At 39.7% G+C, this 141,618-nt stretch overlaps 7 protein-coding genes and 1 non-coding gene across 8 annotated transcripts in view; 1 reads left to right on the forward strand and 7 right to left on the reverse strand.

The window, feature by feature from the left end:
• Positions 1-20,460: 20,460 nt before the first annotated feature.
• On the forward strand, positions 20,461-58,318 carry LOC111218228 (obscurin-like protein 1). The gene is made up of 23 exons (XM_022740421.1): positions 20,461-20,722; positions 22,177-23,295; positions 24,678-24,947; positions 25,790-26,050; positions 26,196-26,507; positions 26,619-26,885; positions 27,058-27,333; positions 40,323-40,598; positions 40,705-40,977; positions 41,545-41,820; positions 41,918-42,193; positions 43,398-43,673; positions 43,772-44,047; positions 44,920-45,189; positions 45,777-46,043; positions 47,165-47,431; positions 48,594-48,706; positions 49,043-49,196; positions 52,284-52,445; positions 52,667-52,771; positions 53,157-53,423; positions 54,760-55,029; positions 57,236-58,318. Exons 2-23 carry the CDS (start codon positions 22,281-22,283, stop codon positions 57,244-57,246), a joined length of 5,940 nt encoding a protein of 1,979 aa, XP_022596142.1. The 5' UTR covers positions 20,461-20,722; positions 22,177-22,280; the 3' UTR covers positions 57,247-58,318.
• A 69-nt stretch (positions 58,319-58,387) lies between these two features.
• On the reverse strand, positions 58,388-82,182 carry LOC111218229 (carboxy-terminal domain RNA polymerase II polypeptide A small phosphatase 1-like). Its single transcript, XM_022740422.1, has 7 exons — positions 81,828-82,182; positions 70,995-71,143; positions 66,577-66,678; positions 62,808-62,864; positions 61,865-61,957; positions 60,363-60,548; positions 58,388-60,148 (listed from the first exon to the last, which is right to left on the reverse strand). Exons 1-7 carry the CDS (start codon positions 81,898-81,900, stop codon positions 60,020-60,022), a joined length of 789 nt encoding a protein of 262 aa, XP_022596143.1. The 5' UTR covers positions 81,901-82,182; the 3' UTR covers positions 58,388-60,019.
• Positions 82,183-83,650: 1,468 nt separating this feature from the next.
• Positions 83,651-85,807, reverse strand: LOC111218743 (CAVP-target protein). The gene is made up of 5 exons (XM_022741185.1): positions 85,476-85,807; positions 85,280-85,386; positions 84,793-85,100; positions 84,146-84,287; positions 83,651-83,889 (listed from the first exon to the last, which is right to left on the reverse strand). The coding sequence occupies exons 2-5, from the start codon at positions 85,384-85,386 to the stop codon at positions 83,751-83,753; spliced, it is 696 nt and encodes a 231-aa protein (XP_022596906.1). The 5' UTR covers positions 85,476-85,807; the 3' UTR covers positions 83,651-83,750.
• Positions 85,808-87,498: 1,691 nt separating this feature from the next.
• On the reverse strand, positions 87,499-120,711 carry LOC111218816 (striated muscle-specific serine/threonine-protein kinase-like). The gene is made up of 41 exons (XM_022741292.1): positions 120,294-120,711; positions 111,208-111,294; positions 108,748-110,307; positions 108,437-108,580; positions 108,158-108,340; positions 107,383-107,549; positions 107,003-107,091; positions 105,818-105,993; positions 105,377-105,637; positions 105,116-105,274; positions 104,743-104,932; positions 104,398-104,627; positions 104,085-104,204; positions 103,799-103,903; positions 103,269-103,475; positions 103,052-103,175; positions 102,343-102,515; positions 102,121-102,233; positions 101,770-101,938; positions 101,532-101,628; positions 101,130-101,330; positions 100,902-100,959; positions 100,672-100,749; positions 100,315-100,487; positions 100,186-100,212; positions 99,861-100,013; positions 99,247-99,289; positions 99,042-99,110; positions 97,491-98,934; positions 96,210-97,457; positions 95,921-96,070; positions 95,210-95,326; positions 94,689-94,856; positions 94,363-94,485; positions 93,403-93,567; positions 92,214-93,114; positions 91,635-91,874; positions 91,274-91,497; positions 90,065-90,140; positions 89,642-89,791; positions 87,499-89,501 (listed from the first exon to the last, which is right to left on the reverse strand). Exons 1-41 carry the CDS (start codon positions 120,709-120,711, stop codon positions 89,246-89,248), a joined length of 10,836 nt encoding a protein of 3,611 aa, XP_022597013.1. The 3' UTR covers positions 87,499-89,245.
• Positions 120,712-124,104: 3,393 nt separating this feature from the next.
• Positions 124,105-126,467, reverse strand: LOC111218443 (C-X-C chemokine receptor type 2-like). The gene is made up of 2 exons (XM_022740750.1): positions 126,435-126,467; positions 124,105-126,071 (listed from the first exon to the last, which is right to left on the reverse strand). The coding sequence occupies exons 1-2, from the start codon at positions 126,439-126,441 to the stop codon at positions 124,996-124,998; spliced, it is 1,083 nt and encodes a 360-aa protein (XP_022596471.1). The 5' UTR covers positions 126,442-126,467; the 3' UTR covers positions 124,105-124,995.
• A 1,928-nt stretch (positions 126,468-128,395) lies between these two features.
• Positions 128,396-132,766, reverse strand: nabp1 (nucleic acid binding protein 1). The gene is made up of 6 exons (XM_022740658.1): positions 131,725-132,766; positions 130,899-131,037; positions 130,629-130,700; positions 130,288-130,372; positions 129,945-130,014; positions 128,396-129,351 (listed from the first exon to the last, which is right to left on the reverse strand). The coding sequence occupies exons 1-6, from the start codon at positions 131,816-131,818 to the stop codon at positions 129,155-129,157; spliced, it is 657 nt and encodes a 218-aa protein (XP_022596379.1). The 5' UTR covers positions 131,819-132,766; the 3' UTR covers positions 128,396-129,154.
• Positions 132,767-133,338: 572 nt separating this feature from the next.
• On the reverse strand, positions 133,339-133,420 carry trnas-cga. Its single transcript has one exon. It is a non-coding gene; the product is annotated as a tRNA-Ser (tRNA).
• A 2,771-nt stretch (positions 133,421-136,191) lies between these two features.
• Positions 136,192-141,618, reverse strand: part of LOC111218431 (caveolae-associated protein 2-like) — a 16,984-nt gene continuing 11,557 nt past the window's right edge. Inside the window, exon 2 of the mRNA XM_022740734.1 lies at positions 136,192-140,126. Within this exon, the coding sequence (XP_022596455.1) occupies positions 139,272-140,126 (855 nt within the window). The 3' untranslated portion in view covers positions 136,192-139,271. The remainder of the gene's footprint in view (positions 140,127-141,618) is intronic.

Raw genomic sequence — 141,618 nt, forward strand, 5'->3', positions numbered from 1 at the left:
AGGAAGGCCACTGAAAGGTTTCAGATAGTACGGATGATTTAATAGATTCTCTCACATGCTTTGTGAAGCTGCAGTTGAGCTCGTCTTCTCTGTGTTTCAGTTTTTTCTCTTTTTCAAGCTAAAATTGTTTTACTACTGTATGTGCTAGATGAGGATAAACTGCCAGACCTAACCACGTCAACAGTCCAACATGAGTGAAAAAACTAATTCCTGACCTCCTCTTTCATGATAAAAGTCCAGTCAATCAGTCATGCCTTGTTCGTATGTGATGCATTTAATAACCCCTGGGAGGAATCTGGACTTCTGCACGTCAGTGAATCAACTTTCATGTTTTGGGTTTTTATTTGGAAGGAAATCATACAGCTCTCTGGTTTCACTGAAATAACAATCTAAGCTTTTAATTTGCAGATACAGTAGGTGTGATGTTTTGGCTGTGCCATCTTAACCTACAAAAGGTAAGTGGTGCAGACTTATCTGCCTCCTCGACTTAATAAGGAAGCCAATCTTACAACTATGCCACTTCTGAGCTCAGATCAGACCTATTAGGTGACGCTGCAGTAACTCAATAGCACTGCTCGGCTGTATGGGCTGAGCATGGCCGGAATGTGTCCGAATACCTGAACGCTGGAAGGAGGAAAAAGGCGCATGGAAGGTAAAGAGCAGGAAGTGGACGCAAATAAACACCTCATGTGAGCCAACACATCCTGAAAGCTTTTTCTCCTGACACAGTTCAAACACTATTAGCAATACACTGAACCTGTTCAACACCCCAGATCCACCTTAACCCTGTCCTTTGAAAAATCATCTGCCATCAGCTCAGCTCTCCACTGAGTTTATCAAGGAGTCATTTGTTGCCAGTGTACTTTTCACCCCATTGTGAATTTCCAGTGATGTATTGAAGTCTTGGAAAGCAGCCAACCTCTTAAAATAAGACCCCTGCCCCCCACCACTCACACAGACACACCTCAGTGGCCCACTGTTTTTGTCCTGGCCTGAGACACAGTCAGGAGCCTGAGGCAAGACTTGGGTTTTAGAGGGTGTGGAATTGAGAGGTCTGACTCGCCCTTAGGGTGAGCATAATGTGGAGGTATTGGGGGTGAAAAACCCATCCATCAATGCAGAGTTACAACAGGGCACTCCCCATCATATACTGTAACTGTACAGTAGATACTGAGAAAATGTCTGAATGCTTCATTGAGGCTACCTTTAGGGGGTTATTGCTCAATATATCAACTCCCATCAGTCTTTACTCTCAAACACCAAGTAACTTTTCAGCTGTATCCTTGTCAGTAAAATGGCATTTACACACATTAACTGTCATGACAGTGAGAAAAAACATAAATTACAATACTGGTAAACTATATAAACACATCATCAAATCATCTTGCAGCTAGAGGGAGACTTTCAAAAAGGTACAGATGCAGACCACAAACTGCAAAGCACTTCAACACTTCAACATATACAGAGGTCTTTCAGTGGCTTTTTTTAAAAGCTGCAAACATGTTGAAACCTGTAAAATGAGTAGGACATGTGGCTCTGAACTGATGCTGCACCAATTCCTGTTGCTCCCTAAGCTAGACCCTCAACATAGGAATGTGATCTAGGGTCAATCCAAAATAAGGTGTCAATAAATAAGGTGAGTGGCCTTTTTGCCACAGTTCCACATTGTGATGTTTAAAAAGCAATAATCGCAAAAAAAATCGCCATGTCTGAAGGTCACTATTTACCTTATTTACTTCTAAGGTTTGAACTTTAGTGTTTGGAGTTCTAATAAGCAGTAACAAGCTTGTTACATGGCTTTAACTCATAAGGCTTGACCTTGTAAGATTTGACTTGTAGATCATGATTGCATTTTAAAATGGTTGTCATGTGATTCTTGGGAAGATCGCCCCCCTTAACTCAGTCTGAACTGTCAAACTGCCTTCAGTTAAATAAAACACAGATTCTTTTCTGACTGCACGTACCAAATACCTGAAAGTCTTAATCATCTGACAGTGAACTCGCAAGGGCATGCCAGATTTCAGTAACTAAAACAACAGTCTCAATGGGTGAAACAAAGAACTCAAGACGGTTTTTCTAAGACTAGCCTGAATTGTCATAAAAGATGGGAAGCATATGAATTTTTCTACACAAGTGAAAAGAAAAAAAAAAAAAGTATAAATGACTAAACAACATGAGTCTAAACCACAGACCATTGGGTTCACACATTGTGTGCTTGAGCTCTCTAATCTGCCCCCTTGACCCATTTCCACAGCAGCTTCGAAGCACATTTTGCTCAAACAGAAAACCACCAAGAACAAACCAGCAAGGGAGTGGTGGAAGGCGAATTCCACTTTCTGTTCCGACAGACTTAGATTTTAGTCAATGCAATAAAACTGTATGTCTGTAATGATTTTTTTTTAAGTTAAAGGAGGGATGTGAATAATTAATTAGAATAACAATGCATTTAAAAATGTTAACACAACTTCGTTACAGACTACATAGTCAGTCACACGCATATGATTAGTAAGACTTTCCAGGTTCAACTGTTTGTCACAACAGAACGTGGTGGCAGTTTTCCAAGAAAAATGTAGAAATTGACAGATTTGGGAACAGCCCATGCCTGACATTGGTTAGACATTTCTTCAGTCTGTTTAATGAATGTTGCAGGTTTTTTCCCTAATTATAATGAGTGTCTACAGCTGAGGTTAATAAGTTAACAGAATTATTCAGCAGAGCAAAGGAAAAATTATGATTCAGATCAACTTTTTAACCTCAAATTAAAATCAAAGAAACCCAAGCCAAGTCTCCCCAGGTAATTGTGAAGCCTTCCTCTCACTCTTTAATGTTTTGTCAGAATACATGCCCCTAGGTGTAATTTACATCCTGATAGTCACACTGTGAAATTAGGCCACATAAAGTTGGCACATTACAACATGCTTCTGAATCACAGTAGATGCCATAATCAGATCTATTTGTGTGCTTTTATTGTGGAGCGGTTGCAGAAAAGTGCTGAGTTTGCATCACATGTATTGATTATCTGATATAGACAGGGTTGTTTCCTTCCAGGTAAGGGAAAACCCTTTTTTGGGGAAGTGTAACAAAAGTGGTGGGGACACAAAAAAATGGTAGTTAGAGATGTTTATCATCTACAGTTTATTTTACTGATTCTTACTATGGTGTCTGATTCTCGTTCTTAAGAGCAATAATGTAACTGCCTAAAATTTGACAAAGAAACAACAATATAAGGAAATAAATTGGCATTTTTGACCAAAACTGCCTTAACGCTAAGGAACTCAAAGGACTTGAGAGCTCTAAAACTTGCAGATGCTTGCTGGCTCTATGAGTCAAAAGGTACATTATGGTCACATTCCAAGACATGCTCATATCTAATAAAATAGAGGCCCACCTCTTTGGAGTGTAGACTGTCCACTGACAAATTTCCCAGGCTATCAGCATTCTTAAGATTCTCCTGCCAGTCACACAGGGCAATTTATTGACTGACCATCTAACAACCTTGATGCAATGTTTCAACACAGACACGCTCTTACACTGAAACACACTGAAAACCACATCAATAAAGATGTGTTGCATAGTAACCGTTAAGCTGCTCAGCAACACCAACACTTGTGGGTTTTGGCTTAAAGCTGGAGACAAGGACTCACACATCAAATGTCTTAGAAAAGAAAGTAGTTTGGATCATTAGTTACAAATTATAAAGCCTGTGTCTAGGCATGTGCCTAGACACTGATTGCTCTAGCAGTTGTCTGTGAAACAAGGGAAAAGCAGACAGTGTTTGTATGCTGGATTTCACAGTGTTTAATCAGGGTCTGAACACCTTTAATGGTTGGTGACAGGTCAGTCAAAATGTAACAGGTAAGTAAAAACACAGCTATTCATTAAGTATTAGTACATTAGTACATTCAATACTTCCAAGGCTACATTTGGCAAAGCTGATCCTGACAGATACTGATATTGCTATAGTATATAATGGCTACATGGCACAGTGGCAAGCCGCTGAACCACATATAAGATGGACCTAAGTTCATGTAGAGAGGGATAAACTAAGTGTATGAGGTCTTAATACAGTCAAGATTAAAACTGAAATGAAGAGTAATTTCTTGGCAACTGTCTGTAATTAAAAACCTCCTCTAATTTTCCCCCTTTTCATCACTCAGTATTCTCAGATTAGAGCCTTTTTGTGCTACAAACTCTGGTGTCCTCTACTTACAGTATGTTAAAGACAGTGTTTTGACAAAACCTTGGTCAGATTCTACCATGAAAAGTTAAAAAGCTTTGAAAAGCTTTGAAATTGGAATTATAAAGAAACCTTTCCTGTGAGCTTCAAGGATTTGATCCTCTCTGGAGATGGAAAATAAATGCAAAGTAGAAGCTGTGAAAATGTGACATTTATATCTACTGTATATTATGCCATTTCAAAAACTCTTTCACTCATCACATTCTCACGTTCACCATGAATGCACAAATTCTACCTGCTCACACTGGTCTGAGATTTATGAAGTAGCTAAAATGCTGGCAAAGGTACAAATGCATATGTACATCCTCTTAGCATTCAGCATAAGCCAAGAATGAATTTCCATCCATTCCTGTTGTTGTTGCTGAATGCATAAGTAAACGACATCTTCCAGTGAAGAGGTGGGCTTCATGTGGAAAGAATGTACAGGCAGATTTCGTTTTTGCACAAGCTAGTTTGTGTAAGGAGCAGATTGTTGGATCAGCCTGTTGGCCAGTCCCGCCTCTTTGTCCTTTTGCAGGTTCTTTGAACCCACTAGGCCTCACTCAAGTGTTGAGTTTCAGCTTTGCAAAGCACTTCAAGAACATGTCAATGCAGATCAACACTTTGACAGTAAATACAACCATGAAAGGGGGTACAACACTTCTTTTTTGTCACAAAGCTTCCTCTTTGCACTGGGGCACTACATCAGCAGACTGATGATGTCAAACAAATGAGATAAAAATAAGTAAGGTATGTGCGATCCCCCACTTATCTACCCTGAGCTGGCCAATTAAATATGTAAATGCATTTTAAGTGGACAAATCACAGAGTTGGTTCAACTGGTGCTCAAAATTGTCACCATATTTGAAAGAAGCTCAGTGCTCAGAGCCATTATTCAGCCCTTGCCCTTCAGTAGCCAGATGATTGGCTTTGAGCATCAATCGCATATAATTTGCATAGATTAATGAGAAAAGTAGACTATGACCTTTCCCTCATACCATTCCCTTCAGTCCCCAAAAAGCAAAGTCTCATCCTCTACAAGGGGTGTTGATAGGGGCACAAACTTTTAGCTAATGTGGCACAACATCTTCAAACACCCCTCAGTGAATAATGTTTGGCAGCTTACGCTTCACCTTCAACTGACACTTTAATCCCTTGTAATGAATGGAGACAAAGGCTGGAGGGGAATGACGTTATGCTTATGGCTATATCAGAGGCCTGAAAGATACAGTAGATGAAGATCAGTAAGTGGGACAAAGAGGGCTTTCATCAGCCAGACAATATCACGGCCCTCAATTAGTACAGGCCAGACCAGGGTCCAGGGTGCCAGCAGTCATTGTTCCCCTGATGTGTTCTTTAGCTCAAAAAGCCTACAGGTCATGGACTTCCTCTGTTTCAGCTTAAGCCAAGCAAAGGCATGTTACAATCCACGTGATGGGGCTTTGGTGAGCTGGTGCACCAACCTGATATGAAACAAATGAACTTAGTGAACCAGCTGAAAAATATTTTGACTCCACAGCCTCAGTTGAATTTAGTTAGGTATTTAAAAATTGATACCCAACATAACAGAATAAACATACCTGTAGCAATATCATGTCTCTTGTTCAAAGTAAACTTGGACAATGTTCTGCCAGCTCCGCAGACAAACAATGGAAAACATTTAGTTTCAAAGCACAGTGCAGACACACAAATGACACAGATACAGATCAAAATATAAACTGAGGTTTGGTAAGTTCTTCTCAAATGCAGCTTCTTCCTCTGATCTGATCTATGAATGGTATGACCAAAAATAAATCTATAGTTATAGACTGGAAAATGCAGCTGAAACGGCTTTTGTATAGACAAGTGGTTACTTTAAAGAGAACAGAACACATGAGAAGAAATCAGTCCACTACAGCACAGTGCAGCCTGGTCAGACACTGACGTCTTTTATTATTTTGTAGTGAGTGCAAGTACTCTCTTGCTTTCTTACCTTCTATTCTGACTTTACTCTGGGCAAACACATTCAAGACAGGAAACTGAAGGTTAAAAAGACTTTGTACAGCCAAGTCTATTACCAAGTACAAATAATAAGGTTATAAACTGGAGTTGTGAAACCACAGGGTTCTGCTGAACATGACAGTAACTGGGTTTCAAGGGGATGTTTCATCCAGTGAAGTGGCCAATGAGGAAGGGAATTTGACTGCAGACCTTCCAGCTCGTCTCCCTAGCTGATAATACAACTGTCTCAGTAGATGAACAGCCCTGCAAATCTTTCACTGGACCTCTAAATATTTAACGTCCCCATGGTTGGCCTATGTTCCTCCCCTCTAGACCTCTCAATGGATGGCACTGTGCCACCTGGCCCATAACAACCACTGACTGAATAGAGGGCACACTTTATTGTCTGCAAGCTCATGATTCACACAACAATTAGCAGCTTCCAAGTTATGAACAACCGAAGCATTCGCTTTGTAAAAATCCAAGCTCAGCACATGATCCAACAAGAGCCTAAGTCTTCTGTCTCTATACCATCAAGCAATGATGTTTACACAAAAGCAGATAATGGGATGTCTTTACTAAGATCCTCTTCAATGCTTGTAGGTTGGTGTTGTGAGGCACTTAACTTCGGACCAAACAGATGCAATAAAAATGCTGGCAGACTCAAAAGACAACTACAGAAACTGTTGTTCCTTTCTTCACTTTTTTTTCTACATTTTTTTATTTTACAATCCTACATTATAACCAATAGAGAGTGCACCTGGAAAGTCCACCTCTCAGTTTCTGACAGGTACAGTGAAGACAGGCCATGTCATCGAATCCCTTACCTCGCACAAGTCCTACTTCCAGCAAGACCATACGAGAGCAGAGGACTGAGGTACAGGACTCAGCAAATCCCTCTTTTGTCACAGCAGCTCTAGGCTTGATGGTAATCTCCCCGTCCCATGGGATTCTCCTCAGTTCACACCCCCATGGTGTGAGATTTGTTAGGGGGTAAAAAAAAGAGAAGTGCCTACAGACATGGCAGCTCTTGAAGGACGGGTGAATGAGTGGAATTCAAGGATGCCTTGAAAAGCAGCCTGCACATCATGAGAGTCAATCGAAAGATAAGAAGACATGGAGAGCAAAAAGAGGAATATAACGGCAAGTGAGGTTCGAAACGCACAATGACATTCCCGAGAGGGGCCTCATGAAATGCTGAATGGTCTATTCATTCATTTAAAAAAACGCATTGGGTGGTAGCTGGGCTTGTATTAACGGTGTTCACATCTGACAGTTCAAATATGCTTATTTTTTTTCAGGTATGAATCTGCAAGGTACCTCTGAAATAATGTAATGAAATAATGAAATAATGTCAAGAGGATCACATCACAACTAGAGACATGAAGCAGTCTACGTAGTCTTTGTCACTCTGAACCTGTCCCAGTGCATGGAGATTGAAAAGCTGATGGTATAGATTTCTTAGGACAAGAGAATGTAAATGGGTGGAGGTGGGAGGGGGGGGTCTCTAGTTTCATGCGTCCCTGTGTTCAGCAGGCTGTCGGTAAGGACAAGTGAACACTCCCTAAAGCTGGAGACTGGGACAAAGTGCCAGGTAGATAGATCCAGTTTCCTTCGCTACAGCCAAATACGGCTTTGTGGTGGAAAAATCTGCACCTGGTGGCCATGGAAACCAGTGTTCACCCAGGCTACAGCCCACGGTGCTGACAAACTGACCACATTGAGTAGACGTAAGCCTGGCTTTGAATGTAATGGTTTCTAAAGAGGTTAAATGCCTTTTGCGTAGTCTCTTTGCATAGTCTGGGTGATCAACAGGTCTGTAACAACATTACATTTTTTACATTACAGCACACAATTGCAATTGTTGCTGATGTATGTTCACCCATGACAGATTTCATCATGGCATTTTTGCTACATGAAGAAGGTCAGTAGGTTACTCCGTCAACAAATTTAATGGAATCAACATCTGCAAATGAAGAAGCAATAACTCTCTTGCTAGACCACTTATCTCTCTTTTGTGGTGCCACAGAGTAAATCTGCATTTACTGCACAAAGCAATCACAACTCACTTTGTCCAAATGTTGAGAAAGGATTTTCTGAAGCAAATACATTTCTAAAGTATTTTCAAGCATGCTTAACTAGACAGACAAGGCAGTTTTACTTTTGAAAGTGCTGCTAATATATAGGCCTTTCAATCTTGCTCTGTGCTCAGATCTTTAAAAAACCTGCATATACTGTAGAGTCCTGTTATTTGCAGAGTAAGGCTTCACACCTTCAACTAACTCTTACCTGGATTACGGCTGGGAAAGACAAGCAAATAAGTGAGGGTTTCACCGCAAACAGGAAAGAGGAGCTGAGAGGTAAGAGGGCACTCAGTGTGCCATTAGTGCTGGAGATAGTTGGGTGTACAGAGCAAGTACCCTACAAATCCTCTTCTCTTGGAACACAGGCAATAATTATGGTGTCCCTCTGTATTTTGCCGCTGTCAACCCAGCATTTTGACATCAGGGACAGCATGAGAGAACAGCCGAGCGCACCTGAAACACTGGGCGGTGGGAGCACATTAAAATACAGATAACAGCTGTCAGCAACATTCAAAAGGATGCTCTGTCCTGAAAAGATGATGAGGATCGCAAATACAGAACATACACTGGGCAAAGCCCTGCGATTGCATTTCTTTACACATGGCAATCCTGACAAAACTGTATTGTCTAAATAATCAAAACCAGATTTCTATGTCATGTTACTCTTTTCACGTGGTCATTTTTGTTCTAAAATAATTAACACAATTTAAAATCATTTTCTTATTCATACTGTCCATCTGTCAACCTGAAGATAAAGCTTGTTATGTTATGATAAATCTGCCATTAGCCACTAATGTTTTTTTCAGTTTGTTCAGGTGTCTGCCAGATAAAGGTTGTTCTAGGACTCTGGCCAAATCCACATCCTCCCGTCTTCACCACATAATGAAACAACCATGAACTAAGTAGATGGAGGATCAAAGGGATGAAGCTCTTTCTTTAGGTGATGCTTAAATGCAAAGGCAGCACGTAGGTGGTTTAAGTTTTGTCACAGGTCATAGAGGTCATTGTTACATGTGGGTCAAACTGGACACAGGTATGCGCGTCTGGGATGTGCATAAAACTATTTTGGTGTGTGTGTGTGTGTGTGTGTGAAATTTAAAAATACAAAATATTTAACTGGCAGATAGAAATTGTAAAGATAATATGAAAAACAAAGATAGGTCACATTGACTGTTGTGTCTGAGCTGTACATACACTCTAATTCAAACAGTGCCTGGTGACGCAGAGGTAATTCTCAAACTGGGCCATGTTTTTCAATGTCCAGGACAGATATACAACTCTTCAGATTCAATACGAGCTCCAGATGGGTCGAATTAAGTAATCAAAGCAGGATGTGACCACCGTGGTTTTCTTACAAAAACACATCTACATTAAAGTAAACGACACAAGTCTAGATTTCTTTCAGCCTCCTCGGCAAGTGTGTTTCTCATATAGACACACTTTTTTGTCCTGGTCTTTAACATCTGTGCGATGCTAAGAGAGTGGTCCTGTTACGCTGTATGAGTTTAAGAGACAGATGGGTCCCTTTGCTTGAAATAACCTTGTAAAAATTGCTGACTGCCTTTATAAAACAAAAAAACAAAAAAAAAACTACATATGGAATCTCAAATGTTTTTACAGCAAAGCATCAAATGTAATTTTAAACGGCACGTTCAGACCATAGGTGAAGCACATAACTTCCAGCTGATATTATCAGCAGTTAACTTCCATCTGACTTGTGTTTTGGTGATTGACAGGCAAAAAAGAGCGGCCAAAATGGCACACGTAACAACATCAATCCATAAAGGAAGTGTCAGTTCCTTGTGTTAACTTTTTGAAAATGCAGAGAAAGAGGAGCCAGAGAGAAATATCCAGACATCCACTTGACATTTGGAGTGACCCCCACCCACAACCTCACACACACACACACACACACACACACACACACACACACACACACACACACACAGGAGGTTACACTGAAAGTCACAAACAAAGCTATCTCCACAGTCAAAGATGTAAAGATGTAAACCATCTTCTAAGCAGAGGTTTAATAGCCTTTCTAAATGCTGGTGGCTGACACAATGAGACAAAACTAATACTAGATGAAACTTCCAAACCTTGATATGAGGAACCTCCAAAGATGTTGATTATGAATAAGTAGGTTTACTGACTAGAAAATCCAGGGATTAGACATCACAAGGTTCACTGAGTCAACAGAATCTCTGCACAGTCGGTCCATTTATTTCATTTAAGAGTTACAATGATCCTAACGGAGGCACCAATCCAATAGCTGTTCGCCACAGAGAAACAGACTTTTATTGTTGAAGTGCTGGACTTTTACAGATTAGTGTACATAAAGTCTGGAGTTTACAATAACTGTGTTTTTTTTAGGGGATCAGCATTCCTCCATGTCCTCCACACAGAACCTGAGTTTTCTAATTTTGCAAATAACACCATATGCAGTATCACATGTATTTTAGTGTATTATAGTGAATCAATATACATTTGATTTTCAACATCGTTTCATTTGTATATACTGTACATATATCAGTATGCTGTATAGAAGGGTGTCATTGCATATACAAGGTATTCTCTGATGGGAGGGACATTTAACCTCTACTATCGGTTCCAAAAACCACTTTATAAGAATCTTGTGTGTGCAAAGTTCGTCGTGTGCGTTTGACTGTCTGACTGTCTGTATGGCATATTCCATTAAAATATGTATTTATAGGCTCTATGTTTTATGGCTAAAGTTTAACATTGAATTCACTTTAACTAAAGTCATTAAATATTTTGGCACAACTTGTAAACTTAACATCCTAATACTGAGCGTTTTCTTACCCAGAAGAAACTGATTTTACACTTTTATTTTGAAAACTTCCACCCACAAAATGTAGACCTGAATTAGCTTTGTGGTTATTAGATAAAATGCTGCTATTCATTAGCTACCACCTAGGCTAACATTAAAAATGACATTGGGAGAGACAGGCATAGACATTAGGCATCCTGTTGGCAAAGAGCTCATAATGCACATGTCACCACAATATGTCAGGTTTGAACTCTGACACGGCCCTCACCTTCCCTCTATATCGACCCCCTCTCTCTTAATATTTCCTGTCAATCACTCCACTATCATATAAAGACAAAAATACAGAAACACTGAAAATACTTTTAAGAAATAACATCACGGCAGAGATTCTGCACATTGCAGTGCTGCTTCCTCTTATTACTGGACTTTTACTTACAGTGATATTCATTCACTTGTCTTGCCTGACTTGAAAACCACAATATGATCACCACAAGCTAAAAAACAACCCATTCACATAGCAAAATGAAGTTCTGTTGTAGATCAAATCTTATAGTACCACAAAAAATGTAAATATAAATTACAATAATTTGAGAAACTGCACTTCAAAGATTGTTTGAGAGCAAAACCGATTCTTGCAGCAACAAGCAACTGTGGAAAAAAAAACAAAGAAAAACAGGAAAGTGCAGATCGTCATTCTCGGGACACATCTGTATAGAAGCAGATGTTTTCCTGCAAATTCTGCAACTATACAGTATGTGACACGTCAACAGATGTTTGTCAACGGGTGGTCTGCTTCAGACAAACTGTTCCATCACAGATTACTACAACATGAGTATCGCCAACTAGAGCTTGAGGTAATCTGATGGAAGTTGCAGAATCACCTCAAACAGGAGCTATGTCAGTCAAAAGGCTTGCAAATAGTCTCTGTCAAAATGTATTTATAATATCCATATATAAATATAAAGTTTTGCTATCCCTACCTAGCACATTCGAAGTCTGTTGCATTCACCACTTTGGCTTTCCTGTCCCTCTTGCCAACATGTCCCTACTCTGAAAAGGAGAAAACCTCAAGCCAGCTGTGATTTTTAATGTGGCATCTAATTCAGCCACTAAATGGCACGGTGGGGTGTCCCCTTACAGCCGCTCCCCTCCCCCAACCTCGTCCTGCTCCCTTCAGGCAAAACCATGCTGGGTGCATGTCAAAGATCACACGACAATAGGGATTCCTGACCCAGCCAGGGACTGGGAATGAATCAGACCTAATTCAACCATGTCGCAGGCGACCAAAGGCACTGCTCCTGAGACAGAGTGGCAGGCCTTTTCAGCCTGGACACACACAGACCGGACAGCATTCCTGTGGAAATGTCACGTTGTTTGAGAGTTACATGCAAATGTTTTACCCTTAAAACAATGTTTGATTAAAACCTGTTTTAGTCCTACATGGGGTGTGTTAGTTACAAAAGACAGTACAATCAAAAAAGTCCATCAAAGCTCCCAAAATGCTGTATCTCTCCGTTAGTGATCACGGTCAATCAAATATTAATTGACATCCTCTCAGTTTCCTCTCCCTATCATCTGACAGCTACACAGTTCTCCAACTGTACTTTTACTAAATTAAATGTCGGACATCAGTGAGGTTCAGATAAATTATTCAGGAACAGAAGAGAGTTCTTTCATTCAGTGGCTCCTATGGGCCTTTAACACCATTATCATTGTGGGTCAAAGAAACGTTCCATTGTCTTTGCCTCTAGTTCAAATGCACTGACAGCATTGCAACATCTGGAAAGATACGAGTTCAGCAGTTCAGAAAAGGCCTCTTTCAGAAGTGAGGTGCAGCCACTACAAGCCACAGTCAGACACAGAGTCCAGACATGTTCGTTTCTGAACACTGTAGACTTTGGACTTGAGAAAAACCTGAAAACAGTCCCAAAGCCACTTTGACCCTCTGAGAATAGATAAACTGCTGTGTTGTGTCATTGAATCATAACAATGTGTCACATAAATGGTTGCTGCAGAGTCTTCAAGAGCAAAGAACAAGCAGTGAACTGAAGCCATCCAAGCCAAAGAAAAGACAGTGAGCAGACATCATGCTCAGCACATAGTAGCAATTAACCATGAGATATGAGAATGTGTTGCTGTAACTTTCTGCAGTTTAATTTGTAAAACATATTGGTTCTTATTGTGTAAGTAAGTAAGTAACTTGCAGTTTAACAATCTGAATTATCCCTTATTCATAAAAGTTAGACAAAAATCAAACTGGTCAGCTGCTACCATGACTACACTGTTCCCGCAGATTGGTGCCAAACGGGGCAGCAGGCAGCATATCTGCCAGTGTAAACCAGCATTACACTGTTTTAAATCTTTACTGTGAAAAATGAATATTTATGTACTATAGGCTGTTAGCAATGCACACAAGCCGCACTCTTACAGAGAACTAGTCAACTAGAGACCGTTATGAATGTTGATAAGGTGACCACGGTTAAGTAGGCCAAAATTATAAGCATGTCATCACAATTCCATTCATGTTTCAGTATTTGTCCTTACCTGGCCATTGCGATGCCGCCTGGTTGACGAGAATGAGGACGCAGCAGACAAGGCGCTCCAGCCATGAAGGACACCTGCAGAAGTAGCAAGCAATCACATTCACAACTTTATCGCTTCGCATCGTAAAAGCTACAAAAAGTTCATTCAAAAACGCAAAAAGTACCTCATCTTAATTTCTTCTTTCCCTGCTATCGAGCGGTAAAGCTACATGGACTGCTCGGGGGTAACGGGCTGTAAAAATGTGCACAGCTTCCCTGGTCCAGCACCGCTGCTGCTGCTGCTGCTGCACGCTGCTAGAACAGCTGATGGAGACGCAGCACTTTGCTGGAAGCAGTCGAGAAGTGTGGAGAAGGAGAGGTGACCTGCAGGAGCTCACATCAGGAACTTCCGCCAGGTCCTAAAGGCAACACATTCCACAGGTTTTGAACCTCGAAGCAGTTTCTACGACTATGAATACGTGTCAATCCAATAATAATTCTAATAATAACAATAGTTATATATATAAAATAGTAAATAGTAAACGTTCATGTTTTGTAGATTATAAAATATTTAAAATAATAAATGTAATAATAAATAATAAATAAAAAATATACTTTCCCTTTTTCTTACATTTTAACAATAAAGGGAGACATCATGTGTCTCCTCTGACAAAACTGACAAACCTTATGTCAGTCCATTGACTTTGCCTGGAGTGGATGTGAATGGATGAGAAACTACAGCTTGAGCTGTGTAAACCTGAGTTTTCCACCGGAAAATCGTCTGACATTCATGCAGTTTACACTGTCACTACCTTCTCCAGCTGTAGTGGGCTCACAAGAATGGACTTGGCAACATAATGACCACATGTAGTCTCAGTGATGGCTTATTTACTTTGGTTTATGTTACTCGCAGGTAAGAGCAAGGTGAGACCTACCTGAGAAAGGCGGACGGTTTTTTGGGCTATGTAAAAAGAGAGAAATATGATTTTATTAATCATTAAGAGGATGTACGATCAGCTTAGCTTAGTTTGACATGAAACATGAGTTTAACATCAAACCTACAAGATTTACTACTAGTTTTATAATTCACTGAGCCACTGAAGAATGAAGAATGGAGAATTTCTTACATATCTCTTTATCTGTAAACCTCATGAAGCTAAATCTTGAAAGCTTGTCCTTTTGAACCCACATCTGATTAACAAAATAATAATATATGACAAGTGATATGAATATGCACAAAAGAACAAAGTGTAGCTTGAATGAATGAGAAGTATTGAACTTACATAGACCATAACGTAAGCCAACAATACATTGCATCAAAGTGTCAGGTTCAAAGAGTTATATTTTAGTTCCACTTACTTCTTTGTCTCAGTTCTGAAAGTTGAAAAAAAAATAGCACAATTAAATCATCTGAAAACTGACATTGAACCATTCTTGGCATTCCCCTTGAAAAACATGGCTGCCAGTTGAGCTGGGGCATGTTGCACTTACACAAGATGGCCACCAGAGGATGAAGTTGGTTTTCTTTTCAAGACCTGCACAGTAACATTTGATTCTGGTCCACTGCTATTCATTAATGCACTGTTGTCAGCCTACAGTATACACTATTGATTGTGTTTGCTTGTTCATATTTATAATGTGACATGCTGCTTTACCTCTTCTCCTCTGCTCTTTTCAATTTTTGTGCCTCTGTGTTTGAGAAAGTATTTTCTTCATCTTTGTGGGACTTGTTAGATGCAAAAAACTCCTAAACTTCATTGTTACATTCCTGGCAAAGTGTAGATATGTGTCAAATACATCAAACCAAAAAATGACAGAGAATGCAACTAAACATAAGCAGTGAAATGTTAAATTAGTCTGAGAATCTGTTCTGTCTCCATTGACACAAAAAAAACAGAAGATTACATCAATTTTTTGATGCATAAGCAGAACAATTTTATTAAATTGATAAAATATGTGAATTCAACAGTCTAGTAGTACTTCCCTCACGTGCTCTAAGTACTTCTACCTTCTTTATTCTTCTGTGAGCACATTTGTTATCATAGGAAAAGGCACTGGGTTCAGTCCTCTGGCACTATGTATTGGACTGCTGTATTAGTCGGTGTATCTGCAGGCCTGCAGGCTACTGTCTGAACACGTCCACAGCTCTGTGAATGTCTGCTTCGCTCACATTCCAGTGTCAGGGGAAAGAAAGGCAAAATTGTCTGTTAAATGCTATGTTGCAGTGTAACCTTACAGAAAGCAGAGCGGGACTCGTTCCTCCATGAGTAATGTATAGTGCATCCTGCAGGTCTATAACGAAAACAGAACTTCACTCATCATTTGACATAAGCAAAGTGTGACAGTAATGGTCAGGCTCACTGTTTTCTCCTTTTTCAGCATTGTGAGTGATAAAAACTATAAAAATGATTTTTATTTTATTTTACTTATAAATTATCATTAATGAACTTATGATTATTTGAATCCATTAAAAATGCTTTCTCATACAATTTCAACTCTATTTGAAGTCCCACAGCCAGTGGTGTTCATACAACCATTAGCTGTTGACTCTGAAGTGTAGAGTTCAGAGGATGATGACAAAACTCAACTTGTGTTGTATATAGGGTACCAAAGCCAGTTTTACCTTATGTTGTAGGTAACCACAGTGCTATCCCTTAAAAAACTTTCCTAAATCCACATTGTAATTACACTAAACTGCAGGACATGGCTTAGACAAACACACAAACAGAATATGTAGTTTTGAGTTTAACTTCAAAAGGTGTTTGAAGTACAGAAACGTGTTTGCAATTTCCCTTAAAGGGTTAAGCACTGAGATTTTACCAAGGTTTTATGGTGCTTTTAGCCTTCCAAGCATTTATTTGGGCTTTGAAATAGATGCCTTGTAATGTTACTTATTTGGCAGGTTGTCCAATACATAATTTAAACAGTTTTATGGGGACAGCAGTTTTGGAAGATCCCTAAACTCTTGTTACTGTCCAGGAACACATCACACATGGGCATAAAGTCATGTTTCTTCTGACAATGATGTAATCACAGCAACATATTAGTCCTTCTAACCTTTTACACTCACAAAGAGTGAGTGACAGACTTTACTATACGTATACAAAATCACATGACAAGGGTGTAAACAATACACGAAACAACCTTGACACAGCTATTGTTCCCATAAGGTCACAACATGCAACAGACTCTACTGATAAATGGTTCTGAGTGACCCAAAGTCCAGATCCTGGCCAAAATTAACCAGCTGTGTTTTCTAGACAGTCGCTGTTGATGAAACAGTGTTTGTAAGCAGGTGGTTCTTCTGTCGATCCTGTCAGCACTGTTCAGATTTAAAAGCTTCACACCCTTTTCTAGTCCAGTGATTTACTGGGCTTATGATGTTAGTTGACAGTCTGACCCCAGTTTGTTTTTCATCATAATTTCACCCCAACTTAAAACTCCTTCTTTGAAGGAAATAGACTGAATTTGACTTAGAGCAATATCAACAAATATCAATGTCAGAAAGGTATGAAAATACTTTACAGTTTTCATTGACATGGTAAACCCCAACCTTTTCTGATGTATGCAACTTATGACAGCCAAACTGTACTTATGTACTTAAAATCTCTTTTACATGGTTCTGATATAACTTAGAGAAACCACACTTCTCCATATTGATTTTTTTTCGATCCAGGAAATTTGAGTTCTGATAACCCAACAACCCTTTGAGTTGTTACTCAGATGGAGGCACAAAGCGTTTCATAACCAGCTACAGCGATCCGAGTTATATCAGATTACTTCCAACAGCTGAAATCAGGGAGGAGGGACTGTGGGGCTTTGGAGCCACTAAACAGCTGAAGAGACACTGCAGCCCACGCCGCTGAGGCCAGGTCTCACAATCACACAACAGCCTCACCGACCGAAAAAACCCAGGCCCACGTGCTGTCCAATCCTCTCATTTCCACAAGACACAGGATCAGATACTGCTCTACTGGCTCCTTAAAAAAGAACAGTTAAATATAGGTAAAATAACTGTTGGTACTGGATAGAGTACAGCAGCATAAAAGCAGGTTTGGTACTGTAAATAAACTCACTGGCTGAATTAAAACTCAGCTGTTGACTAACTTTTTACTGCATCTTAGAGAAAAAGGCTAAATGATGTTATCAGGCCAAAAACCTCTGATAGAAACAAGGAAAAGGTGAAAGCTAAAACAGCTACAGTGCTCCAACCCTCCAAAAACCACCCATGGTAAGATCTTATCGTTCCAATTTCTTAATTGATTGATAATATCTCAACAGCAGCTCTGACACATGGATGTTTGTGTTAAATTATAAACTGTAACTTAAGTCTGATTATGTCACATTTTGTGTCACTAAGGTTTTGCTAGTTTTGTTAACAGATGCACCTGGGTTGCAAAGGAACGTAGATACTGAGTTCAAAAGGGAAACTGACGATTCAGATGATAACTGCACACTTATTCAAATGGAAGCAACTGTACGTGTATTAATGAGTCAGTTCAATGAGGATGAGTACAGAATGTCACTCACTACACAATCTGAATGTCATCAGATTATGGCACGTAAGGTCCGCCATCTTGGACTCATATATACAGTTTCGACCGTATTTTGCAAGTCAGCAAATTAGTGCATAAGTGGAGCAGCTTTCATGTGATTATGCAGATCCTGAAGTCTAGCCAGTAAAGAAATCTTGCAAAATTTAATGAAGATTCTGTTGAATTATACACAAGCTTCATACACAAATTGACTGTGGTAATATGCGGTAATGTGGCGCATGTGTAAGTCACATCTATGTTGACTCAGATCGTGGAGCTTCAGTGCACTTGGCAACACATGCAGATCTTTACTGTTTCCTGCCAATAAGGTGAGACCCTAAATATAAAGTATTTGCATGGAGGAAGATATTCCATATACTGTTGCTTACATGTTAAATGTGGGTGTCAACAAAGTTGTCCTGGTTGAAAATACTGAAAAAATAATTATTTGTGTACAAAATGTAGTAAGTGACCAGAGCCAGGGCACACAGCTACATTCATCTCCTTTACATATATTCCACTGAATTAGTATGTTGTTGTTGTTGGAACAGTTCTAGTCAAGTGTGCATTAATATTCATGCTTAGGTTGCTGTCCAACAAAAATATGGAAGCCAACAGTCTAGCCTCAGCTTGTGCCAAATGATGAGTTAAAGAACTGTCTTTTTGTCTTAGATTTAAAAAAGGATTCAAATTGTTGCAGCAAAGCCAGAGATATAATCTTTTTCATGCCACACATTCCTCTTCCTTGTCAAATCCTGGTACCTACATTACCCACGATGCAACTCGACTGTCAACAGTTGTTCAGAGATTCTGTCATGTTCTGCTAGTGTAGTGTAGTAGTGCTAGTAGCGTCTTATGTTGCTTTGAGCCACCAGCCTCAAGCAGAGATGAGGAGCAGGCTACAGAGGTCTGGAAAGCTCACTTCTTTCAAAGTCCACCTGTGCAGATTTTTTTTCATTTTCAAACTTGTAGTCTTTAGCTCCAACCTGACACTGAATCAAATGAATCAGCAGGACATTTTTCAGACTTCTCCCTCGGCAACCATAAAAGGCTTTATAATAAACTTTTCTTCACATACTGTATGCAACAGTACTCCTCAACACCTGTGAACAGACATTGATGTGTAAAATCCCCTCAAAGACTAAAATATAAATCTTACTGAAACAATACAATGAACGTAGACTCATAGGGATAAGTTAGGATGATACACCAGCATGAATATGTATGGTTGTCACTAGTCAGATAGTAGCCAATATGCTCATATACCATAAATTAAACTGGTCAATCAGCTAATGCAAGCATATCTTCACCTTGCTTTACCCGAACTAAGACTATGCTTCCTTTCATCTGCAAAGTAGTCATATCTGTAGCCACATCATGCATGATGCACCAGACACAGCTAAATGGAAAGCGCAATGAAATGGCCCACAGCAGTGGCAACACTCCTAGCAAAGTAAAAGCTCACAAGGACACTCAAAATAAATCCAGCTGCTTGGAACTGGATCTTCTGCTATTTAGAAAAAAACAAGTTAAAAATGGGCAGTCGTCATCGTGTGAAACAATGTGTTCATGCAGTTTGCAAAGCCAGATTTGGGTGCCAGTGAGAGGGTCCTGGTGCAACACCCACTGCTCACACAGCTTAGTGAGCCTTGGCCTGTAGGCGCCTCCATCCACAGCTGAAGAATAGTAGAGGGGGCAACCCCATGGGACTGTCCTGGCTCACCCTGATTGGCTGACTAAGTGGCAAATGTCAATGCAATGAGCTGACCTGACTGAAGCTTGTGTGAATATATATCAATATACCAAACTCTCATCTTTACAATACTAATAACCAGTAAATATGCTGCTGTAATCAGCAAGCATATCAATATTATATTTATATAGTATAGTGGCAAAAAAAGGGTTTACCATATACAGTATTCACAATGTTTCTGGAAAGATTCAGGTGTTGCAGCAAAACTGGTGGAGGACCTCTGGATATTAGATATACAGTATATTAATGTATTTATTTAAATCCAAATTACAGGTATTGTACTCTGAGACACGTTTAACTGAGCTATAATTTGTGATACAAATAACACAGACCAGAAGCTTGCTCTTGTCCTTAGATTTTTATTGCAAAGCCTCAAGTAAGCTAAGCAGTCCCCCCTACACTGGCCACCTGAACTATCTTTAGCCCCTGCTGGCAAGTGAATGGAAGTGTCTGACTTATCTTCACTGCTGTCATCGAGGCAGCCAGTATTTTTAGGGGACAGCAGCAGCTGCAAAAGCATTTAATGGTATTCCACGAACAATGACACTTGGGGTGTCCACGGCCTGAACGACACAAAGATTGGGGGACCACTCTGAAGTTGTTAAATGGGAAGCTGGTATGGATACTGAAGTTCTGTTTTCTCTCCCTCCTACCGCACAGACAGTTGCAGACATGTACTGGAGTGGAACTTGGGATCTTTGAAGAGAGCATGTGTCTGAATCTGAAGTCAACTTGGGACATTACTCAGCCTTCAGGAGACGGGTGGCATTGCTTCTCAACTCATAGAGAGATTGCAAGTGCGGAATGTATGTTGACGGTCGTTCCTGGCGACTGAAGCGAGGTAGGTCATATGAGGGGTACACGGCACAGCTTCACAAGGGGCAGAGGTCATTCCAATTAAATCAGACAAGTAAACACAGGGGTTAATCTCCTCTCTTTAAACCTCCGGAGGGAATACTGAAGACTCTTTCAACGCAATGTCCAAACTTTGTTAATAAAACATCTCGCAATGCAAGAAAGCAAGTTAACATTCAAACACACACTTAGAATATAATATATTCAGAGATTATATTAAATAATTTCCCATCAATATTCAGTTAAATTTAAACTTAAGTAAGCAATAGTTAATTAATGCTGCTATTTTAAACTTTAACATCAATATTTAGACCAAATTCCTTTTTACCTACAATATTTAGTGATAGCAGGAAATAATATAATCAAATAGAGGCTTTATTTCTTATTTAGTTGTCATGTGTCTTATATTAGGATTAACAACACTTTGAAGCTGTGAAAGAATACAGCACTTTAGTTTTTTTTAGTGTTTGAATGACAATATTTTATTATGATTATTAGCACTGATTTATTGTTATTAAATGTTTCAGTAAAAACTATCCTTCAAAAGGAATCCTGTGTGATATTATCTTCTTTGAGATATGAAACTTTGTCTCCTATATCCAGGAGGACTAAGAATATATTCATCAACTTAATCATGTCAAGTTCAAAAGCTCATCAAGGAAAAGTTTTAGGGACAGGGAAAGGATAAAAATTATACAAATGGTCAAAAGGAGAGCATACTTTTCAATGGGAGAGAGAGAATAACAAACTCTAGTATAAACAAAAATCTCTAGGATAGTGTGACTGTGATTCGTTTATTAATATGAAAGAAAAGTAATTTTAATGGTGACATTTAAAAGAAAGCATTCTCTATCAGAGCTGCCAACAAAGGGTGTGATAGGGGCTCTGCATATTTTGACTGCAAGGTCTCTTGGGTGGGCAGACTATGATTTCGGCTGGTGTTTGTGTGAGCACGCGGGTTTCAGAGCTGTCTTTGTGATACCTGACACACACACACTCCCTCGCAGGTCTTTATTTAGGACTTGCTATATTAAGCACTTTCCCACTGAAATACAGCACCAGCTGTACTGGCTATGTGTTGTGGCCGCTGTTGCAACAGGACTAGGCTGTCCCCCTCTCATTGCTAGTCTGTGTTTTTCTCTCATGCAGACAGATCTAATTCAATTAATCGTACAATCCGTTTGTGCTGAAACATGTGCATGTAAAAGGGGTGGAGACTGAGTGTTTGAATGAGAAGTTGCTTTTTTTCCCCTTCCAAAATATATGGGTTCACTTCCTTATTACACAGAAGCAAAAATTATAATCTAATATGCAGTTATTTCATATAAGGTTTAATGGTCTGTCTCAAATGTTAGAATAAATTACTTTCCCTATATATGTATTATCTCATATGCACAAGCTGTTATAACAAAGTAATCTCTCTGTTATTTCTCTTTTTAGAAATTTGCAGTGCAGAAGTTGGACCATCTTAGCCCAGTAAATAACTGCCACTTCTTGCTCTCCTGGACTGCTTAAGGTGAAGTGAAGGTAACAAAGACGCAGAAATGGATGTGTTTGGTGGTGCACCGCGTTTCTTGGCCTATCCAAGACCTGTGGTGGTGAAAAGTGGAACTGATGCAGTCCTGAAGTGTCAAATTGGTGGTGATCCAAGGCCTGCAGTTATCTGGGAGCGAAACAATGAAAAGATTGACCCACAAGGACGATATAGGGTCTTTGAGGACGGAAATGTTTACAACCTCATCATTTCAGCTGTGACCACAGAAGACAGTGGCCAGTATATATGCAAAGCAAAGAACAGCATTGGGGAAACATATGCAGCAGCCACACTAAAGGTGGAAGGTGAGGCACAAGAGATGGAGCTAAGAGAGGAAAATAAGCCACGATTCCTCATCAAGCCCCTCTCCACGCGTGCGGGTCGTGGAGAAGATGCTGTCTTCTCTTGTAAGCTCTGGGGTAACCCACGACCAGAAGTTGTCTGGGAAAAGGATGGCAGGAAACTCAATGAAATATTTGAAAGCACACATTTCAGTGTGAGCTACCAGGACGGTGGATGGTTCCAGCTCAAGATCTTTAAAACTCGCGCACCAGATGGTGGTGTGTATACATGCAAAGCCAGGAATGAATTTGGGGAAGCATTGGCAGGGGCTGTTTTGCTTGTTGATGCAGGGCCAGGACATGAGGAAGATGGAAATCGCAATGGCTACACAAATGGACACTGGAAAGCCTACCAGGGAAAACAGAAGAGCGGTAGGCAAGTGTCAAATCGACTCAAAGATGACACAATGACTAAGTCAACTAAAGTAAAAATGTTTGCAGTGACAGAGGGCAAACATGCCAAATTCCGCTGCTTTGTGACTGGTAAACCCAAACCAGAAATAATTTGGAGGAAAGACGGCAGGCTGATACTGTCTGGAAGGCGTTATTTGTTATATGAGGACAGAGAAGGATACTTCACACTTAAAGTTCTGTACTGTAAACAGAAGGATAACGGAGTTTATGTTTGTGCTGCATCAAATACTGCAGGGCAAACCCTCAGTGCCGTACACCTCTCCGTAAAGGGTAAGTCAAGAGTTTTCATTTTGTTAAATTTAAAGGAATTTTGTTATGGCTTTAAGAACAAATACAGACACAGTTCTAGCCTGGGATGTATTTTCAATGAGTAAATGAGTAAGTGAGGGTCTGGTCTGTTCTTGGATCAGATTTCTATCTATTTGATATTACGATGATGTCAGTGAGATGTCTCCAAAAAGGTTCTCTGAGATCATTTATTGGGATAAGTCCAGAGAGCCAACGCAAAATTAAAATTAAAAGTTTTATCACAGTATACTGATGCTTTCCTAAAATAAAACTGGGTAAGATTGCTTAATTAGTGTACATCATTATAGAGAAAGCTTACAAGCATTATTATGACGCTGTAACTACAAAAAGGTACAAACCTTTACATTATCAATATTATATTTTGTTCTGTTTTAATCTCTTCAGTAAAAGGCTTTGCTTTAAAGGACTAGTTAAGGCAAGTAAATGTCACATATATAGCCTTGTATCATCAGTCAGTGAAATTCATAAAAGGATAGGTCAGCAGGCCTGTGAGCTGTAAATATAATTAGTAATCAAAGTATTTGACATCAGCTCGATTAAATGCAATCCAATCCCGGGTCCACTGGAGGATTAATGAAATGTATTAATGATCTGAAATTTGATCTGAGCTTGAGGTGGACTTTAACAGCAGGGAGATGTCTGCAAAGTCACTTAGCTTGTGAAAGGTCTAGAGAGGTGTCCATGTGATCGAAATCTTTGGGAAGGGGATCATATTTCTCACATGGCCCAGAGAAGTCCAAACTCATGGCACCAACATAAAGTATTGTACTGTATCAGTCAGAGATAGAGAAAGTAACAGGATGAATGGTAGGTGGTGGCTAGAGGGTGGATTTAAAGGTCATTTAAATGGAAGATAGTGAATGTATTTAAGCAGTTGTCTGAGTGTTTAATTGGATTTGTTGAAACAATAAGATAAGGAAATAACAAGCTATGTGCACGGAATACTAAATATAGTCCACATTCTTTTGTTTACAACTGTCTGGTACTGTCTGATGGTGTCAGTTACAAACAGTTTATTTCCTATCTAACACCCTGATGTGTTAATGACCTTTCCATTCCTCAACTAAATAAGCCACTTGTCTCATGATTTTGCTCATCTTGTTTGCTTCACTGGAATTTGCTGCTAAATATATTTCAATTTACAGTGTTTACTAGAAGGACGTAGATGGTGCACTGTGAGTTTTTGGTGGGCTCACTTGCCTGTAGAATGTATACTAATGTAATGATACTGATATCATTAGATAAACAGAAGTATATATGAATGTCTCAAGCCTGTCTTTTCAGTATATTAGAAGAAGTTACATTGGCTTAATCACACTGGTGTTGTTCCTCCTTGGTCCCAGAGCCGCCTGTGCGGTTCAAGCAGCCTCTCATTGATCTGGAAGTATGGGAACGAGATTTGGCTGTTCTTGAGTGTGAAGTTCCAGAGGACTCTGTTCCCATCACATGGTATCTTGAGGATAGACGGCTGCAGCCAGGGGCCAAATATGGAATGGAGGAGTGGGGAACAAAAAGGCGACTAACTATCCGTGACATCGGAGTTGATGATGATGGGATTTACCTCTGTGAGATGCCCGATGGTGGTAGAAGCATTGCAGAGGTAGCCGTAAAAGGTAAATCAGGATCAAATAACAATAGCTTTATTTAACAAGGACAATGCAAACTGTTTCACATGATAAAACAACAGCATGGTCTCATTTACAGACTATGTGGTATTGTGAGTACAGTTTTTGGTCAAAAGGAATTGATGTACGTATATTTATTTATATAAACTGTGACAATCCTAACACTAAATTTGTCTGTTTTAAGACCAAAATCTTAGTGCTTATCAAGCAATATCACTATTTTTTTCTCTCCTCCTCTGTAGCAAGCAAGAAAAGGTAAATCCTTGTAGATGAAAATTGTAATGACTGAACATAAATTCTGATGTCTCAATTTTTGCCAGGTCACTTTGACTTTAGAAAGCTCTCTTTGTATGATGTTACTTTTCATCAATGCTTTTTCTACCAGTGTGAATTTAATAACAGCTGGCATCAAACAGGAAACAAAAATTTGTTGTCCTTCACCTTCACTGTTGTCCTAAAAATGACAGCAGTCATTTAGCAAATGCCCATAACAACATATGTGTATAGTCAATGAAGGAATCTTGTCCACCAGGGACAAAGGAGGAAAGCTGGATGGATCGACAAAATGTTGGTCACTTCCCATTCCCTACCAATATTTAACATAGTTCCTTCGAACAAAGACCACAATTGATTATCCTTAAGCAAGTAGGTTTTTATTTAGCCATGACGAGGGAGGTCCCTGAACATTTATAACGTTATTTTAACCCTCACAGCAGGGACAGGTCACGTATTTTGACATTGAACTTGTAGGGCTTGTTTTTCACAAGATAATCAGATTCCTTGTCCTGTTACTGTGCTAAGGAATCACTCACTCAAGTGTCTCATTGCAGGTACAATTTTGCGGAAGCTTCCAAGAAAAGTGGATGTCCTGGAAGGCGAAAATGCTGCCTTTTGTGTTGAAGTGGAAAAAGAAGAGATGGACATACACTGGTACAAAGACGGCATAGAGCTGCGTGAAACCCATCAGACCATTCTTAAATCCTTTGGTCGAACTCACATTCTGGTTTTCGTCAATACAATGCCCCAAGACTCTGGCCTTGTGACTTTCCTTGTAGGCAGATCGAAGACTTCCTCTCAGTTAAGAGTGAAAGGTAGGGTTCCTTGTCTAAATTACAGCATTCAAAATGGAATATTTGCACAGAATTCTGCAAAATGATCTGCTTTAGGAATTGATCAACATGTATCAGTTATTCCATTTAAAGGGATGTTGTTGAATGATGGACTTTCTTGTTTCAGCGGCCAGACATTGTCCTCCCAGTTGTCCAGTGGGTGTGCAGATCAACACAGAGCGTGCAAATGCTGCTCTTCTGTCATGGGTTCCTGCTCAGGACTCGCGAAAGAACCCTCCGTCTGGATACGTGCTTGAGCGTCAAGAGGTGGGCACTGGCTCACAGGAATGGTTACAGTGCCTCACGACTGACTCTGCAACCTCTGTGGAGATCCTTGGTGACAGTGTACCATGTGAGGCAGATTATCGATTTCGCATTTGCAGTGTAAACAAATATGGAAAGAGCAACAATGTTGAGTTCCCCAGAGCTGTTCACTTGGGTAAGTTCTGTTATACTAAAACAATTGTACTTTTTTCTCTGTTAACCAAAACTCAACTTGGTTGAAGACATTGCTTGCTAAATCATGCACAAATGGATTTCCTTTTTTTAGTTCCTGTGGCCAGAATACAAGCTCCCTTACAGGATGCCTTGGTGCCTGAGGGACAAGATGCCATCTTCTCCATTGAGCTCTCTGCATCAGTTATTGGTACATGGTTCTTAAATGGTACACAGCTCCAGGAGGATGAACGTTTTTCCATGCGTCGGTCACGAACACACCAATCTCTTCGCATCCGAGGAGTACGCGATACAGATAACGGAGCTGAGATTACATTTATTGCCTATGGTATCCGGGATTCTGCAGCACTGTACATTCAAGGTATGTGTGTGTCGTCAATTTTCTTGAGTAGTCGTCTTGGTTGGCCTTTTTGTGTTTTTGTTTATTTCTTTGGAATTGACTGGAATCCGGTAATGCAAATGTGCAAAAAAAGTTCACTATCCTTTGTCACAAGACTCAGTGAAAATTCTCATTGTTTTATGAATGTTTGCAGCTCCTCTTGTCAAGTTTTCATCACTGTCAGAAATGGATCGAAACAAATTTGTAGAAATTGGGAACCCCATTGTGCTCTACTGTGAGCTGTCAGACCCTGCAGCTCCAGTGCACTGGTACAAGAATGGGGTGGAATTACAAACAATGGAGGGTCTTCATATCCAATCAGAGGGCACCATGAGAAGAATTGTGATCCAGTCAGCAGAGTTCTCACATTCGGGGGTGTATTGCTGTGATGCCATTGATGATGTCATCAGGTTCAATGTGGAAGTAGAGGGTGAGTGGAGTGAGGTTCTTACTTGTGTCTTTTACAGAGACTAACCATCTTTATTATCACATTGACCACTTTTTGTTCTTTTTTTTTTTTTTTTTTTTTTTTTTAGATTTAAAAAATGTATTTAGTCCTCTTTTAAAGTCTGACTTATCAAAACATATAATTTTTACAATTTAACTATCCATTAAAATATCCATAGCCCCGCCTGTGAGGTTTTCAGCAATGCCGGACGCGGAGAGGAACAAAACTATCCCAATAGGCTGCCCCATTGTTTTACAATGTGAGCTCTCAGATCCCTCTGCCCAGGTGCACTGGTACAAAGATGGGTCCAAGCTCCATCCTCAAAATGGAGTAGAAATTCTAACTGACGGCTTGGCAAGAAAACTGATTGTGCATTCAGCAGAATATTTCCACTCTGGGTTATACTGCTGCAAGACAAAGGGTGACACCATCACATTCAGTGTGGACATCAAAGGTGATTTGCTTTACCTTAAGCAATGTGAAATATTAACCTCCTTAGCAAAGCAAATAACTCTAATGACACCCTTGAATTCTGTCTATTGCCTTTCTTCTAAACAATTATTCAAAGTGCAGCTAAGCTGTCACCTTTTTACATTGCATTTCAGCATGTTCAGTAGTTTAGTTGTCAGTAAATAGTTTATGAATAATCTAAACAGCTGGCATGAGGTTGACATAAGATCTAAACATATCTATAGCTCCACCTGTGAAGTTCTCAGCAATTCCTGAGGAAATGAGGACCAAGTCGATCGAAGCAGGCTGTCCTATTGTACTCCAGTGTGTGGTGTCGGATCCTGAGGCCCACGTTTGCTGGTACAAGGATGAAATGCAGCTCATTTCAAACTCTGCAATAGAAATCCACTCAGATGGCAACACAAGGACATTAGTTGTTCAGTCTGCAGAGCTGTGCCACTCTGGTGTGTACAGATGCACCACACAGGATGATACCATGGAGTTTCAAGTGGAGATCAAAGGTGATTTTACAATTTTTATCTTGTGCGTTTATATCGTAACCCCACCTCCTCTTTCTAGATGCCACTAATAATCCCCGCTTCTACTCTAAATTGTTTGAAGGACTGTTTCATGCACATAAGCTTAAAGAACTGTTAACACACCAGGTGATTCCTATTTATGATCATTTGTTTTGTGACTGCTGTGGCTCTCCCTGAATTGAAAGTCTCCAAAGCCCTTTCATCTTCTGCTCAGCAGTTACATTTTTGTAAGGTATCCATTTCCACAGTCTTGATTTTATTTAGCTGTCCTGAATTCCCAATGCTAGCTATACCAGTGACGTACTCTACTATCTTTGACGTTGAGAGAACCAAGTCACTTGAAGCAGGCAAAGCTTTGGAGCTGGAATGTGAGGTTGCAGACTCCACTGTGCCTGTCTGCTGGTATAAAGATGGTGTAAGGCTCTTCCCGCAGAGTGGTTGGGATATACAGAGTAATGGCACGTTGAGGAGACTCATTATCCCATCTGCTGAGCTCTTGCACTCAGGGCTATACAGCTGTGAAACCTCTGATGACACTATCCACTTCACTGTGGATATTAAAGGTGATTTTTTATAAAAATTTTGAATCTTAAAGCAAATAGTAGAGCTTCATGGAGACTAAATGCACCTAACATTTACAATATGCATACCTGTCTGTCTGTGTTTAAGTAGTGTTTTGTGTGAAGTTGTAATGGTTTCTGTTTGGTAAAATTAATCTCTACTGACAAAATGATAATATCTATGTAATCCTTGAAAATGTGCGTTTTTTTGGTCTGAGATATAACGGATTAGTTCCCATGCTTGGGGAAGCTGAACCTATAACCCCTTTCTTAATTAGAGTCTTAATATGTATTGTTAAGTCCACATTTATAATATGAATCATCATCTTTAGCTCCAACGTTGCCGGTGTCGCCCTCACCAGACGTTGTGGAGACGCAGTCACTTGAGGCAGCCTGCTCCACTGACCCAACATGTGAAACCTCAGACCCTGTTGTCCATATGTCATGGCAGAGGGATAAAGAACATGATTCTAATAGAGAGCCTGATTATGAAATGGAAGGCATCAAGAAGACCCTTGTTATTGAACCAACTCATCCTTCAAACTCTGGAGCATACTATTGTGCAACAGCAGATGATGTTGCCCAATTGATAGTAAAAAATCAAGGTGATTTTTTTTGTACATGTGTTTTATGTGTTAGTTATGACTAACTCTTTTAGTCTGTCCTCTTCTTGTTGTTACAATACAGAGCTGATATCTGTGACAGTATCTCTCTTAAGTCATTTTTCTAATATCTAGGATAATGTTACTGAAATTATCCCCCAATGATTGTCTGTAGTGCCATCTCCAACATATCTGCTTGGTCCTGATGTTGAGAAGACCAAGTCTGCCGAAGAGCACTGCCAAATTGTTCAGCAATTTGAGATTTCAGATCCCATTGCCAAAGCCTGTTGGTACAAAGATGGAACCCAGATCTACCCAAAAATGGAAGCTGACTGTGAATCACAGAGCAGCATCCAGGCCTTGCCCCTCCAGTCACATGACTTGTCTGGCGATGAGAGGTTTGGCTGTGAAACATCTGGTGATTCACAGTCAAATGTGGACATGAAAGGTGGTGTTCCACAATGTACCTGCACAATTAAGAATCAAGAATTTAGTCACATACATGAAGCTATCACGCAGCTCATTGTTTTCTCTTTGGCTTTGTCCAAACAGCAGAGCAGTGTCACTATGGTGATGAGATTGATGAGATAGCTGATGCATCTGCCCAATACACTGTGGATGTCAAAGGTGATTTGATATATTTCAACATCAGTCATCCATGTTAACCCAGCACATAAATGCCACTAACAATAGTGGTGTATTTTATTGTTATCTCAATCATCTACGGCATCTGTATTTTTTTCTTATAATTGCTTTTTGTGACGTTGTCATCCCAATTTTCATGTCATTTCCTGCAGTTTTTGGCTCTTAATGAAATATGTGGGTGTTTAGTAGCTGAGTAGCTGCTCCTCATACTAACGTATATGTTGTGTTTGTCAATTCATTCTTCATTTTAATGGCCATCTTTGCTTGTAACAAGCAGCTTACAACTCTTTAAGTCCATCTTATGTCTTATTCATCACCAGATCCTCTCATTCACATTGCTGCCCCGAACCTCTCCCCGTTGCAATGACAACGAACTCTTATCAAAGAGAAGAAAATTAACGTACTTTATAGGTTTTTAAGGTGTTAGTAGAGAGATTGATGGCATGCTAAGGAGTCAGTTGAAAGGGGAAATATAGGACCTCAATCTCAGACCAAGCCTGGTCGACTTTCTTGTTTGTCTTTGCAATGGATTATCCCATAACTCCATGCTAACCCACACTGATGTAAAATTCTGTTATGAGAAGAAGTATTGACACCATCAACCACTGAAAACCTTTCTCTGTGTACATCACAATGCTTATAGCTACATCGCCAAGGCTCTCTTCTGACCAAGAGAAGAACAAGTCCACCGAAGAGGCTTATCCTGTTGAAGTTATCTGCATTTCCTCAAAATGCAATTCTGGCATCTTTGGTGGCAAGAGAGGAGATACTGATAATGAAGACCATTCTGGACCTATGCCACCTTCTCAGTCAACATATGAATATACAACAGATGGGATTACAACTAAACAGCCAAAGGAGCTCTGTGACAATCAACGAACAATAAACGGACAACCTCCAGTTTACTGTAACTCTGCCAAGCCAACAATAATCCAACCTAACACACACCATTACACTAAACAGTCCACAGAATCACAAGGTGAGGAATTCATTTACTATGTACAGCATGCAGAGGGTCCACCTGAAGAGTTTGATAATTCCCTGCAGACAGCTGTCCAGACAGATGAGTTTTATAATCGTTTACAAACTACAACTGTTGAATCAGAGGAGCTACATAGCTCAATACAGTTAGCAACTTTCCAGTCAGAGCTAGGGAGCCCCCTGCAGACTTCAACTGCCCAGTCAGATCACCTTACTAACCACTTACAGATTTCAACAGTGAACTCAGAAAGGCTCTATAACTCCACAAAAACTACACCTAGGCAGCTAGAGGAGCCCTTTGCATCATTACATACCACAGCTGTCCAATCAGAGGAGCCCTTTACATCCTTACATACGACAACTGTCCTGTCGGAAGAGCCCTTTACAGCCTCACATACCATAACTGTCCAATCAGAAGAACCCTTTACATCCTTACATACCACAACTGTCCAGTCAGAGAAGCCCTTTACATCCTTACATATTGCAACTGTCCAGTCAGAAAGGCCCTTTAAATCCTTGCAGACTGGAAATACCCAATCACAGGAGCCCTTCACATCCTTACATACCACAACTGCCCAGTCAGATGAGCCTTTTAAATCCTTACAGACTGCAATTGTCCAATCAGAGGAGCTCTGTAGGTCCAAACAGATGCCAGCTGCCCTGTCAGAGAAGCTTCTTGATTGCTCACAAACTGAATCTGTCAATTCAGAGGGGCCCTGTAACTCCTTATGGACTGCAGCTGACCAGTTAGAGGAGTCAAACAGACCCCTACAGACATCAACTGTCCAGTCAGAGAAGCTCAGTGACTTCCCTGACACCACATCTCCTCAATCATTGGACTTGTATAACTCTAAAGAGGCAGAAACTGTCCAACCAGGGGAGCATTACAACTTAGGACAGCTTGCATATTCCAGAATGGATGGCCTCTATCACACAGGACAGGCAGTGCCTAACCAGTCAGAAGTGCTGTCTCAGTCCATGCAGGCCACAGCAGTCCAAGCAAAATGTCATCACACCATGGAGGCCACAGAAGACCAAGTAGACAGCACAGTTAACTCTGGGCAAAGATCATCTACTCAGTGTGCAGAGCCTTACTATATCAAGCAGGCATCTACGGTCCAATCAGAAGAGATCTATCTATCAAGGACATGTGACAGTCACTGGAGTGACAGTGTCACTGCAAATAAGGTGGCTGTTGAAGGTGATTTAAATGGTTAGCATTATCAAACAAAAAATGGACGGGCACAATGTTGACATTGTGTAAAATGAAGAGATTGCTTTTTGCAATCCTTGACATTTTGACAATTTATTTGATTTTGTTCATACTAAACCTAGTTTAATAAACCTTTGAGCTTGAGTGGTCTGTGAGGAATATTAAAAATAGGGGAAAGAGTAAATACATTAGCTTAAAATCCTAACTCGAATGCCTAGTTTTCTCAAATCTAACCAAAGATACCTCTTGTTAGGTTACTAATATAACATGAAGACATATCTTTTATAATGCCTTATTTTAACTCTTCAGATTTATTGGCATGACTAATCTTGATTTGAGATTTTGCTCTTCTGTTGTTTGAAAGCATAATTTTTTGTTGTACTCAGTCATAGTGATGCAATTTTCTCCTGGTGTTACCTCAAACTTCCCCAGCTCCACCTGTGACAATCACAACACTTTGTGAAGCTGAAAGGAACAAGTCCATTGAAGTTGGTGAACCCATAGTACTGCGATGTGAGATATCAGATCCTAATGTTCAAGTTACTTGGTACAAGGATGGAATAAAACTACATGAAGCAGCTGGGCAAGACATGGTGGCAGAGGGTTCCATAAGAACACTGGTTTTCCAGTCAGCGATGGTGTCTCATGCAGGGATTTACAGCTGCAAGACAACAGATGATGCAATGCAGTTTCATGTGGATGTTAAAGGTGACAAAAGTTGTTTCCATCTGTTCTGCAAATCGATTTTAGTGAGGGTAAAGTGCATCCAAATGTTTTTGTTTGCTGATAGTAAGTTTTAATAGTATTACCTTGGATGAAAAGAATCAAGGTAGACAAGTTTATAGTTTAAAGACACAGAACAAAGATTAGGATGTTGCTGTAGAGTTGAAAAACATAAAATATTCACCTGGTCTCTTTAGCGCTATTTGGATGACATCAAGTTATTGTAAGTTATCACATGACAGAGTAAGAGATCTCAGCTGTGAGCTGCATTAATGTACTCTTTGCACACACCAAAATCACAGTGTGTGAGTATTGTAGTAACAATAACATAGCAAAGAGCTGCTAAAGTGGCTGCTTGAGAGTAGGTAAAATATGTCAGAACCTTGGCTCTCTAGTTTCATTCTGCCTCTAAATCAATAAACCCTTAGACACAGCAAGTTCCCATCTGAAACCTACCCACTAATGTAATGACAGTCTATATTTAGCTAATCACTTTGGCATGGTAAAACCTTTGCTTTCTCAATTTGCATGCTTCTGTAAGTACACTGACATGTAGTACACTGTGTATACTATAGACACTCACTGGCCTAGTGCACAAATTCAGACAGGGTAGTGTTGTCTCTAATCAAACACTGCCATTCAGCACTTACCCGAAAAGATGATTACATCATGTGACCGTGATTGTCGCCCGCCAAAATTTCAACCAGCTGCTTTTCACTCGTGACTTAAAAGTGAATGTTTCACTCTCCTGTGATATCATGCAAAATGGAAATTAAGCTGCCATTGGCGAAGACTCTGACGGCCTAATTTCCATGTCACCTAATACATTGGTGGTCTCTCCCCTTCCACTACATAGTCAAGATGGCAACCGTTGAGGGTGATTAGTGTCCAGAACACAGTGTGGAGGCAAGTAGTTGTGGCACAGTCTGATATTTTGACCCTAACTTCTTTCACAGTCAAACCAACAGAGTAGAAAAGTACAATGGGATATGACAGGTGGCCTGGATTTCATTAGTCCCATTCATTTTGTGCTTGACCAAGTTAGATGACTGGTCATTGGAGTGTCTCCAACTTTCTAACCTTCTGCCTTAGGCAGAAGACTATCTGGGCCTAATCATCCTACAGACTCATAAGCTATCACCAAATGTGTCGTACAAAAAAGACAAAAAAAAAAAAAAAAACTGTAGATAAAACTTTACTTATGGGACTCACATGAATTAATTAATGATCTACTAGGTTTTCAGTGTTGTACTGTACAAAATATAAATTTAAAGCCACACCTTTTGCTGTAGCCTAAATAATGAATGAAAGCTGTTAGGTAGGATAAAATACTTTTATTTATATTTTTTATGGTTGAATATGACGCTGCAGCCCTGTCTCATAGAATTTATGTTTCTATACAACTAAACTGCAACAACAAATATGGTTTGTAGGAAATGTAATTGTGCCTAGGTTACATTTTCTATTAACATAATATGTTCTTAATTTGCAATTTGATACTGAAGATATTGGTAAAATGTTCAGACAATGTATTTGTTTTCCGCCAAAACATCAGATGTTTCTTGCCGTGACTACAGCATTCCATTAGTTATGTTTTAGCACAGCGACTTCATATACATGTTCCTGTCAGTCACTACTTTTAAAAGTAATTCCAAAGAGACAGGGTTGAAAGCTGGAGGCTTTAGTTTCAGGATTGTGCTTTGCTTAATTTGGTTAATCACAGTACATTTTATTGACCAATTCTATTTTACATCCAATCCTGTAGCTCCACCTCTGAAGTTCTCAGCTATATCTGAGGCGGACCAGAAAAAGACAGTCATGGCGGGCTGTCCTATTGCTCTACAATGTGAGCTGTCAGATGCCACTGGACAAGTCAGTTGGTACAAGGATGGAACAAAGCTCCTACCTCAGAGCGGAGTAGACATCCAGTCAGAGGGAAATTTGAGGAGTCTAGTTGTCCCATCAGCAGAGGAGGCTCACACTGGCATATACCGTTGTGAGTCAAAGGATGATGACATCCAGTTTGCTGTGGAAGTAAAAGGTGACGCTTAGAATCTCTGTGGTGCTTTCACTGCCTTGCACTGCCAACTAACCAAATAGCAGTTATGCTGATTAAGTCACGCTTGTCTCATTACCTAACATAAAATGGTTCATTTTTCTACTTCCCAAACTTGGTCCTCTCCTTTTCTAAAAATCCAAAGCTACAGATTTCCTCTAATAATAATAATAATAATAATAATAATAATAATAATAATAATAATAACAATAATAACAATAACAACAATAATAATGATTTCTGCAAGTTGATGAATAAATCACTAAAACAAAGGCAAAATTTAAGAACATTTCAATGTGCAACTTTAGCTTGTCATTGCATGTCATGTCATGTCAGTTAAAGAATAAGTTTTTGACAAAGGTTAAAATAAACAATATAGGATGTCTCCTCTCCAAACATGTTAGTAAACATTCAGCTTCAAAATGCAGCTTCTTGTTATGCATGTCCAATAACTTAAGAAAGCTAGCATTTCTTTCTTTTTCATTGAAGACACTAACTGAATACTGCTCCTTTACCATAAACCAGTGGTTCCCAGCCTGTGGGCCACAGCCCACTGATGGGCCACAAAGGTATTGCAAGTGGGCTGACAAATCGCTTGCAAAACAGTACAGTTTTGGTGAAAAAATCCATCCATCTAGCTATACCACTTTTCCTTATAGGGTTGCAGGGGCACTGGAGCCAATCCCAGCTGACATTGCGCAAGGGCAGGGTCGCCAGTCTATCACAAGGCTGACATATAGAGATATACAACAACTCACATGCACATTCACACCTATGGGCAATTTAGAGTCACCAATTAACCTAACCCGCATGTCTTTTGGACTGTGGGAGCAAGCCGGAGCCCCTGGAGAGAACCCACGCAGGCACAAGGAGAACCTGCAAACTCCACACAGAAAGGCCCCAGGCGTGGGGTTCGAACTCTGAACCTTCTAACCTTCTCAATGTGAGGTGACATTGTTAACCACTGCAGCACCATGCTGCCCATGACAAAAAAATTTAACTATAAAAAATATAAATAATGTTTTTAAATGTTTTAAAATTAAATGATCTTTAAAAACATTAAACATGTTTAAAAACTCCTTTCCTAACCCTAGATTTACCAGTGTGAGGAACTTTTATGTTGTCACTGGCCAGACCACATGGTATATTTGTTTTCTATCTCAGTCTGATTGTGCGCTTAAGTTTACAATCATGAGAAAAACTGGAGTGTATTAAAATGGATAGCTGGTTAGCAACAGGAAGAATTAAAAAGAAGGAGTCAAAAGATGGTGGATCGACAAGTGACCTCGCTGCTGTAAAGGGAAAAATTGAGTTTACTACGTTTCCCCTGCTTTCAGTTCAATCCTGAATGTTTGACCATTATTTAAAATTAAAAGTGCTTTGAGAACGTATTATTTGGCATCCATATTGTAATGGGGTCGGATGTGGGCCACCAACATTGAGAAGTGGGCCATGAGTTGGAAAAGGTTGGGAACCACTGCCATAAACAAACACTGTAACTTTCTTGTTTGTGTCTTACCCGTTTATTTTTGTCTGTGCTTTTTATGTCAGTGTACAATTATTGTGGATAACTCTTGATTCTTGCGCTTTTGAATAATGTATGTTTTACTTATAGTCTTTGTGATGTCACATGTTGTATTTATGTTGTTTTGTCAAATGTGCTTTGTTCTGAAGGAGTTTTGCCCTCTGTGTGCTTTGGTTAATTTCAGTTTCTATCTTGATATCTTTGTAACGGAATATACAGTAGTTTGGATATTTAATTACTTCAAGAAATTACATTTATGAAGCTTATTAAGATACTCTTTTTGCAACATCTGAAACTTATAGCACTACCTGTGAAGTTCTCAGAGCTTCAGGAGACTGACAGGAACAAATCCGTTCAAGAAGGCACTCCCATTGTCCTCAGCTGTGAACTCTGTCATGATGCTTCTGCTCATGTGGACTGGTACAAGGATGGAATGAAACTCCTGCCACAAAACAATGTGGAGATACAGTCAGATGGTCTAACAAGGAAACTACTCATCTGTTCATCTGAAAACATACATGGTGGCACCTATGAATGTTCAACATCAGATGATACCGTCACATTCAAAGTGGACGTAAAAGGTGATTTATTTCTATCCTTACTATCTTCTTATACATACCACGTCCATCTTATTCTATGGTAGTTTTGAATGTTCATCAGAACGTGGTATTACTGGCGGGGCCATGTGCTCTGTCCAATGTTAGTGACCTCTTGTACAAAACCTTTGTTATTTCCTTCTCTTAGGCCGATCGCCACAGATCATGCCAGTCCCCCTGTCAGAAAGAAACAAGACGATTGCAATTGGTTGTCCAATTATCCTCCAGTGTGAGGTCTCAGACCCTGTTGCCCAGGTTTCCTGGTTTAAAGATGGGGTGGAGCTTTTTTGCAAAACAGGCCTCGATATGAAAAGAGATGGCAGCTTCAGAAAATTAATGATTCATTCAGCCAAGGTCTCTGACGCTGGCCTCTACAGCTGTAGCCTCGCTGAGGATGTTGTGACATTCCATGTGGACGTCGAAGGTGATTTTCTTGTATTCAGTCTGAATGAATGAGCTTCTAATGTGAGCTAAACATTTTAGCATTTACTTAATTACCCTTAACTGTACACTTCTTTGCACAATTACTCTTAAAGAAAGTATAGTATTTTTGTAACACTATGAAAACAGAGCTAAACAAAATGTTTCATGTGCACAGCACTACTTGTTTAATGACATTCTGACAGCTTAACAGCAGTGCTCTGCATTACTCTTATGATGTCCCCCAGCTACTCCTGTGAGGTTTTCAGCACTTCCAGAGGTTGCAAGAAACAAATTTGTTGAGGCAGGCTGCCCAATTAAGCTGCAGTGTGAAGTCTCAGAGCCAACTGCCCAGGTCTATTGGCACAAGGATGGAGAACAGCTACTTCCAAAGAGTGAATATGAAATCCAGACAAAAGAAAATCTGAGAGCACTAGTTATTCAATCAGCAGAAGTCACACACTCTGGGGTGTACAGCTGTGAGGCCGCAGATGACCATATAGAATTCAAGGTGGATGTTGCAGGTGATCTAAGTATTTTGAGCTTTGTCAGACTCACTAACGTCTTTCAATGAATGCTTGGCTACTAGAACAATTCAGGCTTCCAAAATTTTATGTTACAATATTCTAAGATAATGTGTACTAATACTTAATTATGTACATTGTATCATTCTGGTGGATATATAGACCATTATATAGACAATTTAATATTTTGAAAGCTTTTAGTTAAATTTGAGCATGGATAAATACATAAGGGATCAAAGATTATTGAAAATGAATAATTATTAAGTAACAGCAGTGATATGCAGCTCAATGTCATTCTCGCCCTAGGAAGAAAATACTTAAAAAGGCCCTTTCAGACTTAAAATTTCTTAATATTTTTATATTGACAATGGATCAAATTATCATATATAATGTGAAAGGTGTCACTTGTTGGAACCAACCACAGATAATTATCATCTGACCCTGAAGATGTTTTTGTGTTTTTTCAGCTTGGTTTCATGGTTTCCGTAGCAGGGAACTGTTTTGAGCCAAAAAGCTCAGATAAATAGACAGTACACTACCTGCCAACAGTGAAAAACAGACGGTCAAAGTTAGCGGCTAGCTGGTGAACATACCGAAGCATTTAGCATCTAAAGTGCCAGATATCTACTTCAGGAGTTAGTGGAGAACAGAACGGGAGTAAAAAGAGGGTGAATATTGTACTCGAGTTTTGTATAAAAAGGACACAAATACAACTCTAAATGAATGCTACATTTGCTCTGTCTGCTGGGTGTGTACATAGGCAAAATGTTTGCCACAGCTTTAAGGGATAATACTATGTCAGTGTTGTGTTTACAGCTTTTTCAGCCAAGTCCAGCAGTTACGGAAGTAGTTATGCCCACATTACTCCCAGTTTCTGACCATGTCAAACTCTGCCACTTGATCCAGGATGCAGCGCAGACTGTTGTGCTTTTCACTGTATGACTCTGGTGAGACTTCTGAAGGATGAATTGTAGATGCTGCAGACCTACTTTTCTGAAAGGCCATTATTGATCTACATGCTCTGTATTAACCAAAATTTATAAACAAACAGACAAACCTGCAGATAAACAGAAAGCAAACAAAATAAACCATGTTTTGCCATTTACATGCTGCCAAGCGAACTTGTACAAAGTTAAAACCAGTCATTTGAAATTAGAATGATTCATGTTCCATGATACTGTCTCACTGATTGTATATGAGCCTACTAACTAGCAATGTTAAAGTAACTGAGTGATCTCACTGTCAACCTCTGTAGGCACAAACCAAACAACTCTTGAACCATCTGTTCAATCTGGAGCCAAATATCAGATTTTACAGCCTTTAGCCTGTAAATCCATGTACGTTACATAGTATAGCATAGCAAATCTGATTACTATCTGGTTACTGTTCAATGAATTGAAATTCCTATAGCACCGGTTTGATTCTCAGCTGTTCCAGAGGCTGAGAGGAACAAGTCTGTTGAAGCAGGCAGCGTGATCAAACTTCATTGTGAGATCTCAGACCTGGCAAGCCAGACCTGCTGCTATGAGGATGGAATAATCTTGCCAAAATCGGAAATAAACATCGATTCAGAGGGCAATAAGAGGACACTGGTCATGAAGTCGGCCACATCTTCATACTCTGGGGTGTACAGTTGTAAAACTGATGATGATGATGATTCAGATTTCAGCGATATCTATGTGGAGGTGAAAGGTGATATGCTTAGCTTTTTCTTGGCAAGATGTCACTGCAGAGTTTTATACACCTTCATGACCTCTAATATCTAAAAACAAGGCCAAGGCCAATCATCATATTCATCATAGCTTTTCCATATACATGCTTCACATTTAAGATATAGACATAAAGAAATGGCATGTATTTTAATGAGTTTGCTGCCCCCCCCCCCCCCAACACATCCATGGTTGCATTACATCAGTGCACTGCTTTAATTAACTTTTTCAGTTTGTTTCAAAAGTGGATTAACAGCCATAGATGATTATGATGTCTATGAGAAGTTGTCATCTAGATATAGCAAGGCTTGAGATCAGCATGTCTAAGCTGTGAAAACCTGACCTTACAGCTACTTAGTGCATGCGCATAAACCATAAATTCTACTTTCAAGCAACAACTTACTTCTTTTGTGTACTGTTTTGTGTAGCACCACCGGTAACATTTGCTGATATCCCGGAGGAGGACCTTTTCAAGAGTGTTGTCGAAAAAGAACAGCTTGTTCTGTCATGCGAAGTATCGAGGACTGATGGTGTTGTCCAGTGGTACAAAGATGGAACTGAAATGCAAGCAAGCAATAACATTACAATGCAAGCAGAGGACACCAAAAGAAATTTGACTATACATTCAGCCCAACTGTCCAACACAGGGACATACACATGCCGTGCAGGAGATAACGTTTTAATCTTCAAGGTTACAATACGAGGTAATACATTTCATAAAAACTGTGCAAAAAATGTACTTAAATTTACCTTGATTGTGAAGACGAATGTTCAGATCACATTTCAATTTCATATTTTCTTTCTCCAAAGAACCTCCAGTGATGATAGTCTACCCTAAAGAGGATGTCCACCTTGACCGCCACGTCCCTGATGAAATTATTCTTAGCTGTGAGTTGTCTCGTCCCAATGGTGTTGTCAGCTGGTACAAAGATGGCCAAAAGCTGCAAGAGAGCGAGAACATCAAGCTCAAGATTGAGGGTCCTTATCGACGACTGAAAATCCTTTCTAGTGGAGTCGAAGATTCCGGAGAATATGTCTGTGATACAGCTGATGATTCAATATTCTTTCACCTTAGTATTACAGGTAAGACCCCTAATACTATATACGTACATATATATATGTGTCTCAGTAGCGTAACAGCAAAAAGCACATTATGTAGATCATAAGGGATCAGTATGATCCAACAAACAGGTTAGTGCGTAGCGTCATCTCAATGTGTCTAAAGGAAAACATTAATTGTACAAATGGTACACACTTTTGGACAATCTCCTTTTAAAAAGGCAACTGCACTCAGTTGTAAACTCAAAAAGGTAATGGTTATGTGAAAAGTGAAAAAAGACAGCTTGAGTTATGACTTCAAAGTTCAAATTCTTCTACTTTCTTACCACCACATACCTGGCCAATTGCTATGTACAGTGGGCATGTTTGTTGGATTGTCAGTTTCCGAAGGTTACAAATATTGTCAAATGCAGCTCTCCAATTCTAACACTGGAAAGTTGTGGGGGGACGGAGTTTGATCACAATCTGAAGCGATGTCGTTAACATTGTCAGTGTTAGTGGTTTATTGATTCCTCGAGTATTAAAGATGTATCTAAAGACATTCCTGCAGGTGTTATACTGTATATGCTATGTCAAAATGTCCATTTCCAGAACCTCCAGTGCGAATTGTATCCCCAAGCCAGTCACAAATGGAACTGTGCCAGCAAACCTCTGAGAGGATGGTACTGAGCTGTGAGATCTCACGGCCCAATGCAGTGGTGCGCTGGTATCGAGATGGACTCGAAGTGGAGGAGAATGACAACCTTATTCTGGAGGTGGATGGTGTCTACAGAAGACTCATTATACCCGAAACTACTGTCAAAGATTCAGCAGAATATGTATGCGATACAGCAGACGATTCCATGACGTTCTTTGTAAACATAGCAGGTAAGAAATACTAAAGAATGGGGAGACTATAGGTCAACTAATGGGTTGCTGTGTCTGTGTTTACCCATTTCTAACACAAATTCTTATGAATACTCAGAGCCTCCTGTTCGCTTCTTACGCCCAAGGAAGACTGCAAGTAGAGTAGAGAAAGTGGCTGGGGAGACTGTGGTTCTAGACTGTGAAGTTTCAAGATCAAATGCCGAAGTCACCTGGAAGAAAAATGGGGAAGAAGTAGAAGACTCCAGAAATATCACCGTCCTTGAAGACGGTGTTATGCGTCAATTAACCATTCACTGTCTAACAGTGGAGGATGCTGGGCAATATGTCTGTGATGCAAAAGACGATGTGATGGATTTCCATGTGAACGTGCAAGGTAGGTTATTGTACTTCAAGGTATTACTCCAAAACCAGATAAGTTTTTGAAAGGCTATGCTATAAAGCCCTCAAAGTCACAAAAGATAAATTTTGAAATTGATTCGCACCTCTTACTTGCTTCTTCTTCATTGCAATGCCCCATAGTTGAGGCATTTAGACCAAACATGATTTCTTAGAGACAAAGTTTAAATAATTAAATCTGGTGGTCATAACATGAAACTACAGGGTTTTTTAATTATCCATGTGCGTCCTCTACTTTTGTACCATTAGCAATATCAGATAAAGAAAAAACTGAAATGGGAATAAAGAATGGGGAAAAACAATCCGACTTCATAGGTTAGGTTTATGTTATTGCAACCAGTTTTAAGAGAAATCATGTATTGTAGAGCCTGACCAATATATCGGTCAGCCAATTTTATCGGCCGATTTTGGCCTATCACAGATATATTGGTATTGGCACATATATTCTCCAAAAGGCGCTGACATGAATACTTTTATTAAGAAGCAATAATGCAGAGGAAATGCTCAAGTCAAGTCAAGTTATATAGGCAGCATTTTATGTGCATTTGATCCTTTGTTAAATATATACATATAACATAAATACATATTTGTTCTAATGTTTTTATTTATAGTTATTTTATTTAATTCCAAGTGAAGATTACCATTTCATTGCACTGATGTAATTTTGGACAATAAAGTTTATTGTTAAACTGTAAAATTCCTGCTTTTATTACATATCCTTTTCACAAGTGTTACATATATATATATATATTATTTATATATATAATAATATATATAAACAACACACACACACACACACACACACACACACACACACACCACACACACACACCACACACACACACACACACTATACTCTATATGTGGCATATTGCCCGATATATTGATATCAGAATTTATTTCCTACTCCCTAGTATTGGTATGATGCATGTATTGTTTCACTAAAATATTACAATATCCATCAGCCTCAGGGGCACTTGCAATTATAAAAGAAGCCAATCAGAGGCAAAAATCACATTAGTTGAAATAATTCTTCCGTCTTTGCAACTGGATAGTTTCTGGGGCACGATTTTTTTTTTTTTTTTTTTTAATTATCTTTTGGAACTTTGGGGCTGTGTAATATAGAACGCAAAAAATATGAATTCTATAAAAATAGAAATTCTCTTCTTGTTCATTTTCAGAGTTGCCTGTAAAAATTCTTGGAAAATCCAACGCAAAAACAGAAAAGCTGTTCTTAGTGTCAGATGACATTATTCTTGTGTGTGAACTCTCAAGATCCAGTGTTTCAGTGAATTGGTATAAAGATAATCAGCTTATTGATGACACGGAGCGATACTGTAGTGAGGAGCAAGGTGTTTTCCGATCACTGGTTGTCCTAAATGCTGGGCTCCAAGATTCTGGAGAGTACACTTGTGATGCAGGAGATGATAAGATGGTCTTCTACATCACTGTCAAAGGTAATCAACTTATTAAGCAATTCAAATGTTATCCGTCTTTCCTCGACTAAGGACTGAAGACACTAACTGATAACTGGTACTGTGTTGTTTATGCTCAGAGCCTCCAGTGCAGATCATTGGAAACTCAGGTCACCCAGAGCATCATATTCTGGTAGCAGGAGATGACCTTATTTTGGAGTGTGAAGTGTCTCGGCCAAATGCCACTGTTCAGTGGTTATGGAATGGCGAGATACTGAAACCAGATACACGTATAAAAATTGACAGCCATGATGTTGTGAGAAAGCTCGTTCTCTCTGGGCTTCAGCCCTCAGACTCTGGAGAATACATTTGTGATGCCATCGATGACAAATTAATAACAATTGTTGAGGTGCAAGGTAAGATTAAAGTGAAACATGTTTTTGTTTGATGAACTAAATGTTTCATGTATGCAATTGTAATTCAAAGGCAACTCCTTTGCAAATCTCATTTTTCTCAGAGCCAGCGGCCAAGTTTGTGAATAAAAAAGCAAGTAATAACATCACAGCCTATGAAAATGAGAGTGTCACGCTGTGTGCCATTGTGAGCCGTGAAAGAGCTAATGTCCGGTGGCTGAAAGATGGCCAACTATTGAACGAGGACAACATTCACATTTCGAGTGAGGGTAATACCCACAAGCTCACCATTAATCCCCTGCAGCTGTCAGATTCTGGAGAATATGTTTGTGACGTAAACACAGATGAGATGTATTTCAGTCTTTTAGTTAAAGGTAAGAATTTGGCACTCCTAATCAAAATGTGACCTTTATTCCACAGTAAACATTTACTTGATCCTAATCATCACAAAGTTAACATCTCTCTGGTGTAATATTTCTTAATCTTCTTATTAGAAATGAAGGTGAAATTTACCAAACCACTGGAGAATACTGTGTCTTTGAAGGGCAGCAGCCTTACACTACGATGCGAGATCAGCAAGCCCAAAGGAGATGTACAATGGCTAAAGGATGGCCAGGAGATCTCTCCAAGCCGTCGACACACAATAAGGGCACAAGGACGAGAGCGAAACTTCACCATCCACCAAATAGCTGAAGAAGATGCTGGAGAATATGCCTGTGAATCCACAGATGACAGGACCTCAGCTACGGTCACTGTAGAAAGTAAGTGCATTTAAATCTTACAAATAATGTGTTAGAAAATGGTTTAAAATGGTCAGTGTGCCATCTTAACATTGAAAGCTTCAAATCTAATTCAGCTGGATATTTTGCCTTTAGCTCCCCGTGTTGTTGAGTTCATAGCAGAGCTTCGTAACATCACAGTCCGTGAAGGAGAAGATGCAGTATTTAAGTGTGTGGTTTCACCAGTGGACACTCAGTTGGCGTGGCACTTAAATGGCAAGCAAGTAGCTCTGAATGAGCGGACTGTCATTTCAAGCAATGGACTATGCCACATGCTCTGCATCCACAACTGCACGGTTTCAGATAGTGGCAGAGTGACAGCTGATGCAGAGGGGTTGGTATCAGAAGCAGAACTACAGGTTCAAGGTGAGTTCTTGCCCCATCCATTAACACTATAATTATATATTTGTCTAGATGAATCATAGAAGTTACAACATTTAACAATAGTTCAGCTAACCTCTTATCTCTCTGGTAGTTATCGCCTTATTTTTAACTATGAGCTATTTTCAGCAATACTGAAGTGAACATAAACATAAAAGTAAGAAAGTTTAAATGCATGTGTACCTTTAGTGTCACATAAGCATATATGATAAATAATGACCCTTTCAGACAACTTGAAATTGTTCAAGGCGTCTTTGACAGCTAGCGCTTAGCAGCTTCTCCTGTTAGAATTCCTCTGGTAACTGACAGAGACAAGTGGCTCAGTGGTTTTGGCATATGTGACACTGCAGGGGGCAAGGCTCCTCATTGCTTTTTGCTTGGTGTCTTTGCCTGAACTTGCATCATAACTTTTCTGAATTTCTTTGCTCTGTATTGCATTTCGCTCTGTCTGGGTGTGGCTTCAGAGTATTTTTATGCAAGGAACACAAACATACAATTTGATCATATAAAAGTATATAAAGCGGTGACATGATAGATGCTGCTATCTAGAAATTCCCTATATTCATTTTCAGAGCAACAGGTGATGTTCACCAAGAAAATGGCACCAGTTTCTGCTGAAGAGTACAGTGAGGTAATTCTAGAGGTGGAGGTGAGTCTGGATTCAGGAGAGGTGCAGTGGATGAGGCAAGGGGTGCTGATCCACCCCGAAGCTAAGTATACCCTGAAAAACAAGGGCCGAAAACACAGTCTCACCATACACAAACTGGCTGTGTCTGACCGGGGCACCTACAGCTGTGAAACCCTCCATGACCGCACGCAAGCCCAGCTAACAGTGGAACGTGAGTGTGCACGTGTTCTCACTATGCTCTGTTCTTGTTTGTTTACTGCTGTTGCCGGCAGCTGCACCTCTTGCACACCCTCAATCAGTGCTTCTTGTGAAGCAAAGCTCAATTAACTGAGTGAGAGTAATTCAAGTGACTGGAAGACCAGGATTGCACTTGTACTGGAACACGATGGCACCCAACAGGTGATAGCCTTACAGCCCAAGCTGACACTGAAACCAGGGTTTCTGTATTGACAAAAGATCAATAAATTCCTGAGTGGATTTCATCACCTAGATTACAGTTTAAAGGAAGTGCTTGATAAATAACAAGTTATGACACTATTATTCAAGGACTACAATTACATTTTGTAAATAAAGTACACATTTCCTAACAAAAAGCACCACTTAAATTTCATGTAAGTTGCAAACTTGAGACACTATAAAACCAGCATCTTGTAGTGATTAAGACGTACTTATGATTGTTTTTCTTTGTGCATGCGTCTTATATTTCTTAGTCCTATGACCCACAGGCCAGTGGGTGAATTAAAGGCTGTGCTTTCAACACTAGTGTGGGTGGGAAGGGGAAAGTCAGGACTTCGGGCTGCTGTTGGCACCTCCTATGAATTTGGATCTCCTCTCATTGCATCTAAATTTACACCCTGGCCTTCAAAACTAAGGTTGTTGTCATCAGGTCTCCAAAATAAACACTCCTTTTTTCCACAGGGAATGCTTGTCTGCGTTAGAATAAGTGAAAAATGTTGGCAGTTTCAAAGCTGGCTTTTGTATAAAGCCCAGTACTCAAATGACTAAAATATCGTCTGGTCAGTGTGTGCCAGCTTGTACTGTTTAACTGCAGACTGCTGTGCACAGAACAGACTCCAAGCCTATTCTGTAACAGAAAATGGACACCATGTGTGCTCAGTGTTAAAGTGGAATACAAATGAATTTTACTGGGGCCAATCTTTCAGACATAACCTTTGTTTAACTATGATTTATTTTCATTTATTCATAATATGGAAAAGTACTAACACAAAAAGCACACAAAAAGTAGATGGCTAAACGTACTTGTACTACAAACATAAAAGTAACACCCTCAAAATCTGCTGTTGGATAACTTAACTGTATCTTCCTTTACAGCTCGAAAAATCACAATCAAGAGGGGATTGACTGACATTAAAACCACAGAGAGAGAAACGGCCTCCTTTGAAGTGGAGCTCTCACATCCCAATGTGCCAGGCACTTGGATGAGAAACGGAATCCAGCTTAAGCCGACAAACCACTTCCGTATGAGTGCCAAAGGACAAGTTCACAGCCTCACCATCTCTAATCTATCAGTAGAAGACACTGGCACCTTTACATTCAGTGTAGAGAATCTGAAGACGTCTGCAAGGCTTGTTGTGAAGGGTAGGTCATTAAGTTAAAAAAAAAAAAAAGTAATTTTAAGATAATTCTGCTTATTATAAGGCCAATTAACAAGCTCTGTTAAGTAATATACTGGTACAACTTAATGCTTCCAAATAATTCATTATCTTCACGTTTTAGTTCACAGCTGACAAACTATGTACAGTATACTGCAGTACTACCAAAACAAAATTTTACTGTACTAATTTTGTTATGACCTCAGACTGGTAGCTAAAGTGGTCCACACAGACTACTAGACCAAATGCCAGCCAGTGGAGGCATGATAATGGAATGGAGTGACGGCTCTGCTACTGTTGTCTTTATCTGGTCTCATGTTGCAAACACAAAATAGCCTAGCATGACCCAATGAAAAGTGGTAGCTCTGTTCTGTCTCTTCTGTCAGGTGCTAGTTTAACCTCATGCTGTAAAATAATCCGCTCCATGCCCAGTCACTCAGTGTGCATCATCCCTTTGAGCTAGGGGCTGAAATGCTGAGGATGACAATTAGATGAAAACTTAACTTAAAAGATAGGTTCACATTTTTGTTCAGGTTCATCTTAAGAAAAAAAAACTAAGACAAATCAGGTTATGGTCTTTTTAGTACAGCATTCCCTCTTTGCATTTCATCACACCGTTTCCCTCATGAGCTGCAGTGGAGGAATAGTAACACAAATGGGGGAATTCTGTGAAGCCTGATATTAACTTCACATAAACCTTGGAATATAGTTTAATTAAGGGTGGGCCATCTGATGATCTTATATCATGGACAATCTTACTTTGACATATGATCTACTTTTTTAGAAATATCATGCAGATCATGTCATTAAAAGGCAGATAGTCACAATTAGGATTGTTGATTGCAATGCTACCCAAAAAAATTGTCATGTGAGCTTTTGGCCAGATCGGTCTACCCTAATTTTAACATGGAACAAGGACTGTGGATTTTGTCGTCCAATCTCTTCCATTCAAAGTATGTTAGGAGGGAAGGAATGATTACAACAAATGAAAGCTGTTTCACTGTTCACACTGCCACCTGACTTTTGTTTGAAGACAGACTTTAAAAACTGCAACCCTATCCTTTAGCTACTGATTTTGTGTAGCAATGCAATTGAGAAATTTAAATATGGTTTTGGTTTCTTAACTAAGCATGCTTTCTCACCACCAGAGCCCCCAGTGACTATTTTCAGAAAACTGGAGGACCAGAAATTCTCTGAAGGAGCAGTAATCTCTATTGAGTGTGAGCTGTCGAGACACAATGTCAATGTAAAATGGATTAAGGCAAGTGTTGGATTTTTCTTTTTCATTCTAAACAACAAAGATGGACACTACCCAATCACAAACTTAGACACCATCCAAACAGCGAAAATCTTTGTGGACACAGCATTGCAGTCATAATCACCAAAGATAAAATTCTAGACCAAATTTTGAGTTCAAGCCTAAAGTAAAACAAACTTTTACTGGGTTGTCTTCTGCCAACTTTATGTTGATCAATGTGGAACAATAAAGAACTATAATTGACTTAAGTGTACAATGCATCACATCCACTTGGAGTTGTTTGGATTAATTGCACTAGAGAAAAATTAAAATACTTTTTTTTTTTTTCATCCTTTTCAGAATGGGGTTGAGGTGAAGCCAGGGAAGGACTTGCGGATTTATGCAATGGGGAGAAAACGGTTTCTTCAGATCATGAAATGTCATGTCAGTGACTCTGGCATGTATACCTGCGATGCTGGAGATGCTATTACATCCTGCACTGTGGAGGTCTACGGTAAAGTCTGCTGTCTAAATACTATAAATTACAGAAAAGGTGCCAGGGACATCCTCTGTTATGAAAAAGGAAATAACAAGCAGAGTGAGATTGTAGAAATACTCCTTTACTGCTCTGTTACCATGCATGGAGGCTGCAGTTACATACAACACTTAGTACATGTGCAAATGACATATACTCTAATACAGAAATCATCTCTTATACATTCAACACCACCCTTTCATAGAGATACACAAACAAAACAACCTAATAGCTTACTGGTCTAATAGACCCTTCTTTCCAGAACAGTCTTGTCTCAGTTGTTACCCAAGAAGCGGTGGTCATGCCACATTAACCTCCTCATATTCGATCTGTCCAGGTCGACATGACTAAGCCAAGACAAATGTACCTGCCAAAGCTTTATTGGCTCTTACGTATCAGTAAACATTTCCAACCAGATGTTTTCCTGTCAAAGTACTACTAACAGGCTCGACTGTGAAATCAGTAATATGATGATGAATTTCCACAAAGTGCCACTAGTTTCACAGTGGTGTGATACAAATACGGACTGACTGAAAGAGTACCTTAAGCCAAGGCTGAAAAGCGGTATTGGCATTAACTAAGTATACATGACTGAAAGTAATTAAGTTGTATCAGCGGTCTAAAATGAGGTCCCCTGGTAGCCCAACAACTCTCTCCCTGGTGTTTCTTGTCTCTCTCTACATTGACTGTAAGTAATTTTTTATGGAAAAAAAAGTCAGTACTATGATTAGCTATGGGTTCTTTTATACAAATGACACAGCACAGAATTATTCAAGCTAATCAACACTGCACCTGGCTAGTGATCAAGAATTAGAATGAGCACTAGGTTGTATCTACTCAGATGCACATTTCTTTAATGATAAACTAACACTTCCTTTGCTTTAATCCTTTAATAAACTCATCAAACTGAGAAATCGACAACAGAGAAAAACTCAAATTCACTCGAGATACAGCTACTGCACACCTTGTGCCACACAGTCTGGGTGGACAGTGCGATATTGTGATGCTGTTTTAAAGGAAAAAATCATTCAAATAACTACATTCTACCAGAGCTGAACTGAATGTGCAGCAACATCTAGGTCAACTTATGTACAGACGGCAGCACCTTTTTAACAGCAGAAAAAACACAGGTATAGCCCAATTAATAAAATAACATATTCAATCTTTGTGTGTATTCTGCATGACAGCTCAATGTGTCACTTGAACAGAGCTGTTAATGTTACTAGTCCCACCTGCACTTCAATCAGTCTGCTGTAAAAATGTCTATGACAGGCAGTATGTCAAAGAAAAAAAATGAAATAGTTATTAAATACTTTTAGGCTTTGGTAAACCACTCTTAGGATTTGTTACAACCATAATTTGAAAGGCACAGAGTATAACTGAGTTACACTAAACATTGCCAAAGTAAGTCAAACAGTATTATTCACATAATGTCAACATGTCCATTGCAGTGTATGTGTGTGTGTAGTTAACTTGGAAATAATTGGTAGAATATTTAGCGAGGACTGTAAACATGTACACAAAAACAAAGAAAAAAAGGACTTACCACACATTCACAATGCCAGATAAGCACTGCAACCTTTGTTCATGTTAGCTGCCCTTAGCCACTTGTTAGCTGCTGATTCTCTTCAATATTGAGGACTTTATTGACCTTGCTAGGATATTAACTAAGCTAGCTAGTGTTAGCAAACAATTAACTTTCACCACTCAGGCATCATTAAAGTTAAAATACAATAAGGCTATCGCACCAAGCTAGCTTGAGAGCAGAGCCAACAGAATCCCAAAATTAGCCTAGCATGGTTGCTACACCACCACTCCTCACCCACACAGGTGATATCAGTTGTGGCTGATTGTGGCTGTAGCTCTAGCCTCCGTGACGTCACCCGTAGGTTTCTAAGGAGCGATTGCTCTACCGTCAAAATCTTTGCAGTGATTCCCCACAACTCCCAGCTAATCGAAAAAATAGCAAAGAGGTGGCATGTGTGGAGCTGAGACTTCGGTGAATGTCGGTTTGTGAACGGGTGAGTTATAAACACCCCCCTTGCCATGAAGGAGGAAATAAGCTGTAGAGACCAAACACGTTTTTTTTTTATGGCAGGCTGTAAACATGTTCATTTCTGTTGTAAAGTTGGACATTATTACGTGAGTCCGTGGGGATTTACTCGTTTTTGGAGTAAGCCTCAAGCGAAACTGCAGTTTTTAGCACTAAGAGTGGCTCTGTAGGTTGCCACATGGTAGAGACTAAACTTGATTGACATCACTCACTCTCACCTGTTAGCTGTGTTACACCTGATTGGGTGGGACAAATTAGACTTAATTAGACTTAATGGAAAACACCTGTGTGGGTGTGTTTTAAAGTCATGATGCATATCCTAAAGAGGGTTAAAGTACAATACAAGTTAATTTGAATACTTTTTAGATGTAGACACATTTAAGCACATTAGGATTATTATTACCTAGGTATTGCTATACGGCCTAGACTGGTAGCAATATTTACCAATGACGGTATATATACAGTATATATAATTTTATTGTTATGGTAAAAAAAAACATTGTGAATGCAGTTCATATATTTAGTTCCCTTTGTATTACAGTAGGAGATAATTCTGTCTATGAACCGGGCTTTCAGCCTTGCAAATACAGCACAACACTGCCGTCTGCTGAGGATTTCCAGTATAGACATAATGACAGTGGGTATACAACATCAGAGGACGTGAGAGGTGAAACGTCTTCAGGTACCTACAACTATGACCTGGATAATTCAGACATCAGACATCAGACATCAGAGGACATTGTCTAATATTTATTGTATAACTTTATCAGTTAGGCCACAATATAGCCATAGTTGTAGACTAAAAGTGTAGAAAATGCAACATTTCTATACATTTACCATGTTTTAAAAAGGGGATAGGAAACCATAGCAAAGACTTCCTGTTCTGACAAAAATAAGGTTCGAAATTGTCTTAAATGTTTTTTCCCTCTCTCTTTTTACTTTTGCAGTTTGATATTGTTGAGAGGTCCCCGCTGAAATCTTAAATATTTTTTAAATGTTAATTCTTTCTGCAGAGCGTGAGCTATTGATCCTGCAGGGCCTTGAGGATCTGGACATCCAGGAAGATCAGAATGCCGTGTTTGTGTGCGAGATCTCAGTGGAGGATGTGCCAGGAGAATGGTACAAAAATGGGGAGAGGATACAACCCACCAGCACCATCAAGATCCGCCAGGAAGGTCAGCTTGAAAATCATAAATAATGCAATTCATTGTGATGATGTCAGGCTTTTTAATACTGTAACAAGACAGGAGCTAAAGAGGCTAATGTAAATAATATCCTGTAAACAGAAATGAAAAAATAAAGTGGGTGGAATTGCTTATTCTTTAGCCAGTAGAATTAAGCCAATTAGTATCTGGTTTATTATTTATCATTGTCATCTATTTTGTTCTTATTTCAGGGACCAAACATTTTCTTCTTATGTGCAATGTGCGAGCAGAGGACTCTGGAGAGATCAAGTTTGTTGCCAGACATGTTGAATCTGCCGCTTACCTGGAGGTGGAAGGTAGCCTATTATAATAATGTAAACATGCTGTTAGATGTTTTAAAGTATGTATACATGTTTGTATGTAATGTATACATGTTTGTACTATATATATATATATATATATTGATTTATTAGGGCCAAATTATAGAGCATTACTGCTTGTAGTCCAAGCACCACAGTGAGCTAGTTTAGTGTGATCTTTTTCACAGGATTTTTGATTTACACTAAATACAATGTCTGTGGTTCATGCGAACCCTTAAAGCCAGGCAATGTTGATTTTCTGGTCATGTTAAAAAGTTTCAAATATAGTAAAAAAGTGTGTTGATTTGTGTGACTTAACTGCTTGATTTCTTCTGTCATCAAACTATGTCCTCGATTTTAAACTGCATTTCTCCCTTTCCAGAGATTCCTGTCAACATTGTAAAACCTCTACAGGATAAGACCGCCCTTGAGAAGACCCGTGTTATCCTAGACTGCACAGTGTCTAACTCCAGATGTAGTATCCGCTGGTACAAAGGCTGCAATGTCATCCTGCCCTCGGAGCGCTTCGAGATATGCAGTGAAGGCTGTTATCGCAAACTGGTCATCCAGCAGGTGGCACTAGATGATGAGGGCACATACAGTGTCCAGGTTGGAGAGCACACATGTTCTGCAAAACTGACAGTGGAGGGTAAGGGAGTTTTTGATTAATTCATCTCATATAGATCTTCAACCCTGGCTGTTAAATGTGTCATTTCATAATAAAATGTAGCTCAGAATATGCCATTCACAAACCAGATCATGCTATTTCTGTCTAAACTGTCCTCAATATAAATAAAGAGATTAAACAACAGCAAAATAGCCTTGGGGTTAAGATAAGACTTTATTCATCCAAAAGGCAAATTAGGTTAACTGAACAAGTTAACGGGGAATCTACCACATTTTCGTGTATTTTTTGGCCATTTGATTGTGTGATATTCATTTTTAAATACAAAAATTGAAATACAAAGCGTGTTTCTTTTTCACAGTCAAAAAGGGATGAGTGAAATTTGATAAATGGTTTGATCTTCATCTTCTAACTCATACAGGCAGAGCTCTGCATCACTTGTCTCACAATAAGTGTCTTTTTTTTGTTTCCCTTTGCTTTTTCCTATACGAAATGAAAATGAAACATCAAAAACACCTTGTATTTCAATTTAAATTTTTATAGCCTATTTTAAAATGAAAATCAAATCACTTGGTTGTTTTTAATAGGCGTGTCTGTAAGGTTTTGGTATTATCTGAACCCTAAGGCAGAACACAGAGTAGTGGTATAAAAAAGTCTTTTATTGCACTTTTAGTTTATGGTGTGGAATGGGAGCTGCTTACGATGCTGAGGGCATGGGGCTGTAGACAGTCCGGCAGGATAATGGCAGAGATAGACTTACAGACAGGGATCCACACAGCTGAGCAGGCAAACAAAATCCAAGCAGGCAAGACAAGACAGGAGCTGAGTGAGGCAGGAGCATGAATCTGAAGCACAAAAACAACAGGATTACAAAAAGTTCAGAAAAAGCAAACAGGTAGCCGACTGAGCAGGTGAGTATGGAGACTGGAGGGAGCAGGAACCAGGGAAGCCATGCCCAGCTGACACACACACACACACACACACACACACACACACACACACACACACACACACACACACACACACACACACACACACACAAAAGGAACAAACTGGGGACCAAAAAACACATGAGGAAGGGGAAAACAGCAGAGCACAAAAGGGAAAGAAAAGGACAAGGACAAGAAAAATCTAACGACCAAAACATACACAAACACTTTTCACCAGCTGATGTAAGATTTCTCAAAACTGGGTTTGATATCTAACTCTTTAAAAGTCAAAAGTTTCTTCCTCAGCTCTCAGATATACTCCAGTACACTTTTTGTCATAACTCTGATTAATATGTTTCAGGGAACCTTACTGGAAACCTGTTTATATAAAAATGCTAACAGTTTTCCCTGTGCTCTGTGCACCGTCTCAGCCCAGTCTTTATTGATGGTCAGAGAGCTGAAAGACGTGGAGGTCAAGGCCCCCGATGAAGCCTGCTTCGAATGTGAGGTGTCGGTGCCTGTCCTCAAAGCTCCTGTGTGGAGTCTGAACGGGGAGCCCTTACAGCCAAGCCCTCAGGTTCTCCTGGAGAAGATGGGCACAGTCCACAGACTGACCCTCCGACAAACCTCCCCGGACATGAACGGAGTGGTGGAGTTCAGCTCTGGGAAAACAAAGAGCAGAGCCCAGCTTCAGGTGCTGAGTGAGTGACAGAAAAAGCTGTTTAAAGGCATTTCTATTACAATTTTCTGTTCCTTCAGTTCAACTTTATTTTACCTTGTCAGTTAAAGTCATAGATATGGTATAGATTTATGCACATGTAAGATTTGTCATGACCTGGCTCAAGTGGCTACAACAAAAGGGAGCCACGCCAGTGGTATGTGTGCTCTGCATGATCAAGGTATATGTGAGTGCAGGTGTTGTAAGGTGCAGAACCAAACATATGGATTAAACTTAGACAACATAGCCAAACCCAAAATGTGGTGTACCTGCAGAGAATGGTTAGCTGGCAGCCAGGACTTGTATACCCTGGAAAACACTGGGCTCCACAGGTGATCCAGATGTATCAGCTATCTGCAGACAAAGGTTTTGTCAGAAATCACTCACTCTTTGACTCCTCCCTACTCACTATCCAGGGAGTTCAGTATAGAAGACTATATAGTGAGCTCATTGGCAAAATGAAAAAACCCTTTCGGACACGACGCAGGTCATTTTTTTCCGCACTGTTAATCTCTCTTTCAGCGAGAGTGCAATGCATTAAGGTATATATTACTTGGTTAGTGACCATCGGTTGTACACTACTTTTCACGATGCATTGTGGGATACTATGAGTCCGCTATATAGGGCATAATATTTCTCACTAAACATTCGGACAGCACTACAAAATGGCAAACTCCCTATGGACTATATAGGGAGTAGTGAGTGATACCGGACACAGCCAAAGAGAAGGATCCCAAACCCCAAGAGTACCCCAGGGTCATCTCAGATCCATAAGAGACCACAGGAATTAATCACGTCTCAATCATATATAAAAATGTTTTCACACACATTTTTCACAGTGTTGCTCTGCAGATATCAATCTGTGGAGCCATGAGCCTTTTATATAAGAGATACTCATGTGAAATATGTGTGAAATATAAAGTTCATAATAACGTACTATTTTCATAGTCATAGCCTATAATTGACTTTTTCTCCTGGTCTCTAGTTCAGGGTATATAAGCTTGAGAAGTCTTGACTACCCTCAGTGGTATTTAGGTGTAATTCAAAAATTAACCACTAGATGTTAGTAAGAAGAAAGTCTTGAGTTTGCTCCTTTAGGGCTGCAAAAAGATATCACAAGTACATGTACAGTAAGTGGAACAATGCACTGTCAAGTACCAGAAGAAAAATTTTGCTTTACCTTTTATAGTGGTTTTTATTCAACTTTACAAGTAAAAAGCAAGTTTGCATGAGAAGCTAAAAATAAACAAGAAAAAAACCCATAAAACCTTCAGGCTGATGTTGAATTGTCCAGGTGGTGTTTTAAAGTGCGTTGCATGACTTGGCGCTGCACATGCAGCACATAGCAATAAGTACAGTAAATGTTTTGGCTCAGAGAGAGGGCTGCATTCTGTAAATAATATAAGGTGTTTATGATCCCACTCTATCTGCAGGGATGTAGGTCAAGCAATACAGAGCACATACTCGCAGAACCTTCCTGAGCTATTTAAATGTGCAGGAGAGTAAACTATTTTTAGCTTTATTATACTGGCTTTAAACGGAAGAGTATTATGTTCAATCATCTGGCTTAGGCGATAAGCCTGTCATAAAGTCAGTAAACTGAGGGCAGTAGGAAGCACAACTAGAACTAAGCTAAGGAAATTAAAACTAATTAAAATGGTCAGCAACTCAAGATGGGTAGTGACACGAGTCATAGACCAGACAGTATAATTACTTGCAGCTGCGAATGCACCAGCAAATTAGATGGATTAGCTCTGAATATATTCAGCAACAATAAGGCCCTGATGATTTATGTAAATTGAGGTGTTTTAATTTTTTGATTTGCTTTCAGGTCAGGAATTATTAGATTTTTCGTTTGCAAAATCTCTGTTACACAATTTTATTTTTTGTACTTTTGCCCTATTTTTCTTCGAATTTCAGGCACCGTAAAGTCTCTGAGGTCACGAGTAGGCACTGATTTGCTTTAAGGGTTACAAGCCAAAAATTGGCAACTATTGGCTTAGTAAAAGCAAAAAGGGCTGTTTTAAAGGAGCCGTCCTTATGATTTGCAACATACAGTATTTAAAACATGTTTAGAAAAAAACTTGCTATTGTTTAAAGGATGACACAGACACACAGAATAAGGCCAGACTTGGTGATCGACGTTCTCTGGTCCTCAGTCTAATTTTTCCTCTGCTCAAATTTCACAGGTGATCCCTGATGACATCTCCCATCTGTCATCACCTAATTGACATGGATTGATTGTTTCATTGATGCTTTCAAGTTGTATTATTGATATTGTTATATTTACATACAGTCTATATAAGTGGTTGAAACAGGGTTATGATGGATTTTCATGCAGTTTTATTATAGTGTGTGAAGAAATATTTCAAAGCAGCTCCTTTATCATTAAGACAAATTGCAGTTTGATTGTAAATAACGTCCTGTGTGAAAGTGTTTTGACTGTAACCGTGTTATGAAGGTTGGAGCTGAATGTGTATTGGTGCCAATAGATACCTGATTTAAATATTGTAAAAATCAAAGGGCTTCAGTAGTGGGAAGAACTACAAGCATATGGTTAGCTTCATACAGTTAGGAGTTCTACATAGGTTGAATGTAACTTACCCATAATACATGTGTGGTATTATAAAGTCTTTTTCCAGACTTTGTTTGCTCCAGATGCAAACTTTGCAATTCTGCCATGTTTTATACAATATAACTTGATTTACACTCAGTGTATTTTCCCATATATCAGAGCATGGTTTTGTGTGGCTGCTGTGACAATGACCCAGATTTGTTTTGGCTTCGAGAGCAATAACACCAGCATCAGTTATTTACCACATAGGAGACACATTTGGTTCCAATTGACTCCCCCCTTGTATCCATATCATCAAATTTAGGTTTTAGAATGAATCATCCGAGTAACAGTTCATTCAATTTCACATTTAACGCCTATTTTCATCATTTGTCTATTGTATAGAAATAATTTTGTATGTTTTGATGAAAAGTTTAAAGGGAAAAAAAAAAATCTGCCTTGCAGGAAGTGGCTTGTCATGTAAATATATTGGGCCAAAAATCAGGTAATTTAGGAAAGAAATAGGTTACAAAAATTACTTGATCACCTTGATTGATGCTTGATTTGTTGAAATGCTTGTTGAGTGAACATTGGAAACTTATTGGAGATTGATAGTTGTTTTCATATGAGATCTGTTCCATATTCCATTTTTCCATTTGACTTGTTTCCACCTCTGCCATGTTGTGTTGAGCGTTAGGTAGGTGGGGAAAAAAGTACTGTAGTGAAATATGACCTGTTTCAATAAAACATGCTTTATTGATGCAAGGTAGAAATATATCTAGTTGTCTTTTTTTTTTCAATCTATACAATTTATCAGCAGCAATTTAAAAACTCACTTGACCAGTTTCTTTACTTGAGTCAAAATGTTAATACTCTGGTTGCATACAGTAAAAAAAAAAAAAAAAAAAAAAAAAAAAAAAAGTAAATCGTTATTCCAAGACAGGTTATGTTTTTCACGTATTGTCAAAGCATTTTCTTTAAAATCTCAAACTAATGTAAATACTCACACTGATGCAATCACACTGAAAGCCGCACACGCACACACACACACATACGAACATACACACTCGCTCCAGACCGAGGCAAAGTAAATCAGGGCTACAACATTTCTGGCACAAGTTTCCCCTATGAAACTGAATCTACAGATCGATAAGGCAGGACACTTGACTCCATTATTGTCTGACACAAAAAAAGCTCAAATTCAAGTTTACCGACAGGAGACATCAAAGTGTGCTTTCAAAATAAAAGGACAAACTTATCTGAGACGCCATAGCAGGTCACAACCTCCTCCTGCACACATAAACAGTATTGCATTACTGATGAGCCACACACTGTGGTGGGCAATTCAACTAAAACTCAAAAGATAAAATAACATTAGATAAAATAACATTAAAAATCTAATCAAAATGATTGTATGTACAAAAATAATGTCACCATTTCTGGAGTGGTACATCTGTGTATGAAAGGTCCTATCAGTCAGTCTATTAGTTCATCTTTAACTGTCCACTAAATCCTGACTTTTATAGTAGAAGTCTTATGTTGTGCTGAACCTAAAAGGGTTATTATGCATAATTAGATTGTATTAATATTAGAATATAATGATTAACCTTATCATTTATCGTAATGTGGTGAATGAGGACTACAATCAATGGCAGGGACTACTGGATGTCGTTTCTTTTCTACATGCTAAAGCTAAACCATAGAGTATATTCCTGGACCACAAACAGTAAGTGGACATTGTTTGAAGCATGTTAAAATGTGCAATTTGTAGTGAAATGTGTCACAAAATTATTAAACAGTTTTCCAGAGTTAATGATTGACTTTTCCTACATACACATTCTGCCAAAAAACAAAAAGGAAAAATAAACAAACACAACGAGCTTAATTAGATTCAAAGGACCATTTTCAATGACTTGTTATATTGTGTGTGAGAACTTCAAATACTGATCCAAATGCTACATCGCACTGACATAAAAATGATTGATGTGGTTCATTCGTAGAATGGCACTGAACATTTGTTCACACAGTCTAGGTTTACAGCACACTTACATAGGTCACTGCTGTCAACGACAACAACACTAGCTGTACTGAAAAAGATATCTACAGAGGTCATTTAATCTCATATTAATAAATCTGTATGTAGAATTACTAAAAAGAAAATCTGACACTGGGATTAAATAACTGTCAATGCTGAAGCACCAAACCCAGCTACAAGATTGATTGATTTATTGATTGATGATTAATTTTTACTTTTTATGTAATATACTATGAGAATATGAGATTAAATTAAAGGTTTTTTTTTTTTTTTGCAGTATGGTCCTTGTAGTGGGAAGCAGTGTGCAGCCTGTGGCCCACCAGCCTCCGTGGCCCCGTGACAACAGCCACTGGTGATTATTTTAATCCTAGTGCCCTGCCTCTGTTAACTTGAAGTCCTCTGCTGCTTGAGAATATCATAGATGTCATCCACTTTGCTTAGTCTCTCAAAGAAGGGGATAAGATCGAGGAGCTCAGTGTCTGACATGTCGTCAAACCAGGATGCTACAGGAACCTGCAGGTTTGAAAAAGCAGGATATGGTGGAATTAGACAAGCTTTTCAGTGCTCCGTAGAACTTAATACTATTTAACATTATTTCAATATTGTTCTATAAAACAGAGGAGCAATATTTTAGATTTCAGTGAATAACAGACAACTATTACATGTGCTTTAATCACATACATACTGTATCCCAGTGTATTCAGAGAAAGAAATATGAATGGCTTACTGCGTTGTCGGGATGGAAGATGTAGGACGCTGGGGAGTTGTCGATGATGATGACCTTGTTGAGGTCTCTTCCCAAACGGCTAAGGTCTTTTACGTAGTTCCCTTTGTGGAAGACACAGGACTCCCGGAAGAGACGGCTCCGGAAGGCCCCCCATTTGTCCAACAGGTCAGACACAGGATCTGCGTACTATAGTAGAGAAAAAAGTGAGGTTTATATGTTAATTTAAATGATGTTGTACATGACTTATGAGAGACAAATACTTTTCACTTAGAAGCAACTAAACAAACAGGCTTCTAAACTTCATAGCTTTCGTCATAGATTTTTGGATTAGAGATAAAATTGCATCAACTGTTTTTTTTGGCCACTTGAGGGCAATAGAAACAAGTTGTAAACACATCATTGACAGGTACGTACAAGCTGCAAGCTGAAATTGTGAGTTTATAAGCAAACAGCTGCATATTTACACCAGCAGACCGGCAGACACAAAGCAGCATTTGTAGTGATGTTTGTGTCTTCATCATCTGATGAAGGTAACTCCAGTATTGACCCTCTTTTGGCTCTGTGCTGGTCTCCGCTAACTCCTGAGTAAGTAGGTAGGTGGGTGGGTGAGTAGGTAGTGAGTTTTCCTTGTTGTTTCACTGAAAACAGTTGACAACTCTCAACTTATGAAAATAACTTTGGTGGGTAAGCAGAGGAGTAAAGCCTCTCTGTCGATATGCAAAACTATGACCTAGTTGTGCATATTGTCCATTAGTTTGTTAATGATGAATATCTATGATTTAAGGAGCCAAATAACCACATAAGATAAAAACGTAACACTTTTATACTTATCTAAACATAAAAAACATACACTATCTCATAAGGACCATAACTTTTAAATGTTTTATTTTTAAAATAAGCCCTTTAAACTTGAATATTATGGCCCACAGAGACCAACAGCCAACCTGCATCAAATTTCAAAGATATGTGTCTGCAGCATTCAAATATGGACATTTTCAAACATGCCAGGCAGAAGAGCAGCATTTTATTTCTGACACTATATCTCCAATGTACCCATGATACTGTCAAGCACTGCAGACAAACGTGGCAACTAATACGTTATCAGGCAGAGAGTGTGTGTGTGTGTGTGTGTGTGTGTGTGTGTGTGTGTGTGTGTGTGTGTGTGTGAGTCGGTGAGTAATGACTGACCATATGCTTCAGAAAGTTAAGGTAAGGCTAAGGTTAACACGGTTTGAAGTAAATGTTAGAGGTTAAAATGTCTGTGCTATTGCCTGACAGGTATCATAAATATATCTTTATGTGCGAGGGCGTATGTGGAAGGTCCCCTATAAATCACATGCAAAAATGAGACTGGGCTTCCAGTAATTCTAAACATAATGTTAATGAAACAACAGGTGAGTAGATTAGATTACAACAGTCTTCATCTGTGATGTACTATCCATCCTTCAGTTTGCAGTCAAACTTTAATAAAAAGTGGCATAGATTCAGAACAGCGGACACACCTTGGCTAAGCTTGCAGTGAACAGAACACACTCAAACAATTCTCCCATCCTCTTGAGGAATTCATCAACATGGGGTCTCTTTAACACATACACCTGGGTGAAGACACAAAAGACATAGGAGTATGAAATCCACAGCTGTTGTAACACATGAAACAAATGTATTGTCTGTCAATAACTATATTGCTATAATGCCATTAATTAGATACAAAGATTAGACAAAGTTGTAATATTCAAATTGAAACACACATGTAAGACTTTTCATCTACTTCCACTAAGATGCTGGCAGCCTTGTTTCTGAACCAAGTCATCCCGAATAGGCTTTCCCCACTTTAACAAGCCTATCCTGGATTACTTGAAACAGACCCAGGCCCTTTGGACATCAAAGCTCCTCTGTCTTCTGGGAGGCCCGGCACAACAAACTGTAGTTACCATTTACAGCCTGCAGGGAAAAAGTCACTGCCATCCCCCCAGCACCAATGAGCAGGGCATAACATGCGCCACGGACTGAGATTGATGGCCAGTGATTTCTGAGAAGCCTGCCAGGGCTTCCTCATTTCGTCAGGCCCCTGAAATAGCCACCTGCTGCTTGGAGCCATCAAGAGAGACGGCTACAGCACTGTCAAGGCTCGTCCATGTCAGATTTTCAAATTTTAATCCTGAGAGCTTATGAAGCAGCCTATTTTTCAGGTCAGAAAGGGCAATTTTTTGGTTACTGATATGTGGTGTCTATAGTGTAATAACAGTCAGTACTTATAAAATAGTGCCCTGTTATCATTCCTGTTTGCACAAATTTCTAAACAATCTTTGGAGCTTTTAGCAGGAAGCCTAGCAAGCCTATAACTTCCATAACTGGTGCTATATGCTTTAATACTCCAGTGACGTGATTGGGGCAGCACAGGAAGACAGTAAAGCTAAGAGTCAGTTAAGTACATAAAGTCTGTACCTGGTGAACTGTTCCATCAATTTCCACTGGAATGATAAAATCAGCATTGTTCACTGGCTGTTGAAAACAAAAGCAGATTGTTAATCACAAAAAACAGCAACATCTCCAGATTATCTTCAAGTAAAATCAACATTTTCTAGAGATGAGAGTGACGGCAGTAAATCAGTTGCATATGTGTCAAATAGACACGCAGACGGTACCTCAGACGCCACACTGTTCATAATATGACTCTCGTCACTTCCATCATTGAAATACAGACGCTACAGAAGGTGACAAGGCTCGTAAAAACACCTGATTTATTTCAGTAGTTCTCACACCTTAAATATGCTTCTCAAATGTTAGTATCACCCCAAGCCTGTCCTATATAAGGCATTACACCACAGACTAAACGGGTAAACTATGAGGTAAGGGAAGGGAGACAGACCAAGTTTAACATCAATCATAAACATAAAGTGTAAGTAAACATTCATAATTATCTTTCCATTATTTTACATTGAGCAGTCAGTGCAGCTCAGTGTGTGAGCTAATGGGCTGAACAACCTCCACAACACACTGACCCACTTCCACCCCACTTACATATATCACTGGTTTTATATGACATGTATCAGACCAAAGGTTTGAAATGTTTAATTTGTTAATAATAAGTTATTCTCAACTTTTAAATATTTATCCTAATAAAGATGATTATTCTCATTGCAACTGGACTATAATGTCCCTAACTGACTAAGTGAGTGATCATAGTTCCACCATTGTTCGGCCGAATGCCATGTGACTGAGTTGGAGTTTGCCCATCGGCCACAGCTCTTTCAAACCGAATTGGCATAAACAGTTTCTGTTAGGGGGCATTTATAGCCTGCAGTCTTGCCATCTTAGTGCATTTGTCACTAGATTTATTGACTTTTTTTTTTTCCAAAAAGGCACCTAGTGACAAATCTTGTGACTTTTTGGACAAACCTTGGCTACTTTCCATAGCAAGGAGATGGCAGTAACGCTTTCTCTCTGTGTCTGCTCTGTGCCGTGTGTGAGAGACTAAAAAAGAAAGATTTTCAGTCTCTTCTAACTTTATCTCAGAGTGATCATTTTACAAGTAAATATAGCAGAAATCATGGCACAGTCTTTAATGCATGTGTTTGGTGGTGATTTTGTCAACGACATTGTGGTTATAAAATCTGCAGCAGCTTGGAAATGGCTTGGAAGTTAACATATAGTCTTAATAGGCTACGTTTTAGTTACTATTTTAAACTTGTTGTTGCTTGTCTGACAGTGTGGTTGGATACAGTTTGAATACAATTTTTGAATTAGATGACTTGAGTATGATCAATTGATATCTGACTGTTTTCACATAATATTAAACATTTTCTGTTTGAACACCTTAAAAAATGAGTCACGCAGCACACTGGCTTTCCTTTGCCTTCCACATGCAACCACCTCTGTGTTACCTAATGCTATTTTTAGTATATGTGTCAAAGTAATAATGAGTTTTATTATCCACCTTGTGTTAAACATGGAGTTCACAAAGTCTGACCCTGTTTACACATAGCTCACAGCAATATCCAGTGACATCCTTTAGGACAGTCTGTGACCTGAGAAGGACTAAACACCACATGGCATTCATTACATAATTTGTCGTGACACAGGAGACTCAACTTTTGGCATTGATTACTTTGTTCACTGAATGCTACCATAAAAGGTATCAAACGAAACAAAAGGAAGCCAGTTATTTCTAGGAACAAAGAGAAACTCAGCTTCTGAAAGCATTAACGCTGATGGATACAAACTGTTATGAGTTATGTTGTGCAGATATTCTATTTAAAAAGGTGTGTATTTTAATTATTTATTATTCATCATGTAATTTTTCTTATATGGAGGGCACAATATTTATAAGTAAATAACTGAAGTTAGCATCGTATTCACAGGCTATTTTTGAAAGGAAATACTGCTTAATATGACTAATTTTGTGTTGTTAGTTTTAATTCCTGAAAATATGATTTTTTTTTTTTTTTTAAATTGGAAATCAGATGCTTTTTTGAGATCTCACGTGGTTTTCAGGATGCACAATGCAGGTGGGATCTGTATCGGGAAACCAGAGAGCCAATGAAATAAATAGTTAATGTATAAGTGGCATATGAGCCCAGTCCTTTAAGATAAAAATAAGTGCTCCTAAAAATATGCAACATGATATAGTGCATATCCTACTGCTATTTTGCCTACTTTTGCTTGGCAAGTACATTGTTTGCTTTGACAGTGATTATGGAAGCCTAATGGCAGATACTCAGCGAGAGAGTCCTTTTTAATTACTTGCAAAAAACGGCCTTTTAGGAATTTAAAAGTCAAGAGTATAAAAAAGGCTATAAAAATCATTTAGCTGAAATGAAACAAGCAAATAAGGAAACTTTTTTGGACAGAAGTTAGTTATTTTTTAAGATTCAAATATAACTTAATAAATAAATAAAAAAATATTAAATATTAGCAGTCTAGATTTTTTTTTGTGAGTGTATAATCTATACATAGGCAAAATTGGAAGTACCCCGCATGCTACACTATATATACATTCAGATGAAGTTTACTGTCACCTCAATACACGTGAGCTGAAAGGCTTTTGGACGCATTCAAACTGCCAGACTCCTTCAGACATGATGACGTCATAATTCTCAGTCTTTGACAGATACAGTTTTAATGAGAACTGCTTTTTACTCAAATGAGTCCATGAACATCTTAGTGTGAAAAATAATTATGGATGAAAGATATTTGCTTGTGTTTACAATGAAGGCAAGGCAAAGTGAACAACTGTTTATAACCGGCTCTTAATACAAACCAAATCTCACTGAGCTCTGTTATATTTCAGTGATGACAGACATGTTTCTCTACTGTAAACAGTTAAACATTCTGGAAAATACAGCTATTCTCTTTTTTGGCCAAGATTGATACCATTCTCAGGTCATGTTTGGTAAATATCAAGCTAGAGCAAGCAGCTGGTTAGCTCAAAACTAGGGGAAACAGTCTTACTCTGACGTTACAAAATCGATCTACCAGCACCTCTACCATGTTATACCTCTGTTCAAAAACCACAGAATAAAGACAACATGTTGTGTCTTATCATGTGCTGGATTATTTCTTGGTTGGGTGTAGTAACCTCCTGGAGTCTCCGCTATTTGTCTGGTAGCCTGATGGTGACTACACGACTCCAGGAAGTTACTGCTCCTGGCCAAGAAATAAACGACATGTGTCGTTTTGTTTGCCAAGTTGAAATAGAGTGGAAACCACACGCAACTGGCACTGGCACTGTGGCAATGAACAATGTCTACATCACAGCTCTTCCAGCTCAAGAGAAATGGTCATACTTACAATAATTATCTGTATTTATGACGTGAAAGAAAAAGATTTATACCTTTATAAATGGTTTATAGGAAAACCTTGCAATGTAATTGTGGGAGACAACATTGCATAAAGACCTGCCACTCAAACACTGCACACATATAAACAAATATTTTCACCAATACAAATACAATCCAATCAGAATAATCTGACTTGCACTATGATCACATAAATACTCTACACATAGTGGCTTTACAGTATCTGAATGGGTAGCACACACAGTGAGAGGAAAAGGACTTATTTCTTTTCATTTTAGAGAAACTGACCCTTAAATTATTATCAAAACATGTTTGATTAGGAATATAAGCATATGTAATGATGTCTTCACACAGTAAAGTTATACAGTATATACTGTACATAACTATAAGAAATTAGGTCACACAGGCCAACTTACCTTAAATGAACTATGCACTAATGTTTCATCCAAATCAATGACCACACAGATCTTCCCTGCGTCATTCGATTTCATCCGTGGGAGCAATGGTTTTGCAGGAACCTGAAGACAAGCAGACAGTTTAAGACCTAAAGCTCATGTATGGCAAATGTTGCCCCTAATCAAAAAGCTCTTTTAGCTTTCAAATCCACAATATGAGCAGCAGCTACAGCTTACAGTTCCTTTAAACATAAGAAATTACCATCTCGAGATGTTGTGCAGGACATACTGATAATTGTGTTTTTCTGTGTTGTGTTTCTTGTCATGTAAGAGACTGGATTGTGTTATGGTGTTTCAGTGAGGGGTTACAGGAAACCTGGGATGCTACAGCTGCTGCCACGTTGATGGAGCATGTTAATATCACCATACCGTGTCTCATCCCTCAACAAGTGGTCAGAGATAGGTGTTTGTTAGTGTGATTCTGATTCTAAAAACACGCTGGCATGACTGTAGCGGCTGCCTGTAACACTAGCGCATGTGTTGGTTCGTGTAGAGTGAGCTGCCACGTGATGATAATGGCAGAGCTGAGAGTTTGACACAGATACCACACAATCTGCCAAGTTAAAACGTCCTGTAACTTATTCCCTGCCATAGTTGACAGTACAGTCTTAATGATATAAAAATAGAACAGCAGCACTGGGAGCAGATTTACCTCGATTCTGGGATAATTTAAAGTTTCAGCCAAACTTCTGAAAACTCAAAATCAATCTCATTCAGACCTTAACAGTTAAGGTGCGACAACTTATAATACCTGCTCTATCGGTGGAATGCAGTACTCGCATTCACAAGTCCAAGAGGATTCATCGTCACTCTGCTCCTCTTCTGAATCCCTGCTTTGTTCAGAGTCGCCGTTTCCCTCAGTCTGTGCATCCGGTCCCTTGATTTTGGTGTGTTCTGAGAGAACGCTGTGAATAATATCTAGAGGAGGTCTTATTTCATTTAACTCAGAGTCATCATCTGGTTCTGGAGTTTGTTCATTGTTCCCAGCAGAGCAGCTGGCTGAGGTCTCACTCAGTTCAATAACTTCAGTAATCCCGAATCTGACTGATTTGCTCTCCACTGAGCAAACTCCAGGGGCCTGTGACTCAGTCTCTTCACTAGAAGCATCCCCACTAACTTTTCCATTGATTGTCCGATCGTACGATATTCTTTCAAGTCCTTTCAGGGCTTGTTTAATAGATGACTGAACGCTTTTAATCTGATACGCATGGTAATCCTCAACACCTGGTTCACACGCCTCTCCATTATCTTCATTATCTACGAGTGACCAATATGGCTCCATTTCTGAACATTCAATAAATTCTTTATCTTCAGGCTCATCCTTTTTGTGATCAATAACAGTTGTCTGTATGTGATCAGTTGTAGAGGTACCGTCACTAAGAGATTGATGACTCTGGGCATTGTAGATCTCGTCTTCATAAGCATCACCTTCAACAGAGATGTCCTCGGCACATGGTGCACACATTCTCTCCTCTTTACCAGGAGGCCGGCAGACCTCAGCTTCTTCTTCATTACAGATTTCAGATGTACAAGTTTCTCCATCAAAAGTGTCCTCATCTTCCTCTGCTTCTTCGTAATCCTCTGCATAAAGTGCATGGGCTTCACACTCGTCGTCTTCAACTTCTGCCAAACCTGATTCTGAATCTATGATCCAGTCTTCAGGTTTTTTCTCTGACTCACAATCCTCTCCGGTGGTTGCGTCTGCTACCTCTTCACATGCTTCTTCAGGACATACATCAAAACATACATCGGCTTCCTGTACATCAATTCCCTTATTGATTTCTTCAAATGTACAGATATTTTTGGCTCTATGTTTCTGTGCTTCTTCAAGATACAGGCACTCGTGTATATCTCCGCCATCAAAGCAGGAGATGTAACGTTGCTTTTGTGCAAACGCGTGTCCGTAACAGTCAGCTCTGTCAAATAAATCAAAGTAATCCTCAATGACAATATCAACAGTGGGCGTTTTCTTTTTATCCTCATCGCTTTCGTCAGGATGGCTTTGTTCGATTTCTTCATCTTCTTCAAAAGATTCCCACTGCGTCTGCTCATCACTTGAATCTTCCTGAGCTTCCTTTTCAGATTCCCCGGACGAGTCAGAGCAGAGATCTGAGGGGATACTGCCATCAGGACAAGTCTTAAAGGACTTGGTTTCAATAGAGGAGCAATCTGAGGCGCCATCTTCTTCAGTGCAAAACTCTGAGCAGTCAGAGGTTTTGTCGGAGGTTTCACATTGTTGATTTGTCTCATACTCTTCGCTCGTTTCAACGTCATCATTTCCACAAATCTCACAGTGATCTGTGGACATGTCTAATGCAGTAGCTGTCTGAGGGTGTTCTTCAGTGTCCAGGTATCTCTCACAGTATTCACTGGTAAAGCTAACATGTTCGCTGTCATCAAAGTGAACGGGTGTGTTGAAATGTGAGGAATTTACATCTTCTGAAGGTCTGCAAGACTCTTCATCACTGGCCTCTGTTTCATTTTGTTCAGAAGAATAGCTCTCTTCATCATCATCATCATCATCATCATCATCATCATTTGTGCACTCAGTTTGTTTCTGAATTTCGTCATACTCACAAAGTCCAGTGTCACAGTCCAGTAAGTCCACTAAGTCAGTGATATTAGGTGAGAAACCAGTCGTTTCACATTGTTCAGAGTCCTCTGTTGATGTGTCTGCTTCAGAGTCACTCTGCTGATCAGAGGGCTCGTACAACTCGAGCTGGTCTGTGCTTTCTGGTATGAAATCAGACATTTCACACAATCCAAAACTGCCACAGTTCATTGACAATTTATCTGGCTCAAAGTCAAAAGACTCAAACTGCTGACCAGAGGGCTTACATTGTTGAAATAAGTGGAGGTGTTCTACACAGCAAGGACAACATTTGGAAGCTAAGCTATGATTAGCACTAAGCTCAGAGGACTTGCAAGGTTTAAAACACTCACAGTGTTGAACACATTCGTCAAATGGTTGGCTTAACCCCGAAGTGTCACATTTATCGAGGGTCTGGTCGGATTCAAAAAATCCTTCACTTGCTGAATATTGCTCAAAGCTATCAGCATGTCCATTGCAATATGTACATTCAGTCTCATCTCTATTCATGTTGCAGTGCTCCATGCATAGGAAAGAAGAGTCCATTTCTCTGCTGACAGTTTGCTCAGTGTATTCCACGAGGACCTTTAAGCCAAGTCCAGCACTTCCCTTTGAAGGGTTGGTTAAATCTGCAGCTTGTTCTGCAAGCATGGCTTCAGCTGGTTCTCCTTCTCCAGAGACTTTAGCTGGCTCAGAGTTTTCCAAATACATTGTGAAATTATCTCTCAGTCTGGACTATGTTTGTTCAAAGTTTACACTCCATGCATTAGGTCAGGATCTTGTTGGCGCTCAGGAACCTGCAGAGTCCAAGTCCAAACAAGTGGCAGCACACTGAAGGGTCCATTCAGAGTGGATATGCAAACGACTGGTGGGGGGAGTCACTGAGACCACAGCCAGCCTGAGAGTAACAGCAACAGGAGCAGCATGCACGATGACATGACAGGTTGTCACAACCAAAACTGAGACTAGCACTTGACTCGACCCCCCTTTGCCAGAGACCAAGCAATTTATTTTGGGGGCTTGGAAAGACGTGACAAATAACTTCTGGAATATCAAATCTCTATAAAAGGCTGAACTAAGGCATAAATCTGAAACTGACACCTGAGAACATCTTGACCACTTGATCTCCAGACCTTAACTGCCAAACGCCAAGTTGTTTTCCAAGAATACACTCATACCATAGCAGGTATTGTCAATTGTCCAAAAAATTACATGTAAAGGATTAGCAGTCAGTCATTGGTGTATCAACCACGATCTTAGCATATGTAAACATCTTAACCATTCACATTTATTCATATTCAAACATCCTCCACACAGAAATTCTCTACTTATTAAATGATAAATTAACTAATAATCGATCAGTTATCAGCTTCTATAATTACTTTAATCACTCCTGATGCCAGATCTGCATTATGGTTTTCTGCTGTAAGCCAAAGGGAGTCTCCACTGCACCAACTATGTGCCTTATTTGTGGCAGCAGCTGTTTTTGGACTGATCTGGTCAGAGTCACGCTTCTGTAGCATTTACACCATTTCTACACTTCTTGTAACTCCTAGTCATCTTGATTGATGTCTGAACACTGAGTCCTCTGCAATACAGCCGTACGTTACCTCTTAGCAAAGGAAAGACGAGTAAACATGAATAGCTTTGAGCCAAGAAAACATGTGTTTCACACATCACACAGCTGTCAATCACACGGACCACATGCTGCTCAAAAGACGATGGAGAGGAGGGTGAGAGAAAGCAGGGATCACAAGGATTAGAGAGGGATGTTGAGAAATGAACTTACTTTTGACAGAGTCCCATTTTCTTCTACCAATAAGGGGGCATTGTTTTTTACTGGAGGTGGCTCTGTTTCTCTGCGACACAGACAGCAGAAGAGACTGTGGAAAAGGCCTCTGCTGCGAGGCTTCTGTGAGGGGGAAACTTCATTGGCACCTGGAACAGAGTGAGAGGGAAAGAAATTATATAAGGGGCGATGCTCATATCGTACTGACTGAAACTGATACCATTTCTCTTCGTCTTTTTCACTTTAAAATCTGTAAACCTTGCTAACATTATCATTGGTATCATTCTTCAGTGTGTACGCTAACATCAGGCTGTAACACACATCACAGGTGGGATCAACTCAATTGTAACGGTATTGTTTTTTATGCAATTACAGTGATATTCCATCAGTTACTAAGAAATACTACGTATTGTGTTTTAGTTAGATCTGTGTGGGACACGATCCACTTCATGACATAAGTATTGGCGCCGATGCTCGTCCAGAGTATCTGATCTGTGTACCGCTGTGGTGTCAGCAGGACGCCTGCTGTGTTCTGTCGTGTTGTGTAGTGCCTGGGCACGGCTATTTCAGTTGCATAGCAAAAGGTTAAAAGATATTGCATAAGAACGCATATGTGTACATTGCAGCCCCAAAAATAGTCAGATGAAGACATGCTGTTTCATTTCTGGTGTGTAATTTGTTTTAAAACACAAGGATTTGCTTGAAATGATCATGATCATGATTTGTTTTCCTATAGGATGCACAATGCCTCACAGGGCACATATTTAAACATGGCAACAACAAAATTTTTTTTAATTTATTTATTCATAAGTATTTCACACATTTTACCAATTTTTTTGTGATAAACCTGAAAAACAAAAACAAATCTCAAAAATGTTATTACTGTTTTTAAAGAAGACATCTTGCTTTGTTGATCTGCATATAATAGTGTCTTGTCATAAAAGCTGTAACATGTGTTGTTACATGTATCGTAGATACTACGATTGATTTGCAACATTCACCATTAAGACCTGAAACATGTTCCAAATATAAGCAAAACAAAACTTAAGGTTATAATTGATACACACTGCATTTGCTTACTTTGTATTTAGATTCTTTTTTATTTTTCAAAATATGTATATGTTTTGCATATACAATATATGCAATACATATTTTGGTTGCACATACAAGCTATGGCAATGCCACATACAAAATGTATTTCATACTATCTTGCATTCTGTCTTAACATCACTAACCCGTGTAACAACAGCTACTGGCACACACAAGTGGTCGAAAAACATCCCATCAGCTGGTGTCAGAGTGATGAAAGCCGGTACTTACAAAGAAAGAAAAAGCTGAGCCCTGATGAGCAGTCAGAGCTGTCAGCTAAGACATTAGCATGCCGCTCACACAAGACTAAATCTGGTGCCCCAGTATGGGGCATACTGTATCATGGACCTGTCAAGCTGCTTTGGGTGTAAATGTGGTATGATTGAACAAGTTGCACTGATGGGTTCCCTTACTGAGCAGTCAACACATGGAGGAGCGGTAAGTGGATACAAACCAGCTTTGAATGATACTGGATGCAACATCAAATCAGACTGTCCATACTGAGTTCTTGTGTTATTTATCATCGTTTGTCATCTAAAGTAACTTTAAGGACAAACATCCAATTGAAGCAACAAAACTTTAAAGGAATTGTTGAGGATTTGATGCTTGTGTGACAGTGAGCAAAACAATCTTTAGATATACAGTAAGTATAAGTGGAGCAGAATGAGCAACTTGATGTCATCACCTTGGGCTTTAAGAAATTTCAGTCATTAGTTGCAGCCTTATACTGGATGTTTACTCACAGATATTGTGACTGCGATATGAGTCACGATTATTGTTGAAATGGTCATTTTTTCATTTCACTTGATGATTTTTGTTTGGGTCTGTACCAAACAAGTATGTTCCCTTACATTTGGAGAATGTGATTTGGGGGCCAAGACATCTCTGCAGCACCCCAATGGTTCATTCATGGTTTGTTGTGGCACATTTTACCTTTATCAAAAAATTGCAGATTTGGATATTGCACTTGCAATGTCCAAAGATTAACTGTGCAGCCATAGTTTGCTGTTCATCTGGATGTGTAAAACCATCTGGTTTTATGAAGCTCATTATAGGTTGCAGGAACAAATTTAAAGCCTAAATGTTTCTGTGCACAACACAAATAAGTGTTGTGATACTGACTACCACAATAACTGAAAAACCTTTATCTAATATAGGAATGTTGTAAACAAGAAATACATTATTAAAGGAATCATTTAAATTGCTTAAATTCCACTTAATTTAGAAACTATTTACTTATTATTGACAAAAAACTGATTCTGTACATAATAAGTGTGTTTGTGCCATTTTATATGACAAGATATGGTATGATAACTTTAAATACAAAGAGAAAAACTAAATATGGACATATTATAACAATTCAATTACATTATACATTTATCAATGACTATCTCAAAACAACATACAAAAAGAAATGGCAAAGGTAACTCTAAATAAACTACACAAACAAAAACTAAAACTGTCTTCATATGAACTTTTCTATTTGGCCCAGTTTCATCTTCGTCTCTGAACACGTGTGACCTACTTTTGAGTGTTATTCCCTATGGCTTTGGCCTGTTGACTGCTTCATTCAGCTGGAGTTTAAAGTGGACAAAGCCACTAGAGAGTGGTCATTACTGCCTGAGCATGCTTGTTGGGACATACCTCTCTTGGTCCCAAGATGAACGTTTTGTGTGCAAACACGTGTGAGGGAACTGGGCAGGTGAAGCTTGTAGTGTTAAAAAACATCACGCTGCCCAGTGCATTACCACATTACACATCAGAGCACTTAAAATAGCCGGGGAGAGCAGCTGCTTACAGAGGTTCGTGATGAGATTCTCTGTATGGGTGTATATATAGTGCCACATACTAACACCAGGCCATAAACAGTCACAAACAAAACCTTGTTGTCCTACATACAAACCATGGCAGGAAATGGCGAAGCAGTGTGTTTACACTGCACAGAAATGCTTGAGTGCATGCACAGAAAAATGAACTAAATTAAACCACTGACACTGTATACTCTGCAACATCGTGTCATTTCCAAAGCTTACCAACGATCATGTCTACATTGCAAATGTCAACATAAACAGAATGCCAGGCTGCACACACAGACAGCACTGGCTCCTGAGGTCCCTAAGGTCCAAAACCAAAGTACAATTTAGGTTTCCTTTTGATTTCTATCATTAATAAAGACAGATAATCCTCCAACAGATCAGTCAAACTGTACAATTAAAAGGAACAGCTCCTTTTATGTCAAGTTATTTGCATAAGAACCATGTGAGAGGGAAAATAAAATTCAACTAAATAACAACTCCAGAACTGATATAAACCTTCAGGTTGCCAGAGTGAAGGAAACATAAAAGTAAAGTATAGTGAGACGAATGGTAAAGAATAGGGACATGGTTTATTAGTGCACAGCCGTGCTAGTGGTTCTGCCAGGCTATACTGCACAGGTACAGTGGTGTTTTAGGCTACATGCTAATGCCAGCATCACAATACTAAATCTGACAATGATTTTTGCAGATGTCTAGTCAGAAACCCAAATACTAGACAAATGAAGATTTTGACCTGATGATAGCACTAGAAGAACCACGGCCTTCATTTTCATCTCAACTCAGCTACACACCTGACAAAGTGACAAAGTTTCATGACTGTCACCATGACAACGTCAAAGCCGTGCAAGATGCAAACAGACAGACAGATCTATAAAGACCTGCCAAAGTACTCAAAACCACCTCTGTGGTAGTTCCTGCTACAGTAGGTGGCACCAGGACCACATTTTGCCATTAACATTGATGATGATTGATGGGTTACAGACAAATTAAGATATGTTAAAAACAAAAAAGCTATGAAACTTACACAACACTGCTGCTTTCTGGTATGGTGATGTGGGGATGCACCTGTTGTGGTATTGGTCACTGGCTAATAGATTTGCATGCATTTAAAACTTTCATTTCTTCTACATGTATATCAAGCCATGTCTAATAGTTTAGTTTACATTAATTAAAAGTGTTATGTTTATGCAGCACACAGCTTATGCAGCATTGTGTGTTTTTTTTTGTTTTTTTTTACTGAGCAGCCCCATGTTACGTGTTGGGGTCAGATCCTGACCTGCAGGTGAGTCACATACATGGCATGCTGGACCAAGGACAATGGTATAGTATTATTTTAACGCTGACACTTGACTTGTATTTCAGGGCTACTGTTACAACTGCGGCCGTATAGTATTATTTCGTTGTATGTGTTCTCTTTGTGTTGTGACAGGTGGTGTGATCATGATGTATGCAAATGTAGGTGTGTCGGAACCAGACGGTGATTGGGGCGCAGCTTTCACAGTGGCAGCTGATTGGCTCTTGTCCTGGCCACCAGGATTTAAAGAGCAAGATGGCGCTGAGTAGCTAGAGGGGAGAACCTCTTCTTTTGCCAGTCCCAACCAGCCACATTTGTCATCATGGCCATACGTCTTTTTTCTTTCTGAACACCGTTTCTCCTGTTTTGTTAGACAGGGAGCTTGGTTGATGTATTTTGGTTTTGGTTATCTTTAGGAAAGTTATGTTTTGTTATCAGGTAGACCTCTTTTGTTTGTTATTTTGTCCAGCCTTAAGTTATAATTTCCTAATTTCTGTAAATAAAGACTCCCATTGATAAATTTAGTAATTCATTTTTGTGGCTACTTGGGACTCGGGGAAGATGGGGTATTCAAGTTGTGTCCTGGCCACCCCTAGACGGGACATAACACTACACATTGATCATAGTCCTCTGCATCCAGATTTTAACCAGCAGTGGGGAGATTACAAAAACAATTCAGCCAAATGTAACAAAAGCAACCATAACATACAGGTAAACTGTTTGATACTGCAGCAGATTTAAAAAAAAAATACAAGCTAAGTGTTTTGTCATTTCATTAATCATTTATCACATTATTGGGATTGCAGCTAAATTTCCTCATTGCACTTCATTTGCTTCTTGTTAAATCAGGATTACATTAATAATTAGGAGGTGGGAATGAGTAAGAAGCAAACTGTACTCCAACATTCCTCACACCTCCCTGTGCGAGAGGCTCAGACACTGATAATGAGGTTACAGCATTTCCAAGGGGCAGCAACGACCTCACGCTACATCAGTATGTTTTAGCCTGCTTAGTTGAAAGTAGGCTTATCTGGGACTCTTTCAGGCTAGGCATGCCTGTGTACTTGGCTGCTTCTATTCCTATCCAGACACAGAAAGAATGAGGCCTCCCACGACCGACTTTCCGCCACTTTGACACCCGATATTCTGTTACAATCTGACAACTTGCTTCACACCCCTGCAGAGCAAATGGTATGGCAGGTTCATGGTGGCCAAGACAGTCTTAGGTCAGGTCAGCTCAAGGTTTAAACATTTTTTGCATCTGAAAATATTCTGTTTACAGACTCTCCCAAGTCATGACAAACAAGATCAACACAGTACTTTGATACAGCCAAATTTCCAAATGCCAAAATTTTACATGTCCAAGCTGCAGCTCTGCTAAAATCCTGATTTTATAACGTCACCTAACATAATCACTATAAGCATAAGTTAAAGACAACAGGTGTGCTATGATTTCAGCTATATTTACTTGTAAAATGATCACTCAGAGAGAAAGTTAGAAGCAACAGTATATCTTTCTTATTTTGTCTCTCACAGCGCACACCCTCCGTCTGGGCAACAAAACTGCTGCCTAGCTCGAGAGAGAGGTGTGCTCTTTAGAACAAATGTCTCTAAATCTATCCGCAAAAGCGCTACGTTAGCAACACTACAGGCTGTAAACGCCCCCTAACAGAAACTGTTTGTGCCAATTAATTTTGAAAGCAACGGTCAATGTGCAAACTCCACGAGATGTAGCAGTTGGCTGACCAATGGTGGAACTTTATCACCCAGTCAGTCACAGACATTCACATTTATAGGGCTGGCCCTGATGTAGTTACTATATGTGGTTTGATGGTGCAGAAAATGATCACTGAAAAGAATATAAACTAGAAATATACAGTGGGGTCTAAAAGTCCGAGACCACATTGAAAATCTCTTCATATTTTCATGCAAGCCTGAAAATAATCAAATGGTTTGAGGATTCAGAAACATTTAAAAACCCAACCTAACCCAAACACAAGAAGTTATCTCATGTAAAATGAAGAAGAAATATTTAAGAATTTGCACTGTTTCTAGGTTAGCAATAACATTTAAGCAAATTCGGGGCATTGACCATCTTTACTCCTTTGTATACAAAGTCAGATTTCCTTAAATTGTATCCCTTCCACTGAGGCATGCATTCAGGTGACACTCAGGTGGATTTGATTTACTCAACAGAGGCTCGTTCAAGTAACTCAACTTGCAGCCAGTGTTCATCTGTTATAAATCAGGCTGTGCCTAGATTTCCCAGCAGGTCATTGCTCACTAAGTACCACTGTGATGGTGATAGATTGCAGGTTTCAGTGCATGGAGTTCTAAAATGCTTTGCAGAAACTGAATCAGACTTATCCAGAGCACAATCAGGCAGACCAAACGTGACCACACCATCAGCAAATCAACATATCAAGTGTTAGTTCCCTGAGAGAAAGAAAAGAAACTTCTTTACAGATACAGAATTTGGTAAGTAAAGAGCACAAGACTCCAATCAGCAGAAGTATCATCAAAGAAGGCTGTCTTGTAGTGGTCTGTAGCAGTTTATAAACCACTTTTCAGGAGAGGAAACAATGCCAAATGCTTGGGGTGGGGTAAGAAATATCAGCATTTCACAAGGATGACTGGAAAAAAAGTTATATTTTCTGATCAATTCAAGTTTGAGATTCATGGCAGTAACAGAAAGATGTATCTAAGGAGATGAACAGGGGAGAGAATAATACTACAGTGTATCAAACCCACAGTAAAACATGATGGTGGAAATATTCAAGTCTGCCGGTCTTTCTCCTACTCTGGGGTTACACCTGCACCAAATTGACAACACACTGACCAAGGAGAAGTATCACTCCATTCTTCAGAGACATGCCGCACTCTCTGGTTTTCATCTTTGTGGAGAATAATTCATACTGCAGTAAGATAATGACCCCGGTGACCTCAAACACAGCTCAAAGAAGACCAAATTAGACCAAGCAGTCCTGACTGTCATGGCCTCACCACAGTCACCTGAACTCAGCCCCACTGAACATTTATGAGGGAACTTGAAGAGTGAGAAAGCCAAGCGTTCTTTGGAACATTGTCAGATCATGCTGGGATAAAGTGGGTCACCAGGTTATGAAGCGAACACTACAGATATTCTGAAATTAATGTACATTTTGAGATGCAGTTTTTCACTCTAATTGTGAACCTGATATGTTTGATCTTTTGTAATTAAAAAAAATTGTATTACATTTAAAACAAATGCAAAATAGACATATCTTGACTCATGGTCAGACTCTTGGACCCTACTGTACATTAATAGCAGTGTTATCATGCCCATAAAACTGCAGGATGCAGAGGTGACATGAGATAAATATGCAACCAAACATAAAAAGAAACATCAAGGAACAGTGCTGTTTCCAAGAATCAAACAAGCAAAGACTATGCAAGAAATTTTGGCAGGAAGTTTCATAGTTTAAGGATTCATGATGCCCCCATTTGGCTGCAGCAACTCGTGAAACTAAAGAAGTGCTGAGGACAACTCCCCCTTTCCTTTTTCTTTGGTCCCTCAATTCTGGATGGCAGCCATGTTTTGGACTCATGACCTCCTGGCCAAGAGAATGTAATCTGAGACCAGGCTTGAGTTGGCTTGTAGTAGTAAACTGGAGAGTACTGCCACCTCCTGGCTGGACTCAGCTTTACAAGGGGTAACAGCAGACACAATGCACAGTGATGCACAGTTAAACACCAGCTAGAGTTATTTCTTAATCCCACTTTCCCTCAGGTAATGCGTTGAAGTATTGTTTAGCTCATTTAAATAATTACTTGATAATTATTAAATCAGTTCATTTACATTATATTGATAAAAGGGAATGCCATGGCACGAGGGTGGTATGATTAAACATTTGATTACAAGTTCATTACCTCATTTGTCAATCTTATCTCTTCAAGTACATGACTAGAGCCACAGAAACAGTTTGATATCTAGCTACTTTTTAATAAAACTGACACTTACTAGTCTTTGCTAAATGAAAAGACCTGGCAAGTCTATCAACCCCTCACTAGTGCACAGTGTTTATTTGAGGCATGACTCTTTCTTTGTCCCTAGTTTAAGCATTTCAAACTTACAACCCCTCAATTACTGAAATAATTCTAGATGTTAATGTCATAAAGCTAGGTTTAATACTGTAAACATGCACAATATTGATCCCAGTTGGGTAATTTTTTCCTTATTTTCCTCCTGCACTTTAGCTAACAGCAGGCAACCAGCAGCCAACTGTCATTCAGAGGCCAAAGCCTTGGTCAGGAGCAATAGCAGGCATATTTCTAATGTTTAACCTTCATGCTTTTTGCAGTGCGAGGAAGCCAAAGCACACAAACAAAAGCTAACACAAGCAGCTGAGCTTTGTAAGGACACAATGCTTCACCACAGAGCCACCATGCCAGCCTTCAGGCCTACTTCAAGGTGATACAAAAGTATGATAATTAGAAGTATTAGACAATAATCAAAGAATTTGCTCTGTATTACTCCCACAACAGTTAGAAAGGTTAGATTTTATCAGCAATTGCTTCTCAACAGGTTTGTTGTGTTAGTGTGGCCCTTTTTTGGTCATGAAATTCCCAGTCTGTTTGTGAATAGAGCTCTTGTTGGTGCTGGTTATCTTGATGCCCAGAGTGAACTCTCAATCACAGACTTTATAGGCATTTGACTTGTATTTATGTTACCAGCATTAATAAAACTCTAGAATCACTTGGTCCGGAGAAAACTGAATCAACATTTCTGACGAAGACTCTTGAATCATTTTCAGGCTCAAACAGGAATATATGAGATGTTACCTATAAGCTATCTGTACTAATTATCATATATATGTCACCTAATAAGTAACAATAAAAGTATCTGACTCAATAATCCAGTTTTGTTCAACAATGTACTGCAGAATATAAAACAGTCCACTCAAAAGCTCAATGCATTTCCCGAAGCCAAACTCCACAGAATAAATATAGTATATAAATGTGATGTTAAGTGAAGCTGCGTTTTTGAGAATTAATCAGGGATGATGATAAAGCTGACCATGAGTCCGGGTTTGTCTTGATAGCTGCTAACACTGGAGGGGATTAGTCTTTCTTTTCCTCCTGCAGGTCATGTTCATTCAGCAGACACCAGAACAGTGTTTTGTTGCTTGATAACATCAATGATTTCTCTGTGAGTGTGTAGCTCAGTGCCACAAACACTGGTTAATAGAAATGTCCTTTTGTGAGAATAACAGACTAATTGTATTTTTGAGCTCCTAAACTTAGACACAGTTATATGCAAAGGTTTGGGCACCCTACAAAGTCAGTACTTAGCAACACTCTCTTTGCCAACTGTTAAGCATGGTGGAAGAAATATTCTGCTTTGGGGTTGGGTGGCAGCGAGTCTTACCAGAAACACTGCACCGATAGAGGGAAGAATTAATTTCTACTAAATATCAGCAAATTCTGGGTGGAAAGAAAAGTGAAACTGAAAAGAGACTGGCCTCGACACAGGACAATGATCCAAAGCAGACCTCTAATCCACCATGAACTACTTCAACTACTTGAAGCTTGAGGAATGACCCTCACTGTCCCCTGACCTGAAAGTCAAAGAAAATCTGTGGGCAGCCTGAGAACTTTAAGTGATCTGCGAGGAAGAGAAAGAATGAGTGGAAATTCCTAAAAGAAGAATTTAAAGCCTCTTAAAACCTCTCTAGCTGCAACACACAGTGTGTGCAAGCTGTAATATCTGCCAAAGGCAGGGTTAATAAATACTGACTTAGTATGGCGCCCACGCTTTTGCAAATGCCACAATTACTATAAAATGTTATGCTATCAGTGCATTAACAACTGGAAAATGTTTTTAATTTAATGTCTGTTTGCTGCAGGGGTTATATTTACTTCTTTTCATTTAAAAAGTCAACAAAATATGTCATTTACCCAGGGGTGCCCATACATACAACTGTATATGCCATGTTTGAAGCACCTATTGACCCAGAGCTACTGACAATAACAGTAAACAGTAAGAAGATATGAAGAGCCACTGCTGAGACAGACTAATGAGTTAACATTGGCTGTGCTTTCTATGAGTTACCCATGATCAGATCACTATGTGGCCATTTTGTAAAAAAAATACATCCCTGGGAAAACTAGAAGAGATTTTAAAAAAAGGAGCTGAAGCAGCTCAACATCCAAAACAATGACAGTGTCAACTGTCAGTGCCTGTGACCCCGCCCCCTTTGAAGCTACACATTGTTTCTGATGTTAAACTCACTTTCTGCATAAAAACTATGCGGAAGACACTTAAATTAGTCACTTTCTGCTTCAGAGGCTTGTTCAAATCCAATCTCCTGCCTTATTGGATTCATAAATTTTGAACAAAAAGCCACTGTCCGTGCCCATGGCCTACTCACAAGGCTAAACCGGTAAACTCACTCAAAGCGAGTCAACATGTTGAACAGGACTTCGAGGTTTTCATAAGCATTTCTCAACAGGAGAAAACAGTGTCTTAGCTCGTCCAGAGAGCAACAGTAGACTTTTCTGACACCTCGTTGCCCTAAAAAACACCGCTGTCTGGTGTCCCGGTGACTTTGTCATGCGCAGCTGAATAGTTCAGAAAACTTTTCCCAAACTCACCTTCCTCACGGCAAGTCGCATTTTCCTCCTCCTCTCTGGTTACTTGCGTGATTATCGACGGCGAATGGTCCATTAGGTCCGTCACTCACAGACAAGCACGTTATCAATGTAGAAAAATTACTTCGAGGAGTTATGGCAAAAAATAAATATATTTTGCCACTCCCTGTCTGCAAACGCGCATACTGAGCGTAAAATTAAAGAAACGCTTTAAACGACAGAAAAGCGTTCAAAAGAAATCATACTGGTCCAAACTTCCCTAAAATGCAAAGGTAACTGTTTAAAAAAAGTTATTTCTAAAAGTTGTAACGTTGTACAAGTTCATCAATTTGACCATGCTAACATGGAACTTGACGGTTTCAAGGAAGCCCCATTCTTAAAGCCACAATGCAGGATATGAAGCTTTTTACAAGCTGTTGAACTATACGAGTAACCGTACAGACGTTTAGTTATATTGTGTCTAGGAAATATGTTGTGGGGGAATTTGAATAAGTTTCTAGGGTTTTATTTTTAGTTCGATTTTGTATATAAATGCGACAACTATAACTGATAAAACACTTATGAAGTATTCGTTTTCTGTTTACAGTGAATATATTTCAGTTTTGAGACGTTTAAGTGAGACGTTTCTTGTGCGTAGCGTCTTTTTGAAGTTTGTTCATGCACAACTTTGACAGGGGCAGCCTTGAAACCGACCAGGAGAAAAGGGAAGTTAGGGACAGTCTTTAAAGTGCCCTCAGCTAAAATCAAGGTAACTCTCTTCTTTTTGAAATGTCTCCACGAAGACCCCCCCCCCCAAAAGAAGGATGTTTTTTAAATTGTTTGTTCTTTTGTTTGTTTGTTTTTCTTTCATAGTTGCTGCTGTTTGCATCTAAATAAAGAGAATTATGGAAATCGTTTTATGGAGACAGCTATTTAAACAAACATAAGCTATACTTACTTGCAGAGGAAGACTGAATGCCAGTATTTATTCGACCTTTCATTTAACCAGAAAATTATGCACATGCTAATTACTACAAGTCTTTTTGATAGGGAATGGGGGGGAAGTGGTATTAAAATATAATTCTGAGGTGTTGCAAGATGATGAAAAGATAAGAAAAGCTAAAAATAAAGTCAGCAACACAATTTTTTTCACACGTTTTTTTTTTTTTTCTATGTGTGTGTAGTTTTGCATCACTGAATGAGTCTGATGAAGGAATGTTAGTCTATGGTTGCACTGCTTGCAACTCATTAAAATGCACTGTGTGATGAAAGGCGTTGTGTATATGGGACCTCCTGTGTGTACTGAACTCCCTCTGGTGACTTTCTTGTTATTACTGCATTGAAATGAAACAACAATCATCATGCACACTGGAGCAATAAATAGTAACTGAAGCTGTAATTCCTCTGGTCGCCGCTATGTGCTGCTGACAGCAACTTTCTCATTCTAGTTCAGCTGCACTCAAACTTCCCCATCAATGAGTTGGATTTTGTGACTCTAGTAACTGCCAAGGGGACAGGAAGTAGTTATCCGGGCCAACCATCAACCTGGGTAGGTGAAATTTGACAAATTAATGTTTACAGTAATGACAATTACACTATGAATATCAATACCAACACCAGTCTCTCACATTTACCTTTTTAGTATCTGTAGCATGTCAATTATATTTATTGTTAAGGTAAAATACTGTGTTTTTCATCTCTACCTTGTACCATTTCCATCAGAAACAAATATTTAACTTACTCTCACAAAACTAATGTTTTGCCCTTTCGTAAATAATGGATAATTAAAAAGACTCAAAAACAAGACATCAGCAAAAAAATCTTTACTTTTTAATATGAGCATGGTTTAAGTTATGTACAGCTTTGAACAGAGCGTTACTATAGCATATTGCCCACTGGATTGTACTGTAAGAGAACAGGGGCTCATCGTGTTAGTATGAGGCTGCATTAGAGGATGTCCACACGAGCGAAGGACTGGTCTGTGCCTAGACTATTCTCCACAAACACCTCATACTTGCCAGCATCGGACAATTTTGCATTTTTGATGGTCAAGATTGTGTTGGTGTCTCCAATGTCAAAGAATACCCTGAAAGACAACCACAGCACTTTTATTATCACAATTTGCACAATCAATTTGCAATAATAGCTGTCTCCTGGCATCTGTCCACCTTACACGGTGTCACAGTGCACTTACTGTATTTAACTATACTTTTACTGTTTGAATCGATTCACAATAATGATGGTGTTCATGGAAAATCTACATGTCTACATGTGCACACATCCTGAAAAGGCAGTGTAAATATATACAATGGTGCGTTCTTCCTGACTGGAATTCCTCCTACCTGTCGTCTTCTTCAATGTCATCTCCATCTTTGAGCCAGGCAACATCCGGAGGAGGTTCTCCACTTATTTCAGCTTTGAGCACAACTGTTGTCCCTCTCTTGGCCTTCATGTTGTCAGGGCCTTTAGAAACCTTGGCAGGGACTGGGAGAGCATGATGCAAATATTCTGTTAGCCATATGATTTGTTAAATATCACAAATACTGTTAGATATCACTTCAAAGATGTGTTGCGGGAGAGATAGTCTCTAGAGGAATAAATGAGAAGGAGGCCTTGGCATCAACTTTCATCCGTGTTTTCCAATTCATCTGGTATGAATGTTTAAGATTTATTTTACTGCACTGTCCAGAAAATAAGGTGTTAAAAGTAATAGTTTTATAGTCAACAGTTGACATTTGGGGAAATACTTTTCATGATTTTATATCAGTTTTATATCAGTAAATATAAGTCTATAGCCAGCAGCATAGCTTAGCATAATGACTGGAAAAAGGGGGAAACAACTCGACTGGTTTTGCCCAATGGTAACAAAAACATATTTCCCCAAAATGTTGAACTGTTCCTTTAAGTGGTTTGATTAAATTCAGATCCCACCAGGTCTGACAAATTGACAACACTCAAATGCCAGCTAAAGTGAACAGTTTGTACACACCCTCCACTAGAATACAAGCAGATCCTGATGTCTGTCCGAATGGATTCTTAATGGTGACAGTGTATTTTCCCAGATCAGCCAGAACCCCGTCTCGAACCACGAGCGCCACAAAATCCGGGTCTTCAAACACATAGCGGTACTTGGGACCGTCCTTCAGCTCTTTGCCATCCTTGTACCAGACAATGAAAGGATCTGGGAAAGCACTGACTCTGCACTCCAGCTTTGCAGCGCTGCCCTCAACAAGAACCACATCTTTGAGCTCCTGCAGGATCTTAGGAGGACCTTTCTCTCGCAGCTCTTTACGCGACCTGTATGACAAACACAGGGATTCAAAATGAGGTATGGATAAAGAGCCTGATGTCATAAATAGAGATGCTACGATAACTCAACTGCACACAGCCTTTTTGAACATCTCCTCTTATACAATTGCACAGAAAAAGGTGCTTGAATGTCAATGATAGCAAACAGACATTGGAGATTTCGGTACCTGTGTCCGCGATATGAGGCCTGGATTCGGATAGCAGCTTCCTGGACCTGAGGATCGTTGATGTTCAGAGTGCACCCAGGAGGGGGTGCCGCCTTTGCCTTGGACATCTGCAGCAGTCAAGGCTGGTTAGCACCACCAGCAGAAACACTGAGCCCACTGCAGTATTGCAAGTATAAGTTACTCTCAGATTTCTTACCTTGGAGATCCTCCTGTAGATCCACGCTGCCTCCGATCCTCTCCAGAGTCAGCAATCATAAAAAGGCTTCACGCTTTATATCTGGAGGTCAGGAGGAGTTTTGAGGGTCTTCAAGGATCAAGGCAAATGAATCATCACCCAGACCTTCCTTCTCCTTCTTTGGATATTAGGCAATACTCAAACATGACAAGACCGTAGCCTGAAGACTGAAGATGCACAACAAATGTTACAGAGACATTTTCCCACCCTTATATAGCATTCATCTCAAATACTCTGGAGAATCCTTGGAGCAGTTAATAGTTTTGTTCGTGGTTGTTTAAATAGTAGAGGAAGTATGTTGAAATGTGAGTCGTCCCTGGTGAGAATAAGCACATAACTGTTGGTCATCAGGGTCATGTGGAGGGAGTGGCATAGCCAGAACTAACCACAGTCCATTCGGCTACCTTTAATTCTATAACAAAGTCAACATTAACAGTTTTATGCACTTTTTATACCCACTTTTCATCCTCTGTTTAAATAAATTGCCACATCGAAATTCCCATATTTGTCATATTTCCTTTATTGTTCATAGCCTTAACAGCTGTCATGCCTTTTTCCATGCCAGATTCAGAGATTTCACAAAAATAAAAAGCAGAAGCTGTAACAAATACAGTCACTCAATAAATAAACAAATTGTGAAACACACACACACAAACAAAGCAGTCACTTTCATATAATCAAAATAAACTAGTCATTCATTTAACAGACTATTTTCTCTGTGGGTCTAATATCCATCACGAGGCACTGCAACACATTCCACAAAATACGGCATAGAGGTTTTAATACAAAACGTGGAGCGTTCAACATCTTTAAAACCCTGTCGTCTGCTCACAAGCAGTCGTCATTTCGTTTCATACGAGTGAAGAACAGAGTTAATATATTGCACAGACGTTTAGAGTTTTATGCAATGTTGCATTTCATGCTGATCTTGTATGTTTCCATTCAGGTTCAAAACAACAACTCCCTTAGTGATTCACTTCTACTCTGCATAGGAAAATGACTGAGCCAAAACAACAAAGAGCTGCAGAAAAAGGCAGTATTTATCTAGCAATAGCATTAGAATAGATAGAACTAGTAAAATAATTTCATAGAATTACCAACAACCTCTGTCAGTCAATACACTTATTAAAAATAACTCAGGATTTGATGTGTGATGCAGCTTTCTACCACCCAAAAACACTCCTCAGTGTCTGCTTGAGATTCCTTGATACTTTCTTTAAAATTAATCTAAACGGAAATTACACATCGTGTGTTGAGTGTGTAAATCTGTAGTTGATACCAGTCGCCTGCATGTGGCAGCAAAATGACCAAAAAAATCTGACATTTGTGCAAAAGTCTCACATTCTGGTCTGAAAACTGAATTTGCCGTCACAAGGCAAAGCAACATAACAGGAACAACACAACTTAAGCCATTTGTTTACCATAAAATAACAAAGATGAATCAAAAGGATCACTGTATCACTGATGTATGATCAATATAATCTCAAAGCCAATGTACTGGAGTAGACTGACTACTAATGTTTAGGTTGAGACATCCTCGGATTAAAGGGGCTATAACTGTAGATATTTTCTCAGAGGTGAGACTGACGATATATTTGGAAACACAATATAATGTAAAGCAACTAGAGTCAGTTGTTTACTCATTTCAGTAATTCTTTGCACATGACTAAACTGAGAACAAATGTAACTTTTAAATGCCAATAGGCAACTTGGATCAGATACTTTGAGTCTACCCATGGGACAAATGTTTATCTGCCCAACTGTAATCTTCAGTTTTGTCCCTGCAGAGCACAAGTTATGTGTTTTAAGGGACCGAAACCAGAGTGAAAAAATAGATTCAATTCATGATTTATCTATTTTGTAATGGTTTGAAAATCAGCCAGTTAAGGAGGCATGTGTTCACGTATTTACACTCTCTTGATGATGAACAAATACTTGGCTTTTATTCATGTGGGAATAAGAGGAAGTATTTCTTATTTACAAATTTTTTTTTTCCCTAGATGTGTATAGATTGTCTCACATTTCTGATTTAATATTTTGTACAGTCTGCAGAGGCTGCAATGTCTCGGATTTATCATTTGATCACTGTTGACAGTGTAAGCTTGTATGGTCTGGAAACTAAAAAGGTGTTTGAAACTTTAATTAAGGGAATAAACCAATAAGCATTTATGTATGTTGAATGCTAATTCTAACCAATTAAAACCTTCCTTTTATTTATAAAAAGTTCTGCCATTTAAAAACTGTAATTTATAACAATCAAAGAAAGCAGTAGCTGAGCTGTTAACTGTTGAAAATTATACTTAAAATAAGAATTAATACACTCAGCAATGTCTTCATCAACAGCCTATCTCGATGAACTGTGGAGGCTATTTAATGCTGACTAATGCTAACTCTTTAATGGCACTTAGAGGCACCCCAGTATCACCAGTGGGTTATTCAGTTCACCACTTACCCCCTAAACAATCTAACATTTAATGAGGGTCTCGTGTCAAAGTGCAGTTAAAGTATAAACTGACAAACTGACCCCGGAAAACTTGTAAACCTCATTTTAGTAAACTCAAGAGACGAGTGCATGGCTAATCAAACTGGATCCTTGACACTGGGCTGGGTGGAAGAGTGTTGTTCGACTGGAAGCCAATAAGGTGTTTGTTAGCTTATGTGTGGTGAAGGAGCCAGTGTCGGCCAGGCGCCAACACAGTGACAGTACTGCATGGAGTCACTTACGCTGTCCAGATCATCACTAAGAGCAAAGAGGATGATAATAACAAAAAACATAAACCCTGCTTTTGAGAATGAGAGAATCATAATTATCATATTTCTTAACATTAGGGAAGAAATTTGTGCTGATTAAAAGAGTCCTTTTTTAATAGCCCTTGAGAGCTGTCCAATGTATCCTCTGAACTCAATATATATTCATTCATATTTCATAAACTCCATACAAAACAAACAAAGTTCTCTCTGGGGCTGCTACAATCTTGACGATCATTTGAGGTGCTATGGCAGTATAAAAACTCAGACAGCACGAATTACACTGCTGTAAGTAAAGTGATAGATTAAGTTAATGGAGGGAAATATTTAGCATCCCAAGTTGTCTTTGATCAAGGACAGAGAATTAGACATCATAGATTTGACTGCTCAGGAAACATTTGAATATGAGCCTGTGATAGACTGAGAGAGTAGAGGCGTTACTATGGAAAAGGCATCATTGTTTTAGTTGTTCTGGATTATTTTGGAACCTCGTGAATGACTTCAATTTTTTTTTTTTTAAACATCAAAAATCTATAATAGCAATTTCAGGCCTTTCATGGTGGGTTACTACAATGTATTTATATGTGTCCCCTGTAATCAGTGTAGAGTTGACCCTAAGAAAAGAAGTAATTTATCCAAAATGTATGCAAAGTTACAAACCTTGAGGTACTAACTTGAAGACACCATCCTGCCATGTATGAACAAGGTCCACATTATAAAAAATGCAGTCAGGCTCTGATTGTAGGAGTTCCTTAGGCATTAAATCGTTCTTTCAGATTCTCTGTCAGAACCAGAAAAGAAAAAGAAATGATGTCTCTGTAGATCACAGCCACTGCTGGTTTCATCAGTATTTTTTTTTTCTTCTGACCAAGTTCAACAGCTGGGACCTGAAGGGACCATCCCACCTGGCGGCTCAAAGTCTCGTCTCGCTCTGAGGATGTTCCCCCGTGCAGTCCCACCAACTGCTGTTTGGAAGCCTGTTTTCACTGGGTCACAGGTGTGGTGGGTGGGGGTGGCACATTTGGCGTGGTGGGGCTGGTGGGGCTTTGTGTCGAGCTCTTGTAGGACCGCAGGAGAACTTTGTGCTTGGTGGCCACCTCCTCTCGCCTGCGCTGCTGGTCGGCCAAGAATTCCTTGAGACGGGTGGTTGTAAAGGTAAGAGTCTGCCTACGAAGACGCATCAGGTAGGCATCTTGAAGCCAGGAGTTACTGAAGCAGTCCTTAATGGATGGACGGGCCCTGTGGAAGACCAGACAGTGAGGACACAACTATTTATAGATGTCTAAAATTAGATCGCAGGCAATAAAAGGTCTATATGTTCAGCGACAAGAAATTCTGTGCAAAATGGGAATTACAAACAGGACAAATGTTCAGCTTACCAAGGGTAGCTACAGAGGATCTTTTTAAGAAACAGAGAGGCACTTTGGGACACATTCTGGTAGAGTTTAGAGAGGTCAAACTTTGCCGCCTGGATCCTGGCTTCAGTCTCCTGAGGATCATTTTCCATGAAAGGTGACCTGCCACTCAACCTGGAAAATAAGGGGAAAGGTTTTCACCGCCACAAAACCATGTAGCTCACTCAAAAACATATCGACAATGCACAATGAAATCTAAGCTGGCTCATTAGGTTGGTTGTGAATGAAGGAACCAGCATCAAGATGTTCACGGTTTATATTAAGACCTGAAAAAGCAAACGCAGCAGACACATTTCTTAATCATAGGCCCAGTCTCACCTAAAGAACACTATTACATTTCTATTTAAAGAGGACCTGCTGAGTGGAAGCTGAGAAAGCGGTACTCACATGACGAAAGTCAGTACGCCCACACTCCAGATGTCAGCTGGAGGGCCCACTACATCCCCTTTCAACATCTCTGGAGCTGCAAGGAGGAGAAAGGAAAAATGCACACACTTCATTATTTTACAACAAACTTTAATTTAATCTGCAAATCATCTTTGTACTACACTAACTAAACTACACTATGATGATATTGTTTTGCACAGCTTTATTAGATGGGAGAATGCATAGTTTTAGTTTAGTTTAGTTTAGTTTATAATGCTCCTTTGTTTTCATAGCTGGTGCACACCCACTGACAGTTCAGTTACATAAACCTCCTGAAGAGCAGAAATGACAAGATCAGTATTAATAGAATAAATCAACAGAATGTCAAAACCAACAAAGACTTTTCATTTATACTCCTAATAAATTAGCAGTTATATAAAATAAGAGATTATACCATACGAGAATTTATATTTTTCTAACCCAGTGCACAAAATGACCAATACATAGGTGAATTATAGTGTTGTAGTTTAAGTGCCTTACCATAATATCTTCAATTACTTAGTACATCCACTGAATACATTTGTAGTCAATGGTTTCTTGTAATATGCACCTTCCTTTTTGAAGTCAAAATTTGGTGATAAATAATATTATATTTGTGACTGTTTATTAGTGTCTGTGTGTAATATTTGCTTTGTGTGAACAAATTAGTCATTAGTCTTAGTCATAATCTTGTGTTTGTTGCCTCTTAAAAATAGATGTTGATCTAAATGAGACCTCACTAACAAACTAAACTGACTTACTGGCAAAACAAGCAGTAAACACAAGGAAATATCACCCTAAAACATTGGTATGGCTAATGTGTTAGCAAATTACTGCTGTTTTACACATCTAGCAGATACAGAGCAACATTAGAGCCTAGTTCACCAACTAGTTGCTAACTGCTGTCCGTCCGCTGTTTGGGGCAGGGCGGGTGGTGCACAGCAGTGAGAGTGAATCAGTGCAGTAAAGTTGTGGGCCACAAACAAATCATCCAAAACAACGAGCTGAAAGGTGCTGAAAAGCTCAAAGATCTGAGGGATTTTGAGGAGTCAGGTGAAAATCTTCTGTGCTTTGTCACTATGAGAGATCCCTTTCACATCACACAGTCATTTGATCAATTGTTACAATAAAAATATTGATTACGACAGCTTTAATTAATTCCCAGGGGTCTGGGAAAAGCAGGACTCTTACACATGTACTCCAGTGTTCCAATAGGAGGGTTGAACTGCTTGAGGAAGAGAGGGTTGAACGTCTGAGCGCTGCCAAAGTCTATGATCTTGATGACATTCATGTAAGTGACAATGATGTTCTCTGGCTTGATGTCCAGGTGGAGGATGCGTCGGGTGTGGAGGTAGTCCAGACCCTGGAGGACCTGCACGATGTAGGTCACCACATCATCCTCGGAGTAACGGAACCTGAGAAGGAAACAGCTGGTTAAGGGACTCTGGGAAGAATATTTTATGGCAGGTGCTTAGACATGGTGTTTCTGCTCCGACAACTCAGACAAGCGACCAATTTAATGGTACAAGTATAGCTCCCAGTTCGGCTTCACCTGTCTATGAGGCTGTAGAGCAGCTCCTTTCCACTGCAGTACTCAGAGATAAGCACCAGGTAGCGTGGTGTGACATAAGCTTCATGCAGAGCCATGATCCTGTCATGATGAAGGGACTTGAGGATGTCATATTCCTGCAGCACTGCCTGCTTGTTGTCTGCCTCATACGGAACAATCTTGGCCATGAAGAGGTTTCCTGTGGCGTTCTCCCGGCACTCACGGATCACACCGAAACGACCCCTGTGTGACAAGGGAATGCTATGAATTCAGCAGGCAAACAGAGCAGAAGAAGCCACTGATTCCAAATCTAATGTTCATGATATTTCTTTGTGTGTGGTCAAAAAAAATCTAAAACTAAGAAAGATATTATACTAACATAATGCAAACATCATTTTTAGTCCCTTGTCTCAATATATGATCAATGCTATTGCTGATTGGTTAAAAAAGCACAAAATTTGCCTTAATCAGAGATCTTAGCAGAACAGTCAGGGTATGTAGCTACAAACAACTTCACATTTCAGATTGTTTTGCATAAATGAGTTCTCTATATTTGACTCCTGTTCTCGCAGCGATCATTACCTTGCTTTCTCATCCATGAAGGTGTAAGGTTTCTGTGGGACTCCCTGGCGCAGAGATCCCTCCCCAGGCTTGCCCAGCGGTGTCCTGCGTCCCGACGGTGTGACCCGACCTGATGGGGTGGCGCGTCCAGATGGAGTGACCCGTCCAGATGGGCTACTCCAGCTGTCCCCTCCCTGCAGGACAGGGGTCAAGCTCTGCACCACCACCACAGGCGGTGAGACAGTCACAGGAGTGACTGAGGGGGTGGTGGCTGTCGGGGTGGAACTGGATTGAGAGGGGGGAGTGACACGTGCAGTCGCAGTTGGCACGTACATTGGCACAGATGAAATAGGCTTCCCGATGACAGGTGCAGGTGCAGGTGCAGGTGCAGGTGCAGGTGAAGGTGCAGCTGCAGGTGCAGGTGCAGGTGAAGGTGCAGGTGCAGGTGCAGGTGAAGGTGCAGATACAGGAAGAGGAGCTTTGCTGGTTACGGGGATCGCTTTATGGACAGGACTCCGAGGTTTGGGTGGAACAGCAGGCGGGGGCGACAGCTTGGTTTGGGGTTTGCTCATACTGATGCTAAGGGTGGTCTTGGCTTTTGCTGGCGTGACTTGGACACTTGTGGTGGTCTGAACAGGAGCTTGTTCAGAGGGTGCTGTGCTAATGGGGGGAACGACAGCAGGACGGCTAGCATCAACCTGAACAGTGGGTTTGATGGTTATTGGAGAAGCAGATTTAACCACAGGTGGAGTGGGAGCTGAAATAGAGGGAGGGACCGGTTGGGCAAGTGTCACTGTAGTGGATTTACTAGGAGCTGGTTTAATGGGAGGAACTTTCATGGATGACATCATCACCACAGGCGGAGTAGGAGAAGTTGCAGGGACCGTCTTGACCACCACGGTAGCACTGGTTTTAGCTGGTTCTACTGAAAGATAAGGAGAGGGAGGATACACCTCAAAGACCTGAGTTGATATATGAAGAGGACAGTATATTCAGTGCTTGGCTCTACACGAGAATGCATTGTTCGGGAACAGTGAATAGTTTGTAATGTACTGTATGTTGTCCCAGACTAAAAATATAACATACACATAAAAACATCACACCACATCAAGCTTTAATCCTGTGAGTATGTATACAGCCATTTACAAGGAGATAAATCAATAAAGTGATACACAGTGACTGCCTTATCTAAAATAAAGATAACACATACCTGAAGCATCCAGGCTCACTACTTCTGAGAGGTTGCTGTAGGGGCCCTGGCCAGCTTTGTTGACACATGCCACCCTGAACCTGAAGGAGCACCCTGGTGGCAGGTCAACCACATTGTAGTAACAGTCTGCCACCCCAGTTGCCACGATCAGCCAGTTCTTCTCACCTGGGGAGTAAAAAAAGATCAGTATATACTGTATGTCCATATTTTCAGACATTAGACATTTTTAGCATTAATGTTATTTTGATTTTTTCTACCTTACTTCTTTTAGCTGAGTAGAAAATATACATTTATTCAGTTAGTCACCTCTTTTTGGTTGGAACTTAAAGCTACAAAAGGCTCAAAATTGTGAATGTTAAAGTAAATGCTGATAATGTTGGTGGCCTTGCAAACGACTCCTAGAAATCTCATTAACATCTGTTAACCTCTTCAGTTGACAATAATCACATATAAATGCACATCTTCAATGAACACAGACCTTGTTTTGCTATTCATAAGCCAGTCTCATTTCTCATGTGCATTGACACTGATATTGCCTTAAACATGGAGTAAGATAGTTCTATTTCACCTTCACCACTGAGTGCCATAGCCCAGGTGTTGCCATAGCAACCTGAAAGTCATTTGTATTATTTATGTGGTGTTGGTGATTTCATTTTCATAAAAAGATGTTGTTTGTTACCTTGTCTGATAGGAGTAGGTGCAGTGCACACTGCCTCACATGTTTACCTAAAGTATATACATCGGGTCACAGCGGATTTTGAAAAGAAAGTGAAGTTTCCTGTAGCATTAATGTAAAATGTAGTATGGGCAAGTCCTACCCCATTATGTTTGCGTCCATGTAACCCTTCCAAAAGCCACAGTGCAATATAATAATTAAAATAATTAAAAAATGTATGATATCTGACACTAGGCATCTGAAAAAGGCAATAAAACATTGAATTATTATTTGTAAACACTGACCCTCTGCTCTTCTCTCCAGAGAGTATGTGCAGGGGGCCATGTTGTCTGAGGGCCTCCACAGTACCAATGCCGTGTTGTTGTACTTCTGAGGAATCTCAGGGGTCCCAGGACGATTGGGCAGGCCTGTTAAAACAAATACATTGGGAAAGTTTATAAAACTAGTGTATTTAATCAGTAATACAACATATAATCTGTCCTTGGACTCCAGCCCCAGTATTACTGTATTTATTTTTTATATAGTGCTATAATATACATGTACATAGGACTGACATAGTTTACTTCACCTCACAGACTGAAATAAAAGCAGATATGTATCAATTACTTACGAGCAAGAGATATCGTGCAAGAGCTGGACACAGCAGCCAGGGGGTTTGTGGCCACACACTCATAAACCCCTGCATCCTTCTTGGTGGTCTGCATGATCATCAGTAGCTGCCGGCCATCAGGGCAGGCGATCATGTTCATCCTGGAATCAATCTCCAGGGGCTTTTTATCTGAAGAAACAAACATGCACAGAAAGGGACTTTTATATCTAATATAATCTTTTATATCTAGTCTTCTATAACTAATGGTTTAAAGTGTAATAAAGAGTAATAAAGAGAAATAAGGAATCTGCAGTGTTTATCTGCACTTCTTTTTCTTTTTCCACTGAGGCACACTCTGTTGTCATGGTACCATATGTTCGTATGTACTGAGATGCAACGTAGGCCATCATTATGTCTCTACACTCACGGAACCAAGAACAATTATGTAAATTACTGTAATTTGCAAGTGAAGTGATTCTGACCACCCACCTGTGAGATCAACAGTTAGGTAGTACTGCCTTGTTTACGTCAGAGATCTTTACCTTTTAGCCAGGTAATGTGTGGGTGGGGGCTGCCTGCTGGCAGACAGCTGAGCGTGACTGGATCCCCCTCCAGCAGGACATGATCTCTCAGCTTGATGTGGAAGACTGGAGGGAAATCTGGAAGCCAAACACATTAGACCAGTTAAATCACATCCATACAGTACCGAATACACTTGATATTGCTGTGTAAAAGTATATAATATAGCAATTAAATGCTCCAGGTTCACTGATGTTTACGTACAATTCCACGTCATGGTTTGGTAAACTATGCAACATATAATATTTAATAATGGTGACTTAAAGCAACAGTTGAACATTTTGGGTATTAGTATTTTGGTTATTCGTTTCTTGCTGAAAATTAGATAAGACAAGAGAAGCTACAGACAGCAGCTGGTTAGCATTAAGACTGGGAGGTGGGGGAACAGCTAGCCTGGCTCTGTCCACCTCTCCAGCAGCTCTATAGCTCACCAGTTTAACATGTTATATCTCATTTGTTTAACCTGAAGAAAAAACAACATAAAAAACATGTTGTGGGTTATTTATGGGAGCAGTCACTTCCTGAAGTTTCTGGTGGTTGCACAGCAACTGTATGACGACAAGAGCAACAAGAGCCAGGTTGATCCTGCTTTCAGTCTTTCTGCTAAACAAAGCTAAACTAACCAGCTGCTAGCTCTAACCCAGTGCGATCACAGCCTCTTCATGTACACTTACCAGAAGCCAGTCTGGAATACTGGCGTGAGCGTAAGGAACTATTTTCTCTGGAGATTGCTGTTGGTAAGTCAGGCTGTGAAACTGTTTTGTCTCGCCTCCCTCTGGTCAGGCCCCATCTATCCCAGCGGGATCTGCGCTCCCCCTCCACACCTTTGCGAGAAAAACAAAAATCAAATCTATAAGTCAATCATCCCACATTTAAGAAAGCGTAAGTACCACATTTAAGAAAGCGTAAGTAATAGTACTCTACTCAAATGCGGCGCAGTAGGGTGAAGTTAGTGTCTCATACCTTTTGATGCGTCTGACCTTAGGCTGGACACAGAGTCTAGAGACTCTGATGAGGCGCCATTACTGGCCTGAGATGCCAGCTGGTTCTGAGGAACACTGGCAACCTTCGTAGCACGGCTCTCTGATGTTGCACGACGAAGCATAGAGAGAATGGGTGTCCTCTTTTGTTCCTTTTCCTCTGATGTTTTCCTTTCCTCTGAGAAGCTACGAATTCTGGTGGAGATCCCAGCCACTGTTGATTCAATCTTCCTTCGCATTGTCAAGACTGGTGATTCATTAGGTTTCTTAAGCTCCTTTTCATCTTGTTCAACAGAGGCATCACCACCACCATCCATCCGCATCATCTCCACTTCCTTCTTTTCCTGTGATCCTCGTCGACCAAGAGTCCAAGAAAGCCTTCGTCTTGAAGAAACTGAGTCTTCTTCTTTGGTTGTTTCATCCTTGCGCTCGGTTGATGGAGTTCTCTTCAGGCGCATAGAGAGTCTTCTCATAAAGCCTTGGTCCTTTTGAGCTTCACGAAGGTCCTGGACTGACTTCGACTTCTCTTCAAGTCTCCTTGGTGCCAATTCCAGTGGTGCACCAATTGGCCCAGGTCTGTATATCTCTTCACCTGACTCTGTGGAGTCTGAGAAAGCTGCTTGTGATTTGTCGTCATTCTTGGACCGAGACAAAAATTTTAGACTTCTTGTGAGAGAAGACTCACGTTTTTTGAAGCGAGCCTCAAAGACTTCTTCAGAGCTAATGTCCTCTAAGCCCACTCCTGCTGAAAGCTCTTGTTGGGATGAGGAATGTGTGGTAGTCTTTGGTGGACTGGGTTCTTTTGTGATCATTTCTGGCGATGCCACCCTGGAGTATACAGCAGGGTGCTCAGTGGTTGACATGATGGCTGGCCTCAGCACACCTGGTAAAGCAGAGGATATGCTGGCAGGTGATGATGTTTCAGTTGATACTGAGGACAGTGAGGTGGTTGGAACAACAACAGGAGTAGAGGGACCTAAAGGTGAGTCATTGAGAGGCTGAAGTGAAGGGACCATGATGGTCTGCATTATACTAGCGTATGCTGAAGTCCTTCCATCTGGCAGAACAACTCGAGCAGGAAGCGAGGGTGTTACATAAGTTGACACAACACTTTCTGACGGATGGGAATATTCTTGCGTGGGTCTCATCATAACTGAGCTTGTGGTTATGAGCATCTCAGAAGATTTAGCAGGCATATTTACTTCCTCTTCTACATTTTCTACAGTATCTTCTACATTTTCTTTAGCATTTGATTCAGAAACACTGACAATTCTTTCCTCTTCTTCTTTACTAATCTCTTCTTTTTCTTCTTCCTCTTCCATTTTCTCCTCTAGTTTAGAGTTTTGGACCACAGGAGGAGGTGTAGGAATTCTCTGGCCCGTATACTCTGATTCAATCATTGGTTCTTCTGATATGCTCATGTCCTTCTCTGAGAAACCACTTGTGCTCGATCTCTCATCAAAATTACTATCTGTAGTCAACCCATCCATCTTTTCATTTATAGTCTCATCAGGCTTTATCTCTCTCTCCATTAGTGATTCCTCGCTTTCTGTTTTGGTAGGACTCTCCTGCACAACAGACTCTGGAGTTGGTGGTTTTGGTGAAGGTTCCCTGGGAGTCACTGGACGAGAATCTAGCTTGGTTTGCTCAGTCAAAGATGACATAGATATAGCTTCCTTAAGCCTTCTCTCTTCTATCTGTGCCAGGGGAATCTCCAGAGGAGCTCCAGACCGGCGGTGTAGAGCTATGGGTTCTGAATCACCTTGACTGAAAGAAGCACTTTTGCGCAAAACTTTGGGTTTGGGAACTTCTTCCCTTGGGGAATCAGTGGATGCAGCTCTAGTTAGTGGTGGTGGGCCCAAACGAGCAGTACGAGAGTAGCGATCTGAGGATATTGCACGTTTTTCATCTCCCATTCCTAATGTTTCCAGCAGTGGTCCTCTCAGTCCACTCATTTTGTTGTCTACAGAGCCACCACGAAGCAGTCGCTGTCTCATCAGCTCCAGTTTAAGGGCGTAGTCTTCTTGACTCATCTTGGCAGTGCCTGGGCTGGTGCTCCTCCTGGGTAGTTCCATAGACACAGCTTTCTTCAGAACTCTCTTGCCTTCCTCTTGGTTTCCTTCTCCAGCTCCTTCCTCGGGTGTAATCCTGAGCATCAATGCACTGTCGGCTGAGCCTCCACGCCTGAGCTCTCCTCTTCGCCGTCCACCCTCTGGTTTGTCTGACTCCATGCTTGAACCCCTTCGCAGTGGTTTTCTAGACAGCTCTGACTTTTGTGGCAGTTCAGCAGGTAGTTCTTCATCTGAGGAACCCCTGTCATTGTCTTGTGATGACCTTTTCCGATGGCGGCCCTTACCTGTGATTTCAACCCCTTCTTTGTTCATTTGTTTAGGGTCACACTCCTTTGCCTCCTGTGCTTGAACAGGGGACCCGGACCTTTTATTAGTTCCATTCTGCTTTCCTGTTTCCTGCTCGGTAGTCTGGATGTCGTTCAGGGACATCCTTGATCCAGAGAATTCCATGTTGAGTGGCATCGGAATAAATGGCAGCTCATCAATGTCTTCGTCAGAATCTGAGGATGATGATGGCAAAGGTGAACTTTCTTTAAGGTGCCTGGGAACTGCGATGGAGATATGGCTGGAGGAATCATTCAGTAACTCAGGTATGGACCTCATGACCATTTTTGATTTATAGCTGATAAGTGAACGCTGTAAAAGAGGAAATATGGTACAGTTAAAAGATGAAAAATTATTTCTAGGCATTCTGAGTGTAATGCAAAATAAAAAACCAGAACAGGAAATAAAACATCCCTCACCTGCCATTTTCTGCGAGATACAAACTTCTTCAGGGCCTCTGTACTAATGGCCTTCCCCTTGCTAAGTATCTGTAAAATAAATAGACATTAAATAAAAAGAAATTAGGCATGGGATGTTGATCAGTTTTGTCAAGTTCAAATTACTGTAGAAAGTGGTTGTGGATGATCAACATTGTAGCATGAAGTGCCCCTGGCCTTGTCTTACCTTGAACCAAGGGTGTCGGAGACATTCCTGAGTATCAGGTCTCCTAAAGGAAAATTATGGCATATTTCAGTCTTTCAGGTTTGTACACATATGTTTCATTAGCTAGATGAATAAACTGTGATATCTTGGGTATCTTAAATGAAAAGCATCAGATGAAGACCTCATTAAAGTTGCAGACAGGGACCAGAGAACAATTCCATATATACACCAGGTATGAATTTGATAAGCATCTAGTACTGAAACAAAATCATTCACACAAGTGACTTTGTCTTTTTTTTTCATTTGATAAAGGACATTTTCTATGTGTAGTTATAAAATGGAGGAGAGGAAAATGTAGTGTAGTGAAAGTTATGACTGACAGAATGGTTGAAATAGCTTTGGAAAATTGACACATTATATATATATTATTTAAAATGTATAATCTATAACAGAAGAATAAGGAATGAAACATATTGAACAGACAAATTGCATGCTTCACGCAATCAGCTCATGTGTTAGTCAGTATACTTAAAGCATTTCCTGAATGGCTTGCTGCAATTATAAACTATGAATTTTGTACAAGAGTTTAACATAAAACAGATATTGAAAAATAGAGATCCAGCAGCGTTACTCACAGCCTGTCTGCTACTAGCAGTTTTATGATGAACCCTTTAGCCTCCCGGCAAAGGTCAGCAAACATGCTCTCCTCGAAGGCGACATTATAGTTCCTGATGTTCAGCACAGAGCTGCGGTCATTCTCACCAGCAAATGGAGAAACTCCTGTCAGACTTAAAAACAGAAGCAAATACTTACATTTAATGACAAGCCCACAGGTAGTCTGGAATAGGTAAAGTTATCAAAAACTGAAACTGATATTCTGCATGTTGAAATACATTTAATAATGAAGAAAAAATAAATAATGATAATAATGATAATAATGATAATAATAAGTTTACTCACCACAGATATGTAATAACTCCAACTGGCCTGGACAAATAAAGAGGAGAGTTAGAAAAAGGTGATGTGTTTAGACAAAACAAATGAAAAAACAAACAAAAAATTTTGTCGTAAATTCAATAGATTCTCTACCAGATGTCTGTTGCTTTTGACACCGGGGTCTGATTGACAATTTCTGGTGCAACAAATTCCGGTGTGCCATATTTGCAGTACTGCGCCTCATCAGGCGTGATCACCACGGTGTTGCCAAAGTCACAGATTCGGATCTGATCACCATGGGGATCTGCCATGAGGATGTTATCAGGCTAAAGACAGAAAAAAAACAAAACAAATATTGTATCATCTTCTGCCATCAGGGTAAATTTTCCATGATCATTTTCTTAATCTTTCTTTAATTCTTACTTTTTTTAGAAATTCATTTTTAATACAAACTTTATTTTCAAAAAAAAAAAAGATGATGAAAGAGAGTTAGTCTTTGCCAGCATCTACCTTGATATCCAGGTGTATGATGTTTAAATGATGAAGGTAGTCCAACCCCTCGAGCAGTTGTCTAATACATGACCGTACCTGGTGGTGCCAAAACACAAATCTGTCAGTACAGCTGTTATTGATTAGATCATTAAATTACATCAATTATATACACTTGATCATTAAATTGAAATTGATATTGAAATGTTGAGTGCAAGATTTGCAGAGCAGTCACAAAGCATAGGACTTACATCAGATTCCATTACTGTAGATTTCCTTATAAATCTGTCCAGCAGCTCTTCGTGACACCTTTAAAGAATAATTAAGGTCTAGTCTCTCTGAGACTTTAGATACATTGTACATCATACAGCTAATGTTTGTAATTCATTCACAGAATATATGGACGCATACATTTTTTTTTAATTTTTAAGACGACACAATGCATATATAATGCAACAGTAATAATATGGTAAGGATACATTTCAGTGATGATGATGACTGCATTCTTTTTCTCAAAGGCATCATGAAAGTAAAGGACTCTCTCGTGGTCGAGCTTGGAAAGCAGCTTCATCTCTCTCAGAGCAGAAGCCTTCCTCTTGGCCCGTGTGGACATAAACTTCGCAGCATACTCCATTTTTCCTACCTTCTGCATCACACGTTTCACATAGGAAAATGCACCTCTGGAGAAAAAAAAATATATAATCTTATCTCTATGAGAGAAAAAAAATCTGTCAAAAATAGCAAGATTAAGACATGAAGACATGAGGAAATACAGCCTCATTTTGGCAATTTGATAAAAACTGGTTCCTGTGTAGACAGTGCTTCTCTAGCACCACATAGCACAAAATTATGGGATTTTGTGGCCCTAACAAATGGCTTACCTTCCAATTTCCTTATGGATTTCATAGTAGTCTGTCAGTCTGCGCATCTTCCTTAGAATAGTCTCCTCATCGTCCACAGGATCCTCTTTACTTTTAGCTACGGTAATGGGAAATTATTCATTGATTAAATAAATTAGCCAAACAACTCCAAATAACTACATTGGAGACTGGGTGCTGATTCATGTTAGTTCCTTTACTTTGTTTGTCAGCTATGCAATCTGACTGATTGACCTCTTACCTTGATGAATGGTGAGTTCAGCTTTACAAGACACAGATCCTGCTAAGTTCCTGGCAGTGCAGGTGTACACCCCAGAGTCTTCTGTACAAGCGTTTAGGACCACCAGGGAACATTCGTTATCATCATACACAAATGTGTAATGACTGCCCTCGGACAGCAGGATATCATTCTGAAAGAAAAATGTAGGTTTCACCAGTAGTTCTTTAAGGATTGATTACAAAATCCTCAATATTTGTTTTTGGTAAATTCAGCCTATTGCATTCCTTACGTACTGCTGCACTCAGAGGAAAAGTATCAAGACTAAAAATCCTACTGTTTCACTGGAATAAACATGTGAGATGGATAAAAAACCTTGAACCAGAGGATGTCAGGAATAGGTTTGCCCTCCACAACCACAGCAAAGCGAGGGGTCTCTCCAGCACAAACATCCAAGTCCTCCATGATAGTTTCAAATGTTGGTGGAGCTGTGGACAGAAATATAAAGGCACAGTACCAAGTTACATTACATTTGGATGGATGGATGGATGGATGGATGGATAGATGGATGGACAGATGGATGGATCTACTGCCTACCTGCCCTCTCAACGCTGAAGGTGCAGCTGTCGCTGCCATACTTATTGGAGGCCACAAACAACATCTCTCCGATGTCAGCACTCTTCACTTTCAGCAGCTTCAGTGTGTGCTGGTCGTCATCTGGCATTGTCATCTCATACAGGCCTAGCTTGCTGGCCAGGACCAATCCCCTCCTGTAGAAAAAGGTTTGCATTGTAAACCAGGATTCATATGTTTAACATGTTATAGGCAGGATAGCAGCAGACTTTCACTGCACAGTTGTGGTGGATGAGTGGCTGTTGCTTGAGTGTAAGTCAGCACACAATAATAGACTTTTGTCACTGCACTGGAATGTTTGATAATCACACTGCCTGTACACACTGTCATACTTTATTTATGCCTGTCAGTCCTATACTCTGACCATCCTATAATACACTGGGTCCACAAGGTGGTGACTTTTCCACCAAATAACACACAAACTAGCTAGCTAGAGGTTATTACAGTTTTTTTGTTGAGATTAAAATAAAATAAAAAATTTGAATAATGACAAAAATACTGTGTACGCTGGAAAAAGTACCACAGGAAAATGCAAGTGAAGGGCATTCATGCAATGGGTTTTTTTTCTTTTTGATTCATTATACTTTGTTGAGTAATTCATTTGATAAAAATAAAATAAAGAGACAAGCGAGAAGAGACATTAATAGAAACTTGACAACAGAGACAAAGGTACCTCTTCCAGAGAACTGCAGCGTTGACATGATTGAGAGTAACAGTGATGGTGACTGACTGGTTTTCCATCACATATACAATTTCTGGCTTATCAATAATCACTGGAGCCTCCTGAAGATAGGGACCTTGAAGAAAATCAAAGTGCACACAGATAATATTAAAAAAAAAACCTTACACTACCTGATAGATGAACAGATGCTCTAAAAAGCTGAATGTACCTCGGTCCAGGAGCTGCACCGGGTCGGTGGCAGTCGAGGGCTTGCTGAAAGCCTTGGAGGTGATGGTGAGGACCCTGAAAGCGTAGCGCACTGCTTTGGAGAGGGTGGTGATGGTGTAAGTGGTCTCCTTCAGGCCAGAAGCTATGATGATCCACTGGATGGAGCCCAGGGCTTGTTGCTGAATGGCATACATCACGGAGCTGGGATCTACAAGAAAAAAAGTTTTTGATCCACAATGCTCCATCACAATGTTGGACTTCAAAATCTTCAAAAATTACAAAACAATTGTGAGGTCAAACTGAGATTCCTTTTGTTTCTATCATTTTGTCTAGAGTTATAGTACAGCATTTCTGAATTGTTGTATTTCATTGTCATTTTACTCTGTAATAAACACATTCATATCTTTTGTGTGTGTTAGAAGGCATTCTGTCTAATGTGTTTGTGTAATTGTCAGCAGTATTTTAAAAAAATACGTAATTTACTCATTTATTCTGGTGAATAAAACATATCTGATGATCATTCTTGCATACCAATCGAAGGGTCCAGCCTCCTTGGTTTCTTCCAGCTTAAGGTGATGGTTTTACCAGTGATGGATTCAATCACTGGAGTCCCATCAGGAGGGTCAGGGAGAATATCTGAAAGTGATAACAATGAAATCAGAGGTCCATAAATGTTTCTGATCTGCCTTTTCCCAAGCCTGCGTTACATAATGCATTGACCTATAACTGCATGTGTTATTGATCACAGTTATTTTATCAATGAGTTTTTTTGTTTTTTTAATTTATTGAGGTACATCGCAAAAAAAGTGAAAATTACCTGTGACATAGAGATGAGCGTAGCAGGTGGCCTTGCCAACTTTGTTAGAGATGACACTCTTGTAGACGCCACCGTGGGCATGGCACACAGAGCGGATGACCAGGCTGTGGACGTCACGAACTGCAGACAGAAGCAGAGGAGGGACGGTGAGGCGATATGAGGTATAGTAGTCTGTTAGCATCTTCCAACAAGCCTACTGTATTCAACGTGACCGCACTGACAAGGCAAATCTGCCCTACAAATGAAACTTGAAACTGATAGCTTTGACAGGCCTGAATATCTGGTGAATGTTAGTCCATTTTGAAACACTTACACTGTGTCATCTTCCTGTCCTCGGTGCTCTCAATCCTTTTGCCATTGTGGAACCAGACGATGGTGGGGTACGGCAAACCAGCCACTTTGCATTTGAGCACAGCCTCCTTTCCCTCGATCACATCCAGGTCGTAAAGGGGTTTGATGAAGTCGGGCATGGTGAAACGTTCCACCTCATTCTCTGGGACCTCTGGCTCTTCTGGGATGGACGGCATCTTCTCTAGTTTAGCCCTAAGAGCAGATAAGTAAATATGGACAAAATTGCAAGCTTTAGTGGCTTTTGCAACCCAGTGAAACACACAGGAGGCTACAGCCCCGACATCCAAGAAAGAACATCTGCACTTACATCTGCGAGGAGATGGCTGGCCGTGGCTCTTGTATGTAAAGTTCAGCGGAGCTCTCCGCCTCGCCATGACTGTTACGGGCTATGACAGTGTAAAAACCCTCATCATCGTTGGTCACGTGAGAAATGATGAGAGAGTGGCGGCCGCCCTCCTGAAGAATACGAATGTCCTCACTTTCTGTGAGTGGATGGTCTGAAGAGAAAGAAAGAGGTAAAGAAAACAAAACAGTTTGGTAATTTCACAAAGGCATAGATGTTATTGTTCTTGTTTGTAAAATTTCTGTGAGACTCTTAACTCTAGGTGATTTATCTGAAAGGGGGACTGTTTTCACACATCTAATGTAGAGCCTGAAGACAAAATAAAGTACCACCCTACCGAAGTGACTCCATGTGACCTTAGGAGATGGTGTCCCACTGACTTTGCAGTCGAATCGAGCATTACGCCCTTCAATCACTTCCAGCACATCCAACTTGCGAGTGAAGAGCGGTTCAGTGGAGGGGATGACTTTGAGTTTGCCACATGAGGTCACTTCCTCTGAAGAGTTCAAATTAAATTACAGTCACAGAAGAAAACAGTGAATAAAGCCCTTTATACTTGAACATCCCACATTTTGTGATATTTATTCTTGAGAGCTACCTTTGGCTGTGCTGAGCTTGCACATGTATGTGCCACTGTCATCCTCATGTACTGAGTTGAGCAGTAGTCGACACTTTCTCCCATCAAAGTGCATCTTACAGTTGAGCAATGCCGGCTGGATCAGCTTCCCATCTGCGAGCCAGTCCACATCGGTGTCTTTCGGTCCAATGACGTGACACTCGAACAAAACCGTCTCCCCAGCCTTGGCTGTGATGTCCTTGACCGGGCGGATGACAGCTAGTCCTGGCTCAACTGGTGGAGCTGGGTGTAAATAAAGGACATTTTCTGAAGAGTGTTGTTAGGCGATACCTGAACGGTGGTGTTGTGAACTAGTTACAGGTCACATTGAAACTTGGAGTTACGGTTGTCTAACAAGTTAACTTGTGTCAGGTCAAAGTCAAACGGAGCAAACAGACAAGCCGATTCTTAAAAACAACATACCTTTTACCTCCATCTTTCCTTCGCACTGCTTTGTTCCGTATTCATTAATGATCTTACAGGTGTAAATGCCAGAGTCTGACCTCACTGCAGACTTGATCGTCATTTCAAAATTGCCATCTTCTGTCTCACGTACAATATGACGTGGGCCTGTTTTTACTGTGACTCTGTCCCTCAGCCTACAAAGGAGCAGAACGAAGGGAACAATTGTTGCTATGTTTTGAAACAAGACACAAATCACTCATACACCACTCAGAGCTTTTCAAAATGAATTTATGTAATGAGGGATGACCAAGCACATACACTCCTTCAACTGAAAGCTCTCTCTTCTGGCTGGTATGGGGGGGGGGTGGGGGGGTGGAGGGGTAGATTGTCCTGGGCTGCCAATGTTATGTTTAGCACTTTCTTTTCTGCTTTTGTCTCTTGAGACTCATGACTAACTCCAATAACAGAACCTGCCCGAGTGATTCAGCCTATTCTTGTCTCCTGCATTAAAGGATAAGACATGCAGTAGTCTATATTTTTCTTGCTGTCAAACTTATTGTCAAACAAATCCCATGAAGACACAAAAACAACATGATGGCTCATCTCTCGGTGCTTTCCATATTCCCTATTAAGGCTATCGCTTTTTACTGCTCAGAGGTATTCCAACAGTTTCTCAACAGCAACGTGTGCCACAGCAATAAGCTACTGTATATCAGGGTTTGGCCTTCTTGTGGGATTCGTTGACAGTAAGAATATAGAATATCAGCCAGCCTTATCATATGAAGCTGTCCTCACTCTCCACAGTAAAACACCACTGGCTGGTGGAACATAAGAGGAAGTGCAGACTTCTTTCTCTCTTTTGAATGGCTTCAGCACTGCATGCAAATTCCAGATTGTTGTCTAAGAGCTCATTAGTTCAGCCAGACATTTGTGTTTCTGGGCACTGAGCAGCTCCATGGTAAAAAGGGAAAGCATTTTATTCTTCCCTTTTCTCTATTAAGACCGTTTGTGTCAGCCTGGGGATTGTTAGGCTCAGTAAACATTAAGTTTCCACCTCCCTTAACAGATGCATTAAAGCAGCATGCACAAGAACAAACAGTGGAGTCGAGTAAGCTTGCTCATGGATTGTGATTCTAGGAAAGTCTTTTCCATGTCCCTCACAAGCAATGAGTTTAAGTCATTTGATGAAGTGATAGGACCTACCAATAGAGCATGGGTTTGGGTTGTCCACTTATTCGGACAGACATGGTGACTTCCTGTCCTTCAATGACAGCTTGATCACTCATTGTTACCTGTTTGAAATGTAATGCAAGTTAGAGGTTGAAAGATGTATTTTTACCTGTAAGTTTTATTTTACAGATGTGCTGATGGGATGACCACACAACAGATAACATGTTCATACAGGAAAATTAATATCGATCAATCAAGGACATCCTGTACATAGCACATTTTCATGCAGCATTTTGCAACCGACCAGTCAAGGATGCAGTTGAGTAAGTGTCAAGGCTAAAAAGACAAATGTCATACTACAAGTCGGAAAGGAAATTGGGTGGCTTTATCTAATGAGCTCTGTAGAGTCTCACCAGGAATGCAGGGGGTTTCCTGAATCGTGTGTCAATAGTTCGCCTTGGCTCTGGCCCTCCAAAATCCATGCCCTCCTCCAGGGGACTGAGATACTCCTCATCAGATGTAATAGGGCTGCTGATATCCATGGGCACACCCAGGTTTCCTTTAGGCTCCTGTACAGGCTCTATAAAAGCAGCAAGATTACACTATATTTTAACTTCCAGTTCGATACAGTCCTTTTTATGAGTAAGTCCTATGTGAACATTTTACTTTGTATCTGTAAACCTTATATTTTGTTACTGAGAGCACGAGACAATGAGAACATGGGAGTTCAAGAAGTTCATGTGTTAAAAAAAAAGAAGCAACCCCTTAAAAAATCATTAGCATCTGAGATGTCAAAATGTGATATCCAAACAATAGTGGATTCACAGTGAGTGGAGCCACTGAGCCTCAGTGGGCAATTTATAGGTTCAGTTTTGCCTCTGAGTTGCTATGGTAACTATAAGTGAGGTTGTTCAGCTGGAATATATGGCACACACATTTTGTTCAGAGAGATAGCAACAAGGGAGCTGGAGAGAAACCAGCTGAAACACAATGCTATTGTGGAAATAAACCAGAAGATGTTTGTGTTTTTTTTTTTAGATGATTATTATGTTGGCTTGTTTTTGAATATATAGGGTATTCTTTAATTCATCTATGGGGCACTAATAAGAGTTATGCTGTATATTTGACAGACTACGATAACAATTTTCAGTATAGCTGACTTAATCCAAGTTAAATGGGCTGACTTACCTGCTTTAACAATAAGGGTAGCACTGCTGGAGGCTTTTCCCATCTGATTAACAGCAGTTACACAGTATTTTCCACCATCACTTATTTTAGCTGATTTGATGAGCATACTGTGTCGTTCACCCTCCACTTTGACTGTGTAATTTACAAAGCCGATGACGTTAGTGTTGTCTTTTGTCCAGGTAACTTGAACAGAGAAGAAAAAAAAAGACAAATAAATCCACTTGGATATCAATTACATAAGAGGTTTCTGTGGTTAAAATACAAAGTGCAATATGTTACCTTCAGGAATGGGGGTTCCAGCGATGATGCATTTTAGTAGCACATCTGCACCAGCAGATACAACAGTGTCCTGGAGGGGAAACTCAAATACAGGGGCCTCCATTGGGTCTTCTCCAGCCGACACATAAGAATCATCTGAAGAATCTGCAAAGTTTAACAAAAGACAAGCCTGAAGTAATTTTTTTCCCGTGAACCCCCCCCCCTAGTAAGGAAAGATTTCCAATATTTGATTGATTAAACATGAAAAACAAGCAGACTGGAGCTTCACACTACTACAGCAAGCTTAATGAGAGAAACACAACAAATCTAACCTAACTCTGGAGACATGGGTCGAGGGCGACGGTTTTTTCCTTTGGTCTTCTGCTGTTGTCCCTCTTTGGCACTAGTCGGAATTGGCTGAGGGTCACTTGTTTTCTGAGGAACATCTACTTCCATTTTTTCATCTTCAATAATAATGGTAGGGACTTTTATCTTAGATGTTGGTTTGGAGAGCTCCATTTCCATTTTCTCCTCCACTGGAGTGACTGGTGACATCCTTGGGGGTTTAGGAGGATGTTGAGGAGGAAGATCTTGTACAATGACTGTCCTTTTTTTTACCAGTGGACTTTCAGGTCTGTTTTCAATTTTTCTTAATACTACTTCTATTGGTGTCTTTCTCCCTGAAGTTTCATCCTTTTGTGATGTTTGCACAAGAGATTCTTGGATGTGCGGGGATTCCTGCATTCGAGATACTCTTTGTACAAGTGGACTTGGTGGCCTTCGTTCAACCTTGCGTAACGTCATCTCAGCAATATTTCCGCTTGGCGACTCTTCCCTTTGTTGATGATATAATGCTGGTGATGATGATCTCTGAATGATTTCTGTAACAGGACTGACTCTACTTAATTCTCTCACTGATCGTTGTCCTGGTAGGTCAGATAACTGCATTGACTCTGGGGTGCCTGCAACCTCTCCAAATCTACTGACTGTTACAGTTGTTGTCTTTTGGGGATGGGATTTATGCTGTTCTGGCTGTGTTTGCTGTTGTTGCTGCATTGGTTGCTGCCTTGAATCCTTTTCTCTCTGTTCCTTTGACCACTGGGTACGTTCCCTTTCCTGAAGCTTTTGGAGGACTTGGGGAGGAATAGGTTCAATTTTCCTGAAAGGCTGGCGCTGCTTGCCCTTCAGGGTGAGCTGTTCAGTTGAAAACGATTTCTTCATATGAGGTTTTCCAACAAGTTTCTTAATGCGTTGGAGCTCCTCGGTGAACTTGTTCTCAATGTCCTGAACTTTTTGAGAGTAGCGAGGTTTCTCCTCCAGTGAAGCAGCTCGTTGTCTAAACATAGATCTCCGCTCAGCAGCATCCTCTTTCAGAGCCTCCCTAAGATCTTCCCTTGAACTTTCTCTAGAGATGCCCAACCGGCTTCCTCCATCATCTGAATCAACAGATCCAGCACGATTGAACCCTGCCCAGGATCTTCCCGAGATGGAACCTTCTGGAATATCAAGGCTTCGTCTCCGCTCTTCTAAGCCACGGACCTTCTCAAAAACCTTTGAGCTTGCCCTGGTAAGCTTTGGAGATGGTCTGAGAGTAAATTCTTTGCGGGAGTACTCACTCAGTGGAGTCTGTGGGCGGGAGTCCTGGGTGTTACTTTGGGAGACAGATTTTGGTTGCTTAACCTTTTCTTCAAACTCCCCAGGCACTGTGTCTTGGTATTCAGTTGGCACAACAATTTTCTTTCGAAAGCTGAGAGGTGTCGTTGAACCAGAGCGACTTGGCATTGGAGAGGTGGAGGGGCGTTTGACGAGTCTTGGGGATGGCGGTGGGAGGACTTGTGGCGGAGAATCTCTTGAAAAATCCTCTGACTGACTCCTGAAATTTGAAGCAAAATCTGTTGGAGTCAGTAGGTTGTTACTAATTCTGCTGGGTATTGTATTTTAGTAGAGAATTTGAGTCCAATAATACAATGAGCACACTGAGGTCTTTTTTAAAAAGAAAATCTGCATGTTTCTTTCTTGCCTGGTTGTGTTTGAGTGATCCTCATGTCCTTGTGTTCTACTATCATCTTCTGCACATTTGTCCATCACTGCATCTCATGTAAAGTGAAGACAGGACAAATTGTACATGTAAGGAATCAGGTATTTGCAGGGCAAATCAATATTTTAATATAAACAATGGATCAAATGACTAACTGTCTCTTGTAGTGACAAACCCACAGAGAATTTATCATCCAACTCTGCAGTTCCCGCCAGCTCTACAGTGAATTTTAGCATCTCTCAGCGTGTTGTTTTGGTTTTCCTGCCTGCAAACTCTGCTCTCATCAATATTGTGTCCAGCCAAAGCAGGCAGCTGTTTTCACCAAAAAAGCTTTAACTGACTGCACACTACTTACCCATTAACAAAAAGACAGACAAATCTAGTGACTATATGCCAAACAAGGAGCAATTAGCAGCTGAAGAGCCAGGTATTTCCAAATTAGGTCTAAAAGCTTAGCAAATGTTAAGCTTACATTCACCACGTACACACAAATACCACTCCAAATAAATGCTAACATTGGTCCGTAAAGTTTTACATCTACAGCTCATTCCTCTGGACCTAAGCGGCTAAAAAATTAATCATGAAGTAAACGCTTCCTTTGACACATTTCATAAACTTAATTTGTCTATAAAGGTTTCAATACTGCAGTGAAATGAGGAAATAAGCAAAACAGAAATAATATATCCACCTATAATAAATCTAAAATTGTCTACAGGAAAAACTGGAAACTGCAAATTGTAAACATGGTGGATACCTGTATGCACAGCCTGGTCCTCAACATCCCCAACATCTTCTTTGGTCTCAAATTGGTCTCCGCCTTCATCCTCTGTTGTTTCGGAATCTGAAAAAATAAACAAATATATATATATTTTTTAAAAACTAGAAAAGTATTTTCACTGAATTAGAATTAGGTTTTAACTGGAGCAATGTTTCAAGAACACTATTGTTTAGTAAAAATAGTACAAATAAAATTAATGCTTGGAATAAAAGTGCAAAAAGAATCAGTGACACTGGTCACATCAGACACCAGTGGAAAACAATGTTTCCATAGTGGCAGCTCCATACTATAGGAACCAATGGACTACCTTATCCTATTCTGCTGACTGGTGGAAGGCAAATGAAGATTCCCAGTGCACGTTGATGGTGGTACAACTGCAGGCAGCAGTGAGACAGTGAATTCTGGTGTTGGTAATTTATTTACAACAGAATCCCAGTTGTAAACTTTCATCAACTAAACGTTTAGTTTTTATATTTTTAGTTTATTATATTTGACTTGAAAAGTTGTCACCCTCAGGGTCTCATTTGCACAACTAAGCTAATGTACTAAATTAGCTACAGTTGAATTGTTGCTGAGTCTTTATAATTTATAATTATCTGATCATCAGCAGCAAAATAAATACAGAAGTTTCATTATTTTCAGGAAAAAATCAACTTCTTGTTCTTTTGATCCTTTTTAAACCTAAAAATTTGTTCCAGCTGTATATCAAAGATGTGATTGTTTTTCTCAGACTGAGTGAAAATTCAGTCACTGGTAGAACTCAAAATAGAAAGCACTATTGAGTCACTGGCATCCCAGCAGCTCTCATGAGGTGTTTGCTTCACAGTAGGTGGAATTACAGAGGCTATCTGTTGTTCCGTTGCAGTAAAAGAACACAATAGTACAATGTGGGAATGCTGATATTAATTCAGTGTCAAAACAAAATCTACCACATGTTTAACAGCAGACACTAAAGTTTCACACTGCTAAAAAAAACAAAAACAACAACTTGTGAACTCTAAATGGTTTACATGATGCATACTGTATGTGTCAAGCTCATGATGTTACTCATGGCTATAAAATCTACATTCATAACAAGTTGCATTACACATTCATGAAATATTAATAGCATATAACTCCATTGCAGATTTCAAACAAAAACTCTTTTAGATGTTTGCTGTGCAATCCCTTCCCAGAATACCACATAATCATCCAATAAAGCAGTTAGAAATGCAGATGTTTTATTTATGAGCATGTCCTATATGCCACTATGAGTCTAAGATAGTTTTACATAATGTTTATAAAAATGTACAACCATTTCCCCAGAGCATTCATAAGCATTAGCAGATGTAGACCAAATCTCAAATAAAATGACTATTAAAAACATGTCTATTGATTAAACTGCTGATCTTGTAGCCATGTGACAGGCTGGTAATCTGGGTAACCAAGTGATTAGTGTAACCGGTAAGTGTTAACCATGATAAACCCCTGCCTGTCTTTAATCTTTCTTGATTTAGAAGAGAATACATTCTAAAAACAGCCTGGTATTATGAAGGGTAATATAGCTTTGTGGGAAAACTGACTAAAAAGGAAAGGTAATATGGAAAAAGGAGACAAAGAATGAAAACACACAAAAGCTTTGGGCCATAACATGGAATGAAAAATGGAAAGTGCTTTCTTTTGCTATATATTTATCATAATTATTATATTAATTACGCATAGTTTTTTGCTACACCCAATTGATCAAAAGCTTTCAAGACAAAAAGTAAGATATATATGGTAGCTGCATTACCCTTGCAAGGTTGGTCATTATAATACTGCAAAGGCTAGTATTTGGGTGGTACTGTACATGCTACATGAAAGTGTTAAAAAAAACACCTTGAGTAGTAAGCCAGTTTTGGAAGAAGCCGCAAATAAGACAAATAAGACATCACACACACTTAATTAGTTTGGCTTTTCAGGGGTGTGATGGCAGTGGTGCATTATAGGTGATTGCATGGAGTATTGCTGTAAATATCCCACTATATTCCCAGGGAAGAGTCACTCTGCAGTCTCTGAGAAAACCACAAACCTCAAGTTGCAGCTTCCAAAGTGCGATTTAGTGATTTTGTTGAGTGCATCCTCAGTGTCTTTAGTTTTGCCCTCTTTGTTATTGTGACATTTTTGAAGAGGGGACAATAACAGGTTTTGTCTTTCAGTTATCCTTTTGAGCAGTTCAATCCTGCTCATTTAAGATTCACACTCATATAAGGGTTAGAAAATGTTTAGAGTACCATAAATAACTTAAAAAAAATGTATTATGTGACAATAAAGAAGCAAATAACTGTGCAACATTAGTCTGAGAAACATCGGTGTTTCAACCTTTTAGTGCAACTCTGAAAGTCTTCTTTTAAGTTAGTTCAAAGCTACAGCGTGGCGGTGCCTCGAGCCTCGTGATTTCTAATCAAAGTCCTAATTCTACTTTCCATTGGCCACAGCCACTATATTCCACAACAACACTGGTCTAATCTAGTTTCCCTTTCTCACAAAGGTTCTACAGAGCAGCTTCATCTCCTTTAATCATCTTCATTGCATCTGACACTGTCTGCTGAGAAAACATTGTGTGGCCAGTTGTTGAGTAGTAGCGTTAACAAAACGCTTGTCAACATTCAAAATGAAATATCTCACAGTCTTGTCAGCTCCACATACAATGAAAATGTAAGAGTTATAATTGACAAATATGAATTGAAATTGCACTTGCCTGATTTTTTCTTTGGTCTGGATTTTTTTCATGGCCACTGTTGGTATATCCTCGACAAACACCTTTTGTCTTGGCTTACATTCGGCAGCAGGGTATTCCCCATGATAGACTGGGGGTTCCGAGCCATTACTATAAGCCTAAATCAGAAAATGTCCTATAAAGACACCAGCAAGTAACATCTGACTTGGATGTAAAAGATTCAACTTGTTATATACTGGAAGGCTGCTAACATGCAGGTAAAAGCTTCTCAATCAAAAGCAAAGAAAAAATGGAAGGAAGGCACTTTGGTCCATTATATAACAAGTTGCACCTCAGAGTCTCAGCATTTCTTCTGAGAGAATCCGTTTCTGAAAAGCACAAAGCAGAGACCTCCATCCGCAGGTGGAAATGTCTGTTGAATGCATATCATCCACTCTGAGGGAGCCCCCCCTGTCCACACAATAGCCAGCGACAGTGTAAGCATCTTCCCCCGCTGCGTTCCACCCCACATGCAGTGCACAACGATAGGCAGAAAAACCAGTGGGAGTGATCCAGCCCTCTTGAGATCAGTGTTCTACGGCATTGGTTGACATTTTTCATTTTTCCCTTCCTCCCCATGTGTCCGTGTCTATATTCTTCAACTGGTGTAATGAGCCGATGTTGTGTTGCCGGCAGAGAAAGGGAGAATCGCTGCAACAGCTAAAGGGACCTCCTCACTCCTCTGCATTGCTGGAACACTGTTCGCTCTCACAGCAAATGTGTTACTGGCTGCTTACACTGACTACACAAAGCCATCCTCTGCCCAAGGGATATGAGACATTTAATTGCTGTACTACACTCATAAAACATAATACAGCTATTGGATTCTATTGTACATGACAATTTCAGTTGCTGCTATTGTTTGATATATTTTCTGTAATAATTCTTGGTTATCCTGTAAATGTTATACATGATACGTTTTGAATGATTCAGTATCTAAGACTTCCTGTCCCTGAGGGAAAGGAAAACGCATTTCTGCTTACACCACCAAGAATAATTCAGCACAAGGAAACAGCTACACTTAATAATGGCATTTCACTTCTGATAGCATCACACTGTGCTCAGGACAAAATATTACATGAGCATACAGACAGTCTGCTCACACATGCAAGTAAATTCATATTTTTAATAAAACCTAGGCACTAAATCTTATTTCACAATGTTATACTTGAAGATACTCCAATAAAAATTCATATACAATTCCCAACTGTTGCACATTGTGCAGTAAGTACACAGTAATTATCATTTTCATAATTGCAGATACCTACGGGCTTAATTACATGCTTAGATGATTATGTAATCTCGGAGTGGCTTTTTGTTTCCTTGGCTGCTGCTCTTCATGTGGGCCTTTTCTGTTTTTTGTTTTTTTTGTTGTTTTCATATATGAAAGCAACGTTAATTTAACAGAGAGGAAGTCTGTCATGCTTCTTAGTCTTGTGACAAACCAACGTGATGTTCTTGTGTTAGCGATATGCTTTGTCACAGGTTATGTACCGGAATTATAATTAATGCTTGTGTATGATTGTGTTTTTACTGTAACTGTAACTGAGTAATGTGTTTTAGACTGAAGTGATATTTTTCAGCATGTTATCACCAGCACATACGACAAATGCAGAGACTGCCACTACGTCCAGCTTTTCTTCTTGTTTTCTGGTTATGATCCCATATCCAATATTAAAATGACTCACTGATACTAAAATGCTAAATATGGCACCTTTAATGCTGTGTTAACATTTCTATTTCTTCTTTTCTTTCTCCAAAAATCAACAAATCATCATTTTTAGAGGGATTACTGCCCAACTCTGCAGTCCCTGCCAGCTCTATGAAGCATTGTAGCTTCTTTTAGCTCATTGGTTTTAGTTTTACAGCCAGCAAATTCCTTTCCTCTGATGTGCCATAACAACTTCAAAGGGCAGTAAAGTGTTAGTGCTACGTGTTTATCAGTTTGATGTGGTCTCAAAAATGGCCAAAAAGATTAAGAAATTCACTTTTTTTTTTACGCAACACAATCAATTAGCACTTTTGCTTTTCTTTACTGTAAAGAGCCAAGGTGCATTTTAACAGAGGAGTGTGCACTCGGGCAAAAAAAGTTTCTGTCTTAAAGAAAAAGTTTATTTCTTTTTATGCAATGTTAACGTGGCTTATTTCAAATGTTTCTAATTTGTTATTGTTTTTAAATGCAATTTTAGTGTTGTCTTCATTTTTTATTTCTAATGTATTGCCATGCCTCTGTAAAGCACTTTGAATTGCCTTGCCTATTGTGTATCCAGAATCTGCTTTTTGGTTTGTAGCTGAAGATTAGTAGCATTATTTTGTAAAATAAAACACTATATTTAAAAAAATATGGATTTTGTGTCACTGTCTCAGCTTCATGAGGTAAAAGGTAGATTGTAAAATTGTTTTCACTGCAGTTTGATCTGCATCAATTACGCTGTGACTGCAGAGTGCCTATGTGAGCAATGTGACTAAGTGTTAACATCAATTCCCACAAAATAAGGGCAAATAGTTCAAACTAAATGTCATATTTATCATTCCACACTGTACAAAATGGCTACTGATCTCTAAGAGGCTTAAGACCTGGGCTAGATTAAAGCACTGAAACCACGTTTACCCATCTCTATGTCTTTCACTATGAAGCAACATGGTGATGTAGGGGATTTCCACAGTGTAACTGCAGCTCCACCTGTTCAGTCACGTTCATGGTTCAAGAGGAAGACAACACTGAGGAAACTATCCAAGCACACTGGACAGGGGCCACGGTCACACTCAGTGGTGACATCTTAAGTTCTCAATAACAGATCTCTCTGGATAGTTTAAACAGGCATTACAGCTTTCTATATAAAACCACTATAAGTTAATGAGATGTTATTAATCATCCAGACAATCACACAACTCTGTAGTTCCCCTCAGCACTGTTCAGCTTTTTAGCATCTTTTAGTGCATTGTTTTAGATTTATGGCCTGTAGCTTACTGTTTCAGCCTTAAACACGACCTTAAATGATGAAGCTGATGTTGCGGTGTATTGGCTGGATGTGTAAAAATAAACCATATGAACGGAAAATTTGATTAGTGTTCTGTTTACAACTTGTTACTGCTGCCCCACGTGGTCAAACACATTCTAACCAACTAATCAATACTTAAATCAACAATGGGTCAAATAGTTATGTGTAATGATCAAGGTGTCACTTATAGTGACAAACGCACAGAGAATTATCACCCTACTCCGCTGGAGAACTCTACTGTCTTTCAGCTTGTTGTTGTGGATTTACGACTGTGACTTCGCTGTTCCCGCTTGCTCTCACTGCTCTTATCAGCGTAACTTTTAACTCCAGTAGGTAGCTGTTTTCAGTGAAAGAGCTCTGATAAACCCACTGTACGTTCCTTGCCTTGCAACATATGGTTATTAACTAACTGGATAATACAGAGGACTATATGGAGTATTTTTTGCCCCCAAGTAGCAATCCAGGTTTTAGGGTTTAGGTTTCTTTAACATTCATTTATCTATCATGTTCCATTTCTTTATCCATTTATCCATTAATTTGTCAAATGAATGAATGACTGATTGAATAATAAATATGCCCTTACACATTAAAGTTACTTGAACAGGTGAAATGTAAAGTGGAAATCGAGACAAAATACCTATAAAGGTGGAACTGCACGATCCAATGCAAAACCTCAAAAGAGGATAGGGAAACAGTACGAATCACAGAGGATGCATGACATGGCACCATGTGGCAGACATCTTTATGCTCTTGGGTATTAAATAGATGTTGGAGACTCAAAATTGGCATATTCCCTGATCAGTAGAGGGAATAAAACAGTCATACAGCGCCAGGCTAAAATTAGCAGTGATGTCTTCCTGTGTAACAGGAGAGACGCTGGCCTGCTAACATCACAAAAATCTAAGGCCTGGCACATTCCACTGTATAAATAACTAGGGAGAGTTGGTGGACGAGGGGGGCGGGACAGAGAGACATTTTCAAAGCAGGAGAGAGAGAGAGAAAGGGTTCAGGCAGTATCATTGAGTGATGGGACAGCTGTAGACTATGCACACGGCAAAGCAGCAGAGAGCTGAATCAAACTGAAGGTTAAATGGAGAGTCAAAGGAAAATTCTCATTTTTAAAACCTCGGTTGAAGATTTTTGAAGAGTGTTGATAGGATTGTGACTAATACTGAGGGGCTACCACTGTTGCTGATATGCAGTATCTACACCACTTATGTGGCATTAAATCACATTATCTATCTAGTCTGACATCATTTTGATTATACCACAACACAAAATGTCCATAAGCTTAGGACTAGTACAATGCTGAATGACTATAAATGCTAGTAATGTTCTTGTTTTGATGAAAATCTTAAAAATGACAGATTGATTTTACTTAAAACAGACCCATGTGAACTACTTGACTGTTGTGTGTCTGCTTACATGAAATGACTTTTTTATTGTAATGTCCTTTATTGTAATGTCTAAAGTTATTGGTGCTTGTGAAATTAATGGTAGTACGCTGTATCTCAAGGATGTGGTGAGAGACCACTTCTGTTATGTTCTGTATTTCCAAGATGAGATGCAGCAACACGTTATTAAGGTGTTGACACAGAACTGAAAGCAATGCACAATATATAAATATCAGTGCGTGTAAGTGTGTGTGTTTGTGTGTGTGTGTGTGTGTGTGTGTGTGTGTGGTAATATGTACTATTATATATATATATATATTCTATTATATATACTGTGTATATATACATGTATATATGGAAATATACAGTGTGGTTTCTTGCTTCCCACACCAAAATGAATCCGCGTCATCACATTGTCCCTTCTGCAGACCTCACCATTCTTTCAGTGCCCAATTTTTGTCCTCGCCTTGCAATGAGCATCTTGTCATAGCTTAAAACCAGCAGGCATTGTTATGTCGATGCCAAGTCGTATTTTATACAGGATCCAAGAATCAGCTATCATTTCCGAGAACTTTACTTCTGTTCAACTGATTGAACTATATTCACTCAGCAGGAAAAGACACATCTAAATTGAAGAAAGAGTTTCCACTATACACTCACGCTGAGCACTGCAGAACAATGACAAAGTGCCTGAGCTGAAATATGAAGGGCATATTTGTAGAGCTGGTAATGTCATTTTTCAAAGGAGCTGAGGTGGTCAAAGCAATCAGGTGAGCTGAATTTAGATCAGCACTGGCGCTGGAGGTTTTGTTGATCAGAATGCAGGTCTTTGAAACAGAGAAGAGCTGTACTGGCCTTCAGAGCATCCTTGCTAGACACTGAGGAATCTGATTTAAATACACTCTCAGAGGCTTGATTTGGCTGGGTCTGTCAAGAATGATTCATTTTCAATGGCTCTGCATGCATGGTGGAAATCTAATTAACTTTCTCTCCAGATGCTAATCTCTAACAGCTAACAGATAGTAAAAAATGCAGCCTCTTATTAATATAAAAAACATTTAGATTATAACAGACTTCCAGACTTTCTTAAAATGCATTGCAGGAATAACATACTGTTATGGCATCTTATAATATACTTGTAGACAAAAACAACATCTATGGGCATATTGTAGAGCAAACCAGAGTCTTTGAGCTAGAGTTCTATATCTAAATACAATGCATTTGTGTACTGTATATGTATAAATATATATCAAGGCCCTGTGTAGTTACTTTATGAATTTAGTTTCCTCTATTTTATCCCTACTGAGGGTAGCATCACATCAATAAAATCTAATCATTCAATTATTTAAATCATGACTTGTAACCATGTTTTTTTTTAATGCTTGGGGAACAAAAGTTCAAAAGACAATAAACATTAGCGCTAAATGAACATTGAAATATGACTATGAATGTTTTAACATCCAAACAGTACCTACAGCAGATACAGTAGTTCATGTCCTCATGGAGATATTAGTCAGGATTATCATGTTATATAGCAGGAAGAGGAAATGGAAATTAGACAGGTCCTACATTACGGGTTCAAGTTCTTGCCACTAATGGGGACAGGGCCTTTTGGATGACTGGCATGCTGGGTGATTTTCATGGAAGTTACATTAAATTATTTTCTAACTAAAACTGAATGATTACAGTGATCTCAAGCAATCATGTTATGATTAATTGTAGAGTGAGAAAATGATCATCAGTTATCAGGGTCTCTAGGATAAACTATAGGCTTTGTAGTTCTTCCAAACAATTAAAAGCAACTTTCGAAAATAAGTTAGGTTACTAAATACCAAATAAATAGACCCCACATAGAATGCTGCAATCTTGAAAGAGCTAAATCCTGTTCATTAAAGAGTCTGGCCAAAATGCAAGTAAAACTGATATTACCTTCACCCAGATCCAAGACAGCAAGTACAGCGCTGCTCCGAGCCTCTCCCAGGTGATTATTGGCAATGCAGGTGTAGAGGCCAGCATCACTTGGTTTGCAATCCCTAATCCAGAGCCCTCCATACTCCTGGTTCTCCATGTTGAGGAGGTCCTCATTGTGGTACCAGTACAGGGATGGCTGGGGGTCTCCAGCCACAGTCACCTTGAGACGGATGTCACAGCCTGTCCCTACGGCAGCGTTCCTCATTTTGCGTATAAAAACAGGGGGAGTTGGGTTTGGATGACCAGTTCCTCGAGGTTCTGAAACAACTTGCTCTGGGCTGGCTTTGGACCGTTTTGGGGGGATGATGGGGCTTGGGGGTGCCGCTGCTTCATCTGCCCCTTTTTTCAGGGTCATCTGCACCTCTGCTTTTCTCATGGTTGAACTGATTTGGTAGAGCCTCCAATGGATTCTGTAACTCTCTAACTAAATTGTATAACTATAACACTGACTGGGCCCTCGTGTAATATTCTAAACCAAAATTCAGTCAGGGCATTGGTGTCTATGAGCAGTCTTTAATATAGGCTACATTAGAGTTAGCATGGATCTCACATTTCTGAATATAAGATAGTCTATACATTTCTTTTACCAGGAAAAGCAGATTAAAATATTCAGAAGCATATCTGTCATGGATAAATTCTTCTCAAATTCCTGGTTGCTGACTTCAGTTGTTGTCAAAAGAAGAAAAAGAAATAGTTGATTACCAGGTAATTAAGCAGATAGAGATAGCTGCCTCTCTCCTGCCCAGAGGTATTTTTAGGGCAAGACCCACTAGATCATGTTGCATTAACAGCTCCCTTGACTTGTCTCTTGAAAGTGACGGCCCAGCTTTTTCAACTCCTTTTCCTGGTGTTCTCTAGCTTTTCAGCCTTTTGTAACCATCTCCCAGTAATGCGTTACTTCTCTGCAGAACAAGGTGTGTGCGAGTCTTCTGTGAATTTCCTTTTATTCCTAGCGGCCTTCAGGTTTGTTCTTGCTTGGCTTCTGATTGAATGTAAGCATCAAGTCCTGTCCAGAAAGTTGCACAGTGCCCCCCCCTTCTTGTCCCATGAGCTAAGCCACCCCACTCATGATCTCCCCCCCTACCTCTGCCAGTCAGTCCGAAGGGGGAAATGACAGTCACAGTCCAGCAAGCCTTACAATGACAGCTGCATGGCGATCCGTCTGCCCACTCACTGCTAAGCTCCCGCCCCCTTGTCATTTTTAGCCAACCTGAGGTCAGTAGAACATGTGAGATGGTGCAACACTTGGCACAGAGGAGGGGTTTGTCAGTATGGGACAGATATTTAATTTGTAGGTCAAATGTAGAGAACACAGTTGGCCTCCCAGTTGTGTGGAGGTGGTCAAATGTCATAAAAAAGAAAATATTATCTCTGAATTAATACTGTATGATAGGAACACTGAAAATATTTGAAGTGTTTCCGATGTTTTTTCTGGGCTGATTCCAATTATCAGTATACCTACATAAAACTACTGCTACAAAGTCTACGAACAACCGCCATGATGTCCAGGTGTTTCTATTATTTTTGTCCTCCCTATTTATATCAATAAAGGTAAGCTAAATAACAAAAACATCTCTCTTTATAATGCAATACAGCTGAGCAGCACCACACACTACCGAACATTATAACCTTCATGAAGGAGAATTTATTGCTGGACTGGTGCATTAGACTGCATTAGTTTTAGATAAGTGCTCCTAATAAACTGGCAACTGATTGTATATTGGAATTTATTGGTTGCTTTCGGTTCTGTTCTCACCTCGGAATGGCATATATGTATTGATTTATCAATGCATATATATATATATATATATATATATGTCTGGTAGCCTAAATATGTTCTTTTATAGTTTTATCTTGCATTACTAGTATCACCTTATAACATGTTTTATCCCTCCTCTCCCCTCTTCTGAAAATGTAACGCAGCAACATTTATTAAGAGTACATTTTACAAAAGTAATTTCACTTCTATTTGTGCAAAATTTCTTTTAAATAGCAGTAGTGAGAGGCCGTTGGCGTGCTAAGGTAAACCAATGCCTCATTTCCAGTTGCTGGAGTTACTGTTACTGGTTGCGTTTTTCGCTGCTCTAACTCAACCCAGTTAATGTTACTATTTTCTTCATCACAGTGACTACATACCAATGATTCTGCTGAAGGAATTATACCTCTCTCCTTCTTTTAGAATCTTTCTCGCTAATTCCACAGTTGGTTTCAGGCTATTGAGATCTGCTAGTTACTTATTTTAGCAGTTAGCAATGGCTTATCTCTCTCCCTTTCCGACTCTCTCTTGCTCAGTGTGTTGTCAATAAGTCTGTGACGTTATTGAAACTTCAGCATAGAGTATTGTGAGCTTCTTCTACTTTTGCGATATCAGCTGCCTTACCTTTGATACAGCTCCAGGCCTGGCGTGCACATGAATCTTCAGCGTTGATAGGCTATTACTCGTGACGTATAACCAATCAGATGCCCAGATGCTGTGGGCGGGACATTGCCAGAGCTACAGACTGGGAGGGGCGGCTACGTCACAGCCATTGCTCATTAAGCAAACGGCTGTAACTGTTTTCGACAAATCACCGCCGTGCTAATATTCAGTAAAACATCACTCCCTCTTATGTGATATTGCTTTTATACAACAGTTCTACGAGCGCCATGTTAGTTAACAGTAATAAGCAAACATATTGTGATCTGTTTGTTTATTTCATCATTTATTTGGCTACGCCGACACAAATAGTTCCGCAACTGGACTGGTACTTGACTGTTGCTAAGCGACATATTTTCCTGACCTGAACAGTTCACACTAGCTTGCTACTTTGTCTACAGTACACGTTACCTCAGGTGTGCACTGAAGTATCCAGGCGTCTTTTACTTCATCCTTTTATGACGACCATACATCATTTAATTCAATTTTTATTTCTGAAAATATTTTCTTCTTTGCCAAGTTTGTTAAAATCTAAAATAGATAATGGCCGTTAATGTAACGCTAATAAACGGTAATAGAACACCTGTAAAGCAGAGTGATACATGTAGTTAAAAGTCTCAGTGTTGTTATACTCATCAACACTCATGGAATGCTCGTCCAATCAAATTATTCGGTCGGAACTAACTTGTATAAATTCAACTGTGATCAGTTGATTCAACTGTATGGTTTGCTCGAGGGAAGTAGGTTTTGGTGCCGTTGATCTGAATTGCGTTATATGGCTCATTTATGTTATTTTTTCCATCCCATATATGTCAGTTGAGATAGGCTAAATAACAATTAACACCTGTTAGTAGTTGTTGTAGTAGTAGCAGTATTAAATATGATAATTACATTACCTAATGTCAACAGTTTGTCTGTTTTTTCTACAAGAAAAAATGTTCCAATAAAGTCTATGCATTATCCAGAACCACTGGGACACTTAGTTCTTGTTAGTTCTGATTTGGCTTTGTGAGATGTATTGAACCTGAATCTACAGTGGAAAGACTAATGTAGTAATAAGCAAAATATTTATCTTCTTCGTCTTTTGTTTTACAAGCAATGCTGCTGCACTTCGCAGAATTCATTCTGTAATCAAGCCCCATTTTAAAGGGAATTTCTTTTTTGGAAAGTCCAGTTATTGCTGCAGTGTTGCAGTCATCACAACTTCTACTATTTCCAAACAAGATACTGTGGCTTTAAATATAAAAAAAAAACACTATTTGCTGGATTAGTTCAAGGTACATAGCTTCTGTAAGTTGTTAACATTAAATTTAAGATGTTAATCATTGACACAGAGAAGTGCACAGGTTTATATTAAACTTTATTGATGATTTAGAATATATGGAAAATTAAAATAATTTGGCATGTGAACAGCAACCTGCTGTCTTCAGCTTATACAAAAAACTCAGTCTAAAAACATTTCAACATTTCAAGACTATAAAAAAATGTTTATCAAGTTATACAGTATTATACAAGGTAGTTTTATGTTTCTGCTCTAGTTGTATAGTTCAACCTATACTGGAAGTAAAATGCTGTTTCAAAGGACAGAAACAGTGGTTTGAAAATTTGTATCACAAAAAATGGTCTTGATGATTATTATAAGGAAAATTACATCAGCAAGATATTTCACCATCTAACACTGAATTGTGAATTGTCTGAGCGCAATATCCAGCTTTTACTGGAGTTTCTGCTGCTTCTCAAGTTGTTCGTCAACAACAATTTTGTCTCTGTGTTGTGACATAGAATTATTGTGTTGAAATATTGTCAAACGTGACATTGAAACTTTTCAAACATGTTTTACGCAGTTTCCTCAAGCTATACATGACTTAGGACACACAGAAGAGTGAAATAGTTAAACAAAAAAAATTGAAAGTGTTTACAGCTTAACTTAACTTAAGCAACGTGGTAAAAACACTGGATTGTCAAAACCAAAACCAAGTTAAATAACATGAAAAAAATAAAGTATGAAAACATTTACAAATTTTAATAAAATGTTCAAGGCACCTCAAGGCAAATTTTGTAACTTTTAAAAAACCTGATTTAGTTTTTAAAAAGTCCATCCCAATATAAGCCCAATATAAGCTGCAATAAAAAAACAGATCATTATCCAAATGAGCACTTTGTTGTCCAACACTTGAGATCCTGCAGTAAATACACAGATGTAATCAATTTATCTGAATAGTTTAAAGTGTCCCTTTGGTGTTCTTACATGAATGTGGATGTGATCTCTGATGACAGTGAAGACCTGCTGCTTCTTGACACTGATGCTCTCTCTAGAACACCTATCTTCCTCATTATCTGCACCAGCCTCCTCCTGAACTTCTCTCCCACAAAGGCGTACAGCACCGGGTTGACACAACTGTGAAGCAGGCCGAGACTCTGAGTGGCAAACATGGCCTGATCCACCGCCATCCTAGCCGGGCAATTGTAGGGCACAATCTTTGTCCTGAAAAACGAATCAGTCATCACAGCGATGTGGTACGGAGTCCAACAAAGCAGAAAGGCAACCACGACCACCACAATCACTCTCATGGCTCGTTGCCGCTGAAACCCCCCACGGATGTGAAGGAGGCGCCGGATGGTTACTCCATAACAGGGCAGCATGATGGCCAAGGGGACAACAAAACCCAATGCATGGCGAAGGATTCTGGTGGCCAGGCGCCACTCGTCAGCACTGCTGGGATCATACAGTTCACTACACACTATGTGACTCAAGTTTTGAGAAGAGTAAGTGGAATTGAAAAGTCCTGGCAGAGACAGGAAGGCTCCAACAACCCAGACAGCAGCACAGACTCCCCAGCTGACCAGCTGGCGGTTACCCTTGCGGGCATTCATAGCTCGCACAATCACCATGTAACGGTCCATACTGATGCAAGTCAGGAAGAGAATGCTAGAGTAGAAGCTTAGCTCTTGGAGGATGGTGATAATTTTGCACATGGCATCTCCAAACACCCAGCCCTGTGTAACGGAGACGGCCCAGAATGGGAGCGTAATGGCCAGCAGGATGTCGGCAACTGCCAGGTGGAGGAGGTAAAGGTCAGAAGGAGTCAATGACTGTTTGTTAAGGCCAATCACCAGCCCCACCAACAGATTTCCAGGAATCGCCAAGAGAAAGATGAGGACATAAAATGTACTGACCACAACCATCACTGCATCTGGGAGGGAGAAGAAGTCACAGGGCTGCGTTTCGGGGTCTATGATGAAGTCTGTGTAGTTATATGTGAAGTTGAGTTCATCATAAATGGGGCCAAAGTCAAAGGTAAAAGAAGATGTGTTTGGATCTGAGTACAAAAACAAAGATTTGATGTTAGACATAAAATATATATATCATGAAATGATTATAATTGTGATAGTTACTTTGTAACAGAAATTAAATGCAACATATTCTTATGTGAAAAAAACATTCTATATTATTTCTTTTAATGAACCAATAAAACATAACATGTATTAAAAGTAATAATCATAGCCTACTGTACTTCAGTCAGGATACTAGTGAATATCCCTTTGCCCAAATGCAAATTAGATATTCCAGTTGGGCATTAAGGGATACAAATATCCAACTGTGTGCTATGAATGTGTGTATTAAATAAATCAATTTATCTAAATTTAAATTAAAAATGTATTCTAAGGATGACAGTACTCACCAGTCATTGTTGTGTCGTCTTTGTTGCACTGACTATGTGACTATGTGGTCAGGAGACTAGGAACAAACATTGTGTTTCTCTAGACTCCTCCCATCACTGTAACCACGGGTCATTTTCCTGTTTACCACATATACAGACATTTTTATTTGCTGGAGTTCAAAAAGGAAGAAATGATTAATACATTTGCTCTCATGTATGAAAACAAATGTATCACATAATTTCTGTAGATGTGGTAAACAGTAGGTTTGTATATTAAATTATATTTTTATTTTGGAATTATTCACTTTAATTGCATTTATCACACAGTATACTCAGTATTTGTTTTAGGTTACAGCCATATTTCTTGACGGGTGTCTGTTTAATTATTATTTATTTATTATTAATTTCCAATCCAATTTTTATTCATGTAGTGAATTCCACCATGTACTAACTTTTTTTCACATTTTACTTGTTCATATTTTAATCCTTATTTTTAACTCCCTTCAATTATTTTCTACGTAAGTCAAGTGTTTGTTTACACATCAGTGCTAAATATTTTCAATAGTCAGTTTGGTTATTCCTGAATCACAATATTCCCCCCAGAAATAAACCCAAGCCACATTATCTGAATCATCGGTGTCATGGGATGTGTCACACTGCGGGCAAAAGTGAAAGAGAAACCACTAGTTGATGTGAAGTAATGGAATTCAAAATAAACACTGGATGAATACAGATATTCAAGAGTTTCAGTATATATGAGAAATGTTGAAGTGACATTGTTATTTCAGTTTTAGTTCTCTGATTTTGTAACATATCCAGTTTTTTCATACTCACAAATATAGTAAAGATAAAACCAGATACATAATTCTTCCACAAATTTTGGAAACACTAAATTGCTTAGTGCAGCGCCTACAACAGCTGATGAGAGCAACAGGCTGAACCTGTATCTGTGAAATTAAAAATACTGTAAGTCAAATGATTTGACTACATCTTTCACTGACCTATGCTGCTGAGAGGAAGTTCCCAGCTCATGATGTGCGTGTGTTAACATGAGCGTCTCACATTTCTTGCCACACTTCTCATGTGTTTCAATGTGAAATGTCACAAGTGCTGCAATGTTCTCATAAGGGGCAGTGGAGGTAGATAAACATGTTGCAAACATATGGTTAAGAGGAATTGTGGGGTATTGTGAGGAAAAGAAATGATTGGACTAAACTTAATATTAGACCAAAGTTTTTGAGGGCTTCATTTAAAAATGATCCCAATTAACCTATTTTGATCCTGCATTTCATATAGCTACAGGTTGAACACAGATGAAACAGTATGACAGATGCTTCTGTTTCTAGTCCAAAATACTTGGCCACTTGTATGTTATATTTTAACATCTTTGCTCCCTTTCATGCCCACAGAAGAGCATTGGTTGTTTTTTGTCTGAACAGATTCCTTTGTGAAATTTGAAACACACAAAGGACACAGTAAAGCAGAAGAGAGTGCAAGTGCGTCATATGTGAAATGGGGTAACAAACATACGCAGACCGTAATGTTCAGGTGCTTGGTGCAACAGAGGATGTGGAGAAACACAGGCTTTTGTTGTATGCAATGCATGGTTTCAAAACGGAATACCAAATGCAAAGGCTTTTGTTATAAAAGTATAACTCTCACTGTAAGAAAGAAAGTAAAATAAATAAATGAATAAATAAATAAAAATATATATAGTTCTTCCACCTCATATTTTGAAAAAGCACCTTCAAAAACAAATGCAGTTTATTTTTCTAGGCACTAGATGGAGCTGTAGCACAAATTCACCACTTGAAATTGGATGGGTGGCCTATTTCACATTTGCAAGTGACCACATGGAGCTCTGCAGGAAGTAGTTTCAGTTTAAACCATGATGAGTCTTTAGAGGTTACATGGGGAGGGGGGGCTTGTGTCCAAACAAGCAAATTTGTGGCAAACTCTCAAACAGACTACAGAAAACCAAATATGGCAGCAAAGTTACTGTAAAATTTATTTGGTGAACCATTTTTGCCAGTATTTAAGTGGTCCCACCTCAATGAAGGTACAATTGATGGCAAACAAGAAGAACATGTCTTATGGAAAAACAGTCTAAAAATTCAAAACTTACACCTTTCCTTTCACAGAGTCACTTCGGATACAGTTTGGTTAAGAGAGGGAAGACCCTTTGAAGAATTTCACTTGTGCATTCAGTCCAAGAACTCATTTTCACTAACTTAAGGCCTTTTCCACTAAAAAGCAGAAACTGATTTCCTGATTTAAATGACAGCCAAGTTTGCCCCGACATAAATTAAGAGAAGAAAGTGCATCGAGTGTTCAAGTAGGGTGTATAGTTCGAACAGGGAAGGGGGTTAGGACAGTGTGTGGGGGAGGTAACACTTGCAAAGAACTGGCGATTTGCAGTGAGATTTAGAGGACAAGGGTGTAGACTGAGAAGGCTGACCACAATTCAACAGTCAAGGCTTGACTATACAAGAAGTCCTGCTAGTGCATCAAGTGGTAGACCACAATCACACTTTGCTGCTTGCTGAGAGCACTACGCATAACAAACACCACATATGACTTTGTTAGCCTGTATAAAAATTATGCAAATAGTCCCTAATGTAATTCATTATTTTGAAAGCCAATAGAGGCTGTGATCGGGAAGGCTCAGAAAGGTTTAAAAGGGGGAAGGGGAAATGAGGATGTCCATAATTTTCCCCACAATTCCCCCTCCAACCCCAATTTCATCTTTTGGCACGGCGTGGGTCCCTGCCGTTGCTAATGGTAACTGAGGACTTTGCAGCTGTAGGAGGTCCAGAAGCAGGAGGTGCTCCATTGCCAGGTGACCGACCGTTGGGTCTCCCAACATTCCCAAACGCAGGGTCACGGGGTGCCCCAGAAGGTGGGTTGTTGTTGGCAAATGGCGGCATGGCACCATTACCTATGGGTTGAGAAATACAAGTAAGTCGGCAAAGAAAAATATGCATCTTTAAAACATTTCATCTGTCATAGGCCTTTTAGCATCTAAAAAAAAGTCACAGCGGGAAGAGCAAAGATATAAATAAAATTAATCACAGCTTAATTCCATGTAGCTGCTTCAGTTTCACGGTGCTGGTATTGTTCAAACTGGCTCACTGCGACACACTATAAAAAAAAAAAAAAGAGCCATTTTTTAAATGTTATTAGTAACACCTGCGCTTTTCCTGTACGATGAGTCAAAGTCTGCTGATTTTTCAAAGCCTATTCTACTTCTTATTCTGCTAACAATTATGACCACTGTCTCATTTCGGATTAATTTAAGCAAATAAAAATTACATACTGCCTTTCATATATTCAATTCATTTAATTTGATTTCATCTGTCAATCTTTCAAAATATGTCAAGTCTTTTGTAATACTGCAAACTACCTCAACCTTCTACACCGTTCTTACACTGATACCATCAATGTGTACCATTCTACAGAACATGGACAACCCTGCTGCTTCCTGTAAGTGAGTTAACTGATGGCTATTTGAATAAAGGAAAATATACTGACCTGGTGGAGCAGGTGTACCTGAATTCTGGTTGGGCGGAGAGTTTCCCCTCTGATTCTGGTCTGGTTTACCCTGTTACAATGGTGAAGAGAATATTACTTTGGTGTTAGATTACATTGTTTCTGCACCACTAAACAGGCCAAATTACCTGAATAAATAGTTTTTATGTTTTTCAAGTTTAAATGTAGGTCATGAAAAAAAGGAGGTATGTGTAAAAGGTATCCTATACATCAGCATGGCCAGGGAGGGATACTAGCTGTGCTGGTTTCTTTTGAGAATATTCTGATCCACGTTTTATGGGGTGTTTGATAATGAGAAGTTGGAAGTGGGTGTATAGCTACTCACAGACTTGTTTTGCTGGTTCGGTTGGGCTAGCAGCTCTGGGTTTGGTTCACTGAAGTTGGGCACTTCTGAATACACCATGCAGAACCTGGGGAGACAAAACCCATGTTCTAACACAAAAATCAAGAATGGTGTTTTTGACTGGGATGAAATACATTGTTAAAGATGTAGATTTGAAATCTTACAAAAAGGAAACCATGTTTCAAAACCCAACATGTTACTGTGAAACTTCACATAATTCTCTGGCCCTGCATGATGCTTGAACAGGGAGATATGACATCTGTAATTCCAGCAGGGACAAGAACTTAACTGAAGTATAAATGGATTTGTGGCCAGTTACTCACTCTCCAATCTTCTGTAGATCCCCTCCTCTTCCAGTGTATAGGGTTAGGCACCCTTTCCATATCGATGCATAGCTATCACAGAAATCAGATGTTAAACTCATAAACAAAATATTACTAATCCTAAATTGTAATACTAAGGTGCTCAGACACATAGCCACCTTTCACCTTCAGTTATCTATGTGTGCATTGATCTTTCAGTAAATACTACAAGTCTAAAAGTCATCTGAGCAAGTTATGTTCATGTGATCTGTTTTAGTGTAGGAACACTACCCTCTGGTCAGCTTGATGATGTCCCCTGGCTGAATAAGGCTGCCGAGTTCATCCCAAACAGAGATAGCAATGCTCCCACTCTTGTCTGCCACCTTGCACGAGCGCACCTCGTGACCATCTTTCGTTTTGGTTACTCGTCCTAATGGGATAAAACAAGGATAGGTTAAATAAAACAGTCAACCTTCTCAGAACATCTCTAACCCTAGGTTTATTATTTATTAATCTATTTCAAAATTGATTTAGAGGATGAACCCCTTTAGATGCACCATCTTGTTTTAAACAGGGTCCTCAAGGACAAGACATTGAAGTAATACATTTACACAAAATTAAGTAGACAAATAATAATGATAAATTAAACAATCCAAATGTACAAACTGAAGAATCAAGAAAGACATGTGTCCCAAACCCCACATACTACATTTATTGCAAATGTCTGTACAGAAAGGTGGTCATAAATCAGAACAAACACTACACTACACTACTACTACACATATGTCAAAACACTGACATTAGTTGTCTAAACGAAAAATGAAGATAAATACTTTCAAAAACAAGTTAACTTAAGATAAACAAGTAAAGAAGTCCTGACATCATGTAAAGAAGTAATCGAACTGAATGAGTGAGGCAAATTATTCCAGTGTGATGGTGCTTTAAACATAATCAACATGTGTGTGTGTGTATATAAGTTCATTAAGCATCAATCCATGTTGACGGTCAATCCTACTGTAAGTGATGCAAGTAACGTTATCACTGGCCCCTTTAAGAAAAAAGACACGAGTTGATGGTATGGGAAGAGACGCACTAGCGTCACTGTGCAGTTACTTACCTATTTCCAAAACGATGAATACAATATTCAAATTTTTCGACCCAGGCTTCACATCCTTTATCAAAAACAAGGCCTCGTTTGTGGGGGTTGCCATTGTTAGTTTCGAAGAAAAACAATCACCCCTCGTTCACTTCCTGTCACTTAAACTCAGCAGTAATAAGAGCTGGCTGGCGTCACTTTGTAATGGGTAGCTACTATGTTAGCTTTAGCTCAGCTAACTAATTAGCCTGTCAGACAAATGCTAACTAAACCGTACTCCAAACACTGTAACGGTATCGTAATTGGGCCAACACAGGTCAGCTTCTTAGATAGTCGACAGCAATCAAGTCAAATCCCACTAAACGCTTGTGACACTGGAAAGAAGTGAAAGATAACTGCCCTCTTCAGAACAGCTAACACTAGCCAGGCGACTACTTCGCTAAACGTTAGCTAGCACGCAGTTAGCTACCTTCTTTTTCTTTCAGGATATGAGCCTCTTGGCATCTTTCTTTTTACGATTATCGCCATAATGGCAGCTTCATTCTTCGTACATAAGTTAACATGACAAACCGCATTAATATGACTGGTAAGCCCTCGACGAGTTAGCAATGTAGATGGACAAAATGTCAGATAAAATAATATTAAAAGGCTGACAAATCCAGAATCGCGAGACAAATCTGAGATGTTTCTGTTTTAACAAAGACCGATCCACTGGCTTAGTTACACCAGCGCTTGAAATATTGACTGCTGCGAACTATCTGGAGATAACAGTTATCTCCCTAGGCCATCTAGACATCTCCTGGTAGCATTAATATATTCAAACCAATCGACCGCATTTCCTTTGTGTGTCTCTTTTGAGTATAAGGAACAGTTTGCTTTGCTAACGCGCAGTCTGGCCAAATGTTGCTAGACGACTAGTGTGACTAACTGTGGCCACTATAACGTTGCAGTCGTTCGAAAAGCTTTATATTAAATGCCTGGTTATTGATGCCTAAATATTACTAATGCTCAAAAACGTTATTTAAAATCTATACAAGCTGTACACCACACGATCTACACTGCTGTGACAATGCCCCCAAAAACTACGTCAGCGTGTGCTGCCGGTCAATTTTGTATGACTCGGCCAGTTCCATTATCCTTCGTAGGGAAGGGGGATACACATGGAAATTTCTTTTTGCGCGCTCTTAAACAGTCAAGTCGACAGATACTGACAATTACCAGGCGTCTATTTTTGTTAATACAATGCAGTTACAAGTGTAAGCAGACAGCGCACTGACGTGTTTATAGAAAAGAAAGAAAGTGGTTGGTTTCTACCGAATGGATTCCATTCACTGACAACGCGAGAATAGAACATGTATGAGATTCAACTATCAACGATGAAACTAATGATAGTGTATTTTTTTTTTTGACATGCAGTCACATTATTCATTAATTTTATGTCATCGTTAGTTTGACCATTAAATGTACAATTTATGTTCTCAGTCAGTCACAGTGGTTGAAGCGATTATGCGTCCAAATGGTTCGTTGTTAATCATGTGTAAAATACGTTACAACATAACATTGCGTAGAAGTGCAGGTGGTTATATTTGCCATGTGTGTAAAGTCTTTACGGAATCAAACAAGCAAAAGGTATGCCGTCACGAACAGGATTCGAACCTGTGCGGGGAAACCCCATTGGATTTCGAGTCCAACGCCTTAACCTCTCGGCCACCGTGACAATACATCATCATAGGAGAACCAAAGCAGTTTTTAAAGATATAATTAACAATGATAACAGAGTCACTTTAAACTTGCATATTCTTACATTTCAGAGGTGTGTGTTTGTTAGCTTGCTACATTGCAGAATAGCAACGATAATTAAGATGGAGAATATAATGAAAAAGCACAGAGTGGTGGTGTGAGTTCAGACATAAGAGGGAGACAAACACCATCAAAACACGTCGGCTCATCAACGGAAATTGAGGGAAAACAAACTTGAAGGCACTCCTAACACACACCCATAGATGACATATCAGTGTGTAACAACAGATAGCTCAGTAGAAAATATGCGTACATAGAGGAATGGGAATCCAGAGGGATGTGGGCTACAATAGCTTTAAATTGCCTTTATGTTTTTTGTGATTGTCATTTTCCTGTCCTTAACTTGGTAGAATATGTAAAAGGGAGGCTGCAATTGCTTCCCTGTTCCCCCAGCATATACACAAACTGTTCAAAGCCCAGCCATTGCTTTATCAGTCATTGTGTCACTCTAAATCAAATAAGCTAAACCACAAAGCTAAAATAACATATGACTGCCCAAATGAAAGACTGCACTGTGACATTAATACCATTTGAAAACACATTCTGTAACTCACAGGATATAAGAATAGAAATAATTGAATAGGACCCAAGTGTTAAGCATGATTTTAACTTGACCAACTCTAAAGCTAGCAAGCCAACATTACCTTAGCTAATGCTTATTGTCAAGTGCAAGCTAACTCCTATGTGCAAGCTAACTCCTACCTATGCAGGTAACACTTATTTGTAAAGTAAACTACAAACTACAACTGTACTTTTAATTAACTGATTTAATTACATGAATGCAATACAAACAATTTCTGCAGCACTTGTTGCTCCACAGACTCCAGTCTGAACAGATACTCTTTTAAATATGGCTGTTGTTGCTCCATAGAGGGACGTTTTCTACATGTGCACTGTTCCCAGGCCATGTTTCTGTTCCCTCACCTCCCCAGACCTAGTAATTATAAATAGGTAAAAACAAAGCAAAACTCTTAATGTCTAGTTTAAAAACCTATTTAAATAGTAATGTTAACCCTGTCCTCTCTCTCTGTAGTAAACACGTACTAGCTAGCTAGCTAGCTAATTTTTGGAGACGGCCAACAGTGATTGGCTAGCAGCAAAGATGGAAAAGATGGTAATAGTGAGACGTGATTGGACGAGATTATACAGTCTCTCAGTTCACACACACCTGGTCCCAGTTTCTCTTTATCTCAGCCAGTATTTATACCAAACCCTTTGTCCCCAGTCAGTGTCAGATCATCCCTGCACATATTCCAGTTTATTTTCCCTTGTATTTCCCTTGGGTTCTTGCTCTGTTGTGTATTTTTCCTGTTGCCTCTGCCTACCCATGTTCTTGTCTGTCATCTTGTCATCTCATTTGTAGTAAGCCTAATTTTCTCCATATAAGAGCACCCACTGCATCAATACTGCCATGTGTGTCTATGTTTTGTGTCTTCCCTGCCTCTGTTGCGACCATTGTGACAGTACAATCTGACCAAATTTGGACCCAGGACAGTTGATAATCAACTGTCATAGACCCTCATGCTCCGATACCATCAGAAAAAAAACCTTTGTTGGGAGTACGATGAGGCTGCTCTTAGGATGGCACACAGGGAAGTATACAAAAAAACTTGATTAAATAGTCAGCTAGTTTATAGTCTGCATCCCCGTCGGCTAGCCTCCAGTTTGCACCTCAATCCGCAGTCCAAGTCAGACCCTGAGCAGATGCTCTGTGTATTCCTGTGTTGGAGGTTCCAGCCAATGTCCTGTCTGTTCCTGCATTGGGGTCAAAGCCAAAGTGAATTGGGAGTCCCAGCTGACATCTTGTCTGTTCAAAGTCTCGCCCGTTCCTGAGTCTGTTCCTGAACCAGCCATCTCGGTCGATGTCTTGTTTGTTCCCAAGCCTTTTCCTGAGTTGACCTTAAAGAAACATAAAAATACAACAAAACATAGTGGAACAAACTGTTGGGCAACTATGCATAAACATTATACTGATACATCGGTTCATACAGTAATGGATCAGTCATCTTATGAGGTCATAAACAATACATTTTTCCCATCAAATCATAAACTGTACCCAAGTGCAAATAGTCACTGCCTCAACAGCTACATTTTTTTTACATCCAGAAACAGTCTCTCTGGATAATCCACTATACTGGATACTATATGGTTTTTAATATGGACCATCTCTTCTGTAGAGAATGGTTTCAAAGGAAACTGTCTTTCCTAGTAATTTTCAGACCAACTCCTAGAATAACAAGTTGCTGTTTAACTAGAATTTTTCAAAGATTTGAGCACCAAAGATGAAATTCCTTTTATCTTAGTAGTAATGTGGTGGAGGCAAAAATCTGAGACGGATCTCAAATCCTGGGCAACAAGCATGTAAGCTATTTGCAGGGTTAGAAAGTACTACCCAAGTACATGAAAAAAAGTGTTATTGTGTAATCAGGGTGAAGCAGCCATTTATTGTGGCTCTGACCTCAGCACCTGTCTTAATTTTATATAAAGCACTCTGAGTCGACAAGCTGTGTGGTGTAAGTAAGAGTTAAGCAACTGAACCATTCCCTCCACTGAGATTAATCCTCCACTAACCTGTTACCAACACTGTAGGTTTACTAGATCACTGTGACCTAGTCATTTCCAAACTGCTGTAATCAAATTTATGTGAAATGTGACATTTATACTCAAATGAAGACCACAAACAAAATGTGATTGTTATAAAATCTTTATTGATGTATACAATACTAAATTTTGAAAGTAAATTCTGGAGGAGGAGTACATTTTAAACACTCAAGTGGCAGGGGAATTTCTGCTATGAAGGAAACGTCTTTGGTTTAAGTGGTTAACTAAATGAACAGACTAAAAAATAAAAACAAATATGACATTAAACACAATATTACTACCTGTGCAGTAGGTATATGGTGTTTGAACTGTATAGCAAACCTCACATACGATCCAGATTTAACAGTGATTTTAACACAAATAAAAACAGACATGTAAACACATACACATGTCTAGATATTTATTTCTAGATATTAGATATATATCTATATATAAAGATAGATATATTTTTTTACATACGCAGACATATCACCAAATTAACACATTTGCATAAGCAGAAATGCATCAAAGCCAGTCACATTTCAACCTCTACATTATAGAGAATGCACACATAAGCCTAGTGTTTGATCCTTTTTCAGTAATTTTATTTATACTAAGAATTAAAAAGAAGCCTGACTAAGCACATTTAAAATAAATAGGTAACTAGTAGTTTTAAAATGATTTATGTCTCCTTACAGATCCAATTGAGTAGACTGGCAGGTTAACGTTTAGAACACATCAAGCACTCGGAAGGCTTTGAATGCTTTACTTTCTCAAGTACTGTTGAAAATATTTCTGTTATATGCACTGTATTTTTTGTATTTACCAGACATCAGTTATAGGAAGTGATTTCCTTGCATAAGTTTAGATATAATAAAATATTGTGGGCACTACATTTTGACTTGAAAGAGTCAAGAATCTTTAGAAGCAATATAATGGATGTGGGGTAAGTGAAACAGAGGTTTCCCAATCCTGCAGTGCCAGCATTTCATTCCTATACCCCCCTGAAACATATTTCAATTCTCACGGTCTAACACTTTGCAGACACCTTTCTACCGAGTTGCACATATGAATGACGCAGAGACAACTTCAACTTTCCAACAACTGACGTCCTTTCTCAAACTTCCCATCACCCACATCCTCATGCCCAGGAGCCTCTACTGGGGCAGAACACCTGTGGCTCCAGAGAGCATCTTCCTCTCTGTGCACAGTCTCGACAAGGAGGCCAAGAGCATGAAAAATGGGCTGAGCAGTGGTCATCTGTCAAACCTAGGAGTGCTGTCCTCTGCCTTTATCCACTTCTGTGACCTCTATAGTATCTGGAGCCTTGGCACCTGGTATCACTTGCTAAATTATTTTTAGGGAGTTATGGCATTAGACATCTGTAACTAAGGCTGGTAAAGCACTAAACTATGTGCAATGAGAGGAAAGTCACTTTATAGAGACTTTAAGATATGACCTCTAAAACATGAAGTTGATTGTGACACATGTATTTGCACCTCCTTTAAACTCAATCATTCTCATTCTCTGGTATCAAACCTTGAGTATGCCTTATAAAGTGATAGCTGCAAGGAATTCCTCAGAAGAGGGAGAAAAAAACCTTCGGGCATGTTTTACTATCACTCTTATCTAAAAAACACAAGTCCATCCCATCAGGCGTGCATTTACGCATACCAGCCTGTGCAAGGTAAAGGCACTGCAGGAGTATGTGTGTGAATGTGTCTAGGTGGAGAGGCTTTAGTGGTGGTGTCCTGGTAAATGTATGTGAGATGGTGTTTTGTCTTAAACATATGAAACTGAGTAAACATTCCCCATGTAAGTTATGGATACCTGAAAGTAAAAGATGACTTATAAACACCCTAGTATCATAAAATAACTCAAAAAAATTTACAGACACCACATTTACTGTGTAAATGCACACACTCATGGCAGTTATCATAAAGTTACCATTTACATTATAGTGTATAAGGTGTAAATACCCAGAGAGTAGTGTGCCTCATATAGTAAATGACAAAAAAAATTCCTATACATAAACATAAAGTTGCCCTGCAGAAAAGACAAAGGGCTGTAATATGCACATTTAGCATGTCAGTATTAAAACCTGCAGGGTTATTTGTGTCAGTAAAATATCTCTCCAGATCTAGAGTAGCTTCTATGCTGCAGTGTCCTTCATTTGCATCAGTGTGACTGAACTCAAACATATTTCTTTTATCTTTCTAAGGAATATCAAAAAGGTGTCATTTGCTAGAACATTTTGACTATTTCAAATGATTCTGTGCTATTCTACTTTTCAGCGATTCAAAAGGGTAACTGTTGGTGGTCAATTGGCAGTTACAGATTACTATAATATTACCATATGCAACTCATAGTCTACTCTAGGTAGGTCATCAACGATAAGGTTCGATTGGAAATAATAAACTGGATCTCACTAGTGAAGTAACATACAAATTTGACGACTGCAGGTGAAGGACAGGAGACAAGACACAGCCACTCAGACTAGTGAAGTTAGTTAAGATCAGGGTGTTTTCAGCACAGGTCCAAAGAATTCTGTAAACAACCTCCAGTCCACTACAAAACACCCCAGGCCATGTTCACTGAAAACCTAGAAACTGCTCATTCCATCTCTTGCACAACCTGGCAACACACTGCCTCAATAGGCTGTGGGCAGTGGCGCTGCTGCCAAAGATTTACTATTTTTCACGAAAACTGCAAAGAACAAAGAGACTATTTGTCAGTGAGGAAGGGAGGTCCAGAGGCAGACAAACACAGCAGGAGGGTAGATAGTTGGCCCACCGCCCTGGAGATGAGCTGCTGTTGAGGTGGTGGGCACCAGTGGATGGGAGTGAGTTACGATGCACTGATGCAATGTTGCTTTCAACAACAACCAACTAGAGAGTTTAAGAAGAAGGTGTAGCTGTTAACCTCATTGCTTATGCGGATGATGCGGTTTTCAGACGATGCTGGTAAAGATCAAAGGCAGCGTTGGAGGAAAGGTCCAAGGATGGTATAATGATGGTACGATGCTAGGAGGCTGACAGTATGATTCTTGTTTATATGGGTGTTCATGACAACACAGGACTGTTTACAATGGAGGGATGATTTGCGCCTGCTGGGTGTTAATGTAAAAACTCGAGGAAGAAAAAGAAGAATGTGAAATTAGAATAGAAGCTCAGCAAAATCAAATCACATTAGGACACTTGCTGCACAGCAGTTGTTGCTGTAGGAATCTGGGCATCTGCTGCTGTCTCAACGGGGCTGTTGAGTTTCTCTTCATCTTCCTCATCATCTTCTTCCTCGCCAACATCTTCATCGTGCTCTGGCACTGCCAGGCCAGCACAACGATCACCATTAATCTCGCACTCGATGTTTGGTGGTTCTCCATTGAATGCCAGCTGTGCCTTCATGCTGTCTGGGGTGGAGGGGCTCAGCTTCTCCTGAATCTCCTCCACAACGCCTTCATGGGTGTGCACCTCCGCCAAGGGAATCTCACCATCTAAGCTTCCCAAAGGAGGAATCTCCACATGGGCTCCTTCCCCAGGTGAGCCCACGTCTTGTGTGGGGACCTCACCGTCTCTGACCTTCTTCACGTTGAAGGTCATGGGGGACACCTTGAATGAGGAGGACTTGGCAGTTGGGCTCTTGGGGTGGTTCGGGGTGAGGCTCTTCTTGAATTTCTCACGCTTCTCCGGCGGCACAATCTTGGTGGTGATCTGGGTCACCTTCTTCTCAATGCTCTGGCGCGAAAAGGCCTTCTTGAGGCTGTCGACCTTCTTCAGGCTGGAGCGCTTGAATTTGTCAGCCCTTCTCTCATATGAGCGGGAAGTACCCTCCAGCATCTCTTCTTCCTCCTGGTGTAGTGCAAGCTCTTCTTCCTCATCTGAGGACAGGCTAATGGTCTGGAGACCCTCCTCTTGGGCACGGATGCCGTCAACAGAGCCCGCAATAGATGGAGTGGGCCGGGTGGACTCTGCATCATACTGGCTTGGTTGCGGGGTCTTGAGGGAGTCCTTGACTAACACACTGGAGGGGATCTCATTGTCTTCCTAAGAAGAAGAAGAAGAAGAAAGAAAGAAGAAGATGGTTAAAAGGATGGCCATTTGGATCAGTTATAAAAAAACATGACTGCTTGAACCAGGATTTCATTTCATGAAAATAAGGGGAATTCAAAGATATGTGATGATGTGTCGATTGTAGTAAAAGCTTTGCAACTTGCATTTCAATGTCTTTGTCTCATTTAGTTATGGTCGAGGTTAGACTTTTTTTTTTTCTTTTCTTTTTTTACCAGTGCATTCAGAGGAATTCGTGACACTGATGACTGAAGTGTAAATCCAAACACACATTACTCACAAACACGTCAATGTATACTTCTGGCCATGGCCTTTAATACACTTTGACATGTTAGGTTGGTCTGGACTAAGGAAACCAGTTTCAGCATGCCTGCCCCGGTCGTTTCCTCAAGACATGTGAGGAATTTCACCTGTCTCTCTGCAGGAGTCACACACTTCTCTCCATTTTCACTGTTTTATGTCTTTCTCTGCCCCCCCCCCCCCCCCCCCCCCCCCCCCCCAGAGGGAGCCATGTGAGTGGTTTTAGTTGTTGGTTGATTGCTGTGTAAGCATAATATGTTCTTCTACGTTTAATATGCTGTTAACCCTCTGAATATGTGAGATCTACTGCTGTTTTTTTTAACTACATGTACAGATCTATACAGTAAAATGACTCAAGATTTGAGATGTTGCATCTTGAGGTGTTTTACCTCATGATATGTCAAAACCAAACACCAGTGTCGGCCCCACTCACCCTCAGTACATGTTGGAATTACATACATTTTAATTACTAGTTGTTTCTGTGCATCATGCATGTAAGAATGAGCTTCCATTAAAGCATGCATGGCAGCTCTTACTTTGACATAGAGGTGCTTAAAGTGACAGGATGCCATAAGTAGTTGGGGGCCTGGCTACTCAATGCATGTTTCTTGGGATGTCATGAACACATACTTAAGAACTGGGCCAACCAGATGATCTAAAAGAGTCCTGCCTCCTGTCCACACATCACTCGTCACCAATGGTGTGTTTGTGTGGAAAAGGACAGTAGTATTATGGACGCAATCTGTCAAAGGAAACTTCTTCTAATTTTGACCCACTGTTGTATTTTTGAAGTGGAGTAGTGGTGAGATGAAACGATATAGTGCCTGTGACAATTATAGCCTGTAGGATTTTATGTGGCAAAGAGACTGTGATTGACAACAACTACTTTTTCACCACAACCCGATCCAAAGGAGTTCACAACACTCCTTTAAGACACCTTAACAATATCATAGTACATGGACAGTTTTGAAGAAGTGGAAAGCCATGCAAAAAACCGTCCTGTTTTCCCCACCTTGCTGACACTTGATACCTCTCCCCTTGATCTCAAACATGCAGGCATGATTCACAGTTCAGGTGTGTGCCAAGCATGTGTGGCATCTCCCAGCTAATGCTAATAAATCTGTTTTTACTACCTTAAGAACAGGGCCACATTTTCTGCTTTAAAGGG

This window comes from Seriola dumerili, unplaced genomic scaffold (assembly GCF_002260705.1).
Source record: "Seriola dumerili isolate Sdu_G_001 unplaced genomic scaffold, Sdu_1.0 BDQW01000052.1, whole genome shotgun sequence".
NCBI lineage: Eukaryota > Metazoa > Chordata > Actinopteri > Carangiformes > Carangidae > Seriola > Seriola dumerili.

Bases quoted from the DNA above. Each gene is read 5' to 3' on its own strand.
- nabp1 (XM_022740658.1), bottom strand. From the start codon at position 131,818: ATGGCAACCCCCACAAACGAGGCCTTGTTTTTGATAAAGGATGTGAAG. The intron at 130,701-130,898 runs GTAGTGTTCCTA...TTTCTGTGATAG, and splicing joins ATCATCAAGCTGACCAGAGG to CTATGCATCGATATGGAAAG. The intron at 130,015-130,287 runs GTGAGTAGCTAT...CCATTGTAACAG, and splicing joins CGAACCAGCAAAACAAGTCT to GGTAAACCAGACCAGAATCA.
- LOC111218228 (XM_022740421.1), top strand. From the start codon at position 22,281: ATGGATGTGTTTGGTGGTGCACCGCGTTTCTTGGCCTATCCAAGACCT. The intron at 26,508-26,618 runs GTAAGTTCTGTT...TCCTTTTTTTAG, and splicing joins CCCCAGAGCTGTTCACTTGG to TTCCTGTGGCCAGAATACAA. The intron at 45,190-45,776 runs GTGAGTTCTTGC...ATTCATTTTCAG, and splicing joins AGCAGAACTACAGGTTCAAG to AGCAACAGGTGATGTTCACC.
- LOC111218229 (XM_022740422.1), bottom strand. From the start codon at position 81,900: ATGGACCATTCGCCGTCGATAATCACGCAAGTAACCAGAGAGGAGGAG. The intron at 62,865-66,576 runs GTAAGTTGGCCT...TGTTTTCAACAG, and splicing joins TAGTGCATAGTTCATTTAAG to CCAGTGAACAATGCTGATTT. The intron at 60,549-61,864 runs GTGTGTCCGCTG...TCTCTACTATAG, and splicing joins TCACTGCAAGCTTAGCCAAG to TACGCAGATCCTGTGTCTGA.
- LOC111218743 (XM_022741185.1), bottom strand. From the start codon at position 85,386: ATGTCCAAGGCAAAGGCGGCACCCCCTCCTGGGTGCACTCTGAACATC. The intron at 85,101-85,279 runs GTACCGAAATCT...TTTGTCATACAG, and splicing joins GCCTCATATCGCGGACACAG to GTCGCGTAAAGAGCTGCGAG. The intron at 84,288-84,792 runs GTGTGTACAAAC...ATGCTCTCCCAG, and splicing joins TGCTTGTATTCTAGTGGAGG to TCCCTGCCAAGGTTTCTAAA.
- LOC111218816 (XM_022741292.1), bottom strand. From the start codon at position 120,711: ATGAGAAAAGCAGAGGTGCAGATGACCCTGAAAAAAGGGGCAGATGAA. The intron at 108,581-108,747 runs GTTAGATTTGTT...TAAACTTTGCAG, and splicing joins ACCCATGTCTCCAGAGTTAG to ATTCTTCAGATGATTCTTAT. The intron at 104,205-104,397 runs GTAAGTGTTTCA...TTCTGTCTGCAG, and splicing joins GGACAGGAAGATGACACAGT to TTCGTGACGTCCACAGCCTG.